General features: G+C 41.2%; 4 protein-coding genes across 6 annotated transcripts; 3 read left to right on the plus strand and 1 right to left on the minus strand.

The window, feature by feature from the left end:
• Positions 1–9313: 9313 nt before the first annotated feature.
• Positions 9314–11022, plus strand: LOC109908698 (iroquois-class homeodomain protein IRX-3-like). Its single transcript, XM_020507350.2, has 2 exons — positions 9314–9722; positions 9951–11022. Exons 1-2 carry the CDS (start codon positions 9516–9518, stop codon positions 10722–10724), a joined length of 981 nt encoding a protein of 326 aa, XP_020362939.1. The 5' UTR covers positions 9314–9515; the 3' UTR covers positions 10725–11022.
• Positions 11023–15305: 4283 nt separating this feature from the next.
• On the minus strand, positions 15306–21634 carry LOC109908247 (tumor necrosis factor receptor superfamily member 5). Its single transcript, XM_020506833.2, has 9 exons — positions 21492–21634; positions 20885–20963; positions 20610–20735; positions 20364–20510; positions 20064–20157; positions 16853–16911; positions 16391–16489; positions 16275–16306; positions 15306–16166 (listed from the first exon to the last, which is right to left on the minus strand). The coding sequence occupies exons 1-9, from the start codon at positions 21549–21551 to the stop codon at positions 15804–15806; spliced, it is 1059 nt and encodes a 352-aa protein (XP_020362422.1). The 5' UTR covers positions 21552–21634; the 3' UTR covers positions 15306–15803.
• A 97-nt stretch (positions 21635–21731) lies between these two features.
• LOC109908248 (formin-like protein 19) lies at positions 21732–72151 on the plus strand. Of its 3 annotated transcripts, XM_020506835.2 has the most exons (18): positions 21732–22202; positions 25871–25929; positions 27183–27308; positions 27764–27838; positions 28762–28935; positions 29567–29730; positions 30062–30253; positions 30654–31251; positions 31556–31721; positions 42391–42502; positions 44023–44113; positions 46023–46109; positions 50937–51089; positions 66394–66523; positions 66631–66663; positions 67066–67163; positions 67515–67598; positions 70700–71888. In XM_020506835.2, exons 2-18 carry the CDS (start codon positions 25897–25899, stop codon positions 70799–70801), a joined length of 2418 nt encoding a protein of 805 aa, XP_020362424.1. In that variant the 5' UTR covers positions 21732–22202; positions 25871–25896; the 3' UTR covers positions 70802–71888. The 3 variants fall into 3 exon arrangements, with proteins under 3 accessions (XP_020362424.1, XP_020362423.1, XP_031650402.1); XM_020506834.2 differs by lacking the exon at positions 21732–22202 and having other exon boundaries at positions 25738–25929; positions 70700–72151; XM_031794542.1 differs by lacking the exons at positions 21732–22202; positions 25871–25929; positions 27183–27308; positions 27764–27838; positions 28762–28935 and adding an exon at positions 29151–29215.
• Positions 72152–97524: 25373 nt separating this feature from the next.
• LOC109907058 (cerebellin-4-like) lies at positions 97525–104040 on the plus strand. Its single transcript, XM_020504850.2, has 3 exons — positions 97525–98168; positions 99885–100001; positions 100967–104040. Exons 1-3 carry the CDS (start codon positions 97872–97874, stop codon positions 101162–101164), a joined length of 612 nt encoding a protein of 203 aa, XP_020360439.1. The 5' UTR covers positions 97525–97871; the 3' UTR covers positions 101165–104040.
• Positions 104041–144179: the final 40139 nt, after the last annotated feature.

The following is a 144179-nucleotide window of genomic DNA, read 5'->3' on the forward strand; positions in this document are numbered from 1 at the left end:
GTGTCCCACTTGTTGTTGATTCTTCACAAAAAAATACAGTTTTATATCTTTATGTTTGAAGCCTGAAATGTGGCAAAAGGTCGCAAAGTTGAAGGGGGCTGAATACTTTCGCAAGGCACTGTAGTATAATATGTGCTCCCAGGTGGCGCAGCGGTCTAAGGTACTGCATCTCAGTGCAAGAGTTGTTACTACAGTCCCTGGTTTGAATCCAGGGTGTATCACATCCGACTGTGATTGGCAGTCCCAAAAGGCGGCTCACAATTGGCCCAGCGTCGTCCTTAACTGACTTGCCTAATTAAATAAAGGTTCAATAAAAAAATACAAATAAATGTGTGTCTGTGGGTGTTCACTATAACATTTTCTATAATATGTAATTCTGTGTCTACATTGCTATTCCTGACTTTAATGAATAAACCATGTACACTCCTGGGCAGCAGGGCATGTTCACTTGCATATGCGTGGTGGAGGCCACCTTACCAAATCAATGTTTATTGGTTGCGTACACAGTTTTGCAGGTGTAGCAAAATGCGTATGTATCTAGCTCCAGCAACGCAGCAATATCTAAAAATAGAATTACAATGCACACACAAATCCCAAATTAATAAATAAATAGCAAGAAATTAGGATATCATATCAAAAATCTAATTTTATTTGTCACATACACCTGTTTAGCAGATGTTATTGCAGGTGTTACGAGCAATGTCAGAGTCCGGAATACAAATCAAATTGTTTTTGTCACATCCTTAGTAAACAACAGGTGTAGACTAACAGTGAAATGCTTATTTACGGGCCCTTCCCAACAATGCAGAGAGAAAAAAGAAAAACAACCTAAAATGACAAGAGCAATGAATACACAATGAGTAACAATAACTTGGCTATAGACATTGCCTTCAGCATGTATTCATACCCCTTAACTTATTCCACATTTTGTTGTTACAGCCTGAACTCAAAATGGCTTAAATAAATGTTTTTCATACCCATCTACACACAATACGCCATAATGACAAAGTGAAAAAACATGTTTTTAGAAATGTATTGAAAATTAAATCCAGACATATTTAATTTACATAAGTATTCACACCCGAGTCAGCACTTTGTAGGAGCACCTTTGTTGATGATTACAGCTTTGAATCGTCTTGGGTATGTCTGTATCAGCTTTGCTCATCTGGATTTGGGGATTTTCTCCCATTCTTCTTTGCAGATTTTCTCAAGTTCTGTTAAGTTAGATGGGGAGCGGCTGTGAACAGCAATCTTCAAGTCTTTCCACAGATTTTCAATGGGATACAAGTCTGGGCTTTGACTGGGTCACTCAAGGACTTTCACATTCTTGTTCTGAAGCCATTCCAGCATTGCTTTGGATGTATGCCCCCAGTCTAAGGTTGTTTGCACTCTAAAGGAGGTTCTCATCAAAAATGTGCCTGTATTTGACTCCATTCATTGTACCCTCTATCCTTACCAGTCTCGTAGTCTCTGCCACTGAAAAGCATCCCCATAGCATGATGCTACCACCTCCATGCTTCACCGTAGGGATGGTGTTTTCTCCAGACATAGCGCTTTGCATTCAGGCCAAAGAGTAACATTTTTGTCTCATCAGACCACAGAATCTCATAGTCTTTCACATGCCTTTTTGCAAACTCCAGGCGTGCTGTCATGAGATTTTTTCTCTATTGGCTTCCATCTGGCCACTCTCCCATAAAGCCCAGATTGGTGAAGTGCTGTAGAGACTTGTCCTTCTGGCAGGTTCTCCCAAATCAGCCAAGGAACTCTGTAGTTCTGTCAGAGTGGTCACTAGGTTCTTGGTCACCTTCCCATCCAATGTCCTTCTTGCCCGGTGGTTCAGTTTGGTTGGACAGCCAGCTCAAGGCAGTGTCTGGGTAGTTCAACATTTTTTCAATTTCCCAACGATTGAGACCACTTTGCTCTTGGAAAAAGTTTATTGGACTTCATGGTATAGTTTCTGCTCGGACATGCACTGTCAACTGTGGGACCTTATATAGACAGGTGTGTTTCTTTCTGAGTCATGTCCAAACAATTGAATTGGCCACAGAATGACTCCAAGTTGTAGTGACGTCTCATGGATTATCAAAGGAAATTGGATGAACCTGAGCTCAATTTGGAGTGCCATAGCAAAGGGGTGTGAATACCTATGTAAATGTGATTTCTATATTTAATTTTCATTCACTTTGGTAAAATTTCTAAAACTTGTTTTCACTTTGTCATTATGGGGTATTGTGTGTAGATGGGTCAAATAAAAAATAAAAATATTGAATTCAGGCTGTAACACAACAAAATGTGGAACTATTTAGCAGTCTTATGGCTTGGGGGTAGAAGCTATTCAGGGTCCTCAGTGTCCTGTTGGTTCCAGACTTGGTTAGCGTGGCAGATGTGTGAACACTGAGCTGTAGTCGATGAACAGCATTCTCACATAGGTGTTCCTCTTGTCCAGGTGGGACAGGGTAGTGTGGAGTGCAATAGAGATTGTATCATCTTTTGATGCATTGGGGCGGTATGCAAATTAGAGTGGGTCCAGGGTGTCTGGACTGATGGAGCTGATATGAGCCATGACCAGCCTTTCAAAGCATTTCATGGCTACAGATGTGAGTGCTACAGGGCGATAGTTATTTAGACAGGTTACCTAGGCACAGGGCTAATGCGGTTTGCTTGAAACATGTAGGTATTACAGACTGGGTCAGGGAGTGGTTGAAAATGTCAGTGAAGACACTTGCCAGCTGGTCAGTGCATTTTCTGTGTACGCATCCTGGTAATCCATCTGGCCCTGTGGCCTTGTGAACTTGTTTAATGGTCTTACTCACATCGGCTATGGAGAGCAAGATCACACAGTCATCCAGAATAGCTGGTGCTCTCATGCATGGTTCAGTGTTGCTTGCCTCGAAGCGAGCATAGAATAATTTTAGCTTGTCTGATGGGCAGTTCGTGGCAGGGTTTCCCTTTGTAATCCGTGATAGTTTGCAAGCCCTGCCACATCTGAAGAGCATCAGAGCCGGCGTAGCAGGATTCAATCTTAGTCCTGTATTGGCTGTTTGATGGCTCGTTGGAAGTCGTAGTTGGATTTCTTATAAGCATCCTGATTTGACACCCACTCCTTGGAAGTGGAAGCTCTAGCATTTAGCTCAGTGTGGCTGTTTCCTGTAATCCATGGCTTCTGGCTGGGATATGTACATATGGTCACTGTGGGGACGACGTCATTGATGCACTTATTAATGAAGCTGGTGACTGATGTGGTAAACGCCTCAATGTTATCGGATGAATCCCGGAACATATTTCAGTCTGTGCTAGCAAAATAGTCCTGTAGCTTAACATCCACTTCACTTCTGTATTGAGTACTTCCTGTTTTAGTTTTTGCTTGTCAGCAGGAATCAGGAGGATAGAGTTATGGTAAGATTTGCCAAAGGGGGGGTGAGGGAGAGCCTTGTATGCATTTCTGTGTAGGGAGTGAAGGTGATCTATAATTTTATCGCCTCCAGTTGCTCAGGTGACATGCTGGTAAAAATGTGGTAAAACTGATTTCAGTTTCCTTGCATTAAAACCACCGTCCACGGAAGCGCCGCCTCTGGCTGTGCATTTTCTTGTTTGCTTATGGCCCTATACAGCTCATTAAGTGCCAGCATTGGTTTGGAGTGGTAAATAGACTTCTTCTAAAAATATAGATGAAAACTCTCTTGGTAAATAGTATGGTCTGCAGTTTATGAGGTTTTCTAGCTCAGGCGAGTTACAACTCCAGACTTCCTTAACATTAGAGATCACACACCATCTGTTGATAAAAAAGAGAACCCACCCCCAATGTTACACGAGGCTGCCGACCGGTCTTGACAATGTATGGCAACGTTTTCTGTCACTGGAAATGATGGCAGAGACATTATGTCACAACACAAATTTGCAGAATTGTTCAGTATCCCGTAAAATGGCTGCTATCCAATGCAGTGCCATCATTCAGTATGGACAGTATATGAATAGAAAAGGTGTGCACAGCAGTAGTGATATATGGTGAGCCATGATTAGTTAACAGTATACAGTGGGGAGAACAAGTATTTGATACACTGCCCATTTTGCAGGTTTTCCTACTTACAAAGCATGTAGAGGTCTGTCATTTTTATCATAGGTACACTTCAACTGTGAGAGATGGAATCTAAAACAGAAATCCAGAAAATCACATTGTATGATTTTTAAGTAATTAATTTACATTTCATTGCATGACATAAGTATTTGATCACCTACCAACCAGTAAGAATTACGGCTCTCACAGACCTGTTAGTTTTTCTTTAAGAAGCCCTCCTGTTCTCCACTCATTACCTGTATTAACTGCACCTGTTTGAACTCGTTACTTGTATAAAAGACACCTGTCCACACACTCAATCAAACAGACTCCAACCTCTGCACAATGGTCAAGACCAGAGAGCTGTGTAAGGACATCATGGATAAAATTGTAGACCTGCACAAGGCTGGGATGGGCTACAGGACAATAGGCAAGCAGCTTGGTGAGAAGGGAACAACTGTTGGCGCAATTATTAGAAAATGGAAGAAGTTCAAGATGACGGTCAATCACCCTCGGTCTGGGGCTCCATGCAAGATCTCACCTCGTGGGGAATCAATGATCATGAGGAAGGTGAGGGATCAGCCCAGAACTACACGGCAGGACCTGGTCAATGACCTGAAGAGAACTGGGACCACAGTCTCAAAGAAAGCCATTAGCAACACACTACGCTGTCATGGATTCAAATCCTGCAGCGCACGCAAGGTCCCCCTGCTCAAGCCAGCGCATGTCCAGGCCGTCTGAAGTTTGGTAATGACCATCTGGATGATCCAGAGGAGGAATGGGAGAAGGTCATGTGGTCTGATGAGGCAAAAATAGAGCTTTTTGGTCTAAACTCCACTCGCCGTGTTTGGAGGAAGAAGAAGGATGAGTACAACCCCATGAACACCATCCCAACCGTGAAGCATGGAGGTGGAAACATCATTCTTTGGGGATGCTTTTCTGCAAAGGGGACAGGACGACTGCACCGTATTGAGGGGAGGATGGGTGGGGCCATGTATCGCTAGATCTTGCCGAATAACCTCCTTCCCTCAGTGAGAGCATTGAAGATGGGTCGTGGCTGGGTCTTCCAGCATGACAACGACCCGAAACCCACAGCCAGGGCAACTAAGGAGTGGCGCCGTAAGAAGCATCTCGAAGTCCTGGAGTGGCCTAGCCAGTCTCCAGACCTGAACCCAATAGAAAATATTTGGAGGGGTTCTCCCCACTGTATATATACACCTGTAAAGTTGGTAAAACAGTCTGTAAACATATTAAAATGACCACTGTTCAATGACTCTATGAACGTAGGGCAGCAGTCTCTAGCACTGGAGTAATATGAGCAATTGTTTTGGTTCTAGTCAAGATTCTGTCTCTGAGGAGAGGCTTACAGCTAACGAGCTACTCTGGTACAGCAAGCCCGCTGGAGAACTACCCTTGCTGGACAGACAGGCTGGGCAAGCTGGGGGTCCTGGGGGCCAACTTAGGCCCCCAAGGGGTGGTGGTGGTGGAGCAGGCCAGAGGGCCCCAACGTCCAATGCAGCAGAGGGCCCAACAAGCACCACCAGCAGTCATTCAGTCCCCCAGCTGTCGGCCTGTCCGTCACAGCCTAACGAATATGGCTTGTAACTCACCCAGCAGAGGGCTGTCAATCAGTGCACACCCAGGAGGGAACAGCGGGGCGGAACACCGGCCCACCACCAAGATACTAACAAAGACATACTTAGAGTTGCAAGCGGTTTCAGCGCCACTTCTCTATTAAAATAATCATGGAGTGGAGCTGATAAGAGTAATGACAAAGGACAAAGAGTTAGGAGGGATGAGAGTCAGGGGGGGTTGATAGCTGGGAGTGGGTGGGAGAGCTTTGACGCTTGGCTTAGAATAGAATCTCATGGGGGGGGGGGGGGGGGAGTTATGTGTTTGTTGTCAATTTGTACTGGTGCTCTTTGATTTTTCACACCAAAATAACAATTAGTTTCAACATTTCGATTTAAGATTTCTGGTAACAATTGTTGTGATTCTTTATCAACTTGAAGAGAATGTATTGTTATATTCATTTTTTTCATGTCATGGGTTGACATTCACTTAATTTCCTGGAAATGGAATGGACCTGGAATGAGTCATTGAGTCAGATTTGAAGAGGAAGTGTCTCTTGCCTCCTATGATTAGATTATATCAGTAGTGATTAATTCTGTATTTGGGTGAATTATTTTCAAATAGCAAGCATTTTATAATTGTATTCCATTCCCTCTTAATGCCAAATATCCAGATGTACCTTCTACTTAGCACTTTCCCTCTACATTATAAGAAGTACAGGTATCTGGATGTTTTTTTTTTTAAGTAACAAGGACTAGGTGTTGAATACTCTGTGGATTCCCTTCAAGCTTTTGTTGTGTTGACATACTTACAGAGATATAGGATCATAATTTGATCACCCTGTTGTTGCAGGAAATTTCCTGCACAGCAGGAAATGCTAACTTGCAGTGTATTCAAGGTTTCAACAGGGTTCTACATTTTGTAATTTCCACTTTAGTATTTCAGACTTGATTTGCCCTAACTAAAAATGTATCAACCCTTACAAAAATGTCCATTAATTATAATCCACATTTCCAGTTGCCGGAGGATTATTTTCCTGCTGTGAGAAACTGGTCAAATTAAGATCCTACATCTGTAGGCCTTTTGTTGGGTCAACTCAGCAGGAGGTGATAGCCAGAAATTGAACTCACACCTAAGACCATTGTTGTTACCAGCTGATCAGAACTCACACTGTTGTCATGGTCCTGGATCTTCTCCTCAATCAGACGCCCGCCCTAGAGGAGGACATTTACATTTCAGTTATTTAGCAGAAGCTCTTATCCAGAGCAACTGTCAGGTGCAATTAGGGTTAAGTGCCTGGCTCACGGACACATTGACCAATTTTTCACATGGTCGGCTAGGGGGTTCGAACCAGCGATCTTTCAGTTACTGGCCCAACAGCTAGGATACCTGCCACCCTGAACACAGATATAGGATAGTTTATGTATGAGAATGGGATATTAAAGGCATCATTGAGAGTTCCAATAGAGAAAGTGGGCTCGTACTGTTGTCCTGCATGGCTCTTCTACGGGTTTCAATCAGAGGCCCACTGTTTAGACCCACTGTTAACTGTAGTGACATAGTTATATATATATGTATGAGAATAAGAAATTAAAGGCATCATTGAGGCTTCCAGTCGACTAGAGGGGAACCCTCAATCCATCTCTGATGGACTAAGGTACTTGTCTTGTCTTAAAGGGGGTTGAAACAGATGACAGAGGTTGAAACATTTCCATTCACCTGATCTTGTAACCAGCCAAAAGTTGCATGTGCTGGCCATTTAACACTCACAGTAGACTATCATTAATCTTATCTTGTATACTGTATCTCACATGGAAATGAGGACAATCCTCCTCCATTTGGACACTTTTTTGCACAATCTAGGGACATCCTGAGAGCAAACAATACCTAACCAACCTGTCAGAAGGAGACCAAAACCTGCATTGTAGCTGCAAAAGGAAAATATTTGAAAGGAGAATCTACAAGTCAGACAAAAGCCACTGCCCTGAGCTGTTTGTCTCCTGAGATGTACGGATGACATTAGCTAAGCATCCGAATCTTTGCTCTCCAGTCAACCCATTGTACCAGTTATACATATCCCCTCCCCACCACCACACACACACAAATAAAAAACATTTTTATAACAAAATCTGTGAAATATTGGATTTCCAAAACGTTCAGCATAATGTGAAAATGTAAATCAACATGATGAGTGAAGTGCATTCTGCTAATAGCAGATGCCGGTCAACAGTCTTCTGTTTCAAATTGATCTTATGTTAATTAAATTATTTCCATAAATAAAGAAATCATAGGATATGTAGTTAGTCTATGGATTGTTATTTTATTTGAGACTTTTATGCATGGCTACACTTTTCCTCTGATTAAAAAAAAATACTTTAACAATTCACCCTTTTAGAATTTACCCAGAGAGACCTACTTAGCAGTAGCTACGCACAAAAGGTTGAAACCAAACCACCACATAATACGAGCATCATAAAGTAAAAACGTCTTCTTCAACCAATGTCCCTTTGGAGAAGATGAAAGGGCAGTGGAATAAGATTTGTAATATTTTTTATCGTATCTTTAACAATCCTTCAAGCTCCCTACATTACCATTTGTTATCTCATAATTATCATATACATTAGTAACACCTGTTTTACTTAACAGCTTTTAATTAGCCCCATTGAAACGATATGCTGAAGCCACAACAAAACCATCCGACATGTAAAGGGAGGTCTGTTGTTGTTCAATCACAATAAATTAAGAAAATAGTTCTAAGGTATCGCCAGCCGAAGGCAGGTAACCCATTGCCCCAATGACACCCAAAACATAACCACCCCACCGTTGTTAAATAGGAATAGTAAATTGGTATCTTATAAAACATGTTAGATTTTTTTCGATGTTATATTAATAAATATCACCATAATGCCTACATGTTTTTGTTTCCGTTGAGGGAAATGTAGGATACAGAAACCAATAGCCTAATTCAATCGAGAAATATTAGATGAAACCTCGGACAAATCTAAATAAAACTATATTGAAGATATCACAGTTTCAGTCAATGGTCATGGAAAGAAGCCTGGAAATGTATTAATGTCATTAGGCTAATTCAGTTGGCTAATTCAATTCACAGCTACATGTTCAGACTTCAATTTCAAACAGAAGTCTGATCGTATGACAAGAGACATAGGGTCTGGTGTTAATCCTATTCAAGTCATTTTATTATCCTACAGTGAGTGATGCACAAACAATGTCAAATTCGATGGGAAACTATCGATATTGACATGTAATATGCTATTAGGCTATATTTACCATGAATGGTACGTTTACAACAGTTTCTCTTTCCATTATTATTTTTTATTTTGGAAATGCAGTTTATTTTTTGCCTGAAATGCACTTAATTCCGTTAGATTTTTTTTAAAATAAAGTCATTTACTTTTTGGCATATTTGGAACTGAAAAAATATGTATGGGGACGGGTGATGGCATTGATAAAACTGGTGGCCTACTATAAATTAATAGTTAAGGATCTATAAAGGACCTAACATTATAGATCGTATTGTGACAACAAATAGTCGGCCAAGTGAATTATGAGAGATTCTAGTTTCTAGTATCCTCCTCATCAGAACAAAACTGTGACATTCAAATGAAATATCATTATTCGTCTCTCACCATAGAAATGATTGGTTTGAGATACATTTTACACAGTCTATTTAGCGCCTCTAAGAAACCGTTAAAAGGAACAGCGGAGTTCTCCTTTGATGGGATTTGGTGCGAGTGAAAGCGAGGTATTTTGAACGTAACTGTCAATCACCGCGGTTAAGAACCGCCCATTACTGGATAGGGGTATATTTAGAGCTGGTGAGGGCGCACATTACTGTCATTCAAGCTCTGATAGTCAGGGGGTAAGGATGCCTGCGTCACAAACAGGCAACTTCTTTGAGAGAAATATCAACATGCCCCCTGGATATCAGATACCGTTTTTGGGAGGTCCAGCTGGGGTACAACAGCAACAAGCCCCTTATCTTGCTGCGATGGCTGGGGTACCTTTGACATATTCCGGACTACAGGGATACAACTTCCTCCCCTATCCACACCACAGATACATTGCGAACATGGTAAGTTATTTGACTATATGTTTTCTCTATTGTATACCTAATCAATAACATTTCCAGCTAATAGTCTAAATGTATTCATCATTTATCAATGTCGGAAAAAGAAAGCATTCTACAGGCCTTTTTAATACCAATTAAATATAATGCGTAATTACACACTTAACAAATCAATGTGGTCAGTTATGCACGAATTTAAACATATAATCTAATCACGTTCTCTTATGTTTTCAGAACAACTCTTTCGACCTGAAAGCTGTCTCTCCATATCATCAAGCGCTTCTCGGCCGAGGAGTGCCATTCTACCCGCAATACCGACCTGGCGCAACCGATGACCTGATCAGGGTCGCCAAGGTGGCTACTCGGGAAAGCACCAGCGCGCTCAAGGCCTGGTTGAACGAGCATCTTAAGAACCCGTATCCCACGAAGGGTGAGAAGATCATGCTTGCTATTGTAACCAAGATGAGCCTCACGCAGGTTTCCACTTGGTTTGCCAACGCCAGGCGACGACTGAAGAAGGATAATAGGGTAAACTGGGCGTCCAAGGGGAAATCTGACGAGGAGGGCGAGAGCGACGAAGAGGAGGGCGAGGGCTCTCTGCAGAAAACCCGTTTGGACGAAGAAGATGAGATAGATCCTCCAACCGAAGATGACAATGAGGATATTGGACATAGAGTATCCAACTCAACGACAGAGCCGGTGGATGAGCTCCTTGTGAAACAGTCAAACGACGACAATAGAGCTGGTAGGCTCGCGGCGCACGCGGAAAATGTGGTAAAGAATGACACAGAACCCAAATCATTTCCAGCTAATCTGGAAAGTAAAGATAACGTTGATTGTCAAAAACCCAAAATATGGTCTTTGGCAGAAACCGCGACATCGGAAACGGGGAAAAAGCCCCAGTACAGTGCTTGTCATCCTGGCACACAAGTTGGCAAATTCTGGGCAGAATGGGCATCAAGGAACGGACTGTACATTCCCGTATACCCTGCTCACGATATTCTATAACAGAGCATTTATTATTTAAAACAGTCGAGGACAAATTTTTACATCTTATGCACTTTAAAATACCAAATTCCATGGCGTTGGTATACTTTTTGACGTTGAAACGTGGACTAATTTGCTATGAAAATGCTGAGTATATGTTTGTTAGGCTACTTGTAAGACCAACAACTCTTACAGAACATGTTATGTGTACATATGTGTATATATATTTTCGATGACCAATCTGTAAATTCTTGTTTCATTTGTCTTATCACCAAAAAATATTTTGGTAAAATAAAATCGCTCAAAATATAAAATAAAATGTTCGTGTGTGTTTCACTATTTTCAAGGATCAGTTCTTACAGTAGGCTATTTGGGTTGGGAAAGGTCTGGTAAAGCCACAGTCTGATTTCGACTGAAATGTTACATTATTTTACATTCTCGTGTAGCTTATTATATAGTTTCAGACGCATGTATCCATGCATATTGCCAATATATCTAATGTTAGGAAGCTTAAGCAAGCTGACTGTTGTTGAATAACAACCATCTACAAACAAATGGGTTATAATTTCATTGATAAAACATTATAGAATTTACATATCAAACCTAGATCTGTTAAAATTCATGTATTAGGTTAACTCATTGTTGGTCCATGCAGGATGATAATGGCCTCCACAAATGGCCTACCTTAGGCAACTGACCACATTGGCCAAAAAAAGAAACTGCATGCCTGTTCAATATAAAACAGCAGAACTTTAAATTAGTATAAAATATTCACAATGTAATGCAAATCTATATTATCTTTATGGGAAGTATAAATGGAAACGGGTTAAGTGTTCTGCATCGCCAAACCTCCACAGGTAGAGAGAGATTGTGTGTGTGGTGTGTTTATTTGTAGGAGAGGAACTAACATACACATAAAACAGGAGAGCATACAGTATCTACAGAGTTGGAGGTGAAAGACTGGATAATCCTGTCCCTTGCTAATCACAACCCCTGAGAGGAAAGAAGCCCCTTCACACCACCCCGAGACACACACATCCAGACACACATAGAGGGTTGCGTCGTGCCCTTTTCACAGGTGGGCACAGGTGGCAAATAAGGTGTAATCCCAGACAGAAGAGGACCCAATCTGCCACAAACTAGTGGACATATTTAATTTGATCTCATTACATTAATCCGAGCATACTCTATCCAAGCACACTCTTAAAATCATTGGACATTTTCATTTCTAGTTTTAATTGCGACATGAATATACTTTTTACAGCATCTAAAAGGTCAAGCTAATGTCTATGAGTAGCCTAGCCTTATGACCTCCCAAGATCTTGACATTCTCACAAAAGTATGACAGAGGCTGAAGTCCACCCCCTGACTGATGCTGAAACCTCGAGGTTCTAGTCAGAGCCATTTATAGGGCTCTGTTCTAGTGAAGTACTACCTCCTCCTTGTGGAAAATCGGAGTATATGCCTCTGACACCAAAACAAAACAGGCAGTTTGCATTTGGGTCCCGAGTGGCGCAAGCGGTCTAAGGCACTGCATCTCAGTGCTAGAAGCATACCTACAGACCCTGGTTCAATCCCGTGCAGTATCACAACCGGCTGTGATCTGGAGTCCCATAGGGCGGTGCACAATTGGCCCAGCATCGTCCGGGTTAGCGGAGGGTTTGGCTGGGGAAGGCCGTCATTGTAAATAAGAGTTTGTTCTTAACTGACTTGCCTAGTTAAATAAATAAAATAAATGTCAATTTGCATTGTCTTTAAAGGGTGACTACACTTTCTGATTTGGCCTCAATTTAGATTTGGTTCATCAAGAAATGCTAGCAGCCATGACTGAATTCAAACCTGAATTGGTTTTGTGGTGTGGTTTGATGTGAGTGTCTCTTGTGTGTGTGTTTGCAGATGGGAAGAGTTAGCCAAATTATTTCGCCAATTACCTTCAGCTGACTGGTGTTCCGCCTTGACAAAATTGGTTTGACTTTGGATAGCCTATCTCTGGGGCTTGTGAGGGACTGTCAATAAATTACACAATGGAACTGAGACAATATTTTCATGTTGCACACTTTTTAGATCTCAATAAATAAATAAATACATTTGTACATGAACTTCAAAATGTATAGTTGGACTGAGGTTTTTAATTCATTGAAATTTGGAGCTATTAGAATTTGTACATATTGTCCCAATGTACAGTGCCTTGTAAAAGTATTCACCCCCCTTGGCGTTTTTCCTATTTTGTTGCCTCAGAACCTGCAATTTAAACTGATTTTTATTTGGATTTCATGTAATGGACATACACAAAATAGTCCAAATTGGTGAAGTGAAATTAAAAAACTAACTTGCTTAAAAAAAGTATTCAAAATAAAAAACGGAAAAGTTGTATGCACATGAATATGTATTCACCCCCTTTGCTATTAAGTCCCTAAATAAGATCTGGTGCAACCAATTACCTGCATAAGTCCCAATTAGTTAAATAAAGTCTACCTGTGTGCAATTTAAGTGTCACATGATCTGTCACATGATCTCAGTATATATACACCTGTTCTGAAAGGCCCTAGAGTCTGCAACACCACTAAGCAAGGGGCACCACCAAGCAAGCGGCACCATGAAGACGAAGGAGCTCTCGAAACAGGTCAGGGACAAAGTTGTGGAGAAGTACAGATCAAGGTTGGGTTATAAAAAAATATCAGAAATGTTGAACATCCCACTGAGCACCATTAAATCCATTATTAAAACATTGAAAGAATATGGGAGGTTTACCATGGTATGCGAAAGCATACCATGCGATTATCTGAGAACAGCGCCCAGCAGACAAATCATTACAAACAGTTACCAGCGATAAAATTAATCACTTACCTTTGATTATCTTCATATGGTTGCACTCACAAGACTCCCATTTACTCAATAAATGTTAGTTTTGTTCGATAAAGTCCATCTTTATATCCAAAAACCTCAGTTTCCCCCCCCCGCGTTTTGTTCAGTAATCCACAGGCTCAAGGGCAGTCACAAAAGGCAAACGAAAAATCCGAAAAGTATCATTAAAGTTCGTAGAAACATGTCAAATTATGTTTATAATCAATCCTCAGGTTGTTTTTAGTCATAATAATCAATAATATTTCAATCGGACAAACGCTTCATCAATATAAAACGAAAACAAGAAAGGTGCACTCTCGGTCGCGCACATGAAAAACCTCTGGGACACTGCAGTGTCCACTCATTCAGAGTGGTCTTACTCCCTCATTTTTCAGAATGCAAGCCTGAAACAGTTTCTAAAGACTTTTGACATCTAGTGGAAGCCATAGGAAGTGCATTTTGAGTCCTAAGTCAATGGACTCTGTATAGGCAGTCAATGGGAAAACTACAAACATTTTAAAAATCTACCTTCCTGGATGGATTTTTCTCAGGTTTTCGCCTGCCATTTCAGTTCTGTTATACTCACAGACATTATTGTTAACAGGTTCAGAAACATTGGAGTGTTTTCTATCCAAATCTACTAATTATATGCATATCCTAGCTTCTGGGCCTGAGTAGCAGGCAGTTTACTTTGGGCACGCTTTTCATCCGGAGGTGAAAATAGTGCCCCCTACCCTAGTGAGGTTTAAGCCGTACACTCCACAGAGCTGGGATTTACGGAAGAGTGGACAGAAAAAAGGCATTGCTTAAAGAAAAAATTAAGCAAACACATTTGGTGTTTGCCAAAAGGCATGTTGGAGACTCCCCAAACATATGGAAGAAGGTACCCTGGTCAGATGAGACAAAAATGTTGCTTTTTGGCCATCAAGGAAACGCTATGTCTGGCACAAACCCAACACCTCTCATCACCCCGAGAACACCATCCATCCATATTTTTCATTGGCAGGGACTGAGAAACTGGTCAGAATTTAAGGAATGATGGATGGCGCAAAATAAATGGAAATTATTGAGGGAAACCTGTTTCAATCTTCCAGAGATCTGAGACTGGGAGAGGTTCACCTTCCAGCAGGACAGTGACCCTAAGCATACTGCTAAAACATCACTCGAGTGGTATAAGGGGAAACATTTAAATGTCTTGGCGTAGTCAAAGCCCAAACCCCAATCCAATTGAGAATCTGTGGTACAAGAAAGATTGCTGTATTAAAGATTGCTGTACACCAGCGAAACCCATCCAACTGTAATTGCTGTAAAAGTTGGATCTACAAAGTATTGACTCTTTTTTTAGGGGGGGGAATAGTTATGCACACTCAAGTGTTCCATTTTTTTGCCTTATTTCTTGTTTGTTCACAATAAAAAATATTTTGCATCTTCAAAGTGGTAGGCATATTGTGTATATCAAATGATACAAACCCCACAAAAATATTCCAGGTTGTAAAGGCAACAAAATAGGAAAAATGCCAAGGGGGGTGAATACTTTCGCAAGCCACTGTACATACCAAATGTAAACAGTGCATTTCCCCAAACATAGCCCTATCCTTAACCACTCATAATTAATACCTAAGCTTAACCCTTTGAGTTGTTTCTGTTTAAATCCTGTAACCATGTGGCTTGAACTCTGTAACCATGTGGAATTAATGGGTCAAAATTAGACATTCATCCACATTACGTTAAATCCCGACTTGAAAGCATGAGATCAGGTTGGATATAGAGTTGAAATGTATTCAATTTTGAGTTGCATCCCAATATTACACTTTATATACTGTTATATCACAGAATACTGGAATATAACAAAACCATTTAACATAGAAACACCAGATTTTCGTCAGCATTTTTAACATTTGATTAATTATGAAACATATTAATAACATTCCACCCATGAGGCCACTAGAGGGTGATTTGGTCATTTCACCAACACACCCACTGGGCACAGACATAAATTCCACGTCTATTGTTGGTTCAATGTAACTTCATTGAAATGATGTGGAAACAACGTTGATTTAACCAGTGTGCGCCCAGTGGGCAGTGGCATTTATTTTCGATAGTTTAGTGCAAAGGAGAGTAATTACAACAGAAAACACAATACAGGCACACTCTAGTATGCTTATGAAAATGTTCTATAACATAATACAGTAACAACCAATACTTTTTAAAACAGTTTACAATGTACAGAATATTCAGCAATATTTAATGAATATTTCATGGTAATGCACAATCTGACAATTGTATATTGTGTTCGGCACTGGGTAAAGCCGAGTGGTTATGTGATACCATTTGTGGATCAGACAAATAAGTATTGTGTTGTTTACCCTGCTCCTGCGCCACCACATGTCCATTTTCTGTCATCTCTTCAGCTTTGGCAGAAGACTCGGCTTGAGAGTCGTTGACATCATTCTCCACTGGTGTTTGAGTACCTGGTGATGGTGGTGATAGTGGCTTTTCATTTTGGATCATAGGTTTGAGTTGTTCCCTTTCCTCATCAGGTCCATCTGAGTTTCTCCCTTCATTGTTTCTGTCTTCTGTAGGTCTCCTCTCCCACCCTAGACACTCCACACAGGGTTCCTATGGCGAAAGACACAATGTCAGCCATATGTGCATTAGTTTGTCAAAATACTAAATTATAGCTGTATTACTGTCATGGCTGATCGAAATGTCAGAAAAATAACATACCTTTCCTTTCTTGTAGGCCTCTCCATGTTTACCTAGTACACAATAAAATATGATTATTTAAAAAATCCTATGTAAAGTTTTCACTCAAATAACATCATAAAAGGAGTGTTATATACCTTTATATTTCCACAGGATAATGCCCACAACACTCGTGACCAATGCAACAACCACAAGGGAACATCCTGCTATTCTTCCAGAGAATGTGGGTACTAACACTGTAAAATACATCAAAAGAACATCACAAACAATAAAACCAACTATTGTCAATCAACAATATGCCTACGGCCTATGTGTTACTGCCACTAGTTTTGACAGACGTTTATAGGACAGGCTACTACAGTAAGCTACCCTACTATAGAATACTGCCCCACCACATGTTTTGGTTTCAGTGATGTGAATTAAACAGTCCCGTACAACCATGTTGCACAGTTCAGGAGAATGAGTTACTGTGAAGAAGTGATGGTCAACTGACAATAACGGAATACATTCTATTGTTCAACAATTTATTATGGTTGAAGGAAAATGTTGTAATGTTTGTGTAAATTGTGTTGCGTTCATCGTGTGGACCCTGTACTTACCACAGACAATGTCAGAGGTGGATGTCCCATTGGCTTCAGTTTTGGATCCTTTGTCACAACTGACATTTTTTAGGGGAATGTTTTTGAGTATACAGTGCAGTTTATGAACAACATTGGTCAAATATGTGGAAAAATAATCAAGCAATAAATCAAGCAATTCTTAAGTTGTTCAACCAACTAATAAAATATAATTACATTGACTGTGACTAACAGTTACAACTGCAGTATGATAAAATACGTTACATAAACTCAGCAAAGAAAGAAACGTCCTCTCACTGCCAACTATGTTTATTTTCAGCAAAATTAACATGTTTAAATATTTGTATGAACATAACAAGATTCAACAACTGAGAAATAAACTGAACACGTTTCACAGACATGTGATTAACATAAATGGAATAATGTGTCCCTGAACAAAGGGGGGTCAAAATCAAAAGTAACAGTCAGTATCTGGTGTGGCCACCAGGTGCATTAAGTACTGCAGTGCATCTTCTCCTCATGGATTGCACCAGATTTGACAGTCCTTGCTTTGAGATGTTACCCCACTCTTCCACCAAGGCACCTGAAAGTTCCTGGACATTTTTGAGGGGAATGGCCCTAGCCCTCACCCTCCGATCCAACAGGTCCCAGACGTGCTCAATGGGAGTGAGATCCAGGCTCTTGGCTGGCCATGGCAGAACACTGACATTATGTCTTGCAGGAAATCACGCACAGAACAAGCAGTATGGCTGGTGGCATTGTCATGCTGGAGGGTCTTAGTCAGGATGAGCCTGCAGGAACGGTACCACATGAGGGAGGAGGATCTTCCCTGTAACGCACAGTGCTGAGATTGCCTGAAATGACATCTAGCTCAGACATCTAGCTCAGTCCGCCCCAGACTATGACGGACCCTCCACCTCAAAATCCATCCCGCTCATTACAGGCCTCGGTGTAGAGCTCATTCCTTCGACGATAAACGGAAATCCAACCATCACCCTTGGTGAGACAAAACAGCAACTCGTCAGTGAAGAGCACTTTTTGCCAGTTCTGTCTGGTCCAGCGACGGTGGGTTTGTGCCCATAGGCGACGTTGTTGCCGGTAATGTCTGGTGAGGACCTGCCTTACCACAGGCCTACAAGCCCTCAGTTCAGCCTCTCTCAGCCTATTGCGAACAGTCTGAGCACTGATGGAAGGATTGTGCATTCCTGCTGTAACTTGAGCAGTTGTTGTTGCCATTCTGTACCTGTCCTGCAGGTGTGATGTTCGGATGTATCAAACCTGTTTAGGTGTTGTTACATGTGGTCTGCCACTGCGAGGACAAACAGCTGTCCACCCTCTCTCCCTGTAGTGCTGTCTTAGGTGTCTCACAGTACGGACATTGCAATTTATTTCCCTGGCCACATCTGCAGCCCTCATGCCTCCTTGCAGCATGCCTAAGGCACGTTCATGCAGATGAGCAGGGACCCTGGGCATCTTTCTTTTGGTGCTTTTCATAGTCAGTAGAAAGGCCTCTTTAATGTCCTAAGTTTTTATAACTGTGACCTTAATTGCCTGTGAACTGTTATTGTCTTAACGACCATCCCACATGTGCATGTTCATTCATTGTTTATGGTTCATTGAACAAGCATGGGAAACAGTGTTTAAACCCTTTCACAATGAAGATCTGTGAAGTTATTTAGATTTTTACGAATTATCTTTGAAAGACAGGGCCCTGAAAAAGGGATGTTTCTTTTTTTTTGCTGAGTTTACATGTTATATACAGTACCAGTCAAAAGTTTGGACATAAACCCTTGAATGAGTAGTTTCTTTATTTGTACTATTTTCTCATTGTAGAATAATAGTGAACACATCAAAACTTTGAAATAACACATGGAATCACGTAGCAACCAAAAAAAGTGTTAAACAAATCAAAATATTTTTTATACGGGTGATTCTTCAAAGTTGCCACCCTTTGCCTTGATGACAGCTTTGCACACTAGGCATTCTCTCAACCAGTTTCATGAAGAATGCTTTTCCAACAGTCTTAAAGGAGTTTCCACATATTCTGAGCACTTATTGGCTGCTTTTCCTTCACTCTGCGGTCCAAACATCTCATTGGGTTGAAGTCGGGTGATTGTGGAGGCCAGGTCATCTGATGGAGCACTCCGTCCACTCTACTTCTTGGTCAAATAGCCCTTCCACAGCCTGAAGGTGTGTTTTGGGTCATTGTCCTGTTGAAAAACAAATGATAGTCCCACTAAGCACAAACCAGATGGGATGGCGTATCGCTGCAGAATGCTGTGGTAGCCATGCTGGTTAAGTGTGCCTTGAATTCTAAATATCACACCAGAAAAGCACCCCCACAGCATCACACCTCCTCCTCCATGCTTCACGGTGGGAACCACACATGCGGAGATCATCCGTTCACCTACTCTGTGTCTCACAATGACACAGCGGTTGGAACCAAAAGTCTCAAATTTGGACTCATCAGACCAAAGGACAGATTTCCACCGGTCTAATGTCCATTGCTCGTGTTTCTTGGTCCAAGCAAGTCTCGTCTTCTTATTGGTGTCCTTTAGTAGTGGTTTCTTTGCAGCAATTCGACCATTCTGTAATATCCTCATGAGAGCCAGTTTCATCATAGCGCTTGATGGTTTTTGTGACTGCACTTGAAGACAACTTTCAAAGTTCTTGAAATGTTCCGGATTGACTGACTTTCATGTCTTAAAGTAATGATGGACTGTTGTTTCTCTTGGCTTATTTGAGCTGTTTTTGCCATAATTTGGACTTGGTCTTTTACCAAATATGGCTATCTTCGGTATACCAACCCTACCTTGTCACAACACAACTGATTGGCTCAAATGCATTAAAAAGGAAAGAAATTCCACAAATGAACTTTCAACAAGGCACACCTGTTAATTGAAATGCATTCCAGGTGACTGCCTCATGAAGAATGCCAAGAGTGTGCAAAGCTGTCATCAAGGCAAAAGGTGGCTACTTTGAAGAATCTCCATAATAAAATATTTGGATTTGTTTATCACTTTTTTGGTTATTACATGATTCAATATGTGTTATTCCATAGTTTTGATGTCTTTGCTATTATTCTACAATGTAGAAAATAGTCAAAATTAAGAAAAACCCTTGAATGAGTAGGTGTGTTCAAACTTTTGACTGGTACTATATTACTAACAGATCTATTGTTATTATTTAACACATCACAGTTATTAGTAAAAAGATTGAACTCAGTACTTACACTGTCCATTGCTTGCACTTGCTCTCTGCTGAGCTATCGCTGGAGAAGGTGTTTGCAGGACAGGCCTGACACACCGTGTCCCGGATGTGGTCACCTGAGAAAATATACAGCATACGGCTATAGTGACCACATGCTCACAAATGACATCTTTCAGGTAGCCTAACTCTAGCAGCTCAAACCACGTAATAAAATAGAATAGAAACAGAAAAGGAACAATAAAGTCCATGTTTGATTACATAGCAGGCTCACTAGTCTAGAATTCAATCGTTGCTGATAGTGTTATAAAGGCGTGTTTTCTACCGGTGTAAAGTGTCTCTTGTCCTGGTCCACATTTAGTGTGTGGTACACATGTCAGGCACTCTTTACTGGAACAGTGGTGTCCTGCCTTACATATGCATTGGCTGAGGCTTGTTTTGCTCCTATTGGTACTGCCCTCAAAGTTTTTATCTGTGGCAGGAAGGAGATACAAGTGTAGTGTTATTACAAGCAGATGAGGCAGATCAACAGTAATGTCCTTGAATATGTAAACATTATAACAATTCTCACTTTGGTCACAGTATGGTTGCACTTCGCAGATGATCTTCTCTGTGAATGCTTCCTGGTATTCATTCTCTTGGCAGGGCATACAATGTGGATCAAAACAACCACTATGGTCGGATGACATCCTTGTGCCTATTAAAATAATGTATTTTTATCATAATAAATACTGTACTCTTATAGCCTAATTAAGGGTTCAGACTCTGTTTGACTCAACAACAAAAAAATGTAAGAGGTAGTGAATGGGAGTATATATAAGCTATAATGAATGTTCTCTTCCTTACCTGGCCCACACTTATTACAACACTCCCCATTATTATCATACTGTGTTGCTGGATCACAGGAGTAAACTGCGGGGAAAACCTGTAAACAAAATGTATATTAAAAAAAATCCCTATTATGATGTCTTAGAAACCTCAGGTCAACTGTCGCAAGTCACAACCGAACAACTGTCTCAACCACAGTAGCGGTGGAAAGTACCTAGATTCACGCTCTAGTCTGGACTAGACTAGACCACCATTCACTTTACTTTTCTAGTACTGAGCATAGCAGCATGAACGTTTCAAATGAGATGCGAGCTAGTAAAATAACATGAAATGTAGGTAATACAGCTTTAACTATGACAATGGTGTTCTTAATCGAAAGTAAAAGTGTGTTGAATGAGCTTTCTGTGCATTTAGCAATCTTGGTTAGAAACGCATCAAAATGTACACATTTAGTCAATCACTTTGTGTTACAAAAGAAACCTAACACTCATCCTCAATATAGGGTCATTGAATACATTTAAAGTGTAGCCTATTGTATGCGTACAGAAAATGGGTCGGAGCTATTGCTCCCGGGAATGCAGAAGGCATGTCTTCATTTACACATAATAGACTAAAACCTACTTACCGCCAGCATAAATAAAAGCGTAATAATTTCGATCCTTTTCGTCTTGAAACAACCCAACATATTTGCAACTTCTCAGATTCTAGGTTTTCACTCCGCAGCTACTGTACAAGCAAGTCAGTCGATAACAGCTGAGCGGTGGGCTGGGCTCTGAGCATAAATAACTGACAGAGGGAAATTCCCAAAACACGTGTGACCATTTCCTAAAAATGACACAAAATGTTGAACTCAAGATTATGTGGAATGCACGATTATTCCCAAACCATCAAGTAGGCCTACGTAGATATTTGTGAACAATGCCATCATTATCTTGGATTACTTATCATAGCGGTCTACAGACAATTTATATGTAGGGTTAGTAAGCAGCGGCTTCTTTATTTGAGTGTCGTTTGTGCTTGCATTTAGAACACACATGTGGAAGTGTCATTCGCTCCCCACATTTGCTACACTTGTGTCAGCAGTGGGATGCAGGTGACCGTGAGGCCAGGCCATCGTAGGTGCTGTTAGGACACCACCGACCAGTTTAGTTGATTTAACATTTCGTGGAATCTGGATTATTGGTGATTTCCAACATTGAACTGAATTCTATAATGGTCAGGAGGTAGCCTACCATTGCTGACTGCCAGAGGTGCGAGATCGTGCGTGTCCCCCCTTGTGCAGGAAATCCCCCGCCAGTGAGTCGGAGTGAGGGAGCCGCTTTCCATGGAGGTTTCAGTGAGTAGCAGACAATAATGTAGCTGTACAATCCCCAGGAATCCGGATGAGAAGTTTACTTGAGAGTAGTTGACAAACTGTAAAGCAAAACAACAAACAGGATGATAACTAAGAACGCAACACAGCTCTCAAAATAATCCGGCCTCAATCTAGTTGAGTTAAACTCAACTCCATCTCAATGGTGATGAGAGTTGTGATGAGTGTGGGCATACTGCGCCTCCCTATCAGTCAATAGTTGTGAACATTTCAGTTCTTAAACTCTTCACTTGTACCTATGTTGCGTTTATATTTTTTAAGGGCCTGAGCCTTTATTTGTTTGCTTAAAACCTCTTAAGGATTGGCCCCTTTTTTCTTCAATTTTCGCCAAAAATGACATACCCAAATCTAACTGTACAGGCAGTTAGATTTGGGTACGTCATTTTTGGCGAAAATTGAAGAAAAAAGGGGCCAATCCTTAAGAGGTTTTAAGCAAACAAATAAAGGCTCAGGCCCTGAAACAAGTATATGCCTTTTCTTGGTACCATTTGAAAGGAAACACTTTGAAGTTTGTGGAAATGTGAAAGGAATTTATGAGAATATAACACATTAGATCTGGTAAAGGATAATACAACGGTTTTTTTGTATTTTTTTGTACCATCTTTGAAATACAAGAGAAAGGCTATAATGTATTATTCCAGCCCAGGTGCAATTTGGATATTGGCCACTAGATGATCCAATGAACCATTGCATTTCTGTTCAAAATGTTGTATCAAGACTGCCCAAATGTGCCAAATTTGTTCATTAATAACTTTTCATGTTCTAACTGTGCACTCTCCTCAAACAATAGCATGGTATTCTTTCACTGTAATAGCTACTGTAAATTGGACAGTGCAGTTAGATTAACAAAAATTTAAGCTTTCAGCCAATATTCGATATGTCTATGTCCTGGGAAAAGTTGACATTTCAATATTAGTTTGGGGATAGGGTGGGGATCCCAAGAGTATGTTTGGGATAGGTTGGTGGGGAGAGTGTGTTTGGTAAAAAAGGGGGGAAAGTATGTTTTTTTTGATGATTGTATTGCTATTGTAACCCTATAAAAACAACTGTTCACTCTCCCCCCAAAAAGTTGCTTATTAGGCTATATATTGATGTGTGCCAGATGCCGCCACTCATCTCTGATTCTCCGTTGGGAATGCACTATCAACTGCACCTGTAGGCTATTTAGTGTCATCTCAATCAAATCAATAGCCTATAGGTTATATATAGGCTATACAAAGTGCATGCTCGGAGAAGCACAGAGCAATGTTATAATTCTAAGAAAATGTACTTCCTTCCCGAGTCTTTTGTTAAAAAATATAAACGCAACATACAACAACTTCAAAGATTTTACTTATAGTTTATATACAGTTACAGTTCATATAAGGAAATCAGTCAATTGAAATTGTCACACCCTGATCTGTTTCACCTGTCTTGTGGTTGTCTCCACCCCCCACCAGGTGTCTCCCATTTGTTCAATTATCCCCTGTGTATATATACCAGTGGTTTCTATTTGTCTGTTGCCAGTTCGTCTGGTCTCATCAAGTCTACCAGCATGTTTTTCTAGTCCCTGTTTTCTAGTCCTAAACAAATCTAAATACATTTTAGATTTTAGATTCTTCAAAGCAGCCAACCTTTTCCTTGATGACAGCTTTGCACACTCTTGGCTTTATCTCAACCAGCTTCATGAAGTAGTCACCTGGAATGCATTTCAATTAACAGGTGTGCCTTGTTAAAAGTACATTTTTGGAATTTCTTTCCTTCTTAATGCATATGAGCCAATCAGTTGTGTTGTGACAAGGTAGGGTGTCATGCCCTTGTCTCCACCCTCTCATCTTCCCCACTTATCCTCTGGGTATTTATACCTGTGTTTTCTGTCTGTCTTTGCTAGTTTGCCAGGATTACCAGTGTTTGTCCTGTCAGCTACTGTCTTTTCCCAGCCTCGCTTTTTCTCTTCCTCCTAGTTTTTGATCCTTATCTGTCCTGACCCCGTACCCGCCCGCCTGACCACTGCCTGAACCTGCCTGCCATCCAGTACCTTTGCTCCACCTCTGGATTATTGACCTCTGCCTGTCCCTGAGCCTGCCTGCCGTCCTGTACTTTTGCTCCTACTCTGGATTATCGACCCCTGCTTGCCGTGACCTGTTGTTTGCCTGCCTCTGTTAGAATAAACCTTGTTACTTCACAGTCTGCACTTGGGTCTTACCTTGATACCTGACATAGGGCTGGTATACAGAAGATAGTGCTATCTAATATAAACGCAGCATGTAAAGTGTTGGTCCCATATTTCATGAAATTAAAGATCCCAGAAATGTTCCGTATACACAAAAAGCTTATTTTTCTCAAATTTTGTGCACAAATGTTCAACATCCCTGTTAGCGAGCATTTCTTCTTTGTCTAGAAAATCAATCCACCTGACAGGTGTGGCATATCAAGAAGATGATTAAACAGCATGATCATTACACAGGTGCACCTTGTGCTGGGGACAATAAAATGTGGTGTTTTGTCCCACAACTGTATGAACATTATATCTGAATGACCGACTGACGTGAATCTCCTCTTGAAACAGACTGATATCTGGGACCAATGACGTCTCACACTCTCAGAAAACCTACATGATCTTTCAGCTTTCCGTCTGGCCTATCATAACCATGCCTTGTTTTGTTGTATTGTTTGTTGCCTTGTTTCATATCGATGCATAGCTGTCACTGCTGTGTATTTTTTTAAATGTATATATATTTTTTTACACATGTCTAAAGTTTTGAGGGAGTGTGCAATTGTCATGCTGACTGCAGGAATGTCCACCTGTTGCCAGAGAATTTTATCTTAATTTCTCTACCGTAAGCCACCTCCAATGTCGTTTTGGAGAACTTGGCAGTACATCCAACCAGCCTCACAACCGCAAACCACGTGTAACCATGCCAGTCCAGGACCTTCACATCCAGCTTCTTCACCTACAGGATCGTCTGAGACCAGCCACCCGGACATCGGATGAAACTGAGGAGTTTTTCTGTCTGTAATAATTCCATTTTGTGAAAAAAAAATCTCATTCTGATTGGCTGCGCTCCTGCCCAGTCATGTGAAATCCATAGATTTGGGCCTAATGAATTTATTTAAATTGCCTGATTTCCTTATATAAATTGTAAGTCAGTAAAATCGTTATAAATTGTTGCATGTTGCATTTATATTTTTGTTCAGTGTATATATACTGTGTATATATATATATATATATATATATATATATATATATATATATATATATATATATATATATATACTGAACAAAAATATAAACACAATATGCAACAATTTATACATATTTATCTCCTTAATAGGCCTAGTCTTTTAGACAAAACCACAACAACATGAAATAAAGACTACTGGGCAAAAACTAATTGCAGGAGCAAGTCACAACATGAACTGACTCAAGAACTGACACACCATTTGTTGAGCGTTGTAGAAACTATAGAGACCAGAGAGATGCGAAATCTGATAGGTGGGTGGGGTAATAGAGACCGGTAAATCCCTTTTCTTCTCCTTTCCTCTTAGATGGTTTTTAAAGGAAGTGTTACTTAGGTGAAAAACTCCATGCATTCTAGACAGAAAAGTTTTGCTGAGATTTTCTTTTGAAACCCCGTACATTATGTTGCCAGGGCCCAGGAACGAAAACCCCTCTTTGATGGACAGAAAAGGTTCAGTAGCCGTGCCACAGGTAAGATTATGACATTTCAGCCTCCATAACTGAACAACATCCTCATTCCAAGCAATGACATTATGATTAATGCTGTTCGTTTCAATGAAAAGGCACATTTTCTGATATTCCATTCTCTCTCTTGAACTGTTGATGACATGTTGACTGTCATGATTTGTAGAACTGTATATCTGTTTAATGCCATTTAGCACACCCTTTTATCCCAAGCGACTTAGTCTTGCGTGCATACATTTTATATGTTGGGGTGGTTGGGTCAATCAAACCCACTATCCTGGTGTTACAAGTGCCATGCTCTAACAACTGAGCTACAGAGGACCATAGACATGGACCGTAGAAATAGTTGCTATTCAATAGGCAACTGTATGACTGTAATAGCATAGTCAGTAACCTTCTATACTAACACTGAAACAAGCTGTGAGGAAGTTGTGTGGGTACTTTCCTTTGGGGATTCTACTTCCTTAATTCCAGACATGCAGATCTTCTATTCTGTCACTAAAGAGGAACTAAGATTCTCACAAATCTAAATATAAAATGTTTGATACAAAGACAAATCAATGTTTTTTTCCTGTTGTGACACATTTGTTTGACAGGTGCTTGTGTTAGTTGTTAGTTGTTCTCAGTTGCGTAGCTCAGTTTTGCGGTTAACATGTCTTAGGGGTATGATATTTGTGCGTCTGTAACTTTCTCACTAATCATTATTCACATTGAAAGAAATGAGGGCCCCCAAAGCTTGTGGCCCTCCTACCTTGTGGGGGCTGTGAGGTGTGTTCTACGCCAGTGGTTGTTCTATGCAAAGTGAAGCGTTCTGTGCATTCAGAACACTAGATATCGTTTATGTGCCTTCGGAACACTAGCTATCATTTATGTGCCTTCGGAACACTAGCTATCATTTATGTGCCTTCAGAACACTAGCTATCATTTATGTGCCTTCGGAACACTAGCTATCATTTATGTGCCTTCGGGAACACCAGCTATCATTTATGTGCCTTCGGAACACCAGCTATCATTTATGTGCCTCCGGAACACTAGCTATCATTTATGTGACTTCGGAACACTAGCTATCATTGATGTGCCTTCGGAACACTAGCTATCATTTATGTGCCTTCGGAACACTAGCTATCATTTATGTGCCTTCGGAACACTAGCTATCATTTATGTGCCTTCGGATCACTAGCCATCATTTCGGTGCATTCGGAACACTAGCTATAATTTATATGCATTGCTTATCTGTGATCATTGTCCTCCTGGTCCAGCTGAGCAACGAGATGCAGCTGAGCATCATGATGAAAGTGAAGAGTGGGGAGCTGACCATCGATGACGCCCTGAACCAGGCCAGGAGGAGCAATCAGGAGCAGCTAAAGCAAAGCCTGGCCACAGAGGTACTGTTATGTAGCCTGGCCCCAGATCTATTTGTGTTATTTTGCCAAGACCCAGTATTACAATACCTCCACAACAATGTGTTTGTGTCGTCTTGCCAACTCCTATGGTCATTGTCACGCATTGGCCTCAAGAGTTGGCAAGACAGCACAAAGAGATCTGGGACCAGGCTATAGGTATTTTACTACTGAGCCTTGAATTCAGCACGGGAAACTATGGCAACAACAAGGCCTGACAGTTACCTTGGACGGTCTGTGCACACACATAATGGACTTTATCTACGCATGACACAGTACTTGTCATGCATGCTATTCTGTCATTCACTATACATTTTTAAGTTATGCGGTTCCACTGTCCTGTCCACCAACGTAGAACTGGATGTTTCTGATCACTCTTTGATGTGTTCATAACATTTTGTCCTGCATCATTGTCATTGGTGTATTGATCTTCATTGCAGGAACAGCAAGCCTCCCAGTACAACTTCAGTGTTTACAAGTACAACCGCTACAGGTGGCAGAAGCGCATTCTTCAGGCGAGTCAGATATGGGTACCCTTTTGACATTGGGTTAGTTGTTATCACAACTCGTATTTACAGTTTTTCCCAAATGATAACACATGTTTGCTGAAACTACATCTCAGGTACTCAAAACTCTAAACACAAAACATGAAACAGTTAGCCAATTTCCCCGAACCCCACAGACATCTTGCAAAATGAAACACAGCAATCAAAATCATGTTCTCCCTGCTCAAAATGAAACTCTGCATACAAATGAGACAAACACACACCAAATGAATCTAACTTAGTGACAAATGAGATCACTCTAATGTGACATATTCAAAACACTACTTTCAGAACCTATTTCAGTCTAAAGACTAAGATTTTGTTCAATTGTTTGTGTGTACTCAAACAAGAAAGGAACACAAATGCAAGATGCGGGCTATGGTTGATAAGCTCACTCTGATGTTGTAGAAGATGGCAGGGTTTTCAATAATCTGTTGGATTTCCCGCAGTCTTCACCCTCCACCTCCCTCTGCTAAGTTTGAGCTTAGCTTGTTGAACAGTATTGCTTTTCATTTGCACACAAGGGATTTTAGCTGTGAAGGTTGTGCCAAAGGTAGAGAATTGCCAAATGTTTGTTATAGAATTGCAATCTGAGTGTAAAGCAAAACATGTGCAAGTAGTATTGCAGATTTGGTGTTGCTTCTGGTAAATTAATTACAGGTTCGGGTCATTGTGCCTCATAGGCCAGTTTTAGTGTGTAAACAATTGGGAAAAACTGTAAACAGGTATTACAACTTCCATTACTGTAAGTAAACAGCAACTCCTGAGTTGTGATAACAATACTGTACAATGCAAGCCTGTAGTGTGCTGGTACATACTGTCCATGTCATGCATCATTGAGTAAAAGCAGTGATAATCTCAGAATAAAGTGTATCTCTATACTCTATGTTTAGATTGACTTCAACACTAAAATGGTGTGCAGCATAGAGAAAGGCATCGTAAAGCGGCAGCTGCCGTTCCTGTGTGTTAAGAGCTGTGATGACGGAGTTGGGACCAAGTTCTCTATATCTTTCAGAGGAAGACATGACTATGAGCTGGAGGCCACCTCACTGGAGGACAAACACAAGGTAAGAGAGTCGTACCTGCCCCTGCCTCTAACCCTATGAGCTGGAGGACACCTCACTGGAGGACAAACGCAAGGTAAGAGAGTCGTCCCTGCCCCTAACCCTATGAGCTGGAGGACACCTCACTGGAGGACAAACACAAGGTAAGAGAGTCGTCCCTAACCCTAACCCTATGAGCTGGAGGCCACCTCACTGGAGGACAAACACAAGGTAAGAGAGTCGTACCTGCCCCTGCCCCTAACCCTATGAGCTGGAGGCCACCTCACTGGAGGACAAACACAAGGTAAGAGAGTCATCCCTAACCCTAACCCTATGAGCTGGAGGCAGCCTCGCTGGAGGACAAACACAAGGTAAGAGAGTCATCCCTAACCCTAACCCTATGAGCTGGAGGCAGCCTCGCTGGAGGACAAACACAAGGTAATAGAGTTATCCCTAACCTGTAATAGAGGTGGACAGCAGCCTGGTTTGTCTATAGACATAAGAGATGTGAGAGATTTCAAAAATTTCCCCTAATTGGTTAACAGCGGGACATTCATTCTTTAAATAAAGTTTGAAGACATTTTGAGGACTTTATATTTTCAATTGACACGATTTTGATTGAGACTTTTTCACACTGATGTTGTGTTTTGTGTAGATAATGCAGCTTGTAAACAAGATAATCTACAGAAACATCTACAGACATCCAGTGGAGGGCAGTGAAGACACGTGTGTGCATCCCCTGCTTCTAGCACCAAAGAGCCTCAGGGAGGGCCTGCTGTTCCTGCAGAGAGGTGGATTGGCATCGTTTAAATGGGTGAAGTATGTTTGTATTCTATACTAGACTACTACTACTACTACTACTACTACTACTACTATTACAACAACAACAACTACTACTACTACTACAACAACAAGAACATGAATTAATACTACCACTACTACTATTACTACTACTACAACAACAACTACAACTACTACTATTACAATTACTATTACAATTACTACTACTATTACAATTACTACTACTATTACATCAACTACTACTACTAGTACTACTGCACAGTGTTTTTACAAAGTTTGGAACAGTCCTGCATTGACTATAAGTTGTTTACTATCTACATCATGATGTGTCCTATGCTTTTGTTGTTAGGTACGAGGCTCACCTTCACCCTGGCAAGCTGACCCTGCTCCCCATCAGCCGGCGGGGAGTAGGTGCAGATGGGGACATGGTCACCTCGTCATCCTTACCAGTTGTCATTCATTTCTCAGACGGGGAAGCGAGTGTAGAGAAACCACGCAGCTGTGACACCTTCACTCTTTTGACTCACAAGAATGAGTACCAGTGAGTGACCATGTAAAACCCATTCTGAGACTAGGGCGGTAGGTGTTTAGGATGAGAGAAGCGAGTATAAGGAATTTAGGTTATGTGTTCTTGTAGTAATTTGTTTTGTCAATGAAACATTTTAAAATGTTAGTTAATCTACATATCTAAATACAGCAACAATGTTGTAACTTTTTAACAGAATCATGCTTCAGAATAATGTATATCTGAACAGTTGAGGATTGCTGCTACCAACACACCATTCTCATCACTGTATGTATTGTATAAACACACCATAAGCACTTCTATTTGACAACATCTAATACCATACATTTAGATTTCAATTGTTTGTCCAGTGATTGCCATTGTTTGTTTACTCCCAATAGAGGAAGTTAAGATGAGTTATGTTGATGTATTGCAGGTTCCAGGTACCTGTGACAGAACTTTCCAAAAGCACAGAAGCCATCCAGAAGGAGAGGGATGCTTGGGTCCAGGCCATAGATGAGCTATGCCTGAACTGGAAACGCACGTCTCAGTCTGAGCACTTCTATGAGGAAACCAGGGCTTTAAGAATCTATGACAATGTCAAACACATTCTGGAGGAGAACAAGTCCACTGACGGACAAGGCCTCCGAGGAACAGATCTTGTCTCCAGTGCAGATAATCTATCGGCTGGAGAAAAGATTGAGAGTAAACCTCCAACCTCGCCTCTCCCAAAACCCTGCAGCCCTGTGAAGTTACTAGTGAATGTCCCCTTCCCTGGTCCTGTCCTTTCCCCTGCACCTGCCCCTGATTCTGTGCCTGGTCTTGCACTTGTTCCTGGTTTTGTCCCTGTTTCTGTCCTGGCACCAGTCCTTGATCCTGTCCCTGTCCCCGCCACTGTCCCTGTACCCATTCCCTCAATGGTGCCAGCTCCCCCCTTCATTCCTATGCCTCCTCCATTGCCCTTTAAGCCCAGTAGAAAACCCCTAACAGAGCGGACCAGGGCCTTCCACTGGGATGAGGTTGGTTCTGATAAGGTACTACAATGGTTTTATTTATCCCTCTTTATTACATTTGTAACCATGTAATATAGTTGTGCATATTGTCAATTATGTTATATTATGGTATATCGCCTTATATGACGCTACACTTGAGTCCAATCCGTGAGAAGGTTTTGTCTGATAGTTTGCAATGATAAGGAATTACCTAAATTCCACTTCCTAATTTCCTTGAGGACTGTAGGGAATTATTCTCTACAGTGTCTCTGTAGCTTCCTGGATCATTGCATTTCATAGAGAATCCAGTTTGTCTTTGTGGTGATTGTGATTGGTCTCTCGGCAGATAGAGAAATCATGCTGGACACGGGGAAATGCTGGGAACATTGAAATTGACACTTCACGCTTGTATGAGCAATTTGCTGTTCAAGATTTGGGAACATTTGGCGGGATCACCGAGCCCAGCATTAACCTTCACATCATGCTCAATATGAAGGTTGCTCACAACTTTAGTAAGTAGCTTTACAATGACTTGTATGGAAGTTTGAGGTGATAGGCCTATATGCTTTCACAACTATATGCTCTATTTTTTGGCCATTTTCCCCCTGGTTGTGCACAACTTATTTATCAAGTTTCAAGTTTTATTGTCATGTGCAGTGAAATCCCTTTCTTGCGAGCTCTTTCCCAAAAATGCAGCAATCAATATCAGTAATACTATAAAGTAAAGTAGAACAAAAACACATGAGAAATTGAAATGAGAAAAACACGAGAACGTAAGTAAGCTATATACAGCTATATACAGCTATATACTGCAGCTGCAGCTATATACTGACCCTGGTCAGTTCCAGGGTCAGTTCCAATACCATATTTACAATGTGCAGGGATATTGGAGTGGAGTGGCAGGGGTAAATATGTATAGGGGTAAGGTGACTAGGCATCAGGATATACTGTATGATAAACAGAGTAGCTGCAGCGTATATGATGATTGTATGTGAGTGTGTGTGCGTGTATGTAGAGTCAGTATGAATGTGTGTGTGTGTATTATGTGTGTGTGAGCAAATTAAGGGTGTGTGTGTGTGTGTGTGTTGGAGTGTCAGTGTGAGTGTGTAGAATCCTGTGAGTGTGCATAGAGACAGTGCAAAAATACAAATAAAATATAAGGGTCAATGCTGATAGGCATTTTGTTAGCTATTTAGCAGTCTTATTTATGGCTTGGGGATTGAAGCTGTTTAGAAGCCAGTTGGTGTCAGACTTGTTGCTCCGGTACCGCTTTCCAAACAGAAGCAGAGAAAACAGTGTGACTCGGTTGGGCGGGGTCTTTTCACACCGCCTGATATAGAGGTCTTGGATGGCAGGGAGCTCGGCCCCAGCATTGTACTGGGCTGTCGCTCTGTAGGGTTATGCATTCGAGGGCGGTGCAGTTTCCATACCAAGCAGTGATGCAGCCAGTCAAGATTCTCTCAATGGTGCAGCTGTCAAACTTTTAGAGATCTTTTGAATCTCATGAGGCAGAAGAGGTGCTGTCATGCCTTATTCACGACTGTGTGCGTGTGTGTGGGTGTGGAACATTTTAATTATTTTGTGATTTGGACACCAAGTAACTTGAAGGTTTGGACCCGCTCCCCTACAGCCCTGTCGATGTGGATGGTGCGTACTTGACCCACCGTTTCCTGTAGTTCATGATCAGCTCCTTGGTCTTAATGATGTTGAGGGAGAGGTTGTTTTCCTGGCACCACACTGCCAGGTCACTGACCTCCTCCCTGTAGGCTGTCTCATCGTGCCCGTGATCAAGCCTACCACCGTCATGTCATCAGCACACTGGATGATGATGTTGGAGTCATGTGTGGTCACGCAGCCGTGGGTAAATAGGGAGTACAGGACAGGACTATGCACACACCCCTGTGGGGCCCCCCGTGTTGCGTGTCTGCATGGTTGAGGTGATGTTACCTATCCTCACCACCTGGGGTCGGCCCGTCAGGAAGTCCAGAATCCACTTGCAGAGGCAGGTGTTCAGTCCCAGGGTCCCAAGCTTGATGCTGAGCTTGGAGGGGACTACGGGTTTGAACGCTGAGCTGTAGTCTATGAACAGAATTCTCACATGGGTATTCCTCTTATCAGACCCATCAACAATATTTTCTCGCTGATAACAGATTTGTTTGAAACTACACTCAGTGCTTGATTATTGTTGTTGAGTTGTAAAAAAGAACACCTTTTTGCAACCACCAGATGGTAGTACTTAATAAGGAAACTCTATGAGCTTTACATCGGTGTATTGACTCATTCTCCATCTAATCTGCTTGAGAAAAGATGCAAAAAATGTTGTACAGTAGCTACATAACAAGACGCAAGAAATAACCAACATTGAAGGATTAGGTTGAACATTGAAGCATTGGAATAGAATTCATGCTTTGAGACATTAAGACATTTTAATAAAAATCTTGCATTTTATTAATTTAGCAGAAGCTCTTATCTAGAGCGATTTACAGTAGTGAGTGCATGCATTTTCAGATAACCATCCTTGAAGAATAATGCTGCTAGTTTCAGTGTAGATACAGATATGGATTGTTCTCCCCTGTGAACTGCACAGCATGTCTACAGGGGGCAGTCTGAGTCTATCAGAACCTTGATAAAGCCATAGAAATAGAATGAATAGAATGAGCTTGGACCCGCTAATCCTGGCAATCAAATGGGGACTAGGCACATTCTATACATTCTATTTCTATGGGTAAAGTTTCCATCTTTTTTCTTCTTCACTTAATGGCTTTGACTGCTGTTCAGTGGAGCATCATTTTTTAAAATTTTATTTAACCTTTATTTAACTAGGCAAGTCAGTTAAGAACAAATTCTTATTTACAATGACGGCCAAACCCTAACCCGGAAAACTCTGGGCTAATTGTGCGCCGCCCTATGGGACTCCCAATCACTGCCAGTTGTGATACAGCCTGGAATCGATCCAGGGTCTGTAATGACACCTCTAGCACTGAGATGCAGTGTCTCGCTGTACCACTCAGGACCAAGTCTATGACTTGGCGTAGCTCAAGGCAACCTAAGATCAATAGATAAAGTGTGTGCATGTGGCGTGTGAGAATGAGGAAAAAGGATTTTAGAGAGTTCTCTTCTTGCAGGTCTTCAAAGTGACACAGAAAGAGTGAAGTGATACACGTGTGGGGCAGCAGAGAGGGTTGTTAAATGGCATCAGTACAAGTGTGCAGGCTGGCAACACAATTAGAGTATGCATGGCCATGAATTATGGATGGAGACCTGTGCAACAGTTTCTATGAGCGTCTGTCATAGGATAGAACAGGATAGGATACACTCCAATTGTGCTCCTCTCCTTTCTGTGCCCTGGAAAGTTGTGCTCTGACTAGGCAACCCCATGTGTTTCAGTTGGTAGAGCATGGTGCGTACCATGCCAGGGCTGTGGGTTTGATGTCCATTGGGGAGCAGTACGAGAATGTATGCATTAACTACTGTAAGTCGTTCTCTGGATAAGAGTGTCTGCTAAAATGGTGTAAATGTAAGGCACTGTGCTTGGTGACTACCGCCTGTGGGCAACTCCAGGTGATGCATCTCTCTGCCGCCAGCATGAGAGAGGGAAAAGGGTGCTGCGCACACACACACACACACACACACACACACACACACACACACACACACACACACACACACACACACACACACACACACACACACACACACACACTTGCTTGCTTTAGATGAGCTCTGCATGCTCATCAGCAGGATCTCTGCTAACTAGCTGTTATCTATTATTTTCCTGTTGTGCATGGACAGTGACAGTATTTTCTCTATTTATCCAAGGAGCTATAGCTAATATTGTTGCTAGATGCATACAGTATGACTTTTATTAGTGTATTGTAAATTACAATACATAATTTAGATAAATAATTAATGGTTATTATATGTAGTTATTACAGTATAACGGTTATGTTCTGCATTTGCAATCATAACACTCTTATCCTTAATGACAAAGTGCTATGCATATAGCTTACAGTTTTACATTCAAACAGATGGATATGAACTATCTATATCCAGGTGGCTGTATTATGATGAGATTAAGAGCATTTTCCCTTCTAGCAGTGAGCTTATATGTGGTCTCTGTGGGCTATAGCCTGTCTCTATGCCACAGGCAGGCTGCATGACAACATGTAGATGGGAGCAGGGGAGGCATGCAGGATGGTCATGGACAGGTGGTTATATGGTGTTGTGTTTGTCTTCATTCCTTCAAGAAAATATCTGAACCCTGAGAGGAGATAAACAGAACAGAATGACTTATTGTGGGTCTTATACTATGTAGTCAATAACCACTGCTCAGGTCATGACTCACTCTTTTTCCAGGTATTACTGACGAAACAGACTGTGTTGGACTAAATTGATTAGAAACATATTGAATATCAAAGAGTGAAGCACATTCCATATAGCTAGTTACAAATGTAGGATCTTAATTTGATCACCCTGTTGCAGGAGAACTTTCCTGAAATGCAGGACATTTGAAACTTTAGTGTATTTCAGTTTTAAAAAGGCTTCTGGAGTTTGTCATTTCCACTTTGAAATTTCAGACTTGATTTTTCCTTATGAAAATGTTCAATTTATTATAATATACATAATAAATCACATGTCATGTTGCTGCAGGATTATGTTCCTGCTGTAGCAAACTGGCTCAAATTAAGATCCTACATCTGCAGCAGAAGAAGATTACGCCAGTTGGATTTTCTCAATCCCTTTATCTGTTTGATAGCTTAGAAGACTGCAATGATCAGTTTTCTAAGACAAGCAAAAAAGACTAGTTAACCTCATAGTATTAATACATTAGTTGTTTCACACAGAGGAAAACATCAGCAAGGTCACACATTCAAATACCCCACTCAGTTTTAAGAGGAAATATTTTATTGTGCACTGTGTAGTGCCATCCCAGAGCTTGCCCTTCTTGTACTTTTAAACATGTGCTTAATTAATATGGTGATTGATTCGACACGAGAGCTCCCTAGTATGCTCTTATGTTAGCATGTCTAATCAAGGTTGTGTTGAGAGCATTATCCAGTGTCTCATTGAGGACTGAGGGTGTTCCCCAAATGGCACCTTATTCCCGACAGCCCTATGAACCCTGGTCAAAAGCAATGGACTATGTAGGAAATAGGGTGCCATTTGGGATGCACAGTCAGAAATGACTGGATTAGCAATTAAAAGTACACCTGTGGTTCACTCTGTTTCTATAACTTTCTGCCAAAGCTAAGGCTAGGCAGCAGCATAGCAACATCAGGTAATTACTTGAACACTTAATCTTTAGTAGAACATCACAGCTCTTAAAGGCTTTGTGCAGTCAAAAATGTGATTTTAATGTTAAAAATAAATATATATATATTTCTACACTATGAAGTTGCAATAATACTGTGAAATTGTGAAAATTATGATAATGCCCTTAGAATTGTTTGAAAAGACCGTTTTGGCCTGCTTGGTGACATCAAAAATGGCTATTTTCTAAGGAACTATATATTATTTATAATGAGTGATACCTGGAGAACATTGGACCTCTCTGAAATGAAAATAAATGGCCCTATAGTAAAATATATATTTTTACCTGACCCTCCCTGAACGTTTGAAAAAAAACACAAACAAGTGACCCTCTCCTGAACCCAAAATAATAATGAAAACATAAAGTGCATAGCAAAGAACATGCCTACCGTTTACCCTCACTCCTAGAACAGACCAGTGCCTTAGATATGCAGTTTTAGAAACTGTTCTTGGTTTTGTAAGCATTACATGGCAAAGTAGCCAGAAGATTGTAGAGTCGCAGTACACTGCAGACAAGGGTAGGGGTGAAAATATCTCTATTTTAACAAAAGCACTGCATTAATCTATAATCTTATTTGCGGTTCAAGAAGAAAAATGCCTTTTATAAACGCATTTCATGCAATTCTACATCATTTTGGAGACAACTACAATATTTTGTAATACCACAGTAGGGCATGACAACAAATGAGCGCATGCAGCAGCACCGAAGTGGTTTTGATTTCTGTACAGGGTAAAAAAAGAGGATAGTCTATGTTTAGAACAGTGCCAAAGTTGTTTATCAATTGTAAAAATGAAGTGCAACAGAACCAGTTCCAACCGAAGTATCTGATCATCAATGATCAACTTCTTTTCATTTGGGAAACATTCATTTATATTTGGTCTCTTCTGTGTTCCATAATTTTCCTTCAATTCACAAGAGGCTGAATTTATCTCACTGGAGAAAGCATCTGAGCAAGTTAAACAGCGCCCTTCTGTCTGTATGTGTAGGCCATCTATCTCATGCTGTCTGGTCCGAAAGAGTATGACATTGTTCCTGCCCATAGTATTGAATGCAAGGAAGCCAGTGAGCATTTGGCCTCTCTTGATAAAAAAGTACAAAATAATAGCCAATCAGCATTGAGCTAAACTGAGTGAGCTCAACTGTGAATGGTCCTGGCGCACCAAGAAAAAGTGTCAAGGGAAGCCAGTTTGGTTTTGGCGTCACTTCTATGAAAATCGTATTGAGAGCATACGTCATTGACAGAAACAACTTGAATTGTTGCATCTTATTGTGTTGTTGTCTTCCGGTGGCTAGCTAGCTATAATTGGCCTTTTCCTAAATTAGCCATGGATGGAGATAGTTTTTGGTCTTGTGGTTTTACTTAATTCTTCGTACTGGCCAATGATTGTATCTGCGATACTGATCCAACCATTAATTCATATATTGTGCCCCTGGCCTGAGACGATGGAAGTTCAATATGTGTCTAGATGTAGAAGGCTAACGTTAACTAGCTAAAGTTGCCCATGAAAGGAAGTTGAGCTAGCGAACAACTATTTAGCCAGCGAGGACAACAAAAAATAAAAGTGTGTACTGTCAGACAAAGTGATAGACCGTTTCGTCAACATGAAAGAGAGGAGGATGGCATTGGTGTTTCTCTACAAGTAGGGTGAGTCAACATGTTTTTTTCTACTTGCACAAACACGCACGCAAACACACCATCATATTTAGCTTATGTTGATTGGACTAAATCGTTTTTGGCATCTTTTAGTTGTCACTGTATTAGACTAAGCATCTGTGATTTGATGATGTTTAAATGTTGAAGTTTAAATGGTGCTGGATTAGTGGAGGCAGCTCTTGTTTTCTTTGCGACTTGCGGGAACTGTCCGTGGTTCTATATCAATAGTTGTTTAGTGGTCCGAAAATTTCGGAAACATTATCTTACTTGACCATTATGTAGGTTAACTGTTTGTTACATGCAATATACTTTGTGGACATCACCTGACAGAGGTTGCTCTCTGGTTTAATTTATTCTGCTACTGTGTCTTCTTATTGTCTCGGCGTTTAGGCCTATATATCCTGGTCGCAAGGCATGTGGACTAACAGGTTATAGAGCAAACAACGCAATTATCATAACACATAGGTTGTAATATGGCTTTTTTTAAACCCATGCAACACTGTTTGATTCCATGATATTGTTGTTAAAAAATAGATTTGTGTTGACTGTAATTGTTATGCATTTCATTTTTTATTTAACCTTTATTTAACTAGGCAAGTCAGTTAAGAACAAATTCTTATTTACAATGACGGCCTATCCCGGCCAAATTGTGCGCCGCCCTATGGGACTCCCAATCACGGCCGGATGTGATGCAGCCTGGATTAGGGCATGGGAGAACAAGAGCATCTGCTAGGCTAAATTGACAAACTAGGCACTAACTGAAAGTCACTCTGGATAAGACCGTCTGCTAAATGACTCAAATGTCGAATGTAAAAATGTAGGCATGCATAGCTCACCGCATGATCCTCAAACCAAAGACTGGCCAAACTCGGGTTTCTAAAAGTGAATTCAAAGGCAGTGTAGAATGACTGTATAGCCTAATATGGCATTTTTCATTTAATTATTATATAATTCTAAGTGATTATTTTTGAAAATGTCATTATATACAGCCTAAATGCGAAATTTATAGGCATATTGTTGAAGTGATGTTGTTGATGTGTGTTGAAATCCTGAGCACTCCTGCCAGCCTGTAATGTGTCACAAATGCGTCACAATTTATTTCCTAAATGGCAAGCTATAGCCTTGAAATAATAATAATATAGCCTAAATAATACATTTTTGTTCCTTAGCTAGCTTGCTCCTGACTGATTTAGTGTTAGTATGTTTTTTAATAGCCTGTTGAAATGAACATCAATTGATAGTGACAGAATCACACATTACTTCCCAAGCAAAGTACATTTTTGTCTCCTTGTCTATAGAGGGTTGTAGCGCAGCCTCTGAATGTCATGTAGAGAAACCAAAGATATCCCATATGCATCAGAGTCACGTCTTTCCCCTGCATTTAACAGCTTGTTTCTAGTATAAAGCATTGCCGACTAAAGCTTCGTTATAGATCACTTTATATAATCAGTTCCATAATTTTTATTGTAACAAGAGGTAGGCCTATGCTTTTAGCCATTTTCTTTAACAAAAGTCACAATTCCCTCACATATGCTCTCAATTTGAACCCTGGTTTTAACACACAAAGCCCTTCACTGACACAGAGATATTTAAGTAGTGTATGGTGACTGAAGGAATTGACTGACATAGGATATGGATAGTAAACTTTCATTTCATCTGTCAAACAGGTAGGCTTAGCTCTTATTTTTTGAATAGCCCTCTTGTTGTTAGTAGCCTAAAGTCAAATTAAAATGAAGACTGTTTACATTAATTAGCCTACTTTCAGCACCCATGCCCTGTCTATCTCCGTGTCTGCCGCTTCATTGTAATGTAAGTTATGTAAATTACTCGAATATGGAGTATTGTGAGTTTACATACACCTTAGCCAAATACAGTTGAAGTCGGAAGTTTTTCAACCACTCCACAAATTTCTTGTTAACAAACTCTAGTTTTGGCAAGTCGATTAGGACATCTACTTTGTGCATGACACAAGTAATTTATCAAAAAATTGTTTACAGGCAAATTACTTCACTTATAACTCAGTGTATCACAATTCCAGTGGTTCAAAGGTATACATACACTAGGTTTGACTGTACCTTTAAACAGCTTGTAAAATTCCAGAAAATTATGGCATGGCTTTAGAAGCTTCTGATAGGCTAATTGACATAATTTGAGTCAATTGGAGGTGTACCTGTGGATGTATTTCAAGGCCTACCTTCAAACTCGGTGCCTCTTTGCTTGACATCATGGGAAAATCAAAATAAATCAGCCAAGACCTCAGAAAAAAATTGTAGACCTCCACAAGTCTGGTTCATCCTTGGAAGCAATTTCCAAACAACTAAAGGTACCACGTTCATCTGTACAAACAATAGTATGCAAGTATAAACACCATGGGACCACGCAGCCGTCATACCGCTCAGGAAGGAGACGTGTTATGTCTCCTAGAGATGAACGTACTTTGGTGCGAAAAGTGCAAATCAATCCCAGAACAACAGCAAAGGACCTTGTGAAGATGTATCTATATCCACAGTAAAACTCCTATATCGACATAACCTGATAGCCCGCTCAGCAAGGAAGAAGCCACTGCTCCAAAACTGCCGTACAAAAAACAGACTACAGTTTGTACATGCACAAAGGGAACAAAGATCATACTTTTTGGAGAAATGTCCTCTGGTCTGATGAAACAAAAATAGAACAGTTTGGCCATAATGACCATCATTATGTTTGGAGGAAAAAGGGGGATGTTTGCAAGCTGAAGAACACCATCCCAACCATGAAGCATGGTGGTGGCAGTATCATGTTGTGGGGGTGCTTTGCTGCAGGAGAGACTGGTGCACTTCACAAAATAGATGGCTTCATGAGGTAGGAAAATTATGTGGATTTTTTTAAGCAACATCTCAAGACATCAGTCAGGAAGTTAAAGCTTTGTCGCAAATGGGTCTTCCAAATAGACAATGACCCCAAGCATACTTCCAAAATTGTGGTGGCAAAATGGCTTAAGGACAACAAAGTCAAGGTATTGGAGTGGCCGTCACAAAACCCTGACCTCAATCCCATAGAAAATTTGTCGGCAGAACTGAAAAAGCATTTTCATACTATTTTTTCATACTGGTCCCCCATGGGACATTTACCCTGTTGCCCTGTCATCACTGGATGTCGTATATCAGGATGATTTTGACACATTTTGTCATGTTAATTGTTACACAGACACTGACATTTGAATAGAAAATAACTTTAGTCTTGATGTGGCAAGATTAGAAATATCAGTCTTGTCACATTACATCCAAGGTAAATAAAAACATCAAGGGTCGTGACTGACTACCCACTATACCTGTACTTCTCAACACTCACTCAACACAAATGTTCTATAATATATCATTTATGCCATTTAGCAGACTCAGTGTCTTACAGTCATGCATGCATAACTTTTTAAGGTATAGGTGGTCCTGGGAATTTAACCCACTATCCTGCTTTTGTAAGCACCATGCTCTACCAGCTGAGCTACAGAGGACCACCATTTTCTTATTAAACATAATATAAGACAATGGTGGTCCAAGGTAACATAATTAACATGGAGGAAAGGAAAGTAAAAAGGACGGAAGGGAATGGAATATATTTGTGGCATGGTGTTTAAAATGACCTTGTAATGTAGGAAATACTTAAACATTATTTCTCCTTCTAGATGAGACCTCTTGCTTTAGCCCAGAGCAGAGCAGAATGATCAATACATAAAGAAGCAGAGTGCAGTGAGCACCCCGCACACCCCTGTCAGATTGGGGCTTTTTAATTAACTGACGGTCGACCTATTAAATTAAGACGAGCAGAATAGCATAGAATCTAGCTGCATATTACTTCTAAAACCTTAACCTTGAACTGGGTGTTACTCAATCAGTGCATGAATCCATCCCTGACTGCATATCACAATAATTCCTTACCATATTTAATTTGAAAGTGTTTTAGCGTGATAGTGTACTACTTTTCCCAGCTCGTGCAGTATACACAGAGGTTGTTAGGTAAAACAAAAATTCCCATCAGTTTGTATTTGATAGAATACAAATGAGTGCACCCCAAAGGCACTCGAGAGAGATAATTAATCCAAGCACCTTTTGTCTTCAGTTATTTCATTTCAAGTTGCAGGTACAGGAAAAAGAGTATCTCCCTGTCAAGAGTAAAACCATTCATGTGTCGTTTTTGAGTGAGTGTGTTGATCTTGTTTTCCTGATTTTTTTCCCCCCAGATATTTTCCTCAAAAGTTTCCATGTGCAGCCAGGAGAACTAAAGGACAAACTGTTCTTGGTTAATGAGGGTGAGGGAGGCTTCTCTGACGAACAGATCACTTCCCTGAGGAGGTAAGAAGGGATTACATGTTGCATTCATGTTGCAGATTAATCTCGAATTTGGATACAACTGCAGTTGCCTGCATTGAGAAGGAAACAAATGCAGACTTGATGCAGGATTGTATCAAGTCCGATGCAGGGCAGCACAGTATAACTTGTAAGATTTGACATGGTACATACACAAGACCAGTAAGGGGGCAGGTTGGTAAAACATTAGGTTGTGTAAGAACAAGTGTTACGAGTGCAGGGTACATACAGGGATCATACATACAGGAATAAACCCAATGAAACCTATGAGACATGACAAGGCACAAGCAGTAGTCTCTATAGCGTTTGCTCTAATACTAAAGAGCAGATGCCAGAACCTTTTACCAGAGCAGACTACTAATAAAACTTTCATTGGTGAGGTATTTGAGGAGATAGACACTATTGAGTTACTCTCAGGGGTGTAACACTGAAAGCCGGGTAAAATGCTTACCTCCTTCTCTACAGTTTACTCAGTGCTTTCTTTCGGTGAGGTGCTGACCTGATCAAAGAACTGTGATCTAATGTATCTCATAGAGGATTATATTTATTCTATGAAAACGTAATATATATTTTAATGTGGCATCGCGTGGGCATCAGGAATACAATCTCTAATAGAAACCACTCCCCACAGGGCCTGCAATATTAATGACATGCGGCTATAGTTCTATAGCTCTAATCCAGCGCCACATCCCAGGGCTCATGAAAAAGTGAATGTCTGGTTTGGAGTTGAAATACACTCAGATGACAGAGGATAGGAGAAAAAGAGATTCCATTTGGGTTCAAACTCAGTGCAAGTGAATGACTGGATGGTCGCAGCTGGCATCAACGGTCCTGCTGCTTCATAGGAGCTGACGGAAGCCATCAGAGCTACTTGGCTTTTAATCACTCCCCTTTCTCCGGGTCACTGGAAATCAGCCTAGCATTATGGCTCTCTCAGAGAAAGAGAGAGAAAGGGGGCATGGCATTGCATGATCCTAAATGGGACATTGACCTATTTCCTTTATAGAGCACTACCTGGCTACCACTACTTGGTGCCATTTTGGATGAAGCCCAGATTGTGTGTCTTGTGAAAAAGTGTTTGTTGTATTTCACTTCATTTATGCATTGTAACTGAAAATGGTGACTCCTTTTATTCAATTACCAAAGCCTCAGTGCCATTCAGACTATGTAGACAACTGATCTATAGTCAGACTATACTGACTGACTGAGGGAGGCATTATATTTAGCCTGACTTATTATTAGACATTGAGGAGGAATGAAATGTCACACCGTATCGATAAGATGTCAACTACTGTTTGGATCTGCAGCAAAGCAGAGCAGATCCACTCAACCCTAACATTGCTTATTGACTCTTATGACACAATCAAGAGGGAACTCTCTTATGACATGAAAAATGACAAACTGGGATTTATGTTGTGATTAATGTTTAACAAAGACAAAAAAGAACATAACAAATACATAACAAAGACATACATTTAAATATGTTAAATATGTTTCCTTTATAGATTTGTACCTACCTCAGACGATGTGGAAATGTATAAATCTTACAAGGGGTCTGTGTCAGAGCTGCATGTTGTGGACCAGTACATGATGGAGGTAAGTATCTTAGCATGCCATGCTTTCCAAGACTACGGTAATGCCTTACCGTACCTACTTATCACAGATGTCCTAGATAAACCTTAATGTTTGCAATTTTGATTTTGTTTACATAAATTAGAAGAAGCTCTTACCGTCCATGTGCTGTGCATGCTTCATGAATGGATGACCAATTAAAGTAATTATAAACACCTTGTGAATTTTAATGAGGGGATGTGATGGATCTTCAAAATAAACCACATTTTTCAATTCCTGAAAAGGATTAGTTCACCCAAATTACATAATGACACATTGATTGACTTACCCTGTAAGCAGTCTATGGACAATGTATTACAGCAATCCATGCTTTGGTCTAGTTACCCTGGCACTGTTTCCACATGCTAATGTTTTAGCATTTGTTGCACAAATCCCATTCATGTCATGGGACTGATATTAGTATTTTTCATGCATCACGTTCAAATCATCCAAAAGTATATTCAATTTATTGTGAAACTAAGTCACTTAGAGATGATTTGAACATGATGTGCGAAAAATGCTAATATCGGTCCCATGACTAGAATGGGAATTGTGCCACAAATGCTAAAACGTTAGTAAGGAAACCAATATGTAATTTTGTTGAGCTATATCTTTAAAGTTTTTTCCAGGATGCTGATGTTATGTAATTTCTGCATCAATGATTTGTATGGTAATAATATGCATTTCTTCCTCTATGATTCCTCTTCTCCTTATGGAGTCCTGCTGTATCCTTAGTCACCTTTATCCCCCTTCACACATACTGGATGATGAGGCTTCCCACCTCTAGATACACTGTAAAAGTACCCCATGTGGTTGATGATGGGCAGAAGGGATGGCAGATGCGCCAAGAAGCAAGATCAGCCGGCCATGTTCTTCACACTATGATCTGACACCATGCATAGGGATATGTTGGGAGACATTGTGGCAGTAACACCTCTCATGGTGGAAGGGCTTAGCATCACAGTTTGTGTCCTCAGTTCACATGCATCCTGTAGTGTTTCCAAGGTTCTCTGGGTAAGAGGGGTTTTTAGTGAGTCCCATATTCAACCTTTGAGATAAACTAAAAAGGGATGTCCCTTGTAACAATTTTCAAAGTAATGTTTTTATTTAGGTAGGTCATATGTATCAGTATGTTAATAAGCGGGTCTTGAAAAATGTATATTACAAAAGATTCAGCTACACGCTGTCTGTAGTAGCTGATTAACTACTAGCACTACGTGCTTCTACACCTGCATTGCTTGCTGTTTGGGGTTTTAGGCTGGGTTTCTGTACAGCACTTTGAGATATCAGCTGATGTACGAAGGGCTATATAAATAAATTTGATTTGATGATTTGATCAAGAAATAACCCCAAACCTAACATCTTTCACTAATCCCGATCAGACCAAGGCCCTTAGGCTTCTGGGGCCTAATGCACCTGTGCATGAACGACAGTGTCTGGGGCCTGATGCACCTGTGCATGAACGAGACACTGTTGCGTGACAACCCAGAGTGATTCATTAGAGGTTAGCAACCGACCCAAAGGTCGACTAGGCAGCTCAGCCAATCTTTTCAAGATGTCAAGCCTTCAGCTTCTCTGCTAAATCAAACTGAAGACAAGACAGCCCACAACATACCCACCAGGGAATCTTAGCTCTTAGATGTAGCTGCTCCTGTTAGAGAGGAAGGGTTGAGGAGAGTCTTTAGGAAGAAGTAATTAGTAGCCACCCCAAAGTGTCTCTTAAGCGGATCCCAGTAGATGGAGTGTTTTTTAAATCAATCTGAAAAATCACATATGAATAGAATGTGTGATATTGTGTGTGTTTGTGTGTGGTGTGCATGTGGTATGTGTGTGTGGGTTCTGTGTCTACATTCTGTGACTGTGTATTACTCATGTAACTGCCTCCCAATTACAGATGTGCAACATTCCTTACCTGAACTCCAGACTGGACATGCTGCTGACTCTAAGAGAGCTGCCCATAAGCATGGAGGATCTGCAGCCGGTGAGTTCACTTTGGCCTGATATGAACATTAGCTTCATATCAACACTAGCATACTACAGCTGTAGGATCTTAATTTGAGACAGTGTTCTACAGCAGCAAAATCATGTTTGAAATTTCGAAGTGGAAATGACACACTTCAGAAGCCTTTTTAAACTTCAAATACACTACAAATGTAAAATGTTCCCCTGTAACAGGGTGATCAAATTAAGATCCTATGTCTGAACTTAGTATGAAGCAATGCTTTGGAAATGCATTCTGAGTGGTAGGACATATTGAATGTTATTGGTTTATTCTGATCCTAGAGTCCACAAAAAATACAAAACATGACAAGTAACAAAACACTGATACACTGATAGACAAGGACAGGCACACAAATGTAAAATAAAACAATAAACAAACAATGCCAAAAAATATACAAACAATACAAAGAAAATGTGTGTTAGAATGTGTCTGTGTGTCCCCTTTTTAAAGGTAATGTTGCTGTTTGCTTGGGAGTTTCATGTGATTATGGGTCTGTATAATACTGTGCGTTGCCGTGAATTCATTTTGGACTTTTGTGGCATGTCTTGTGGGGTATGTATGGGTGTCTGAGCTGAATGTTATTCGATTATGCAGACTATCTGGAATTTTCATTACAGTAATCCTTCTCATAAAAACTAGAAGAGAGGTACTTAATCTCTCCTCCATCCTCAACCAGGAAAGACTGGCAGGCATGTTGTTGATGTTAGTTCTCTATTTTGCAGTTAAGGACTTCATGGTGTCCTGCTCTGTTTTGAGCCAGCTGCAGCTTTGCTAACTCTTTCTTTGCTGCACTTGACCATATTCCTGGACAGTAATCAAGATGGGACAAGAACAGAGCCTGAACAACTAGTACAGTTGATGTTTGTGTCAAAGTCATTCTAGACTTGTGTAAATCTGCCCTGAGGGACACCCCACAGTAAATATCTAGTGTTAGAGAAGCTTCCATTGAAGAAAACTCTGGGTTCTATTGGATAAATAACTATCCAACCATGTGATGGCAGGTGATGTAAAGCCATATAGCAAGTGAGTTTCTTCAATAACAACTTCTGATCAATAACATCAAAGGCTACACTGAAATGTAACCGTACACCTCCAACTATCATCTTATTATCTATTTAGTTTAACCAATCATCTGTCTTCTGAGTCAGTGCAGTACAAGTTGAGTGCTGCTGAAAGTCAGCTGTTAACTTGTTCTCTAAAAAATAGCATTGTATTTGGTCAAACAATTCTCTCCATCAGTTTACTAAGAACAGGCAGAAAATTGATTGAGTGGTTGTTAGAGCCAGCAAAGGGAGCTTTACTATTTTTAGGTAGTGGAATTGGTTTAGCTTCCTTCCACACACACACTCTTTTAGGCTTTGGTTAAGGATATCGAAAATAGGGGTGGCAATGCAGTCTGCTACCATTCTTAATAGTTTTCCATCACGATTGTCTATACCTGGTGGCTTATCATTATTGATGGATAATAATCATTTTTCCACCTCCCCCACATGAATTTGACCAAATTCAAAATAGCAATCCTTCTCTTTCATTATTGTTATCAGAGCAACATCAATTATTTTATGTCTTCAACAAAAGAGTCATGAGGAATAATTTTGTATGATCTCTTATAACTTTCTTTAGGCCTAACCTTTGGCACTTTGGCTTTCCTTGTTATTGCCACAATGTTACGGTCACTACAGCCAATGGCTACTGATATTGCTTAGGAGCAGAGCTCTGCAGCATTAGTGAAGATATGATCAATACAAGTTGAATGTCACAGATCCAACACTATTGGTATGACCTGAGTCATATTACAGGCATAAGTCACATTTAGAAGATTCCTCTTAAGAGGACAGCTATTTGCTAACCAGTTCAGGTCACCCAGAAAATAGACCTCTCTGTTATTAACATCACAAACACTATCAACTTCTTCACACACATAATCTAAATATTGACTGTTAGCACTTGGTGGCCGATAGCAACACCCTAAACCAATAGGCATGCGATGAGGCAGGTGAAACTGCAAAAACAACACTTCAATAACACTTGACATGAGATCTTCTCTAAGCATTACAGGGATATGGCTCTAAAAATATACAACACCTCCCCCATAGGCTTTCCTGTCTCTTCTGTAGATGTTACATCTTGTATTGCTACTGCTGCATCATCAAAGGAATGATTTAAGTGAGTCTCAAAGATGGCTAATATATGAACATTAACTGATGCTATTATAATTATGGACACTTACCACGCCGCACATTGGTCCGATCTCTCCTACTCCTCCACAGAGGAGGAAGAAGAAAATCGCTACACTGGGCCTGTCACCTGGGCCGGTGGTGAGTTTTCCAGTACTGTGGGCTCGTTCCTTCTCAATCTTCCTGTGGTCCGTCTTCAGTTTCTCAGTGATCATTCCGTTTACATTGTCCTCCCCTTCTGACATTTTCTGATTCTACAAGAAGTTGGGGAAACAACCACATAAAAATAAAAGCAGTACATTTAGAGAATTATTCTGAATTGGGTGTGATCTCGTTAAGATTCTGCAATTCCGTCAACAATGATGTTGTTCCGCCTTGATTGTCCCTTGAGGTAATCTGATTTCTCCGTTGTTATCATGAATCCACATACTGAACTGATGTCCTCTCTCAATGACTTACTGATTGCTGTCATCTTTCTGTTGTCCTGTTTAAACTCACATAGACACTTTTAACCTCTGTAGAATTCAGCATCCAGAAACACCTGTTGTGTTCTGCCTAGACTCATATTCTCTCCACTCTGCATTAACAACTCACTGTGACCATTAGCTATCTGCTGTAGATGCAGATAGCTAGTGCATTCAACTGGTAGACAAAAAACGTTGTATTGTCACATACACAGGATAGACTAGACCTGAGCATAAACGAAAAACCTAATAACAATTGAATGGGTGCACAAGATATTAACATTACAATGTATTGCATGGAATATATTATCATCAAGAAGTTGCAATTTGTTCCTGCAATGTAGGCTGATAATGGTTAGCATTTCAATCTAACACAAATATAAAAAAGAAGAACATAAGTCAATTCTCTAATGCAAAATGTCATCTTAATTCATCATGGTTTATAACATAAATAAAATGGACTTCTGAAAAAGTAAGTAAGAAACTCAAAAGCTTTCTCCTCTTTAAAAGTACCTAAGCTCTTAGAGTTAAAGTGCGAAACTGAAGTATTTTTGTTCCATTCATTTGTCGCTGGATAGTTAAATTCCACTCGTGAAAGAATGGCATGAGATGCACTTTTACATAACCTTCTACGTTTGTGAAATGCAAATAGTTTTCTATCGCCTTAATTCAACAAATAAATGTTCCACCTCACACCTCCACCTCACTTAATATATTAAATAGCAATTTGTAAAATCCAAATGTTGTTTACACATATTGTACCCTCTACCATCTAAAAATATTTTCCAAAATGTAGTTGCAATTCATAGACAGTAGCACAGTGTTGATTATGGATTATTACGTGATTATGGAATGGTGTGTGTACTGCATTCTGTGTGTACTGTATATTGCAGGATTATCCTAAAGATAATTATGTGAGATAGTAACATCTGCCTGTGCCTTGCATTTATTTGTTGTTGGAGTTTTGGTTAGTCACACAGTCGGTCTGACTATGGTACATGGTCTGTACCTCTAAATCCAAATAGGATATTTGTATCTGATAATATCTTACTCCGATCTTCTGCTATGCAAGAAACTATTATTCTCAATTTTGCAGCATAGGGTGACAATTAATATTCTTGTTGCTGTCATGAGCCCAGCAGTTTGTATTTGTATGTCAGACCTATTCTTTGCACAATCAAGTCAATTGGACAGTGCAGTTAGATTAACAAGAATTTAAGCTTTCTGCCAATATCAGATATGTCTATGCCCTGGGAAATTGTCTTGTTACTTTTCTTGTTAATCGCATTAGCTCAACCCTCCCATGGGGGACCCACCGATCCTGTAGAGGTTTTAAGTAACCGCCTGTCGTTTGTAACCATACCATATGTAACATATCATACTAATTAGAGTTCCCAGATTTACATTTACTATGTTATGTCTAGTCTATGAGACCAGGCTGCAATGAGAGGTTGCCCTCTTCAAAACCTGATTTGCATTCTTTGTATTTGCATTCTGCTCTGTTAAGGCTTGAGGAGGTCACACTAGTGTGCTATGGGAAGTTACTTTGTAAACTTGAGCATATGGTTGGATGTTGTATCAGACACGCACCTTTGCTAAGTGGATTTGTTTTTCCAGAGGGCTGCTCTATCTCCCCACTACATCCCATCCTCACCTTCCTCCTTACTTTACTAGCAGACCTGGAAATTCTGTGTTGAGAGAGATTGCAAACAAAATCTAATACCTGTCCCATTTTTTTATACATTCTATGAATATCGTGCAGTGTGCACCATGTTTCTTAGATATATAAGACACAATTGTTTGTGATAGGATGGTTAAAAACTGTGTAGTATGAATGATAACAAATAATATAATCTGAAAACCACAATGAAATGCATAATGATGAAAATATAATTACTTTTGCAATGTAGAACAAGTCAATCTACTTGTTTACTTCGAAATACAAGCCTGTCATCCAAAATAAATGTGTGCTATTGAAATTTTGTCACGTCTCTAGTCTGACTGCAAATTTACTTGAAAACCAAAAATGATTTTGCCTGGGTTTACTCAACTCTCATAAGCTCATGAATCAGACAAAACAAAAGAATCTGATTCAGACGAAAAGAGTGAGTATGAAGTTGGATTAGTGAAATGACTTCTCCTGAACCACTATCTTTGTCTTTCAGCTGATTAACCAGAAGATCAGGATGTGCACGCAGTTGTACAGCTCCAGGTCGTTTGTCTCCGTGCTGGAGTACCTGCTGGCCATCGGCAATTACCTCAATGAGAACGCAGGGAAGGGAAAGGCCAAGGGATTCCGCCTCTCCTCCTTAACTAAAGTAGGTGCTCCTCTCCTCTGCTGTCACCTGACCTTTGGTGGAGTGTCCAGCACTAGGCTAATAAAACTTCTCATTGATATACACAGACAGATCTCCCTCCTCCTTCTCGCTCCTTTCAATTTCTCCTCCTATCCATCCTCTGCCTGGTCAGCTGAGTCCAACTCAGGTTGGGTCATTACCCGTAGTGTGTCTAACTCTGACACGCAGGTAATTGTATCACCGCCTGGCTTCACAAATCAAATGGAACCTCTTGCCATGGCGCAGATGCTGGGCTGGTGGACATTGGACAAGTCTACTGTGAGGTACCCTACAATTCACAGTGGGCAATGGCAGCCGCAACTTCTTTCACCTTACTGGTCCTTTTCTTTAAATCTCAATATTGGTAGTCTTAGATTAGCCTTGTTTTGGATTAGACTCCTTGTTTATTAGATACATGCTTTTTTTATACATTTATCTGGGATCATTTTAGATCTCTCTGAACTATTAGAATAGGTCTTTCAGCATAGTAGATGACTCCTTGGCAGTTTCTATAGATTGCCGCCTGAGCCGCTGCTGTGTTGTACTGGTCCCCTGATGGGAAGATTTAATGGCACTTTGCCCCAGATTTAAAATGCTTCCTCTCTATCTAATAAGACTGGAGTCTCTTACTCCCAAAGCCTCACATAGAAGGTTTGAAGGTGAAACAGAGAGGGCTAAATTGTTTGCACTGTGAGGGGACTCTGTTTTGAAATAAATGGCTGGACCTGGAAGTTGATACAGTAACCGTAAGGTAAGAGAAAGCCATAGAGGTTTTTGTTGTTAATCTTCAAGTTGATGATGCGTGCATCTCTTCTAGACTGGTCCTCAGGGAAGTGCCCTGGACCTCAAATTGGTAAACAACGTAACCTAAAAAAGTCTATGGAATAAATCCCATCACAGGATTAGAGAGAGAGAGATGTCCCCTTTGCATTTCAATTAAGACAGAAGGCATAAGCCACTGTGATGCAGCAAGGCTTGAATTTTAGAAAGATCATTAACATTTGATATAAATAAGTTGAATATGGATGCATTTTTATTGATTTATTTTCATTCATTTTCAGGAAACTTAACACTCCTCAAGTATTTTTTTATTCACAGAAAAAGCTCCCCACAGTCTAAGTAAGGACACAACGTATTACGGCTCTAGTAAAGGTGATAATGACTCTGCATGTAATATGGAAGCTTTTATGATGTAATGTTTTTGTTATGATGTGATGATTTTTGTTTTGATTTGTTTTCAAATCAAATTGCTAACAAACACACAGCCATATCTGAGTAACAAAAGCATTAGCAATACCTTGAACAATCAGTTGACCTTGTCAAGTTAACGCAAAAATGGAAGAGTCAATGAAAACCTTGTGGATTGTTGATACATGCATCCAATAATACAAAGCAACATGCCTCAATATTAACACAGAGAGAAATTCAATTTTTAGTGTTTAGGTTAACAGAAACTGTACATTGAGGTCCTATTGTTTGAGTAGCCTTGGGGCAAGGCACTTGCATTTGTACACACAGCGCACAAAAATGTGTGCATTCTTTTGCTCTGCTGTGCATCTCAAGGCCTGGTAGGAACAGTAGTTGTGTGGCTCAGCCAGGACTCTGTGACATAGGACTGCTGCAGGTGAACCAGCACGGCTGATCTCTCCTATTTCTTTTTCTGGTGAAGATCTCTGTGTAGATCGAAAGAGCACAGTATGACTTGGTAGCAAGATGGTGGCAACAGACAGGGTTGCCTCGCTTCTAGTCCTTAGAAAACTATTCAGTATTTTGTTTTTGTATGTATTATTTCTTACATTGTTGGCCCAGAAAATCTTAAGTGTTATTACATACAGCTGGGAAGAACTATTGGATATCAGAGCGTCGTCAACTTACCAACATTACGACCAGGAATATGACTTTCCTGAAGCGGATCTTTTGTTTCCACCACCACCCAGGGCATTTGATCTGATTCCAGAGGCCGACCCAAAACAACCTCGCCGCAGAAGACTTTCTGACCTTCTGGTCAGACTTCAGAGTCGTGCACACCACCCACCGCTTCTGAGTATATTGCTCGCCAATGTCCAGTCTCTAGATAACAAGGTTGATGGAATTAGGGCAAAGGTTGCTTTCCAGAGAGCGTTCAGAGATTGTAATATACTCTGTTTCACAGAAACATGGCTCTCTCGGGATATGTTGTCGGAGTCGGTACAGCCACCGGGATTCCTTATGCGTCACGCCGACAGAAATAAACATCACTCTAGGAAGAAGAAGGGCGGGGGGGTGTATGCTTCATGATTAACGACTCATGGTGTAATCATAACAACATACAGGAACTCAAGTCCTTTTGTTCACCTGACCTAGAATTCCTCACAATCAAATGCCGACCATATTATCTCCCAAGAGAATTATCGTCGGTTAATGTCACAGCCGTATATATCCGCACTCTTGCAGATACCATGATGGTCCTCAAGGAACTTCACTGGACTCTCTACTCTCCTTGTTCCAAGATGGCATAGCAGTTCAGACGTCTTTTGTCCTCGTCTTGTCGTGTCCTGTATATATATATATATATTTACAACTTTTTCACATACATTTTATTTTTATTTTCCATCAACTCATCTTCAAAACACTCTCCTGCAACCCGCCTCACCAATGTATATTTATAAAAAAGTATTATTTACCTCAGATCTGTAATCCTCCAAGAAGCTAGCCAGAAACTCCAGGAGGCTGTCCTGAAACTAGCCAGAAGCTAATCCAGAAGCTAGTTCAGAAGCTAGTTGGCTCCTTTACTGGCAAGTCGTTGGTGTTCAGCTAACCACGGTTTGTGGTCATCGGCTATCCTTTGGCTCGAAAGTCTATCGCCAGTTCTGTACGGCGCAGCGCGGCTCGGAGCGGAGCATACCGGACCAATTTTTCTCTCCATGTCCCTGGATTTCGACTGCTCTCTGGACATTCATGCCCGGATCTCACAGCTAGCTAGCTGCTATCCGTGTGACTATCGGCCTTCGTCGATTCCGGAGCAAACATCAATTGTTCCGGAGCTAGCAAGCTCCGTCAATCACTCCTGAGTTCCATCAATCGCACCTGGGCTGCAGTCGCCTATCCGGACCCGTTTTGCTGCCTTCGCGGAGCCCCACCGGGCCTTCACAACTGGACTGCCGACGTTATCTACCCGAAGGAGTTATTCGGCTGGCTCCTCCGTCGCGACGTTACCTGAACGCCCATCTGCGGCCTGCTAACCGTTAGCTGTCTTACCGGCTGCTATCTGAATAGACAATCGGACAATTTTTTTAAATTATTTTTATTATTATTATTATGTTTTCTTCTTGGGCCTCTATAACTATATCTCCTACCATACATTTGTCTGTACATTATACCTTGATGCTATTTTATCGCCCCCAGAAACCTCCTTTTACTCTATGTTCCAGACGTTCTAGACGACCAATTCTCATAGCTTTTAGCCGTACCTTTTAGCCGTAGCCGCACTGTCACCACTGATAAATCCACCATAATTGAGAATTTCAATAAGCATTTTTCTACGGCTGGCCATGCTTTCCACCTGGCTACTCCTACCCCGGACAACAGCACTGCACCCCCAACAGCAACTCGCCCAAGCCTTCCCCATTTCTCCTTCTCCCAAATCCATTCAGCTGATGTTCTGAAAGAGCTGCAAAATCTGGACCCCTACAAATCAGCCGGGCTAGACAATCTGGACCCTTTCTTTCTAAAATTATCTGCCGAAATTGTTGCCACCCCTATTACTAGCCTGTTCAACCTCTCTTTCGTGTCGTCTGAGATTCCCAAAGATTGGAAAGCAGCTGCGGTCATCCCCCTCTTCAAAGGGGGGGACACTCTTGACCCAAACTGCTACAGACCTATATCTATCCTACCGTGCCTTTCTAAGGTCTTCGAAAGCCAAGTCAACAAACAGATTACCGACCATTTCGAATCTCACCATACCTTCTCTGCTATGCAATCCGGTTTCAGAGCTGGTCATGGGTGCACCTCAGCCACGCTCAAGGTCCTAAACGATATCTTAACCGCCATCGATAAGAAACATTACTGTGCAGCCGTATTCATTGATCTGGCCAAGGCTTTCGACTCTGTCAATCACCATATCCTCATCGGCAGACTCGACAGCCTTGGTTTCTCAAATGATTGCCTCGCCTGGTTCACCAACTACTTCTCTGATAGAGTTCAGTGTGTCAAATCGGAGGGTCTGCTGTCCGGACCTCTGGCAGTCTCTATGGGGGTGCCACAGGGTTCAATTCTTGGACCGACTCTCTTCTCTGTATACATCAATGAGGTCGCTCTTGCTGCTGGTGAGTCCCTGATCCACCTCTACGCAGACGACACCATTCTGTATACTTCCGGCCCTTCTTTGGACACTGTGTTAACAACCCTCCAGGCAAGCTTCAATGCCATACAACTCTCCTTCCGTGGCCTCCAATTGCTCTTAAATACAAGTAAAACTAAATGCATGCTCTTCAACCGATCGCTACCTGCACCTACCCGCCTGTCCAACATCACTACTCTGGACGGCTCTGACTTAGAATACGTGGACAACTACAAATACTTAGGTGTCTGGTTAGACTGTAAACTCTCCTTCCAGACCCATATCAAACATCTCCAATCCAAAGTTAAATCTAGAATTGGCTTCCTATTTCGCAACAAAGCATCCTTCACTCATGCTGCCAAACATACCCTTGTAAAACTGACCATCCTACCAATCCTCGACTTTGGCGATGTCATTTACAAAATAGCCTCCAATACCCTACTCAACAAATTGCAGTCTATGCAGTCTATCACAGTGCAATCCGTTTTTATCACCAAAGCCCCATATACTACCCACCATTGCGACCTGTACGCTCTCGTTGGCTGGCCCTCGCTTCATACTCGTCGCCAAACCCACTGGCTCCATGTCATCTACAAGACCCTGCTAGGTAAAGTCCCCCCTTATCTCAGCTCGCTGGTCACCATAGCATCTCCCACCTGTAGCACACGCTCCAGCAGGTATATCTCTCTAGTCACCCCCAAAACCAATTCTTTCTTTGGCCGCCTCTCCTTCCAGTTCTCTGCTGCCAATGACTGGAACGAACTACAAAAATCTCTGAAACTGGAAACACTTATCTCCCTCACTAGCTTTAAGCACCAACTGTCAGAGCAGCTCACAGATTACTGCACCTGTACATAGCCCACCTATAATTTAGCCCAAACAACTACCTCTTTCCCAACTGTATTTAATTTTAATTTATTTATTTATTTTGCTCCTTTGCACCCCATTATTTTTTATTTCTACTTTGCACATTCTTCCATTGCAAAACTACCATTCCAGTATTTTACTTGCTATATTGTATTTACTTTGCCATCATGGCCTTTTTTGCCTTTACCTCCGTTCTCACCTCATTTGCTCACATTGTATATAGACTTGTTTATACTGCATTATTGACTGTATGTTTGTTTTTACTCCATGTGTAACTCTGTGTCGTTTTATCTGTCGAACTGCTTTGCTTTATCTTGGCCAGGTCGCAATTGTAAATGAGAACTTGTTCTCAACTTGCCTACCTGGTTAAATAAAGGTAAAATAAATAAATAAAATAAATATATATTTATATTTTTCTTCGCATATCTTTTTAGATATTTTTTCCAAAAACTCAACTTCAAAACACTCTCCTGCAACCAGCCTCACCAAATGTGGTGCAGATCAGTTTTTTTCCAAAAGTATTATTCACCTCGTATCCGAAATCCACAAAAGAAGTTAGCCAGCTCGCTAGCTACGGTTAGTATTCAGCTAACCACGGCTAGCGGTCATCCTTTAGCTCGGAAAGCTATCGCCAGTTTTGTACAACGCGACTCAGACCCGAGCATACCGGACCTATTTTCTCTCCATATCCCCGGATTTCTACCGCAAGCTTTGGACATTTACACCTGGATCTTGCAGCTAACTAGCTGCTATCCGAGTGACTATTGGCTAACGTCGATTCCGGAGCAAACACCAATTATCCCGGAGCTAGCCAGCTGAAGAGTTCCGTCAGCCACTCCTGGGCTACAATCACCTATCCGGACCTGTTTTACTGCCGATGCGGAGCCCCATCAGCCCTTCACGACTGGAATACCGACGTTATCTGCCCGAGGGAGTTATTCAACTGGCCCCTCCATCGGGACATAACATGAACGCCCTGCTATCTGAACAGGTCTGTCGAACAATCTTCTTGGGCCACTATAACTATTTTGACAATTGGATTGGTCCCCTCTACCACACGGAACCCCACTAATCTCCCCCGACGGAAACGCACGGGGTGGCTAAAAACAGACCTCCATCTTCTGCTAGCTTGCTACCCATGGCTCGGCTAGCTGTCTGAATCGCCGTGACCCCAACCAACCTCACTACTCACTGGACACGTATGATCACTCGGCTGAGCATGCCTCTCCTTAATGTCAATATGCCTTGTCCATTGCTGTTCTGGTTAGTGTTTTTTGGCTTATTTCACTGTAGAGCCTCTAGCACTGCTCATTATACCTTATCCAACCCTTCAGTTCCACCACCCACACGTGATGACATCACCTGGTTTCAATTATGTTTCTAGAGACAATATCTCTTTCATCATCACTCAATGCCTAGGTTTACCTCCACTGTATTGACATCCTATCATACCTTTGTCTGTGCACTATACCTTGAATCTATTTTATCGCCCCCAGAAACCTGCTCCTCTTACTCTCTGTTCCAGACGTCCTAGACGTCCAATTCTCATAGCTTTTAGCCATACTCTTATCCTACTCCTCCTCTGTTCCTCTGGCGATGTAGAGGTGAATCCAGGCCCTGCAGTGCCTAGCTCCACTCCTATTCCCCAGGTGCTCTCTTTTGATGACTTCTGTAACCGTAAAAGCCTTGGTTTCATGCATGTTAACATTAGAAGCCTCATCCCTAAGTTTGTTTTATTCACTGCTTTAGCACACTCTGCCAACCCGGATGTCTTAGCCGTGTCTGAATCCTGGCTTAGGAAGACCACCAATAACTCTGAAATCTCCATCTCTAACTACAACATTTTCCGACAAGATAGAATGGCCAAAGGGGGCGGTGTTGCAATCAACTGCAGAGATAGCCTGCAGAGTTCTGTCCTACTATCCAGGTCTGTACCCAAACAATTAGAACTTCTACTTTTAAAAATCCACCTCTCTAAAAACAAGTCTCTCAGCGTTGCCGCCTGCTATAGACCACCCTCTGCCCCTGCTGTGCTCTGGGTACCATATGTGAACTGATTGCCCCCCATCTATCTTCAGAGCTTGTGCTGCTAGGTGATTAAACTGTGACATCCTTAACACCCCAGCCATCCTACAATCTAAGCTTGATGCCCTCAATCTTACACAAATTATCAATGAACATACCAGGTACAACCCCAAAGCCGTAAACACGGGCAACCTCATAGATATCATCCTAACCAACTTGCCCTCTAAATACACCTCTGCTGCTTTCAACCAAGATCTCAGCAATCACTGCCTTATTGCCTGCATCCGTAATGGGTCAGCGGTCAAACGACCTCCACTCATCACTATCAAACGCTCCCTGAAACACTTCAGCGAGCAGGCCTTTTCTAATCAACCTGGCCCGGGTATCCTGGGAGGATATTGACCTCATCCCGTCAGTAGAGGATGCCTGGTTATTCTTTAAAAATGCCTTCCTCACCATCTTAAATAAGCATGCCCCATTCAAGAAATGTAGAACCAGGAACAGATATAGCCCTTGGTTCTCTCCAGAACTGATTGCCCTTAACCAACACAAAAACATCCTGTGGCGTTCTACATTAGCATCGAACAGCCCCCATGAAATGCAACTTTTCAGGGAAGTTAGAAACCAATATACACAGGCAGTTAGAAAAGCCAAGACTAGCTTTTTCAAGCAGAGATTTGTTTCCTGCAACACAAACTCAAAAAAGTTATTTGACATTGTAAAGTCCATGGAAAACAAGAGCAACTCCTCCCAGCTGCCCACTGTCACCACCGATAAATCCACTATAATTGACAATTTCAATAAGCAGTTTTCTACGGCTGACCATGCTTTCCATCTGGCTACCCCTACCCCGGTCAACAGCACTGCACCCCCCACAGCAACTCGCCCAAGATTTCCCATTTCCCCTTCTCCCAAATCCAGTCGTCTGATGTTCTGAAAAGAGCTGAAAAATCTGGACCCCCACAAATCAGCCGGGCTAGACAATCTGGACCCTTTCTTTCTAAAATTATCTGCCGAATTTGTTGCAACCCCTATTACTAGCCTGTTCAACCTCTCTTTCGTATCGTCTGAGATTCCCAAAGATTGGAAAGCAGCTGCGGTCATCCCCCTCTTCAAAGGGGTGGACACTCTTGACCCAAACTGCTACAGACCGATATCTATCCTACCCTGCCTTTCTAAGGTCTTCGAAAGCCAAGTTAACAAACATATCACCGACCATTTCGAATCCCACCGTATCTCCTCCGCTATGTAATCTGGTTTCAGAGCTGGTCATGGGTACACCTCAGACACGTCCTTCAATTGTTTTTATTTTTATATAACTATGCAAGTCAGTTAACAACAAATTCTTATTTTCAATGACATCCTAGGGTGGGTTAATTGCCTGTTCAGGGGCAGAATGACAGATATGTACCTTGGGGATGTGAACTTGCAACCTTTTGGTTACTAGTCCAACGCGCTAACCACTAGGCTACCCTGCCGACCCAGGATATCGTCCTAAACGATATCTTAACTGCCATCAATAAGAAACAATACTGTGCAGCCGTATTCATTGACCTGGCCAAGGCTTTTGACTCTGTCAATCACCACATCCTCATTGGCAGACTCAACAGCCTTGGTTTCTCAAATGATTGCCTCGCTTGGTTCACCAACTACTTCTCAGACAAGAGTTCAGTGTGTCAAATCAGAGGGCCTGTTGTCCGGGCCTCTGGCAGTCTCTATGGGGGTGCCACAGGGTTCAATTATTGGGCCGAGACTCTTCTCTGTATACATCAATAATGTCGCTCTTGCTGCTGGTGAGTCTCTGATCCACCTCTACGCAGACGACACCATTCTGTATACTTCTGGCCTTTCTTTGGACACAAGTGTTAACAAAACTCCAGACGAGGTTCAATGCCATACAACTCTCCTTCCGTGGCCTCCAATTGCTCTTAAATACAAGTAAAACTAAATGCATGCTCTTCAACCGATCGCTGCCCACACCTGCCCGCCCTTCCATCATCACTACTCTGGACAGCTCTGACTTAGAATATATGGACAAATACCTAGGTGTCTGGTTAGACTGTAAACTCTCCTTCCAGACTCACATCAAACATCTCCAATCCAAAGTTATATCTAGAATTGGCTTCCTATTTCACAACAAGGCATCCTTCACTCATGCTGCCAAACATAACCTCGTAAAACTGACCATCTTACCGATCCTCAACTTTGGCGATGTAATTTACAAAATAGCCTCCAACACCCTACTCAACAAATTGGATGCAGTCTATCACAGTGCCATCCGTTTTGTCACCAAAGCCCCATATACTACCCATCACTGTGACCTGTACTCTCTCGTTGGCTGGCCCTCGCTTCATACTCCTCGCCAAACCCACTGGCTCCAGGTCATCTACAAGACCCTGCTAGGTAAAGTCCCGCCTTATCTCTGCTCGTTGGTCACCAGAGCAGCACCCACCCGTAACACGCATTCCAGCAGGTATATCTCACATGTCACCCCCAAAGCCAATTCCTCCTTTGGCCGCCTCTCCTTCCAGTTCTCTGCTGCCAATGACTGGAACAAACTACAAAAATCTCTGAAACTGGAAACACTTATCTCCCTCATTAGCTTTAAGCACCAGCTGTCAGAGCAGCTCACAGATCACTGCACCTGTACATAACCCATCTATAAATAGCACAAACAACTACCTCTTCCCCTACTGTATTTATTTATTTATTTTTCTCCTTTGCACCCCAGTATTTCTACTTTGCACACTCATCTACTGTCAAATCTACCATTCCAGTGTTTTAATTGCTATATTGTATTTACTTCGCCACCATGGCCTATTTATTACCTCCCTTATCTCACCTCATTTGCTCACATTGTATATAGACTTATTTTTCTACTGTATTATTGACTGTGTGTTTGTTTTACTCCATGTGCAATTCTGTGTTGTTATATGTGTCGAACTGTTTTGCTTTAACTTGGACAGGTCGCAGTGGTAAATGAGATCTTGTTCTCAACTTGCCTACCTGGTTGAATAAAGGTGAAAAAAATAAAAAATAAAATTTACAAACTGGAAACCACATGTCCTGAGGCTGCATTTTTTGTAGCTGGGAATTTTAACAAAGCAAATTTGAGAACAAGGCTACCTAAATTCTATCAGCATATTGATTTTAGCACTCGTGCAGGCAATACACTGGATCACTGCTACTCTAACTTCCGTAATGCATATAAGGCCCTCCCCCGCCCTCCTTTCAGCAAATCTGACTACGACTCCATTTTGCTCCTCGCGTCCTATAGGCAGAAACTCAAACAGGATGTACCTGTGACAATTTATTTAACCTCTCTGGGATATGTGGGACGGTATCGTCCCACTTGGCTAAAAGCCAGAGAAAATGCAGAGCACCAAATTCAAATAAATTCCTAGAAAAATCTAACTTTCATGAAATCACACATGTAAGATACCAAATTAAAGCTACACGTGTTGTGAATCCAGCCAACATGGCAGATTTCAAAAAGGCTTTTCCGCGGAAGCAAACGTTGCTATTATCTGAGGATAGCTCCTCCGTAAACAAAAGAGAGAAAACATATTTCAACCCTGCATGCGCGACACAAAACGCAGAAATATAAATATAAATCATGCCTTACCTTTGACAAGATTCTTCTGTTGGCACTCCAATATGTGCCATAAACATCACAAATGGTCCTTTTGTTCGATTAATTCCGTCCATATATATCCAAAATGTCCATTTATTTGGCGCGTTTGATCCAGAAAAACACCGGTTCCAACTTGCGCAACGCGACTACAAAATATCTCAAAAGTTACCTGTAAACTTTGCCAAAACATTTCAAACTACTTTTGCAATACAACTTTAGGTATTTTTTTGTAAATAATCGATAAAATTGAAGATGGGATGATCTGTGTTTAAAACAGGAAGAAAACAAACTAACGCTAGCTTTCTGGTCATGCGCCTTTATCAAACAGTGCACATGAAGTGACCCTTGTTCAAGATGGCCGTACTTCTTCATTACACAAAGGAATAACCTCAACCAATTTCTAAACACTGGTGACATCCAGTGGAAGCGGTAGGAACTGCAAGCAAGTCCCTTAGAAATCTGGATTCCCAATTAAAACCCATTGAAAAGAGAGTGACCTCAAAAAAGAAAACATCTGAATGGTTTGTCCTCAGGGTTTCGCCTACTACTTAAGTTCTGTTTTACTCACAGACATGATTCTAACAGTTTTATAATGTTTTCTATCCAAATATATGCATATCTTATCTACTGGGGATGAGTAGCAGGCAGCTGAATTTGGGCATGCTTTTCATCCAAAATTCCAAATGCTGCCCCTATCCTAGAGAAGTCAACAAAGGTCTGACCAATCGGAATCCACGCTTCAAGATTGTTTTGATCACACGTACTGGAAAATGTTCCAGGTAGCTTCAAAGAATAATATCAATTTATACTCTGAATCGGTGAGTGAGTTTATAAGGAAGTGCATTGGAGATGTTGTACACACTGTGACTATTAAAACCTACTCTAACCAGGAACTGTGGATACTCTAACCAGGAACTGTGCATTCACGCAAAACTGAAAGCGAGAACAACCGCATTTAACCATGGAAAGATGCCTGGGAATATGGCTGAATACAAACAGTGTAGTTATTCCCTCTGAAAGGCAATCAAACAAGCGAAATGTCAGTAAAGGGACCAAGTGAAGTCTCAATTCAATGGCTCAGACATAAGACGTACGTGGCAGGGTCTACAGGCAATCACAGACTACAAAATGAAAGCCAGCCACGTCATGGACACTGTCTTACTTCCAAGACAAACTAAAAACCTTCTTTGCCCGCTTTGAGAATAATACAGTGACACCGATGAGGCTCGCTACCAAGGACTGTGAACTCTACTTCTCCATGGCCGACGTGAGTAAGACATTTAAACGTGTCGCAATGCTCGCAATGCTGCCGGCCTAGACGGTATCCCTTGCTGCGTCCTCAGAGCACACACAGACCAGCTGGCTGGTGTGTTTACGGACATATTCAATCTCTCTCTATCCCAATCTGCTGTCCCCACATACTTGAAGATGATCACCATTGTACCTGTACCTAAGAAGGCAAAGGTAACTGAACTAAATAACTATCGCCCCATAGCACACATTCTGTCAGCATGAAGTGTTTTGAGAGACTAGTCAAGGATCATATCACCCCCACCTTACCTGCCACCCTAGAGCCACTTCAATTTGAATACCGCCCCAATAGGTCCACAGACAATGCAATCGCCGTCACACTGCATACGCCCCTATCCCATCTGGACTAGAGAAATACCTATGTAGAAATGCTGTTCATTGACTACAGCTCAGCATTCAACACCATAGTACCCTCCAAGCTCATCATTAAGCTTGAGGCCCTGGGTCTCAACCCCGCCCTGTGCAATTGGGTCCTGGACTTCCTGACGGGCCGCCCCCCAGGTGGTGAAGTTAGGAAACAACATCTACACTTCACTGATCCTCAAAACTGGGGCCCGACAAGGGTGCATGCTCAGCCCCCTCCTGTACTCCCTGTTCACCCATGACTTCATGGTCATGCATGCCTCCAACTCAATCACCCAAGTTTCCAGACGACACAACAGTAGTAGGCTTGATCACCAACAATGGCAAGACAGCCTCTATGGAGGAGGTGAGGGTCTCTTGGAATGTGGTGTCAGGAAAGCAACCTCTCACTCAAAGTAAACAAAACAGAGGAGATGATCGTGAACTTCTGGAAATAGCAGAGCGAGTACCCCCTATCCACATCGCCAAGACAGCAGTGAAGAAGGTGGAAAGTTTTAAGTTCCTCGGCATACACATCACGGACAAACTGAAAACGTCCACCCACACAGACAGTGTGGTGAAGAAGGCGCAACACAATGCCTCTTCAACCTCAAGAGGCTGAAAAAATGTGGCTTGTCACCTAAAACCCTCACAAACTTTTACAGATGCACAATTGAGAGCATCCTATCAGGCTGTATCACCTCCTTGTATCACCACCCACAACCGCAAGGCTCTCCAGAAGGTGGTGCGGTCTGCACAACGCATCACCGGGGGCAAACTACCTGCCCTCCAGGACACCTACAGCACCTGATGTCACAGGAATGGCCAAAAAGTTAATCAAGGACAACAACCCCCTGAGCCACTGCCTGATCCCTCCGCTACCATGCAGAAGGCGAGGTCAGTACAGGTGCATCAAAGCTGGGACCGAGAGACTGAAAACAGCTTCTATTTCAAGGCCATCAGACTGTTAACTTCTTTGGGATAGGGGGCAGCATTTTCACTTTTGGATGAATAGCGTGCCCAGATAAACTGCCTCCTACTCAGTCCCAGATGCTAATATATGCATATTATTAGTAGTATTTGATAGAAAATTATGTCTGTGAGTATAACAGAACTCATATGGCAGGCAAAAACCTGAGAAAAAAAACAGGAAGTGGGAAATCTGAGTTTCTGTCGTTTTTGAACTCAGCCCCTATCGAATACACAGTGGGATATGGGTAATTTTGCACTTCCTAAGGCTTCCACTAGATGTCAACCGTCTTTAGAACGTTGTTTCAGGCTTCTACTGTGAAGGGGGAGCGAATGAGAGCTGTTTGACTAAGGGGTCTGGCAGCAGCCTCGTTCTCAGTCATGCGCATTTCACATGAGAGGTAGCTCTCGTTCCATTGCTTTTCTACAGAAAATGGAATTCTCCGGTTGGAACATTATTGAAAATTTATGATAAAAACATCCTTAAGATTAATTCTATACTTAGTTTGACAAGTTTCTATGACCTGTAATATAACTTTTGGAACTTTTTGTCCGACGTTCGGCTGGACCTGAACATGCGTTTGGATTTGTTTACACAACGCGCTAACAAAATAAGCTATTTGGACATAAATGATGGACATTATCTTACAAAACAAGCATTTATTGTGGAACTGTGATTCCTGGGAGTGCATTCTGATGAAGATCATCAAAGGTAAGTGAATATTTAGAATGCTATTTCTGACTAATGTTGACTGCGCAACATGGCGGATATTTCTTTTGGCTGGTTTGGGCTCTGAGCACCATACTCAGATTATTTTCCGTAAAGTTTTTTTGAAAACTGACACAGCGGTTGCATTAATTAAGGAGAAGTGTATCTAAAGTTCCATGCATAACACTTGAATTTTCATCAACATTTATAATGAGTATTTCTGTGAATTAATGTGGCTCACTGCAAAATCACAACATGTTTTTTAACTACTGAACATAACACACCAATGTAAAATTGGATTTTTGGATATAAATATGCACTTTATCGATCAAAACATACTTGTATTGTGTAACATGAAGTCCTATGAGTGTCATCTGATGAAGATCATCAAAGGTTAGTGATTAATTATGTGATCTCTAATTGTGCTTTTTGTACCTCCTCTCTTTGGCTGGAAAAATGGCTGGGTTTTTCTGTGACTTTCGCTGTAAAGCACTTTTGAAATCAGACAGTCTGGCTGGATTAACGATAATTTTATCTTTAAAATGGTGCCTAATACTTGTATGTTTGAGAAATTTGATTAATGAGATTTCTGTTGATTTGTATTTGGTACCCTGCAATTTCATTGGCTGTTGGCGAGGGGTTCCGCTAGTGGAAACAACTGTCACTAACACAGAGAGGCTGCTGCCTACATACAGGCTTGAATTCATTGGCCACTTTAATAAATGGATCACTAGTCACTTTAATAATGCCTCTTTAATAATGTTTACATATCTTTCATTACTCATCCCATATGTGTATATACTGTATTTTTATACCATCTATTGCATCTTGCCTATTGCCGCTCGGTCATCACTCATCCATATATTTATAAGTATATATTCTTATTCAATCCCTTTACTTAGATTTGTGTGTATTAGGAAGTTGTTGTTGAGTTGTTAGATTACTTGTTAGATATTACTGCACTGTCAGAACCTGAAGCACAAGCATTTCACTACACTCGCAAAAACATCTGCATGTGACCAATAAAATTAATATTTGATTTATCGTTAACTGTTTTATAATGGAGAGCGTGTTGCACGCCACCTTCGAATGTCCCTCATGAACCCCACAGATCTCCCAGCTCCGTGGGATAGACAGGAAGTTCACCTTGCTGCATGCCCTTGTGGAGCAGATCATGTTGCACGAACCCGGCTTGGCCACTTTTCCACAAGAGTTGACGGAATTCGAAACTGTCCCTGGGGGTAAGTAATCAAGATTTTGGTCAAAGCCCCGAAAACCTGTACTTTATGTTTCAATTGGAGCAGTTTAGGTAAAACAGTTAGGTATTTCTCTCTGTGTTTCTGATCAGCTTCCATTAAAGGCCTTACTGCTGAAGTGGACGGTGAGTCTACCACGTTTCCAATCCTGTCCAATAATGTCTCTGTAAAAAACAGGTGTTGCTCTTTACAGTGCTGAGATCTAATTATAGTGACTGTATTTTTTATATACCTATGAATAATATTATCTAAGATAGGATAATCTAGCTAGTTCAAAGAGATGACCGGCTTGATGGCGCAATTAAATGTAAAGTGTGAAGACATGTAGGCCTATTATAAGCTTCATGTATAGACATTTATGATTACTTTTTGGCTGAAGAATTGTGTTGAATAGTTGACATGAGTGCAGATCAGCCACTTGGCTTGATCCAGCAGCAGAAAGGAGAAAATAATGATTTAAAGTAGAGAGTATTTGCTTCAGTGATCAGGTATGATGGATGATGGACATGATGTGTCATCCCCTCCAGTTCTCAAGAATGAGTTACAGAAGACCATTCAGTACAAGAAAACGTACAAGAGAAGAAACCAAGGCGATCAACACCCAAAGTTTTTCAAAGACCTGAAGGTAAGTTATTCTGATAGACCTGTTCTTTCTTTTCAGTTCACATTCAGACAAACAGATATAAGATTAAGAGAAACACAAGAAAAACTTTGACACGCTGAATTAGCATCAGTCAGTTGCATTTCACCATCACACTATATTGTTAATTCACAGTGCTTATCTCAAGATGAGCACATCATAGGGAAGTTCATTTCTATTTGCCCAATATACTGAGTGTTGCTTCATATTGCATTATTTTTCACTTATGGTGTCTGCTGTCAGTTTGCAGTGGTAGTTTTGTGATGCAACAAAAAAACTGAAGGTATTCTGATATTATACATCAAATAATGTTCTCCTTTCTCCCTCTCACCCCAGATGGCGATTGAGAAGTACAAAACCGATCTCTCCCTGCTGACAAAGAGGTCTGAGGAGATGAAGAAACTCTACACTGACATATTGGTAATCCCTGAGTTATTATTTTAATATGTCTGTTGTGTTGCCCCTCAGGAGATAAATGGTTCCTCTTGTCCTGAAATGTCGAGATGGCCCTTTTCCATTGTTTCAGCTTATCTATCTTTCCACTATGGAGGGTGGAATGGGGATTGAAGAGGATATACACTACCGTTCAAAAGTTTGCAGTCACTTAGAAATGTCCTTGTTTTTGAAAGAAAAGCAAAGAAAGGTCCCAGTGCACAATTGAGCAAGAGGACAAGTACATTAGTGTCTAGTTCTCAACCGGCAAAGCACCATTCTCAAGGTCAACAGTGAAGAGGCGACTCTGGGATGCTGGCCTTCTAGGCAGAGTTGCAAACATAAAGCCATTTCTCAGACTGGCCAATAAAAATAAAATATTAAGATGGGCAAAAGAACACAGACACTGGACAGAGGAACTCTACCTAGAAGGCCAGCATCCCGGAGTCGCCTCTTCACTGTTGACGTCGAGACTGGTGCTTTGCCGGTACTTTTTAATGAAGCTGCCAGTTGAGGACTTGTGAGGCATCGGTTTCTCAAACTAGACACTCTAATGTACTTGTTAACTTCTTGTTAATCTACCCATCATGTCCGATTTCAAAAAGGCTTTACAGCAAAAGCACAGCATATGATTATGTTAGGTCAGAGCCTAGTCACAAAAACACATACATCCATTTTCCAGCCAAAGAGAGGAGTTCCAAAAAGCAGTAATAGAGATAAAATTAATCAAATACATGTATGTTTTGTTTGATATTTATATAAAAACAATCTCAATTTACATTGGCGCGTTATTGTTCAGTAATGTTTTGCTTCCAAAACATCCAGTGATTTTGGAGAGAGCCACATCAATTTACAGAAATAGTCATCATAAACTTTAATATAAGATACAATTGTTATGCACATAGTTAGAGATATACTTCTCCTTAATGCAACCGCTGTGTCAGATTTCAAAAAAACTTTACTGAAAAAGCAAACCATGCAATAATCTGAGTACAGCGCTCAGACAACATAACAAGCCATACAGATATCTGCAATGTTGAGGAGTCAACAGAAGTCAGAAATAACGTTATAAATATTAACTTACCTTTGATGATTTTCATCAGAATGCACTCCCAGGAATCCCAGTTCCACAATAAATGTGTGATTTGTTCGATAAAGTCCATAATTTATGTCCAAATACCTCCTTTTGTTAGCACGTTCAGTTCACAAATCCAAACTCATGACGCGTGGGAAAGTCCAGGCGAAAGTTCAGAAGAAAAGTCATACTACAGTTCGTAGAAACATGTCAAACGAAGTACAGAATCAATCTTTAGGATGTTTTTAACATAAATCTTCAATAATGTTCCAACCCGGAGAATTCCTTTGTCTGTAGAATTGCAATGGAATGCAAGCTAACTCACATGAGCAAGCTTGATCAGCTCATGCCACTCTGGCAGACCTCTGACTCATTCAGCTCCCATTCCCCCCTCTTCACAGTAGAAGCATCAAACAAGGTTCTAAAGACTGTTGACATCTAGTGGAAGCCATAGAAAGTGCAATTTGACCCCATAGACACTGTATGAGTTGAAAAAGTACAAACCTTTTCCCACTTCCTGGTTGGATTTTTCTCAGGTTTTCGCCTGCCATATGAGTTCATCATTCAAACAGATTTAGAAACTTCAGAGTGTTTTCAATCCAAATCTACTAATAATATGCATATATTAGCACCTGGGACTAAGTAGCAGGCAGTTTACTCTGGACACGCTTTTCATCCAGTCTGTCCCTATTAATACTATAATACGCAGGAGGATATTAGAGTCTGTCCCTAATAATACTATAATAAGCAGGAGGGTATTAGAGCCTGTCCCTATTAATAATATATACACAGGAGGGTATTAGAAGCTATCCCTATTAATACTATAATACACTGGATGTTATTAGGTATCTAACGGAAGTGGTTTGTCTCTCAGATTCAGTCATAGACAAGATGACGGAGTGTTACTTTTTGACACACATAAGAAGATGCTTAGGGATATTTACCAACTTAGTACACCTTTATTTTAGTGTAGTTTGGCAAAGAGCCTAGGTGCTGTTTCTGCCCAGTCAGAACAAAGTAAAACTCTTACAGAACAATACATTTTTAAAGAAAGTAACGGCCATTTTCCAACCCCCTATTTCCAGAAGGACAATCCATCATCACAAAGAGTCCATCTGACTCTGCTGTGTTCTGGGTTTGAGTTGTGAGCCTTGACAGAGTGACGGGTGAGCCTTGACAGGGTGAGGGGTGAGCCTTGCCAGGAAATTGTGATATAGTAGGTTCCACAATTAAATTCCTGTGCACTCCAAACTTTATCCTTCCCACCCTCTCGCACACACACGGACACACGTACGCACACCAATAATGATGTGCTACAGCCTGAGCCAGCAGCAGCAAAGAGAGGAGAGAGACAGAGAGAGAGAGAAGACTGACCCTGACACAGCTTATATCTGTGACATTATCAGAACCTTCTCTCTGCTCCCCAGGGGAACAAAATTGCTGCAGTCAGACACGGAACCAATGGTAGTAGCCTATACTGCATGCTTAAATTGCTCTCCCAGTGTTACTGTAACTTGGGCATGTTAATTTAGGGTGAAATGCATCAAAATACTTTAAAGTTAATAGGTTAAATTCAGAGTTCCATATGTGCTGCAGTGTTGTTGGCGTAGCTTTTCTGAATAGTGGTGTGGTCAAATACTGTAGCAGTTGAGCCGTGTTTGACTGATATTAGATGTTACTCTTGAGCCACTGTTTTAATGACACACCCTTTGTATTAGCTAACCCTGTAGTGAGTTAAGTGTGGCCATGGATTCATGCCATGGCCACCCGTCTGTCTCATTGAAGATATTTAAGTCCAATAATTGCTTCCATGCTCACACAGTTTATCAGCTCATTATTATAAATGGAGTTTGCAATGAACTGGACTTACGTTATGCTTCAAACCAGGGACATCGGTTAACCCCAGGAATTAGACAAATGTATTATAACCTCTGAAAGAATGAAAGCAACTGAAGTGCTTTGGACTTGAGATGTCAAAAATAATACCTTGGGTCATTTGTCTTTTTTCTTGAAGGTTAAATTCGGAGAGCCGATGGATCAAGATTCTCAGGAGCTGTTTGGCTTGGTGTGCCAGTTTGTCAATGACTTCAAGGGGACACATGCTGAAATCAGATAACAATTTGCTGTCCTTGTGTGACTATCTATAAATCTTCAGCCAATCCAAACACAATTCAGTGCTGCATACTTTGTAATTATGCAAATACAAGTTTATTTACTTCAAATTGTAAAGAGGCCGAGACTTCTTAGAAATTGCACTGATCAGTGACAAATAACATTAATGGCAACCTTGAAACCTTTAAGCGTCTTTGGGTCTTTGAAAAGCGCTATATAAATCACATTATTATTAATATTATTATTGTTATTTGTGTGCACTAAGATGCCACACAAGCTGTGGTTTAATACTATGTTCAGGCAGCTAGACTTGGGGATTGCAATTTCAGTGGGAAAATATTAGTGTATAATGCTTTGCTGTAATTAAAAGGAATCTATATGGGAAATATAACAGGTACTGTATATTGTTTGAAGACAGTAGACTGATAGTTGGTCGGAATTCATTGTGACAAATTGTCTGAAATCGATTGAAAAAATGTATTGAATTGAAGTTATGAGACAGGGGGAATGCCTAATGATTTGAATGGTGTCAGCAATGTTGAGCTTGTATTATTTTGAACTTAAAAACATGAATTGGGATATTTTGTGTACTATATACTATAGGCAGAGAACATTTAACAGAACAAGGCTATGTCGATAACTTAATTTGGACAAAAATTCTGATAGAAACTTATAGTCCCAAGCACTCTACTTTCTGTCCACAGCTGTCTGATGACAAGGGAACCGAATCACAAAGAACACACACACAGTGGCCTCGCCAGCTGAAAATGGTCCATCTGATTACCCATTTTTCTCTGAACGTGCAGACATTCTTGCCTTGGTCGGGGACACACAGATTTTCTATTCCAGTACTCCAGTCAGGGATCCAGGACCCTTCTCTGATTCTGGACAGCATCTGGTGCTTTTTGCCATCTGAAATTGATATTTTTTCCCATTGTCCTTCCCTCACTTGCAATTGGTTGCGCAGCAGCAAAATGGGTGCTGTTAGCAACTGCTTGAAAATACTTTATATTGATTTGATGAGAGAGAGAGTAATTGATTAATTGAAAATGTACAGAAAATATTTAATTAAATGTGGCTTTCATTCACAAGATGACTTACTTTTATGATATTACATAGTTACCAAGACTGGGTTATTTTTTTTCTCATTTCTGAAACAAATTCGATCTGATTTGATTATAATACTTAGCCATGTCAAGTGTGAAACTTCAAAGCAGGTTGTTTTTATGTAAACCCCCGTTTATACCTGGTGCTAACATGTGTCCTTTGTCCTGATCTTGTCGATATTCTGATTTAAGCCCACATTTCCAGAAATGTGTCTACACATGTTATTAAAATGTGTCTGTTATCTGTCCACTGTGTCCACATTGTTGCCATATTTCCTGGTCCCTTCCTTTATGCAAATTATTTCACAGCTATTCTTTCAAAATAATGTTTATTCATTGTAAGACACTTATATTAATGTAATAAGCCAATGGTGCCACCTGTCAATGATTTTAGAGGGCAAAATATTTATGATTTAGATTATTTCTCGGTCCAGATCTTGTAAGATATCCAGACACAATGCGTGCCTGAATACCTCCGGAGGTGGTCAGGAAAATCTGATCACAATCAGATCACAATGTGTCTTTTAATCATCTACACTTGATCAGGACAATGGATGCAAGTAAGTTATAACCAGGTAAAAGCAGGGTTTCTGATAGAATATGTATATGACAACTTGACTCCCACTACCACTCCCTGTTATAAACGGCTATAGTAGGTGATGTGTTTAACCTACAGTTGAAGTCAGAAGTTTACATCCACCTTAGCTAAATACATTTAAACTCAGATTTTCACAATTCCTGACATTGTAATCCTAGTAAAAATTCCCCGTCTTAGGTTAGTTAGGATCACCACTTTATTTTAAGAATGTGAAATGTCAGAATAATAGTATAGAGAATGATTTATTTCAGCTTTTGTTTCTTTCACCACATTCCCAGTGGGTCAGAAGTTTACATACACTCAATTGGTATTTGGTAGCATTGCCTTTAAATTGTTTAACTTGGGTCAAATGTTTCGGGTAGTCTACCACAAGCTTCCCACTATTAAGTTGGGTGAAATTTGGCCCATTCCTCCTGACAGAGCTGGTGTAACTAAGTCAGGTTTGTATGCCTACTTGCTCGCACACGCTTTTTCAGTTCTGCCGACAAATTTTCTATGGGATTGAGGTCAGGGTTTTGTGATGGCCACTCCAATACCTTGACTTTGTTGTCCTTAAGCCATTTTGCCACCACAACTTTGGAAGTATGCTTGGGGTCATTGTCTATTTGGAAGACCCATTTGCGATCAAGCTTAAACTTCCTGACTGATGTCTTGAGATGTTGCTTATATATTTCCACATCATTTTCCTACCTCATGCCATCTATTTTGCAAAAGTGCACCAGTCCCTCCTGCAGCAAAGCACCCCCACAACATGATGCTGCCACCATGTGCTTCATGGTTGGGATGGTGTTCTTCGGATTGCAAACATCCCCCTTTTTTCTCCAAACATAACGATTGTCATTATGGCCAAACAGTTATATTTTTGTTTCATCAGACCAGAGGACAATATTCGTCCCCATGTGCAGTTGCAAACCATTGTCTGGCTTTTTTTATGCCGATTTCGGAGCAGTGGCTTCTTCCTTGCTGAGCGGCCTTTCAGGTTATGTTGATATAGGACTCGTTTTACTGTGAATATAGATACTTTTGTACCTGTTTCCTCCAGCATCTTCACAAGGTCCTTTGCTGTTGTTCTGGGATTGATCTGTCTGTAAACAATTGCTGGAGAAATAACTTTTGTCATGCATAAAGTAGATCTCCTTACCGACAAACTATAGTTTGTTAATAAGAAATTTGTTGGGTGGTTGAAAAATGAGTTTCAATGACTCCAACCTAAGTGTATGTCATCTTCCGACTTCAACTGTATATGTTAGATTTGAGTGTATCTGGCAAACAGCTATAGTGCTCTGATTTAACTACCAAGTCCACTGTCTGTTAACATTCACTCTACTCAGATAAATATGTGAAAGTAATATATATTTTATTTAGACAAGGAAATTATACTCTTTAGTATTCCAGACTAGTCTGGTTCCACTCCTGTGAGCAACAGCCAATCAATAGTATTTCCGTTTCCTATGGAAACTATAAATCCTTTTAATTAGGACAATAATAACTTCTGATTATTACAGATACTCCCCTCCATATGTATTTGGACAGTGAAGCTAAACAAAAATATTTGGCTCTATGCTGCAGAACTTTAGATTTGAGCATTAAGATGGGCAAAACATAACACAAAATACAACCAAAACAAACTGAAAATTCATCCAATGAGTTTGTAGAGTCACAAGTTTGAGGTAGTCATTGCGTGCAAGGGATATGGAACCAAATACTAAACTGGACTACTTGATGCATTTGGAAAGTATTCAGACCCCTTGACCTTTTCCACATTTTGTTACGCTACAGCCTTATTCTAAAATTGATTACAAAAATAAAATTCCCTCATCAATCTACACACAATACCCCATAGTGTCAAAGCAAAAACAGGTATTTAGAATTTTTTGCAAATTTGTAAAACATAAAAAAAGTAATATTACTTTTACATAAGTATTTAGACCCTTTACTTAGTACTTTGTTGAAGCAACTTTGGCAGTGATTACAGCCTCTAGTCTTTTTGGTTATGGCGCTACAAGCTTGGCACACCTGTATTGGGTAGTTTCTCCCATTCCTCTTTGCAGATCCTGTCAAGCTCTGTCAGGTTGGATGGGGAGCGTCGCTGCACAGCTATTTTCAAGTCTGGGCTCTGGCTGGGTCATTCAGAAACTTTTCCCGAAGCCACACCTTTGTTGTCTTGGCTGTGTACTTAGGGTCGTCCTGTTGGAAGGTGAACCTTCGCCCCAGTCTGAGGTCCTGAGTGCTCTGGAGCTGAGAGTCTTTAGGTGCCTTTTGGCAAACTCCAAACGGGCTGTCATGTTCCTTTTACTGAGCAGTGGCTTCCGCCACAAAGGCCTGATTGGTGGAGTGCTGGAGAGATTATTGTCCTTCTGGAAGGTTCTCCCATCTACACAGAGGAACTCAAGAGCTCTGTCAGAGTAACCATCGGTTTCTTGGTCACCTCCCTGACCAAGGCCCTTCTCCCCCGATTGCTCAGTTTGGCCAGACGACCAGCTCTAGAAGGAGTCTTAGTGGTTTCTAACTTCTTCCATTTAAGAATGATGGAGGCCATTGTGTTCTTCGGGAACCTTCAATGCTGCAGAAATGTTATGGTACCCTTCCCGAGCTCTGTGCCTCGACATAAGCCTGTCTTGGAGCTCTACGGACAATTCCTTCGACCTCATGGCTTGAATTTTGCTCTGACATGCCCTGTCAACTGTGGGACCTTAGACCAGTGTGTGCATTTCCAAATCATATCCAATCAATTGAATTTGCCGTAGGTGGACTCCAATCAGGTTGTAGAAACATCTCAAGGATGATGAATGGAAACAGGATGCACCTGAGCTCAATTTCGAGTCTTATCGCAAAGGGTTTGAATACTTTTGTAAATAACTAATTTCTACAAAGGTGTTAAAGGTGTAAACGGTACAGTGGAATGCTTACATGCAGCTTATGTAGCCTGTATGGCTACTTTTCTGCATTGTGTTCTGGTATATTGCTAACGAACAGGACTCTGGGCACTCATTGCTGGTTTCTGGTATTTTATTTATCTGGATTGGATGAAATAAATGCAATACAATACAATGAATGGTGAATTTCTCAGATACGGTACATTCAAGGGATCCACATATTTCTGTGAAATAATACAAAATTACTCCAAAGTAATTACTTATTTATCTGTTATTTTACCAGGTAAGTTGACTGAGAACACGTTCTCATTTGCAGCAACGACCTGGGGAATAGTTACAGGGGAGAGGATGGGGACAAATTAGGCAATTGTAAACTGGGGATTATTAGGTGACTGTGATGGTTTGATGGCCAGATTAAGAATTTAGCCAGGACACTGAGTTAACACCCCTACTCTTACAATAAGTGCCATGGGATCTTTAATGACCGCAAAGAGACAGGACACCCGTTTAACATCCCAGCCGAAAGACGGCACCCTACACAGGGCAATGTCCCCAATCACTGGCCTGGGGCATTGGGATATTTAGGAAAGAGTGCCTCCTACTGGCCCTCCAACACCACTTCCAAAAGCATCTGGTCTCCCAACCAGGGACTGACCAGTACCAGCCCTGCTTAGCTTCAGAAGCAAGCCTGCAGTGGTATGCAGGGTGGTATGCTGCTGGCTATTATCTTCTAGATGCTATAAAAGCTCTGAATTATAAAAAATATGTTGAACAATTCACATTACAAAAGACCACCGGGCTATACTATAAACAGTGATAAACTAGCCACATATGTATGCAATAGATATAGCCATACAACTGTAGACCTACATACCTGGACTGGATGAAATAAATGTAATACAATGAATGATGAGATTCTCAATGCTGCACACAGTGCACACCTAACATGAGGAAAGGTAAAGTGAGCAAGTGCCAGCACGAGGGAAGCTACGTTGCAGAAAGCCTGCTAGCATGTACTGTAGCTAGGTAGCCTAACATTGCACCACTCGGTAGAAAACGATTTTAGCACAATAATATTTCACCACAAAAGGTTCGCTTGTTTCACTTGTTCTAAATGTTTATACTACACGCACAGGGTAAACTCCAGTATAGCAAAGCTACAACAGAACACAAAAAAAACCATTAATAATAATAATGGCGACAAACGCTGCCCACAAACTGTTAGGGCCTACATAAAGCTGTCCCCACAAAGCGTTCTTTTTATCACCATAGAGTTAATCCTTACCTCCGCTACACCTGCCTATCAGCAGAGTCTTGTCTGACAGCAAAACATTAAAAAAAAAAACATTGTTGACGTGGCTGACTTGCTTACACAAATGTGATTTCTACTGACAATTGAAATGTACAAACTATGGCATTAGGGGACGACGAGCAGATCCGTAATTTTGACTTAGACATTAATGAGAGCACTAGGATGGACGTAGTGAATATAACTATTGGGCTGTTCTTACAGTATTCTCCCTGTACACCAAGTCAGAACCGTAGGATAAATAAAGGAGGTATACAGTATAAGCAGACAATGAAAGCTCTTACAATATTAAATCATTACATTTCTCTAAAACAGGCTATAGGATACATGTGCACCTCCAAGTCAGAACAGTAGGCCAAGGACCAAATTATCAGGGTGAGGCACATGGGCTACTAACAGCTTACTACACAACATACACTTAGGATTACTTTCTTAACTACAGTATACATATCTCCCTGCATATTACATAATTTATGCAGCAGCATACAATGCATTTCTGGACTGTGCTGTGCTCACTTGAACAGGAAGGTGGCATGGTGGTCCTTCTTGTGGGCAAATTTTGTCATCAAACTTTGTCATCAACGTCTTGCATTCTCAAGATTTATAGAAAAAAACAAGGTTGAATCATGACATCAGTGAGCTTCAGGTCGGAGCTTGGAATTACGAGTTGGATGACCGTTGAAAAAATATTTTCCCAATCTGAGCAATTTTTTTCTGAGTTCCCAGTTGTCTTGAACTCACTGAAGTCTGAGATTTCCCAGTTCCGAGTTTCTAGTTGTTTTGAACGAGGCTGAAGTCATGCTGGCTTGACAGCATGGCCAATTTATTCAACCTTTTCTGGCCCATGGTGTTGCATGTGAATGTTTATCCTTTCAAGCTTGGAAAATAGACCCTTAAACCCAGATTTGGACCACACACCCACTCCCCTTAATAGCAAGCTAGTGATGGCTTTGCAACGCTTGCAGTTAGCCACTGATTCCTTCCAAAACACAAATTGTTGAATTTGCGATTTCCAACTTGTTGTGTAATGTTTATGTCCAATGGCTGATGAGTACCGATACGTTTTATGTATAATTTCTCCTCGTATGACAAGGATTGAAAAGGATTTGCCAGTAGATTGTCGACTTGATTCATCATGATGACTGCTAGCTTGCTAGCTAAGATTTTGAATGTATGATGCTGACATGATCAGTCCAATCAAAGTTACGGTAGATATAATGTGATTTGATGTAATTTTATCCGTGGCCATTTGACCTTATCTGTGGCTTTCTTGGATGGGCACTTCTAACGTAAATCTATGGCAGCACCCAAGGGGCTTGAATTTTTGAAATCTCCCCATAGATTTTGCGGTGACATAGTGTCCCCAAGAGTGACAGCACACTGAGCCAATCATGGTGCAGCTAGAGAACATTACCAACCCCTAAGCTCCGTATTTTCCGCTTGCTGCCCCACTCACACAGAAAGTAGCTGTATTTTGGAGCTGCCTTACTCAAGGAAACAAGAAAGAGACCATGTTTGTATGCGGCGTTATTAACTAAAATATATATATTTTTACATTGTTTGCAAACTGATATGTGACACGTATTAATGCCAAAATAACATGCAAAAAATGTATACTTTTTTAATTGTATTTTTTATTTAAACAGGTGGGGCTCGAAACAGATCGGGCTCTGCCCTGAATGACAGGTTACCACTGATCAGGGGTAAAGTAGCTGAGCAGCAGGATGAATATAATAAATAGTAGCAGCAATACGGTGTGTCTGTGTGTGTGCATGTGCGTGTGTGTGAGAGAGAGAGTGTTAGGAGAGTCATGTGAGTGTGCATTATCAGTGCAGATAGTCCGAGGGTGAAGGTAGATAGCCGTTGATTAGCTGTTCAGCAGTCTTACTGTAGTGATGGACTAGGTCGTCTGCATCATGCATCAACAAGGGGATCTATATTCTGAGAGCCTGTTTCTGTCATGCCCCCGACTTTGGTGCAGGGCATGTGATGTCCATGGCCTCTTCATAGCAAAACTCCCTGATCTTCACAAAAATATATGTTTGTCGAGCTGTGTCCAGTCCAGGTGGTATTTGTATATATCAGAAATTTTAGAACCAGCAATGTCAGTGTCCGGAATATATATGGAGTGCCTTCAGAAAGTATTCATATCCCTTGACTTATTCCACATTTTATTGTTGTCACGACTCCTACCGAAGGTGGCTCCCTTTCCCGTTTGGGTGGCGCTCGGTGGTCGTCGTCACCGGCCTACTAGCTGCCACTGATCTTTTCCTCCCCCTCCTTGTCTGTTTATTAGTTACACCTGTTGTTAATTCGGTTTATTAGTTGGGCTTTATTAGCCAGCCGGCCCGCCTGCTGGGTGTGCGGGATTGTTTTATGTGTACTCTTTGTACATGCATGTATGTCACGGTTGTTCGTGTATGTGAGCTGTTTTTTGGGACTGTTTAGTTCCCCTGTGTTTTGAGGCATTTGTTTTGAGTGGCGTCTGTTTTCACCTGGTCGGTGTATAAAGAAGTAGCTTACTCTGAACTCTTTGTCTCCTCCTTCCTCCACTACACCCTGGGCATTACAATTGTGTTACAGCCTGAATTCAAAATGGATTAAATAAAAAATGTCTCACCCATTTACACACAATACCGTATAATGTCTAAGTGAAAAGATGTTTTTAGACATTTTAGGAAGTTTATTGAAAATTAAATACAGAAATATCTCATTTACAGTCAATACATGTTAAAATCACCTTTTTTTTCTGTCAAACTGGTGGTTGATCATTGCTAGACAGCCATTTTCAGGTCTTGCCATAGATTTTCAAGCCAATTTATGTCCAAACTGTAACAAGGCCACTCAGAAACATTCAATGTCGTCTTGGTAAGCAACTATTGTCCTGCTGACAGGTTCATTTGTCTCTCAGTGTCTGTTGGAAATCAGACTGAACCAGGTTTTCCTCTAGGATTTTTTCTGTGCGTAGCTCTTTTACATTTATTTTTATGCAAAAAAACCTCCCTAGTCCTTGCCAATGACAAGCATACCCATAACCAATGTTCCCTCAATTTGTTTTTGTCACTGATCAAATTTCACGTCTGCTGAGTGCAAACTTGAATGTTGTGAAAATCCTTCCAGCATGTGTTTATTGTGAACTGAGACTGTACCCATTTTAAGTTCCATATATGTTTGTTGTTGTTGTACTTTTACCCCTTTTTCTCCCCAATTGGTATTTACAGTCTTATCCCATTTTCTTTATTTTATAAATGTGTAAACATTTCTGTAATGTAACAAAATGAGAAAAAAATCAAGGGGTCTGAATACTTTCCAAATGCACTGTAGTAATACGCTCTAAACCGCTCTGGTGACAAACTTTGCTGCCATCTTTCCAATCATCCATATGGCTGTGAGAACCTATTCAAGTAAGTAAGTACATTTCGAAAATGTAAAAAACAACAACTATGTATTACTAGCTACAGTGCAGGCTAACTCAAATGAGCTGCTAACATAGCTAACTAGCTATCGAGCCAACTTTACATAATGTATAGCTAGCTAGCCAAGTGAATTAAATATCACCAGCTACCCAACTTCATATTAGCTAGCTAACTTGATCTATTTATCAATGTAAAAAAAAATGTTTTTGAAAGTTAATTTGTAGGTAGCTAGCTAACCGCCATGGAGGAGGATGAAAAGATAGCAGCCCCAACTGTCAAACTGAGAGAGTAGGGTATTCTGGATAGGGCAGCTACTTTTGTATTGTTCCAGTCCCTAGAAGTGAGGACAGAGATAATAGTAACATAATATTCAGTGTTGTCTAATTTGAGTATAGTGAATTCTGTTTCTTGTGATGTTTTCTGTCCTCAGATACAGAGAGCTGTGAAAGCCTGTCTGCAGATGAATAGGTCCCAATGAAGAGCAGTGGTTCTCAGTCCTGGTCCTGAGGACTCAAAGGGGGGCACAGTTTTGTTTTTGCCTTAGCACTACACAGCTGATTCAAATTATCAACTCATCATCAAGCTTCAAGTAGTGTTTATGTATTCATTTGTGATGCTATCCTTGATATGATCCTGCTGTTCTCACATGCTACACATGCACATACTGTATTTTTGCACATGCATCTATCTATCTATCCAATTTTACACGGAACCCAAACCAGCTGTGAGCTTGTGCCATCGTGTGCTATCATGCATACATTTATTTTGTCTCCCTACACCAAACGTGATCACGACACGCAGGTTAAAATATCAAAACAAACTCTGAACCAATGACATTAATTTGGGGACAGGTCGAAAAGCATTAAACAATTAAGCAATTTAGCTAGTTATCTTGCACTAATTTGTCCTATTTAGCTAGCTTGCTGCCGCTAGCTAATTTGTCCTGGGATATAAACATTGAGTTGTAATTTTACCTGAAATGCACAAGATCCTCTACTCCGAAAATTAATCCACACATAAAATGGCCAACCGAATCATTTCTAGTCATCTCTCCTCCTTCCAGGCTTTTTCATCTTTGAACTTATATGGTGATCGGCATCTAAACTTTCATAGTATTACCACGATGACCGGCAAAACAGTTCGTCTTTCAATCACCCACGTGGGTATAACCAATGAGGAGATGGCACGTGGGTACTTGCTTCTATAAACCAATGAGGAGATGGGAGAGGCAAGACTTGCAGCGTGATCTGCGTCAGAAATAGAAAGGAGTTCTATTTAGCCGCTTGTTGGCGCGCGCGAGCAGTGTGGGTGCAATAATTGAATAACATGGACTTCTAAATGTATTTAGCGACACTCGCACACGCGACGTGTCTGGTCTGGTCAGCATGTTATCATGATTTGTTATGAGATATTATATTTTAGTAATCCACAATGACCTGGTGATGTAAAAGACTAATAATAACATTATCTTCCATATTCCTACAGATACCTTGCAATTGGAGATTCCTTTAAAATGATTGCATACAGTTACCGTGTATGGCACTGCAAGGTTGGGTTACCAGGCCCATCTGGGACTGCCTCCTGGGGTAATTCAGGCATGTGAAGGGTACCTATGTTCTGCATAACTTCATGAGGATGGACACGAGGACCAGGAGGGGTTCTGCAGCTTGCCGCCGTGTGCCAGAGGAGAGGTCTACTGCTCTGCAGGATGTTTCAAGGATGGAGGTCAGGAGGCAATCCTTGTGCGGGAGATCTTCACCTCCTACTTCTTCGAAAGAGAGTGCTGTTCCCTGGCAACACCATAGACTACCCTATGCACAACCAAAGGCTCTTTTAAGAGCAATACATATTGCAATAAGATTATTCTTTCATTTATTTAGCTATGTGAACTGCAGTTATTCAATTCCCAGTTTCTCTCCTTTTGATTTGTACTTCTCAGGTGACGGTGCTGTACAAGACATGTTTTAAGAGTCACCCATATTGAATTTTTTAAAAACAATTAGACATTGTATTACCCACACCTACACACTCGTGTATCAATCTGATTGATGGATTGTGTTGTGCAGTAAGCAGGCTCAGGTGTATACTGGCTCCTTCCACCTTCAAAGAATAGGCAAGAGGACCAACCATGGAGAATAGTAAGACACTTCCGTTTTTCAATTTATATAACTACGCTATATTGTTTGTCCTTGTGTGTCTGTGCATGTTTTTCATTATAAAGTAATCTGCAGCCACTTTGGTCACCAGGTGAGGCCACACACAGATTCCTGTTAAACGCTGTCTCTTTAATGACCAAGTTTTCTTAATAACAGTCTCTCTCCTTCACTTCATCCCCCTTCTCCCTAAATCCTCTAGGTTATATCAGCTGTGTTGGTCAACCCCTCCCACATCTGAACTGGCTACATAGAGGGCACATCATGATCAGAGGTGGGAGGTCACTTGGTCGGGTCAATATGAAATATTATCAACGAGATTCTTTACATTGAAATACAGATAGAGATGTAGTAGTCCCAGAATTAATGGTCCAAGGTCAGTTTTGCATTTCACCTGCTGATGATTATGATGACTGACAGTGTTAAAATAAAATAAAACACAAGGCTTAATCATGCTATCTCTCTCTCTGTCTGTCTCTTGTCTGCAGGTATGCTTTGATGTAAGAGAGGATGCCAACCCCCAGTCCCATCATCCCCACCTCACCCGCTCTTAAGATAACCTTCTGGCCAACTGGGGGCCCAAGGCTGGTTAGGAGACACCGCTAGAGACACTATTATGTATTTGTGATGAACTGAGAGAATATTAAGTTTAGTAACACTGTAATTCATTAATCATATGCTGTCTTCCCTGCTTCTCTGTTCTTACCCCTTTCCCTATGTCTTTTACACTCTCGTACCTCTCTCCCCATCTCCTTTCTTCCTCTGTTTTTATAAAGCACACCAGATGTGCATTGAAGTACAGATTGAACTGTATTTGCAATATAATATTACAATTATAATATTTATCATGCATGTATTAATACTACACCTATCCTGTGTCCTCAGGTCAGTGCAGATGAAGGGAATTAGATATTGAGATGAACCAGTTTTAGAGTATTTACATGATGCATAGGAAGTGTAGTGTACAGTTTTTAAATGCTGTTTCTGTATATATGAATTACAAATCAGTATACAGTGGGGCAAAAAAGTATTTGTGCAATTCTGCAAGTTCTCCCACTTAAAAAGATGAGAGAGGCCTGTAATTTTCATCATAGGTACACTTCAACTATGACAGACAAAATGAGAAACAAAAATATCCAGAAAATCACATTGTAGGATTTGTTATGAATTTATTTGCAAATTATGGTGGAAAATAAGTATTTGGTCACCTACAAACAAGCAAGATTTCTGGCTCTCATAGACCTGTAACTTCTTCTTTAAGAGGCTCCTCTGTCCTCCACTCGTTACGTGTATTAATGGCACCTGTTTGAACTTGTTATCAGTATAAAAGACACCTGTCCACAACCTCAAACAGTCACACTCCAAACTCCACTATGGCCAAGACCAAATAGCTGTCAAAGGACACCAGAAACAAAATTGTAGACCTGCACCAGGCTGGGAAGACTGAATCTGCAATAGGTAAGCAGCTTGATTTGAAGAAATTAGCTTTGAAGTTAGTTAGCTACATTACTTCAGCTGCATTGCATGTCAAATATCAAATCAAATTGTATTTGTCATATTCACAGAATACAACAGGTGAAATGCTTACCATAGCATTAAATGCTTACTTATAAGCCCTTAACCAACAATGCAGCAAGGAAGCTTACTAAATTCAATTGGCAGTAAATGCTTTAGTTAGCTAGATTCTTTACATCCACTGTTTCACAGACGACAACCTGGTTTGCTGGTTTTCTCAGGAGTCCCTAAAACATTAAGCAACACGAATTACAATTTCATACTCATGTCACAACACCCATAAAGCTAGCTATCCAGTGCAGCGAGACCCTCTTTGTCATCCATAAGTGGGACCACCGCCGCCACTGGTGCAGCAAGACCCTCTACAACATCTACGTCATCCACAATGACCACGAGATCAATGGCACGTTTTTTTATCCACACCACAGGTAGTGTCATAAGTATTGAGGCAGTGAAGTAAAGTGGGTCATTTTTGCAATATACTCATGTGGGCTAATTGGCATTTAGATCAATAGATGAATATGAGTCAATGTATAGTTGTTATTTCTGGGTTAGAAAAAAGGCTGAAACACCAGTTTGCTGTCTAAATATTTGCCTGTTATATTCATCTTATGATCTGAAATAGATATGATCTGAGTACACAGCAAGAATGAACAACTTTGCCACACTATTCCATAATTTATGGCACTAACTACACTATACAATAATTATTTAGTTAACATACATTTCACCTTCTATGATGTTATATTATGTAATGCTTGTATGAGTTGTTTTTCTCTTCCCTTCCAGAGGCAAATTAACCGACCACAGGAAGGACAGGAAGAGGAGAGGAGTTTTGACCTCCCTCATTGTAACTTTCCTTTCACACACATGTCAATTCTGTATAAATTCAGTCAATTTATAAAGTAAATTGTTACTCAATTCTTTTTTTATTTATTTATTTATTTTACCTTTATTTAACCAGGTAGGCAAGTTGAGAACAAGTTCTCATTTACAATTGCGACCTGGCCAAGATAAAGCAAAGCAGTTCGACAGATAAAACGACACAGAGTTACACATGGAGTAAAAACAAACATACAGTCAATAATGCAGTATAAACAAGTCTATATACAATGTGAGCAAATGAGGTGAGAAGGGAGGTAAAGGCAAAAAAAGGCCATGATGGCAAAGTAAATACAATATAGCAAGTAAAATACTGGAATGGTAGTTTTGCAATGGAAGAATGTGCAAAGTAGAAATAAAAAAATAATGGGGTGCAAAGGAGCAAAATAAATAAATAAATAAAAATTAAATACAGTTGGGAAAGAGGTAGTTGTTTGGGCTAAATTTTAGGTGGGCTATGTACAGGTGCAGTAATCTGTGAGCTGCTCTGACAGTTGGTGCTTAAAGCTAGTGAGGGAGATAAGTGTTTCCAGTTTCAGAGATTTTTGTAGTTCGTTCCAGTCATTGGCAGCAGAGAACTGGAAGGAGAGGCGGCCAAAGAAAGAATTGGTCTTGGGGGTGACTAGAGAGATATACCTGCTGGAGCGTGTGCTACAGGTGGGAGATGCTATGGTGACCAGCGAGCTGAGATAAGGGGGGACTTTACCTAGCAGGGTCTTGTAGATGACATGGAGCCAGTGGGTTTGGCGACGAGTATGAAGCGAGGGCCAGCCAACGAGAGCGTACAGGTCGCAATGGTGGGTAGTATATGGGGCTTTGGTGATAAAACGGATTGCACTGTGATAGACTGCATCCAATTTGTTGAGTAGGGTATTGGAGGCTATTTTGTAAATGACATCGCCAAAGTCGAGGATTGGTAGGATGGTCAGTTTTACAAGGGTATGTTTGGCAGCATGAGTGAAGGATGCTTTGTTGCGAAATAGGAAGCCAATTCTAGATTTAACTTTGGATTGGAGATGTTTGATATGGGTCTGGAAGGAGAGTTTACAGTCTAACCAGACACCTAAGTATTTGTAGTTGTCCACGTATTCTAAGTCAGAGCCGTCCAGAGTAGTGATGTTGGACAGGCGGGTAGGTGCAGGTAGCGATCGGTTGAAGAGCATGCATTTAGTTTTACTTGTATTTAAGAGCAATTGGAGGCCACGGAAGGAGAGTTGTATGGCATTGAAGCTTGCCTGGAGGGTTGTTAACACAGTGTCCAAAGAAGGGCCGGAAGTATACAGAATGGTGTCGTCTGCGTAGAGGTGGATCAATTCTAAGTATTAGTGTTACATAGATTTCTGAATTGACTGAATTGAAATTGAAATTTTCTTGACTCCTCACGTCCTCTCTCCTCGCCTTCTTCTCAAAGCCCATCGACAACACGGAAACAGTAGTTGGCATCTACACCAGGCAAGAGTACAACTGAATATGTACGCTTGTAGTTGTAGAATTGCGAACCCGAGCTCAGTAGAGCCTGAATTACTACATGTTTCCCGTCAATGGTGCCAAGACAGTTGGGGAAATCCCTCCTCTCCAGGAACTCAGCAGCGATGGCCCTCCAGTATTCCTCCTTGGGGACAGGCATGTATTTGCCGACCAGACAGTCCCAAATGGCTTGTGCCACAGAGGGGACAATGCCTGCCACCATGGTCATGGTGGCAGGCATTGATGGTCATGTAGGAGTCCACTGTCGCCAAGAATCTGAAATATGATTCAAAATAACTATCAATATTGTGTGTAACTTGAATTATACCCACATATTCTATCTACTGATATAGCTACCTCCCTATTGTTTACTATGCTCTACTAATTATATTGAAATAATCATCAACCATCATTAACAATGCCTTGAAAAAGTACAATTCAGTCTATGACTGTACCAATGAACTGCAGCCCAGGCCAACTCTACACTCCTAGAAAATAAGGTGATCTCTAGGACCTAAAAGAGTTCTCCAGCTTACCCCATAGGAGAACCCTTTGAAGAACCATTTTTGATTCCAGGAAGTATCCCATTGGCTTCCATTTAGAACCTATTCCCCAAAGGAATAGGAACCCAACAGAGTTCTACATGGAACCCAACAGAGTTCTACCTGGAAGCAAAAAGGGTTATTCTATGGGGATTTGGTGAAAGTTAATACTTTTAAAATGATTTTAAACTTTGGGAAAAGTAATAGGCCTAATGAACATTCTTTAAAATGACATCTGCTGTCACATAGGGGCTATTAACTAGAAAGCCCTTTAGCTAGGTCATTTTGACATAAAATATATTTAATATCAATCAATTATGGTATCAAAGGATTTAAAAACTTACTTGAATTTAGCTTCCCAACGACAAATCACCAGATGTTCAACTGGGCTGATGGACTCCCGGTAGTTAGGAATCCATCCTGGTGATCCTGGCTCCAACCATCTGGAGCAGGTGATCGAACTGGCTTCGGTCCAGATGAAAGTAGCGTTGGAATTCTCTCCAAACAGTCAAAGCTCTTGAATGAGACGGTGGAACTCCCCTGCCTGCTTTCGTAACTTCAACCATCCCTGGACCCACACAGACCTGCGATTTCGGTGGAGCTGGTCCCAGTCCAACAGTGTAATCAAAACAACCTTCCTCAACATTGGTCTCATTGTTGGACGAGCCTACTCTCTACTATTATGACTATTTATTATTGCAATTATCCTTCCAAAACTATTGGAAATTATTTTTACATTTATACATACATTTTTCACAATTCCTGACATTTAATCCTAGTAGAAATACCCTGTTTTAGGTAATTTAGGATCACCACTTTATTTTAAGAATGTGAAATGTCAGAATAATTCAGCTTTTATGTCTTTCATCACATTCCTAGTGGGTCAGAAGTTAACATACACTCAATTAGTATTTGGTAGCATTGCTTTTAAATGGTTTAACTTGGGTCAAACGTTTCAGGTAGCCTTCCACAAGCTTCCCACAAGTAGTTGGATGAATATTGGCCCATTCTTCCTGACAGAGCTGGTGTAATTGAGTCAGGTTTGTAGGCCTCCTTGCTTTTTGAGTTCTGCACACACATTTTCAATAGGATTGAGTTCAGGGCTTTGTGATGGCCGCTCCAATACCTTGACTTTGTTGTCTTTAAGCCATTTTGCCACCACACTTTGGAAGTATGCTTGGGATCATTGTCCATTTGGAAGACCCATTTGCAGCCAAGCTAAAAGTTCCTGACTTCTTGAGATTTTGCTTCAATATCTCCACATCATTTTCCTTCCTCATGATGCACCAGTCCCTCCTGTAGCAATGCACCGCCACGACATGATGCTGCCACCCCGTGCTTCACGGTTGGGATGGTGTTCTTCTCGTTGCAAGCCTCCCCATTTTTCCTCCAAACACAACGATGGTCATCATGGTCAAACAGTTCTATTTTTGTTTCATCAGACTAGAGGACATTTCTACAAAAAGTATGATCTTTGTCCCAATGTGCAGTTGCAAACCATAGTCTGGCTTTTATATGGCGGTTTTGGAGCAGTGTCTTCTTCCTTGCTGAGCGGCCTTTCAGGTTATGTCGATATTGGACTTGTTTTACTGTGGATATAGATACTTTTGTACCTGTTTCCTCCAGCATCTTCACAAGGTCCTTTGCTGTTGTTCTGGGATTGATTTGCACTTTTCACACCAAAGTACATTCATCTCTAGGAGACAGAACGCGTCTCCTTCCTGAGCGGTATGACGGCTGTGTGGTCCCATGGTGTTTATACTTGCATACTATTGTTTGTACAGATGAACGTGGTACCTTCAATCGTTTGGAAATTTCTTCCAAGGTTGAACCAGACTTGTGGAGGTCTACAAAAAAAATTCTGAGGTCTTGGCTGATTTCTTCTGATTTCCTCATTATGTCAAGCAAAAAGGCACTGAGTTTGAAGGTAGGCCTTGAGATACATCCACAGGTACACCTCCAATTGGCTCAAATTTTGTCAATTAGCCTATCAGAAGCTTCTAAAGCCATGACATAATATTCTGGAATATTCCAAGCTGTTTAAAGGCACAGTCAATTTAGTTGACTGAACGCCTGGAATTGTGAAATAATCTGTCTGTAAACAATTGTTGGAATAATTGCTTGTGTCATGCACAAGTAGATGTCCTAACTGACTTGTCAAAATTATAGTTTGTTAACAAGAAATTTGTGGAGTGGTTGAAATACAAGTTTTAAATGACTCCAACCTAATTGTATGTAAACTTCTGACTTCAACTATACATTTGTCACCGAATAAATACAGTGCCTTGCGAAAGTATTCGGCCCCCTTGAACTTTGCGACCTTTTGCCACATTTCAGGCTTCAAACATAAAGATCTAAAACTGTATTTTTTTGTGAAGAATCAACAACAAGTGGGACACAATCATGAAGAGGAACGACATTTATTGGATATTTCAAACTTTTTTAACAAATCAAAAACTGAAAAATTGGGCGTGCAAAATTATTCAGCCCCTTTACTTTCAGTGCAGCAAACTCTCTCCAGAAGTTCAGTGAGGATCTCTGAATGATCCAATGTTGACCTAAATGACTAATGATGATAAATACAATCCACCTATGTGTAATCAACTCTCCGTATAAATGCACCTGCACTGTGATAGTCTCAGAGGTCCGTTAAAATCGCAGAGAGCATCATGAAGAACAAGGAACACACCAGGCAGGTCGGAGATACTGTTGTGAAGAAGTTTAAAGCTGGATTTGGATACAAAAAGATTTCCCAAGCTTTAAACATCCCAAGGAGCACTGTGCAAGCGATAATATTGAAATGGAAGGAGTATCAGACCACTGCAAATCTATCAAGACCTGGCCGTCCTTCTAAACTTTCAGCTCATACAAGGAGAAGACTGATCAGAGATGCAGCCAAGAGGCCCATGATCACTCTGGATGAACTGCAGAGATCTACAGCTGAGGTGGGAGACTCTGTCCATAGGACAACAATCAGTCGTATATTGCACAAATCTGGCCTTTATGGAAGAGTGGCAAGAAGAAAGCCATTTCTTAAAGATATCCATAAAAAGTGTTGTTTAATGTTTGCCACAAGCCACCTGGGAGACACACCAAACATGTGGAAGAAGGTGCTCTGGTCAGATGAAACCAAAATTGAACTTTTTGGCAACAATGCAAAATGTTATGTTTGGCGTAAAAGCAACACAGCTCATCACCCTGAACACAACATCCCCACTGTCAAACATGGTGGTGGCAGCATCATGGTTTGGGCCTGCTTTTCTTCAGCAGGGACAGGGAAGATGGTTAAAATTGATGGGAAGATGGATGGAGCCAAATACAGGACCATTCTGGAAGAAAACCTGATGGAGTCTGCAAAAGACCTGACCTGAGACTGGGACGGAGATTTGTCTTCCAACAAGACAATGATCCAAAACATAAAGCAAAATCTACAATGGAATGGTTCAAAAATAAACATATCCAGGTGTTAGAATGGCCAAGTCAAAATCCAGACCTGAATCCAATCGAGAATCTGTGGAAAGAACTGAAAACTGCTGTTCACAAATGCTCTCCATCCAACCTCACTGAGCTCGAGCTGTTTTGCAAGGAGGAATGGGAAAAAAATTCAGTCTCTCGATGTGCAAAACTGATAGAGACATACCCCAAGCGACTTACAGCTGTAATCACAGCAAAAGGTGGCGCTACAAAGTATTAACTTAAGGGGGCTGAATAATTTTTTTGACAGGTTTTTATTTTATTTATTTTTTTGAAATATCCAATAAATGTCGTTCCACTTCATGATTGTGTCCCACTTGTTGTTGATTCTTCACAAAAAAATACAGTTTTATATCTTTATGTTTGAAGCCTGAAATGTGGCAAAAGGTCGCAAAGTTCAAGGGGGCCGAATACTTTCGCAAGGCACTGTAATATTGATTCATGCTACTAAATACAAATAAATGAATTCAAATTTTAAGAAATTCTGCAGTAAAGCATTTTCTATTATGTAATCTCACTATTTATTTAACTGGATATGTGTGCAACAAAAGTTAAACATTTACATTTTGCTACTTTCTGTCAAGTCTACACATACAATTTCATGCATATGTTCGATAAATCCAACATATGCACCACACAGAAGGTACTGCAACTGCTTCTGAAACAAAACACAGCGTTCCATTGGAAATGAATGTACTTCTGTTGTACCATAATGTATTGGTGCTGTCAGTGTGATCGAGGCGTTAGAGGGAACATTGCCCATAACATGATGCAGCCACCACTATGCTTGAAAATATGAAGACTGGGCCTCAGTGATGTGTTGGATTTTCCCCAAACATAACACTTTGTATTCAGGACATAAAGTTCCTTTCTTTGCCACATTTTTTTTAGCAGTTTTAGTTTAGTGCCTTGCAAACAGGATGCATGTTTTGGAATATTTTTATTCTGTACAGGCTTCCTTCTTTTCACTTTGTCATTTTGGTAAGTATTGTGGAGTAACTACAATGTTGTTGATCCATCCTCAGTTTTCTCCTATCACAGCCATTAAACTCTAACTGTTTTAATGTCACCATAGGCCTCAGTGAAAACCCTGACCAGTTTCCTTACTCTCCGACAATTGAGTTAGAAAGGACGCCTGTATCTTTGTAGTGACTGGGTGTAATGATACACCATCCAAATAACTTCACCACGCTCAAAGTGATATTTAATGCATCCTCCCACCCCCCCATCTACCAATAGATGCCCTTCTTTGCGAGGCATTAAAAAACATCCATGGTCTTTGTGATTCGATCTCTGTTTAAAATTAACCCCTTGACTGAAGGACCTTGCAGGTAATTGTATGTGTGGGGTACAGAAATGAGGTAGTCACTGTTGCACACAGAATTAGTCCATGCAACTTATGTGACTTGTTAAGCACATTTTTACTCCTGAACTTATTTAGGCTTGCCATAAGAGGTTGAATACTTATTGACACAAGACAATGCAGCTGATAATGTTTTATTAATTTTAAAAAGAGAGCCAGCTGAGGTGCGGGAACCTAACGAGCCAGCTGCGGCGCGGGAACCCGATGAGCCAGCTGAGGCATGGAATCCCAGTGAGCCAGCTGAAGCATGGAATCCCTGCGAGCCAGCTGAGGCATGGAATCCCTGCGAGCCAGCTGAGGCATGGAATCCCTGCGAGCCAGCTGAGGCATGGAATCCCTGCGAGCCAGCTGAGGCATGGAATCCCTGCGAGACAGCTGAGGCATGGAATCCCTACGAGCCAGCTGTGGCGCAGGAACCCGACGAGCCAGCTGAGGCGCTGGGAACCCTACGAGCCAGCTGAGGCATGGAATCCCTATGAGCCAGCTGAGACATGGAAGCCTGACGAGCCAGCTGAGGCATCCTCGGTTGCGTCGACAGCCGCCTTTAGACCCAATGACACCAGTAAAAAATAAAAATCCCTGTTGCTTCCTTTTGGTGAGGTGTTATTTTCTAACGTGTATGCTGGAAATCGGGAAGCAAGTACAGGGAGTGAATTGAATAAATAAACGAACAAAACAAGAAACACGAGTAGTGTACAGACAGTATCTAAAGTGTTGGGTAGAGTACTGGGTGGTAGCAGGCTAGTACCAGTGACTAAGTTCAGGGCAGGGTACTGGGTCGAGGCTGGTTAGTGGTGACTATTTAACAGTCTGATGGCCTGGAGATAGAAAGATAGCTTTGATGCACCTGTACTGTCTGCGCCTTCTAGATGGTAGCGGGGTGAACAGGCCGTGGCTCGGGTCGCAGAGGTCCTTTATCATCTTCTTGACCTTTCTGTGACACAGGGTGCTGTAGATGTTCTGGAGGGCAGACAGTGTGCCACCCTCTGGAGAGCCCTGCGGTTGTGGACGGTGCAATTGCCATACTAGGTGGTGATACACTCCAACAGGGTGCTCTTAATGGTGCATCTGTAGAAGTTTATGAGAGACTTCGGGGCCAGGGTGAATTTCTTCAGCATCCTGAGGTTGAAAAGGTGCTGTTGCACCAAACTTTCTGTGTGGATGAACCATTTCAGGTTGCCAGTGATGTGTACACAGAGGAGCTTGAAGCTTTTCACTCTCTCCTCTGCGGTCCCGTCGATGTGGATTGGGGTGTGCTCTCTCTGCTGTCGCCTGAAGTCCACGATCAGCTCCTTCGTTTTGTTGACTTTGAGCGAGAGGTTATTTTCCTGGCACCACTCCGCCAGGCGCCTCACCTCCTCCCTGTGGGCTGTCTCATCGTTGTTGGTAATCAGTCCTATGACTATTGTGTCGTTAGTAAACTTGATGATTGAGTTAACTCTTAAGGATCCCTACAGATCGGTGTCCCACCCTCGGGATGGTCGAGCTAACATGCGCTAATGTGATTAGTAACAAGAACATTTCCCAAGACATAGACATATCTTATATGGGCAGAAAGATTAAATTTGTGTTAATCTAACTGCACCGTCCAATTTACAGTAGTTATTACAGTGAAAACATACCATCCTATTGTTTGAAGAGAGTGTGCAGTTATGTATTTAAAAATGTATATATTGACCAATTAGGTACATTTGGACAGACTTGCTAGAACATTTTGAACAGAAATGCAATGGTTCATTTGATCAGTCTAAAACGTGTCCTAAATCAGATAATGCATTTCAAAGATGATGGAACAAGAAAATACAAACACGTTTTTTTCTTTGTATTATGTTTTACCAGATCTAATGTGTTATACTCTCCTACATTAATTTCACATTTCCACAAACTTCAAAGTGTTTACTTTCAAATGGTATCAATAATATGCAAATCCTTGCTTCAGGTCCTGAGCTACAGGCAGATAGATTTGGGTATGTCATTTTAGGAAAGAATTGAAGAAAGGGGTCTGATCCTTAAGAGATATTAACTAGCCTCTCAAAGCACTTCATGATGACAGAAGTAAGTGCTATGTGGCGATAGTAATTTAGTTCAGTTACCTTTGCTTTCTTGGGTGAAGGAATAATGGTGGACATTTTCAAGCAAGTGGGGCCAACAGACTGGGATAGGGAGAGACTGAATATGTCCGTATTGTGCCGAGGACGCAGCTTGTGTTGCTGTCTGGACCGGCAACCTAGCGAGAGTTAACATGCTAAATGTCTTACTCATGTCGGCCACGGAGTGTCTCGTGTCTGAGCGTTAAATTGCGATTCCACTTTGTCCCTGTACTGTTGTATTTGCCTCTTTGATTGGCTTACGGAGGGCATAGCTGGTCTGTTTGTACACGTCCATGTTCCCAGTCACTTGTCATGGTTAAATGCGGTGGGCTCGTGCTTTCAGTTTTGTGTGAATGCTGCCATCTATCCAAAGCTTTTGGTTTGAATAAGTTCTAATCGTCACAGTGGGAACAACATACGCATCATTGATCTCGGGGCCCTGGGTCTGAACCCGACCCGTGCAACTGGGTACAGACGGGCCACCCCCAGGTGGTGAAGGTAGGAAACAACACCTCCACTTTGCTGATCATCAAGTACAACAACGACCCGAGACACTGCCTGTTCACCCTGCTATCATCCAGAAGGCAAGGTCACTACAGGTGCATGACAGCTGGGTCCAAGAGACTGAAAAACAGCTTCTATCTCAAGGCCATCAGACTGTTAAATAGCCCTCACTAGGCAACTTCCACCCGGTTACGTAACCCTGCATCTTAGAGGCTGCTGCCCCATATGCATACTGTAGACTTGAAATCACTGGCCGCTTTAATAATGTTTACATATTATTGCTTTAATCATCTCATATGCACAGTTGAAGTCAGAAGTTTACATACACTTAGGTTGGAGTCATTAAAACTAGTTTTTTTAACAACTCCACAAATTACTTGTTAACAAACTATAGTTTTGGCAAGTCGGTTAGGACATCTATTTTGTGCATGACACAAGTACATTTTCCAACAATTGTTTACAGACAGATTATTTAACTTATTAATGCACTGTATCACAATTCCAGTGAGTCAGAAGTTTACATACACTAAGTTGACTGTGCCTTTAAACAGCTTGTAAAATTCCAGAAAATTATGTCATGGCTTTAGAAGCTTCTGATAGGCTATTTTACATAATTTGAGTCAATTGGAGGTGTACCTGTGGATGTATTTCAAGGCATCCCTTCAAACTCAGTGCCTCTTTGCTTGACATCATGGGAAAATCAAAAGAAATCAGCCAAGACCTCAGCAAAAAAAAAGTTTTTTTAGACCTCCACAAGTCTGGTTCATCCTTGGGAGCAATTTCTAAACACCTGAAGGTACCATGTTCATCTGTACAAACAATAGTACGCAAGTATAAACACCATGGGACCATTCAGCCGTCATACAGCTCAGGAAGGAGATGCGTTCTGTCTCCTAGAGATGAATGTACTTTGGTGCGAAAAGTGCAAATCAATCCCAAAACAACAGCAAAGGACCTTGTGTAGATGCTGGAGGAAACAGGTACCAAAGTATCTATATCCACAGTAAAACGAGTCCTATATCGACATAACCTGAAAGGCCGCTCAGCAAGGAAGAAGCCACTGCTCCAAACCCCCCATAAAAAAAGCCAGAATGCAGTTTGCAACTGCACATTGGGACAAAGATCATACTTTTTGTAGAAATGTCCTCTAGTCTGATGAAACAAAAATAGAACTGTTTGACCATGATGACCATCGTTGTGTTTGGAGGAAAAATGGGGAGGCTTGCAACGAGAAGAACACCATCCCAACCGTGAAGCACGGGGTGGCAGCATCATGTTGTGGCGATGCTTTGCTGCAGGAGGGAATGGTGCACTTTACAAAATAAATGGCATCATCAGGACGGAAAATCATGTGGATATATTGAAGCAACATCTCAAGACATCAGTCAGGAAGTTAAAGCTTGGTCGCAAATGGGTGTTCCCCATTGGGTGTGGGTGTTTAAATGTATTTGGCTAAGGTGTATGTAAACTTCCGAATTCAACTGTATATACTATATTTTATTCTACTGTATTTTAGTCTATGCCTCTCTGACATTGCTCATCTTAATATTTATATATTCCTTAACTTCAATGTTTTACTTTTAGGTTGTATGTATTGTGTGTGTTGTTGTGAAATGTTAGATATTACTGCACTGTTGGAGTTAGAAACACAACCATTTCGTTACACCTGCAATAAAATCTGCTAAACATGTGTATGTCACAAATCAAATTTGATTTTGATTTGATTTATGCACTTCCTGATGAACTCAGTCACCGAGTCAGTCTATACATCAATACTATTCTCAGAGGCAACCAAGAACATTTCCCAGTCCTTGTGCAATTAGATTTTTGCTTTTGATCCAACCCCTCCGAAAGACACACACACACACACACACACACACACACACACACACACACACACACACACACACACACACACACACACACACACACACACACACACACACACACACACACACACATAGGTTTTGGGGTGATGCCTCTGACTGCTGGCTCACCTCTCTAACCGCTAGGCTACCTGCCACTAGCCTACCTGCCGCTAGCCTATTTCTTTACCTCAGACAGTTCAGGGTATTGCAATGTCAGGGAAGTACCTTGTACAGACAGACAATCACAAGAGAAAAACCCACAACCATTCACAGTGCCTCTGTGACCAATAATATACCAATATAATATAATATTTTTATCCCTAGATTGTTAGCCTCTTGAAGTGTCCAATGCTGACCATGTTGTGATGGCCCAAGTTTGAACAATCTCCAATGGCTTACATGTCTCCCTCCCACTGATCATACAACTGTCTGAGGTGAATGCAACAGCCAGTCAATATTATGTCATAACTGATGGTTCTTTGACCCAATAGTTTTACTCTAAATTCAGTGGTTACCATTAACCAGATGTTGTTAGGACCATTGTTACAGTGACTAATGTACAGTATGCACTATGTGGCAAGTCAGTTTACAGTGAGGTATGTCGGCCTATAATGGGGCTAAGCAGCATTGTCATTGTTTAAAATCTCTATATCCTATCATTTATTTTGAATAGGCAATAATTGCCAGCGAGATTTATATTTTTAATAAAGCCCCAGAGTCTGTAATTCCAATGACAAAACAGTTTTGTTCCCCTCTCTATAGATTGCATTTGTTTTCAAATTAATTAATTGCTGGGGGGCTGTTGTTGGAATATTCATTCAATTTGTGCTCTGTTCCAAAGTCAAAAACTGAGCAATTTTATAGAGGACTCTCTTCACACACCAGCCACTGAGCACACACTGGTTGAATCAACGTTGTTTCCATGTCCTTTCAATAAAACAATGTTGAACCAACATGGAACAGATTTGTTTTGTATAACAGCTTTGTATAATACAACAGAGCATCATACTCTTGACAGTCTTTTTAGCTAACATTCCACTCCTTGCCACTCCTGTCATGACATGTAATAGCTGAACAGAGGGTGCAACCAGTCTACATGCAGAAGTGTGTAAAACGTTGTAATTCCATTAAGAGGATTCCATACCATTTAATGGATCCATTCAGGTTAGTTTGGTGTCATTAAGGGACTCTTTTTAAAAATAATATTTATTATAGGGTTAATTGTTTAAAGACCGCTTATTATACATTTGTGGTAAATAAATACCAAATATCCACTGTTCTAAACAAAAAGCTTTGTTTGAGCTTCAAACAATTATGTTTATGACCAAAGATCGAATTGATTAACAGTCTAGTCAATACCTTGGCTTGCATCCACTACGTATCCAATCTCATTGTTGTAACCTTCTTGAACGAGGTCAGGTATAGGCTACAGAAATACTGATGTGAGGAATATGTCAAGATAAAAACATGGCGATAAAGATGCATAATAGAAGAAAAACGAACTGTGTGAAAAATATTTGCATACATACGTTGGTAAATGAATGCGTCTTGACCGTGCGTAGGCATATCACCACGGGGACTAGCAGTCATACCGCGTAATTTGGAGTCGCAGAGCATCAACCAGTCATTGCGCTTCTTCTCCTCAGATTGAAGCCCTCATGCAGCCACCTATTTCGGATTATTATTTTAGTCACAAACATCATGTAAAAGAAAATGAGACAAAGAGAAAATAAACTGGATCTTCATTTCAATCAATTGTCAACATTTGAAGATCTGGATGTTGTTGAAAATATGTCTTTCACCAATATAGCATACGGCTGGATCCAATAAGAATTTTAACTCGTCAGAAACGTGTGCGACTGGGGGACCAGAGAGGAGGACTCGGAACTTCATACGGAGTCTTTTTTTAAAATGGGGCTGTTACGGTTGTTGTACAAGGTGATGGTAAACTCTCTTGTTCTTATGTTCAGTTTGGCGTTGATCTCTGAGTTTGTGGGTGCTCAGAATGACACGGAGCCTGTAGTCCTGGAGGGCAAATGTCTTGTGGTTTGCGACTCTAATCCGACTACGGATTGGAAGGGCTCGTCCTCTCCTCTTGGTATTTCGGTACGTGCTGCAAACTCCAAAGTCGCTTTTTCTGCGGTCCGGAGCAACAACCACGAACCGTCGGAGATGAGCAATAAAACAAGAATCATATACTTCGACCAAGTAAGACGGTTTTGTATGTTTTTGAGATAGTCGATAATGTTTCATTTTACTTCAACTTTATAACATCAAAGTTGCCGTGATAAAACTGCGCTGCAATGCTGTGTAGGATCCACGTTTTAGGCTACATAGGTAATTGAGGATTTAGTGGCAGGTTTTTCCCCCAGCAAAACTAAATTGAAATAATACAACAAAACAAAAATATTTGGAGGGGTCTAACAGTTGATTTAGAGAACAACCTACATGTATCAATAATAGTTCATTATTGTTTGACTGATTGGTTTATTTTAATTTTAATGATTGATCAACAATAATGGGTATAGCTCACATGTGATCAAACACAATAAAGGGATATATATGACCAGCAGGCAGAAGCAATGGTAGGGGTTCATCTGAGAATAGAACATAGCACACTCCCTGTCACAATCTCACACATGCACCTGAATTTACCCCTCATTCTTTACACACGTGTATGTGACAATGTGTATGTGACAAATTAAATTTGATTTTGATTTAATTTATGCACTTCCTGATGAACTCAGTCACCGAGTCAGTATATACATCAATACTGTTCTCAGAGGCAACCAATAACATTTCCCAGTCCTTGTGCAATAGATTTTTGCTTTTGATCCAACCCCTCCGAAAGACACACACACACACACACACACACACACACACACACACACACACACACACACACACACACACACACACACACACACACACACACACACACACACACACACACACACACACCCTAACCTTAACCTAACCTAAAACTAACCCTAGCTCCTAACCCTAAACCTAATTCTAAACCTAACACTAATTCTAACCTAACACTAATTCTAACCTTAACCCTAAACCCCCTAGAAATAGCATTTGACCTTGTGGGGACCAACAAAATGTCCCCAGTTGGTAAAATGTTTGTTTGCTTATTATTCTTGTGGGGACTTCTGGTCCCCACAAGAATAGTTAAATATGTCTACACACACATACACACACACACACACACACACACATGATAGAGATGCTTGGTTTGGCTTCATCAATTTGATTGGGTGGTACCAGGGCCATTTCTTGCATTTTGGGGGCCCTAAGCAAGATTTGGTTGGGGGGCCCCACCACCTCACAGGCAAAATATTTTATCCTAAAATCACTGTGATAGTACAACTCCTGGTGGCACCTCAACTAGAAGGACCTTACATACATCACCTCTTCATCGCCAAAGCCTTACATAAATCACCTCTTCATCGCCAAAACCTTACATAAATCACCTCAACATAGCCAAGACTTTACATAAATCATTGGCTGAATCTGCCTAATTGGAAGCCTATTGGGCAAGATTACAGCTGGGGTTTTTAGTCATCGCTGTTGTTAAAGAATCATTAACTCTATATCTGGCAGTTGGTCCTAGAGGTTTGTGGCGATGTCCTTGATTGAAGTCACACTCACAAATCTCTTTGTGTCTTGTAGGTTGAGTCACAGGCTGCATGGAATGTCACATCACATGATTAAAACTGTCAGTAAATTTTTTCTCTAAGGAGTTGAGGGGTCTACGACTGCTGAAATATCAGATTTAACACTACAGTCTTGTCACCCTAATTTGAGTGTCACCAGATGAACAGCTGGTGGTTGAGCCATAATTATTTGAATAGTGAGTTGAACCATTGAGGATAATATTTATTCACCTTCTAAAATGCCTTATTCTTCTTTCTCTAGGTTCTTGTGAATATAGGCAACTATTTCACATTGGAGTCAGTGTTTTTGTCACCCAGAAAAGGGATCTACAGTTTTAATTTTCACGTTATAAAAGTGTACCAGAGCCAGACTATACAGGTAAGCAATTTGTTTTGGCCTAATTGATTCAGCAATTTAGCTCCAGTTATGATATAATTTGATTCCCCAGAGACATAATTTGATATACATTTGCTATGGCTAAATTCTTTGAAAGGGCCTTGTAATGGAGTTATTATTAACAGTGTATTACAGATTAGGACATGTGTCTAAATCTATTCTGGACTATTTGGACTTGCATTGACAGAATGGTGCACTGCAGGTTATGAGAGGAAGCTGAAACAAATCTCTGACAAATAACTTAATTTCAATAGATGAGCAAATTACCTGTGTTAATGTACTATTTTTTTAACCTTTATTTAACTAGGCAAGTCAGTTTAAGAACAAATTCTTATTTTCAATGACGGCCTAGGAACAGTGGGTTAACTGCCTGGTCAGGGGCAGAACGACAGATTTGTACCTTGTCAGCTCGGGGGTTTGAACTTGCAACCTTCCGGTTACTAGTCCAACACTCTAACCACTAGGCTACCCTGCCACCCGCTATAAAACATTAATGGGAAATCACAGCCACTGCATGGCTAATCTTCTAATTTGGTTATGTATGTTTGCACAATTGTAGCCTCAATTTCCAGTAGTTTCATTGCGAAATTCCAAATCCTGGTGAATTCTGAGCTCTCTAACGGTGTGAAAAGTGGGAGGAGACTACATTAGTTTATTAAACATACCATCTTATTATTCAGGCTATTTAAGAGAGTGACAAAACTAAGCTAAAAAATGATGTTGTTTTTTCAAAGTACATTGTCAAGGGGAGGGCTTCTGCATACTGTTCATATTTGAACCAAGATCAAGTGAATAGCAAATAGCTACAGTAGGTAGCGGTGGATGATTACAATGTTTGACAATGGGCATGCAGTAATATCATGGGGACATTAACTGTAGGAACATTAGCTGTATTTCTCCGCTGTCTCATTTATTTTTTCTCATTGCTGTCTCTTTGGGTCATCTAGGTGAACTTAATGTTGAATGGGAAACCTGTCATCTCAGCTTTTGCGGGTGACAAAGACGTAACTCGAGAGGCAGCCACCAATGGAGTTCTGCTCTTTTTGGATAAAGAGGACAAGGTCTACCTTAAACTGGAAAAGGGGAATCTAGTTGGCGGATGGCAATTCTCTACGTTCTCTGGTTTCCTTGTTTTCTCTCTGTAAAAAGATAGAAAACCTCACCATTCAAATGACTTTATCAACAATGTGTTGTTACTGTATAATTAAAACATTTCTACATCAGTTGGATCTAGCTAAAGGATGGATGATATTATGTTCCGTGGTCAAGGATTGCTACAGAGAGAAGAAAAGCGACATTGGAAAGAGTTGATGTTTGATAGGAATGGGAATCCCTCTACAAATGCAATACTGCTCCAGAAAATGCCATAGTACAGCTCATTGCTATGCTCATGTTACTTGACAACTTCAACAGAGGATCAACACTTCACAACAATTCTTCCCTCACAAACTTAACAGTCCCAGAATATGTTTAGCATCTTTTAAAAAGTTTACATGACAGGCCTTTCTAAGTCACCATGCCTCTTTTTAGGATGTCTTTCCTATAGGGGAAATGGATTTGTTTTTCTTGGCAAGTGTGGCATGTGTGATATTACAATGCCGAATTCAGAGTAAAGTCTATCTTCCAACTATAAAATGACCCCCTTCTTGCGTGTACAGTCACACACGCTCTCTGTAGAAGTGATAACTAGTGTCACACTTGTCTTCATTTGGAGGGTGTCATTCTAACACCAGGATTAACTTGTGATATGAGTCTGACAATGCAGGTGTTGAATTAATAATTGAATGCACCTTTAAATAAGACCAGGTAGATTTTAATCAGATAAATTGAACAGTCAAGGATAAAACGCTCTGGGAAAGTAGACATAACCAGAAAGTTAGAAAATGAGTACACCAGTCAAATCCTGTCTCGTCTGATGAAACAAAACGTTTGTGATTGCATAGGACTGCATCAGAGAAGCAGGTCATTGCAAAGATCCACAGCACAAGTTTATTTTGTCTGGCCATTCTCATAACAAGAAGAGATCTGGCTATTAAACAACTTTATGTCTAAACAGATGTTGTAGATGCAATATTGTCATTGAACTGCGAAGTAGTGGAGGCTCAAGTTCATGCTTGACACTGCAGTAGGTCTGGCCTTTTGGTCTGGCCTCTCTGTCATGTGTTGGTTAGCCTCAGTGGAGGCATATGTGATACTTTGTTGAAGAGATCACAATTGTATACTGTATGTTAACATTTGATTTTATGCACAATAATTTCTTTATTAATTTAATATTTACGCATTGGTTTATTCATAATAGTTTGTTTGATTTAAATGCTTATTTGAATTAACCGATTTGGCATTTACAGCCAATGATTTCAATTTGCTATGTCGTCAATGGCTGCCACATAGCCTGTAGCATCTGCAACCCATGTGAAATTCCTTCTTACCATTTGTTTACAGGGCATTTTTACAATATCTTAAATAATTGGGAGATTTGAAAGATAATTATTTGTTCCAATCTATCAACAGATGAAATGTAAAGAAAAGGTGTGTGAAATGTGAATAATGTAGATAGTTCCATAAGACTAGACATTTTCCACACAAACTTAATCTCACCCACCTTCTCTAACCTTTCCCCCTGAAATACACGTGGGGAAAGTGTCCTGTTGGCCATCTTGCATTGATAGAGTAGCTGTTGTGTTCACTCTTCAACTTATGTAATTGTATGGTCAACAAAAACCTTTCCTGAGTAAATGTAATGGCACTACACTATTTATTGATTTATATTATCTAAACTCTGAATGGTTTGATTTTCTCATAACATATTCCTGAGTTGACAATTGCTTTCTGTGCATATACTGTAACTATCATGGTTGTGAGAATATATGTTTTGTCTGTGAATGTTATGCCTCTGTGGATCTCAAAAGTGTGTCATTAGAGAAATGAATGGTTTGCCTATTTCAGAATTCCTCGGCTGGCAACTCAAGTCACTTTAATGTTGGTGCATATACTGTAGGCCTACTGTGTGATCGTTTTAGGCACAGCTCTCAAATGAACATGCTTTACTACTGGATTCCTTTCTTTCAAGACATGAATGATGTCTCCAACTCCCACCAAGAAACCACACCTTGGAGGATAGCTATACAGTAAAAGTGTATTACATTAACCAGATATGCGACATCTCATTTGTGAAATAAAAATGTTATAATGGACTGAATACTTCAACTTGGCCTCATTATCGACGCTGGAGAAGAATACAACTCTCTATTGTATTTCAAATTAATGAATGCACAGAATGATATATATATATATATGTTTATATATATGTTTACAATAGTCTGTTGTGGGTTCTATAATGTGATAAGTATTGAGTGACTCAAATGAAGTAAGACTGATTTTAATTGAAAGTATTCTTGATTTGCAATATATGATCTATCCCTTACAATTGAGAATCTAACTCCCCTTCACTTGATTTAAAGCCAATTTACCCTAACAATTTATACTTATGTCAACGGATGGGCACGAAACCCAAACTAGCAAAATAAATGATATTCTATAATAGCAGCCTGGTTATTAGGCATGCATCAATCCAATATGATGCTTTTTTTTCAACAAAGATCTTCCATTTCCCGATGATAGATGCACTGTGGTTGTATGAACAACCCCGAATAGGTTTTGTTTATGGATACAAGAAGAATTCAACATACCACATGAAGCTATGTAATCAATGTAACAAACCATTGGTACAGATATGTGTTCAAAAACATGGATGGATTATTGTTGAGATTTCCAAGAGCCTTATCATGCAGGCATATTGTATTACTTTCAAATTAAATCTGTGTTGAATTGTGGTCTTTATTGGTATACAATAATGTCAGAAGAAAATAATTCGATTTATCAGCAACATAATTTCATAACCATATTTGGGCCACGTTCATGTTCTCTGTGTTTTAGAGTGTGGGTCTGAATCCATTCTGTCTGTCTTACAACTATCTTGATTTGAATTGGTATAATACTATGAATAAATTATGTACATTCAGAATCAGCTATTCTCTCAGAGAGATGGGTTTATAATCAAATAATTAATCACTGCATAATGCCAACTATTTGGAATTTGGCAAAGGTGCTTGTTGTTTATGAAGTGAGAAGTTTTATATTCATCTCTATTGTAGAACGGAGAGAGACATTTCTCTTGACGTACTGTTTCCTGTCTTGGGCTTTGATTAGCAGGGTCGTTCCACCAATTTGGTGCCTTTTGAGAAGTGTAACTTGGTCAAGAAAACCTTTTGATTTCACCTAATTTTAACATTCTGTCATAAAGAGCACATGTTCAACTTTTAAAAATAAGTTTCCCATCTCAAGAGGTTAAATAAAAGAAGTACTATAGTAAGTCCTATTAAGTGCCAAATAATGTAACAGGGTTGACTGTAACAGGGTTGACTGTAACAGGCTTGACGACAGGGTTGATGAAATAAAACTTGTTGTGTACAGCAGGGAGTGGCAATTGAATGCAAGCTTCACAAAAAAGCTTCACAAAAAAAATAATGAAATTGTAAAAAACATTCTACCCTGTCTGTCTATGGTAACAGGGTTGACGTGTTATGGTCACGGCTGGCCTGCTCATTAGACAGGATTAGGCAGCCACCTATGGCCGCAGATTGACGAGGGTGGCATATTCTGAGCTAAACTGACCAAGACAACAACAACAACAAAATGACCATTTCTCTCACCCAGCGGCATATGGGCTTTTTAGGTGAGCGCTGATGCCCCCCTTTGATAATGCAGGGGCGCCCAATATTTTTGCTTGTCCATACCTAGCGCACCTCTCCAGGGTGCTATTGGAGAGATGCATCTCTGCAGCGCAAAACAATGATCTTACATAAATAATGTAGCAGATATAGGACATGGTAGAAAGAGTATGTGACCTTTTCTCTAGCCTACTGGCTACTGGCTGTAGATAACATGTATGACTATGTAATGAGACAGACACTTTTTACATCATGCAGGTTTCTCCCATCAAATAGCCTAACCTAAATGGCACTCAATCAAATAATAAAATGGACAATCACAACTGCTTTCCAGGTGTTTCACCCCATTGTCATGATCAGTGGTTTCAAGTTTGTATCAGTACAATTTTGACAAGTTGATCACAGCAATAAAATGAAATATTTGTGTAAACACTGCAAATAGGCTTGTGATAACATCACATTTATTTATTCAACCTTCATTTAACTAGGCAAGTCAGTTCCGAGCAAATTCTTATTTACAATGACAGCCTACTGGGGGATAGTGGGTTAACTGCCTTGTTCAGAGGCACAACAACAGATTTTTACCTTGTCAGCTCAGGGATTTGATCCAGCAACCACTAGGCTACCTGCTGCCCCAGGTAACTAATATTCAGAGCTTAAATAGCCAAATTGATTAGTCACAGGAATCAAGACTAATAAAGCCAGTGCAATAGCCTGTTTTATAAACAGTTGGCCTTCCGAGTGGATCGGGATTCATACAATTCTATTGCTGTCTGACATGGTAGGCTACACCCCAGTAAGCACGAGCCAACATCTTTTGGATGTCTTTTTTGGTCCTGTCTGGATGTCATTTTTTGGGGTGTTTTACAAACAGTAGGCTTACCACATCGATGGGCATTCATAAAATAAAATTTCAGGCAACATTGTAGGCTACACCTCAGTAAGCATGGACCGATGCCAACGCCTTTTGGACGTATTTTTTTGTTGCAGTTCCGGACCGGTCTTGATTTCCACATCCACGGACATTGGTTTTTGGTTCAGTCCGGACCAAATCCGAACCAATCATAGACGCGTATGTTTGGTTCAGATTTTGTCCGGTCTGGACCAGCCTTGATTTGGCCCAAACATAGATGTCTATAAAATACTTATTTTCAACTTTCATTCAGAACCAAAAAGTTCCCTGATTTCAACATCTGGAAAATACATATTTTCAACATCTACAAAATACGTATTTTCAGCATCAGGAAAATAAGTATTTTCAGCTTTCATTCAGAACCGAAAGTTTTCCTGATTTCAGCGTCTGGAAAATACGTATTTTTCAATGTCTGGAAAAGATGCCTTTTCAATGTCTGGAAAAGATGCCTTTTCAATGTCCTGGAAAATATCTATTTTAAACATACGGAAAATACCTTTTCACCTTTAATTCAGAACCTAAATTGAACCCAACTTCTACGTATTTTTAATGTCATTTTGCTTACTGGGACTATTCTAGTTTTGGAGGGGAGGGGGGTCTCGCCTATGGCAGCAGAATGGCAAGGACAGGCCCTGGTTATGCTCGACCCACTGAGTTTTTCAACACAAAACTCCAGCAACTTGCCAAAAAGATTAGAACCAGCTCACCAGCTGACTATTAGATGTTCACAAAATAAAAAAGGAATAGTTTCATTGTATTAAAATGAGAGTTCAGTGTTGGGGTTGACCTTCAAATGAGGGACAGATGTAAATTAATGAATAACTAAATACATTAAATAAATAATAATCTTCAGAAATGACCCATACATCTGACACAACCCGATGACCAGCCCTCTGACCTGAGACCTGTCTGCTGTTGTGTTTGAGGTTTGTTTTGATCATTGGGTGGGAACATTCAGTATTTTTTTTATTATCAAAGATATAGAAGGTATTACTCAAGGTCTGATACAACTCTGATTAATTTCTCAATCCTCAGATTCTCGGGGCTACAATTCAATATTGGTCCACACTTTCTATATATCAAAGGGACGCACGCAAAAGGCACTCTTTTTGTGGAACAACATTTTTGTATTATAAAAGATATAGAAGGTATTGCTCATTTATCATGGTCTGATAGAACTCTGATTCAACTCTAGTCCTCAGATTCTGGGGGATATACTGTTGTGATATTTGTCAGCCTATGTAACTTGGCCTTCCAAATGACTCCTCCACTGAAGCCCTATAACACAACATTTAGGCATAATCGAATGAGATGTACACACATACTGCAGGAGGGATTTCTTTGGTGTGGGACACGCAGTATGTCAGTGTGTTGTGTGTACAGGCTTTGATGGCATCCCTTAACTGAATAATACATCTTAGATAACTCTAACAAACAAGCAAAGAAGAAATGAATTAGGGGACATATTCTATTTGGAAATTCCAATCAATGCTCTTGAGGATGTTAAAGTTCAGATATAAGGGAAAGGAAAGGGAAAGGGGGATACCTAGTCAGTTGTCCAACTGAACGTATTCAACTGAAATGTGTTTTCCATATTTAACCCAACCCCTTTGAATCAGAGATGCTTTAATCGACATCCTACCTGGGTTGAGTTTACTCAACTCCACAATATACACTACTGGTCAAACGTTTTAAAACACCTACTCACTCAAGGGTTTTTCTTTACTTTAACAATTTTCTACATTGTAGAATAATAGTGAAGACATCAAAACAATGAAATAACACATATGGAATCATGTAGTAACCAAAAAATTGTTAAACAAATCAAAGTATATTTTATATTTGAAGTTCTTCAAATAGCCACCCTTTGCCTTGATGACAGCTTTGCACATTCTTGGCATTCTCCCGACCAGCTTCATGACGCAGTCACCTGGAATGCATTTCAATTAACAGGTGTGCCTTGTTGAAAGTTCATTTGTGGAATTTCTTTCCTTCTTAAAGCATTTGAGCCAATCAGTTGTGCTGTGACAAGGTGGGGTGGGGGTGGGGTATATGGAAGATAGCACTATTTGGTGAAAGACCAAGTTGTTTTCAACCGCCGTGTCTTTGTGAGACGCAGTGTGGGTGAACGGATGATCTCCGCATGTGTATTTCCCACTGTAATGCATGGATGAGGAGGTGTGGAGGTGTGGAGGTGCTTTGCGAGTATGCAAAGCTGTCATCAAGGCAAAGGGTGGCTATTTGAAGAATCTTAAATATAAAATATATTTGGATTTGTTTAACACTTTTTTGGTTACTACATGATTCCATGTGTTATTTCATAGTTTTCATGTCTTCACTATTATTCTACAATGTAGAAAATAGTAAAAAAAATAAAGAAAAACCCTTGAATGAGTAGGTGTTCTAAAACATTTGACCGGTAGTGTACATACCATTAAAGTTGAGTTGTGACGAGTGTGGGTGGACTTTACCTCCGACCACATCGAGTCGCTGTCAGTCGATACTTGTAGAAATGTCCATTCTTTAATGCTTTCTTTATACCTATGTTTGTCCTGTGTACATGAATGCTTTTCTTTGGGTGCTGAAATCTGTAGTTTCTGATAAAAGTAGCATTTTACTGGACCTCTGCCAGTTGCATTTGTTTGTTAATGGAGAATGAGCAGCTTGTCATTGCAGGGCCAATTTTTTTGTTTATGCAGGGGACACTTAGAATGCTTTTATTTTTTATCAATTCCAAATCCAACTGACAACTCTATAACATTCAGGACAAGCACAGGTACACAGTAAGTGATAAAAAATTGATATTTATAAAAGTATCGAGTTTGAAGTTTTAACTTCCCACTCCTTTGGAAAACAGTGGATTACAGGGAGCAGTTTGACAGACATCACGTAAAATGTATTTGATCAAAAACTAAAGATTTCAGCACCCAAAGAAAAGCGTGCATTTACACAGGACAAACATAGGTACAAGGAAAGCATTAAAGAATGGACATTTCTACAATAGTGACTCGATGTAGTGGTGGCATACTCTTCTGGGATTAACGCACTAGAACCCTGAATCCAATATTACAGGAATCTAAATTGCAGCTTGTATATAAGGCAAGGTATCCAAGAGGAATCCACACAGTACCAAGTCTTGTATTAGTTGTGTTCATGTTGTCACATTGGTCTGTTAACCATTGTATTTTGAATTGATCTTATTTTGACATATTTAATAAGGTTTCTACACTCTTAGAAAAAAAATTGCTATCTAGAACCTAAAAGGGTTCTTCGCCTGTCCCCATAGGAGAACCCATTGAATAACCTTTTTTGGTTCCAGGGAGAAATCTTTTAGTTTCAGGTAAAACCTTTTTGTGTTCATATAGAACCCTTTCCACAGATGTTCTACATGGAAACCAAAAGGGTTGCACCTGGAACCAAAAAAGGTGCTCCTATGGGGACAGCCGAAGAACCCTTTTGGAACCGTTTGCTCTCATTTATAGGTTCACATTAGCATAGTGCTGAACATGAGAATCTCCTCTTGACAGAATCATTTTTTCCTAATGTGTTGTGTACAGTTGACTGTGTTTTCCTTTCTTCAGAGACCCACAGCTACTGTAGTAATAAACATCCCCTTCATGCACTGCAGTCTTTTAAGCTCATCTCATGTACAGTATCTAATGAATGCTCACCGACACAATTTAATTTCAGCGTTATTTATCCCTCTTATTGGGACGGTAGTTTTCAGTGCAGTGGGTGCATGACAATTCTATGCTTGATAGAAGTTAAGCCTCTAGATGTATTCAGTGTTCTAATATCAAGAGAGAAGGATTTCATTTCTCTGTGTCACATTATTCATTCGAATTGTAAGAACAGAAAGCACAAAATGATAATACCATAGTGTTTTTAATAATGTTTATTCATTATAATCCTTTGGCTACATTGGTGAGCAAGTAATAAAGGGATAAACATGCAGGGATGAACATGTGAAGATGGTACAACCATAAAGCAAGGGTTATATGACTATCCATATAAAATGCTACTGTATATTCTACCTAATCCATTATATATAATTATACCAGCTTTATATGGCGATATACAAGAAAGATGACAGCAGTGAATAAGAATGGTCGAGTGACATTTCATTGTGCTGGAACTCTCTGAAAAGAAGAACCATAGACTAGATTCATTCCTCTGTATTAACTCCATCTGAACGACAGTCCAGCAGTGTTTACCAAGTTCAGAATGTGCCAGGGCCCTCGTGGCCAGCAAGGCTCTCTTTGCTCATTTTACTGATCACTGAAGGGCAACACTGACAGGCCTACGGTACACAGCTGTTGTCACGGTACTGGTCTGTATATGAGTCACTGGTGGATGGTGGCATTTTAAATTGGGAGGACGGGCTCATAGTAATTGCTGGAACAGAATAAATGGAATGGTCTGAAACACCTGGTTTCCATGTGTTTGATACCATTCCATTCACTCCATTCCATTATTATGAGCCGTCCTCCCCTCACCAGCCTCCTCTGAATTTGGAGTAGTAGTGTGCACTGGGCTTTAATACCGTGTTTATAGTGTTCTTAGTGATGACATACGAGATAGGCTATATTTTGTTGTGAGATGTTAGATGTTCTGCTTCTCTCGCCAATTCAGTCTGTGCATGAGTCTTTCATTTGATATTTTCATTAAATATTTTGAGTTTCTTCCCCAATGCTTTAAGTAGTTCAACTAGAACAGTGGTTTTTATAGTCCTGTAGCCCTTCAAACATTCAACCTCCAGCTGCATACCCCCTCTAGCACCATAATTGTAAGCCTGCCACACACACACTATACGATACATTTATTAAACATAAGAATGAGTGTTTTTGTCACAACCCGGCCTGTGGGAAGTGACAAAGAGCTCTTATAGGACCAGGGCACAAATATTAATATAATATTAATCAATCATTTTGCTCTTTATTTAACCATCTTACATATAAAACCTTATTTGTTCATCGGAAATTGTGAATAACACACCACGAGTTAATGAGAAGGGTGTGCTTGAAAGGATGCACATAACTGAAATGTTGGGTTGTATTGGAGAGAGTCTCAGTCTTAAATCATTTTCCACACACAGTCTGTGCCTGTATTTAGTTTCATGCTAGTGAGGGCCAAGAATCCACTCTCACATAGGTATTAACAACGCAATTTGCAGGATACTCTGAGCGCAGCCCAATCCAGAAATTTGGCAGTGGCTTCTGATTAAATTCAATTTTCACAGATCCGATTGTTGCAATTTTGATGAGGCTCTCTTGCTCAGATATCGGTTAGTGGACTGGAGGCAGAGCATGAAAGGGTGTAACGAATCCAGTTGTTTGTATCATCCTTTTCGGGAAAGTACCAATGTAATTGCGCACCCAACTCACTCAGGTGCTTCGCTATATCACATTTGACATTGTCCGTAAGCTTGAGTTCTTTTACATACAAAAAATCATACAATTATGGAAAGACCTATGTGTTGTCCTTGTTAATACAGACAGAGAAGAGCTCCAACTTCTTAATCATAGCCTCAATTTTGTCCCGCAGATTGAATATAGTTGCGGAGAGTCCCTGAGAGTCCCTCAGCCTCCAGTATTTATGCTGCAGTAGTTTATGTGTCGGGGGGCTAGGGTCAATCTGTTATATCTGGAGTATTTCTCCTGTCTTATTTTTATTTTTTTACTTTTTATTTCACCTTTATTAAACCAGGTAGGCAAGTTGAGAACAAGTTCTCATTTACAACTGCGACATGGCCAAGATAAAGCAAAGCAGTTCGACACATATAACAACACAGTTACACATGGAGTAAAACAAACATTCAGTCAATAATACAGTAGAAGAATAATGTGAGCAAATTAGATGAAATAAGGGAGGTAAAGGCAATAAATAGGCCATGGTGGCGAAGTAAATTCAATATAAATCAAATCAAATCAAATCAAATTTTATTTGTCACATACACATGGTTAGCAGATGTTAATGCGAGTGTAGCGAAATGCTTGTGCTTCTAGTTCCGACAATGCAGTAATAACCAACAAGTAATCTAACTAACAATTCCAAAACTACTGTCTTATACACAGTGTAAGGGGATAAAGAATATGTACATAAGGATATATGAATGAGTGATGGTACAGAGCAGCATAGGCAAGATACAGTAGATGGTATCGAGTACAGTATATACATATGAGATGAGTATGTAAACAAAGTGGCATAGTTAAAGTGGCTAGTGATACATGTATTACATAAGGATGCAGTCGATGATATAGAGTACAGTATATACGTATGCATATGAGATGAATAATGTAGGGTAAGTAACATTATATAAGGTAGCATTGTTTAAAGTGGCTAGTGATATATTTACATCATTTCCCATCAATTCCCATGATTAAAGTGGCTGGAGTTGAGTCAGTGTCAGTGTGTTGGCAGCAGCCACTCAATGTTAGTGGTGGCTGTTTAACAGTCTGAGGGCCTTGAGATAGAAGCTGTTTTTCAATCTCTCGGTCCCAGCTTTGATGCACCTGTACTGACCTCGCCTTCTGGATGATAGCGGGGTGAACAGGCAGTGGCTCGGGTGGTTGATGTCCTTGATGATCTTTATGGCCTTCCTGTAACATCGGGTGGTGTAGGTGTCCTGGAGGGCAGGTAGTTTGCCCCCTGTGATGCGTTGTGCAGACCTCACTACCCTCTGGAGAGCCTTACGGTTGAGGGCAGAGCAGTTGCCGTACCAGGCGGTGATACAGCCCGCCAGGATGCTCTCGATTGTGCATCTGTAGAAGTTTGTGAGTGCTTTTGGTGACAAGCCGAATTTCTTCAGCCTCCTGAGGTTGAAGAGGCGCTGCTGCGCCTTCTTCACGATGCTGTCTGTGTGAGTGGACCAATTCAGTTTGTCTGTGATGTGTATGCCGAGGAACTTAAAACTTGCTACCCTCTCCACTACTGTTCCATCGATGTGGATAGGGGGGTGTTCCCTCTGCTGTTTCCTGAAGTCCACAATCATCTCCTTAGTTTTGTTGACGTTGAGTGTGAGGTTATTTTCCTGACACCACACTCCGAGGGCCCTCACCTCCTCCCTGTAGGCCGTCTCGTCGTTGTTGGTAATCAAGCCTACCACTGTTGTGTCGTCCGCAAACTTGATGATTGAGTTGGAGGCGTGCGTGGCCACACAGTCGTGGGTGAACAGGGAGTACAGGAGAGGGCTCAGAACGCACCCTTGTGGGGCCCCAGTGTTGAGGATCAGCGGGGAGGAGATGTTGTTGCCTACCCTCACCACCTGGGGGCGGCCCGTCAGGAAGTCCAGTACCCAGTTGCACAGGGCGGGGTCGAGACCCAGGGTCTCGAGCTTGATGACGAGCTTGGAGGGTACTATGGTGTTGAATGCCGAGCTATAGCAATTAAAACACTGGAATCGTAGATTTGACATGAGTGTGCAAAGTAGAAATACGGGGGTGCAAAGGAGCAAAATAAATAAATACAGTAGGGGAAGAGGTAGTTGTTCGGGCTATTTATAGATGGGTTATGTACAGGTGCAGTGATCTGTGAGCTGCTCTGACAGCTGGTGCTTAAAGCTAGTGAGGGAGACAACTGTTTCCAGTTTCAGTGATTTTTGTAGTTCGTTCCAGTCATTGGCAGCAGAGAACTGGAAGGAGAGGCGGCCAAAGGAGGAATTGGCTTTGTGGGTGACAAGTGAGCTATACCTGCTGGAATGCGTGCTACGGGTGGGTGCAGCTATGGTAACCAGCGAGCAGAGATAAGGCAGGACTTTACCTAGCAGAGTCTTGTAGATGACCTGGAGCCAGTGGGTTTGGCAACGAGTATGAAGCGAGGGCCAGCCAACGAGAGCATACAGGTCTCAGTGGTGGGTAGTATATGGGGCTTTGGTGACAAAACGGATGGCACTGTGATAGACTGCATCCAATTTGTTGAGTAGGGTGTTGGAGGCTATTTTGTAAATGACATCGCCAAAGTCGAGTATCGGTAAGATGGTCAGTTTTACGAGGGTATGTTTGGCAGCATAAATCAAGGATGCTTTGTTGCGAAATAGGAAGCCAATTCTAGATATAACTTTGGATTGGAGATGTTTTATGTGAGTCTGGAAGGAGAGTTTACAGTCTAACCAGACACCTAGGTGTTTGTAGCTGTCCACATATTCTAAGTCAGAACAATCCAGAGTAGTGATGCTGGATGGGCGGGCAGGTGCAGACAGCGATCGGTTGAAAAGCATGCATTTAGTTTTACTTGAATTTAAGAGCAGTTGGAGGCCACGGAAGGAGAGTTGTATGGCATTGAAGCTCGTCTGGAGGGTTGTTAACACAGTGTCCAAAGAAAGGCCAGAAGTATACAGAATGGTGTCGTCTGCGTAGAGTTGGATCAGAGACTCAACAGCAGCAAGAGCGACATCATTGATATAAACAGAGAAGAGAGTCGGCCCAAGAATTGAATCCTGTGGCACCCCATTATCCGGTGTCCTGTGTGAATTTAAGTATGCTCTCTCTAATTCTCTTTCTATATTTCTTTCTTTCTCTCTCTCGGAGGACCTGAGCCCTAGGGCCATGCCTCAGGACTACCTGGCATGATGACTCCTTGTTGTCCCAAGTCCACCTGGGCGTGCTGCTGCTCCAGTTTCAACTGTTCTGCCTGTGGCTATGGAACCCTGACCTGTTCACTGTGATTACTATTATTTGACCATGCTGGTCATTTATGAACATTTGAACATCTTTGCCATGTTCTGTTATAATCTCCACCCGGCGGCACAGCCAGAAGTGGACTGGCCACCCTTCATAGCCTGGTTCCTCTCTAGGTTTCTTCCTAGGTTTTGGCCTTTCTAGGCAGTTTTTCATAGCCACCGTGCTTCTACACCTGCATTTCTTGCTGTTTGGGGTTTTAGGCTGTGTTTCTGTACAGCACTTTGATATAAATACATTTGATGATGATTTGATTTGATCTGTAATCCTAGGTTCAGATCATTCAGGCGAGAAAAAACATCACCCAGATAGGCCAGTTGTGTGAGAAACTCATCATCATGCAAGCGGTCAGACAAGGGAAAATTATGGTCCGTAAAGAAAACTGTAAGCTCGTCTCTCAAACAGCTCATTTCTGTATGTTGTAAAAGCATGACATGGTCACTGCCCGTATCATTGCATAGTGCAGCAATAGCCTCTCGGTGGATGCTGCAGTGTACCCAAGTGGCGTTGGGAGCAACTGCTTGCACGCGCGTTACCACTCCACTATGTCTCCCTGTCATGGCTTTTGCAGATGCCAGCTGCAGTACAGATACCAACATGAGCAGCCGCAACGTTTGGCTACATACTGACCATTACTGGAATAATGGTCAGAGTAATAGTAAATGTGATTGGATGTTAATTATTTGACTAGGCTACCTGTATTTGAAATTGTTTTGTTATTTTGCTGAACACTAGATGGTTTAATTGTATTATTGGCAGTGAAATGAGGCTACTCAGGTGAGAAAAAAACAAATGTATAGCCTCGTTGGAAAATATAAATGGACTGTTTGAATACCCCCGACGGAAGGACCCCAGTTTTACTAGTGGACCCCACCTGAACTGGTGGATTTAACCAGAGGATGGCTTATTTTGATACAACCCTCATGTCCACTGTCTTCAGACCTCTGTTTAATCTGGTTTACTTCTACAGAGACCAACTCTCATTTGTTCATCAACGCGTGCTCTTTAATTAATGCTGGTGCATTATGCATTCTTATTTAAGTCAGCTCGACCATCTTACACAGCTTCCTCATTAAATAATTACATGTTTTTCCTTCATAAGAATCAAACAAAATATGCATTAATAAAACTTAAAAGTGCATGTCTAACATTAAACGTAAATGATCCTATTGTGTTAAAAACTACACTATTTCCAGAAATGGCTGTAAAAATACCTCCTATTTGCACAGAAGACACTGCCAAATGCATAGCTAAGTGTGCAAATTAGCATGTGACAACATGGGCTGGTTGTCATTAGGCTTGGCGAACATGAACCCAAGTTTGCATCCAGTGCAATCTCTCAGCTGAACACCGTTTGACTGGGGCTGACTGCAACATGACAAGTGCTGACTTCCTGAATGGCAAATGAAAAGCTCATTTGGTAGCTTAGTGTTTGGCATGCCGTGGGTATCTGAAGCTCTCCGTTTATGATCAGACTCTCAGCTCATTTCTCACACTGGCAGGTCAGTGCTTCCAGGCATGATGCTTTGTGTCCACAGGGATATTGCTGCTGGGCTGGACCAGGTTGGCTAGCTGGTTTTGGTAAAGCTTCAGTGTTTTGAGGTGGATTCAATTAATAAAGAAGGGAAGAGCTTCTGTAGATTATCCTGGTCATCCTGGACTTGCCTAGTTAAATAAAGGTTGCATGTCCTGCCTGCACAGTGTCATCAAAAGTTTGGTGTTTATCTCACAATTGTTGATTTCAGTGTTTTTCACATGGTAACAAAGTCTGTCTGTGTGAAATTATGTAAATGTGGCAAACACTAAAGGTGTACACTAGATTTCGTTTAATCTTTAAGTCTACTGTAAGCACTGACGTGACACTGTAAAAGTGGTTTCCCCACAGTGATATTAATCTGTATTACCTACCTAGTACCCTTCTGTTAGAACTACTATTGATTACACTAATGGTAATTAATATTAGCCTGATGTCTTTCCAATCAGTTTTTCACCACTGGGATATATGCTTCATGATTAAGATCAGTGCACTTGCTATAGCTTACCCAAGCTATTATTCATTACCATTCAATAATTTAGCCAAGCTTCTTCTTCATATCACCTGTTCCAAATAACAGATGCACCACTCCATGCCTAACAGTGATTAGTCTCAGTTAGTCCATACACTCCATACTAAAACAGCAGTCACTGACATCTGTTAGTGAAAGATAACTCTTGGACAGCAACATGCAGAGTAGGCTTATGGTGTGGTGTTCAGAGTAGATGATAGTTGTGAGGAAGGTGGGTTGCCTGTTGTTTTTTTTTAAACAATGAATATTCTATGTTGATATATTGCCTTGTAGTGAACCACAGAAATGCATATGGGTAAATACTAATATATTCTAATTACTCAGAAGAGACTAATTGGTGAATCAATTAAGTGAACAATGCACAAGTACAGGTTATCACTTTCTTCATGCTTTTTTCAACATCATGATTATGTGACAGTTAAAAAAATGTAAAAATACCAGCTCCAAGTGATTTTAATTTGGGAAATCTGTTCCCAAATATTCCCACGCATAATAGAGACATGCTAATATACAAATGTAAGCAAGGTTTGAAATGATTATGTTTTACTCAAATAATGTATCTGTTTGTTCTTCTTGAGGTTAATTTGCAGTCGACAAATGACTTGTAATTATGTTCCGACCCCCCGACCATCCGCTCAAGAATAAAATCAGCCCGCAGCTGAATGTAGCTGATGATCCCTGCCTTACACCCTGCAGAAAATAATGTTACAATATTTAACATTCAAGGGCATAGAACATTTCCATATTAGGATAGCGAGAGGATATCATTATTTTCAATGATCACATGAATTCATCTTCAGTACAAAGCCTCTGTTTGAAGATATTAACTACAAATGACATCTGAAGCTCTTAAGATACTCCTAACATATTGAAGCATTCCTTAGCATACATTTGGGAGTGAGGACTCTTGCATTATTATCCAATGGAAATGGGCTCTGTGATAATGGATGATGAGGAAGAAGATAATCCACATTGTCTCTTTTATCCACATTGTCTCTTTTGTAGAGACCACCTTGTCTAAATCACTGGAGCAGAAGGGTAGACATGTATAGAACACCTTGTCTAAATCACTGGAGCAGAAGGGTAGACATGTAGAGACCACCTTGTCTAAATCACTAGAGCAGAAGGGTAGACGGGTAGAGACGACCTTCTCTCAATCACTAGAGCAGAAGGGTCGACGGGTAGAGATGACCTTCTCTCAATCAATAGAGCAGAAGGGTCGAGGGGTAGAGACCACCTTCTCTTAATCACTAGAGTAGAAGAGTAGACGGGTAGAAACTACATTGTCTCAATTACTACAACTGAAGGGTACATGTAGAAACTACCTTTGGGCATCCTGGCAGCCTCAATTAAAATCCAGTTCAAATATGCGTTTGTGAGAGCTGATGGAAAGTAAGCATGCAACCTGTGGAGGGTATGAATATATAAATGATCTGTCAGTCAGAATAGACAGGACAATATACAGCAGTCTGAGGACGCAGCCATCTGCAGTAACACACCCACTCACCTTTCAAACTGTCTCCAGGCAAAAGGGGTTGTAGCTGAGTGGATATGAACCTATCTGACCCTAAATGGCCCATGATCCAGCTTGCACATCAATGTAGGACAGGCTCTATTGTGTAAACAGCTATTTTTAACTGTTTGCTCACATCAGGAATTGCTCTAAATATGATTTATTTGTTTGCTAACAAAAATAGGGATAACCTAACCTTAGGTTATGCCCGGTTCCCCACAGTTAGAAGTAAACTTCCTGAATTGCAGAGGTGTTTCCATTTAGTTAAAAAAAATGATACTTTTTGCAACTATTGAGCTGAGACTCCCGTCATCAGTGTCTGTCTATGCAAGGGGCCCTTGACATTAAGCCAAGCTGGGTTGGAATGGAGCGCTGCACAACTTAATGGCTCATTCAGTGTACTTGTGCAACTTCAGTTGATTAACAGTAATTCAATCAGAAATCAGAAATAACTATTTAATTTAACACTCTTCAGATGATGATGTCTTCCTGTTCTTAGTCCATGAGGGAGCATTGCATTAAATGGATTATGAATCACTGCTGTAATATCAACATGAGGCTTAAAGACTGGAAGAAAGATGCACTCAGATGCACTCAGATTTACTGTTAGATCTGTAATATACATAAGTATGTAAAGATTACAGCACATATACTGGTAGTAGAACTAACACTCTGTCTTACAAATGTAATGACTTCAACTACTTTTACACAGCATCCTCTTCATAAAGTAGTTCAGGTATGCTCAGTCCTCTTATCCAATCACTTTGCAAAGGAAATAATAGGCCTGTCAATTAACTATGTGCTTTGCAATTACAGTATGTCCTCTTTTCTTAGTGGTTGATTGATGGAAAAAGACCATTCACAACAGTCACTCAGCAGGTTGCATCGACTTCAAGTGTCTTCATTAACTGTATGACTGTACTACCAAAGTGCTTGTAAATCAATCTTAAGAATTATATTCTACAGGACAAAGGTTTACGACTGATTACGTTGATGTGCCAAAAGCAGAATCATGCAGAAGATGAATAAATTGGGATTTTGCTGATAATACATAACATAAATAAAGGTGGTTCATAGAAAAAGCTATTGAAGTTATATAAAGCATAGTTCGAGTTCATACAGTTCATCCTTGTGTGAGAGAAACATTCCTCTTACTCCCTCTTTTGTTTTTATTTTTTCTTGTCAGAGAAAGCCTCATGGCCTCAAGTGGAAACGTCCTGGCATTACAGAAGATCAACCCAAAAGGCCACTGAACCAGTGTCCTATTTCAACAGCATCACACTCTTTGTTGTACAGTACCAGTGACCTTTCAAATACCACTACGGGTCACTTTGGGATTGACAGAGATACAATACAGTATGGTGTAAAGGTTTAAAACATAGAATAGGTCATCTTTTGATCTTTTTGAATGTTTTATAGTAATAATTGATTGCATTTCCATATCACTTCTAACTAGGACTCTAGATCCTTGACATTATTTGGGGTAACTCCACCTACACTACCTGACCAAAAGTATGTGGACACCTGCTCGTCGAGCATATCATTTCAAAATCCTGGGCATTAATATGGAGTTGCTCTCCCCTTTGCTATAAGAACCTCCACTCTTCTGGGCAGGCTTTCCACAAGATGTTGGAATATTGCTGTGGGGACTCAGCCACGAGAGCATTAGTGAGGTCGGGCACTGATGTTGGGTGATTAGGTCTGGCTCGCAGTCGGAATTCCAATTCATCCCAAAGGTATTCGATGTGTTGAGGTCAGGGCTCTGTGTAGGCCAGTCAAGTTCTTCCACACCGATCTTGACAAACCATTAATGTATGGACCTCACTTTGTGAATGGGGGCATTGTCATGCTGAAACAGGAAAGGACTTTCACCAAACTGTTGCCACAAAGTTGGAAGCACAGAATAATTTAGAATGTCATTATATCCTGTAGCGTTAAGATTTCCCTTCACTGAAACTAAGGGGCCTAGCCCAAACCATGAAAAACAATCCCAGACCATTATTCTTCATCCACCAAACTTTACAGTTGGCACTATGCATTGGAGCAGGTAGCGTTCTCCTGGCATCCGCCAAACCCAGATTTGTCCGTCGGACAGCCAGATGGTGAAGCATGATTCATCACTCCAGAGAACGCGTTTCCACTGCTCCAGAATCCAATGGTGGCAAGCTTTACACCACTCCAGCTGATACTTTGCATTGCGCGTGGTAATCTTAGGCTTGTGTGCGGCTGCTCGGCCATGGAAATCCATTTCATGAAACTCCCAACAAACAGTTATTTTGCTGACGTTGCTTCCAGAAGCTGTTTGGAACTTGGTTGCAACCAAGGACAGACAATATTTACTCAGCTCTCGACGGTGCCGATCAGTGATCTTGTGTGGCCTACCACTTTGCGAATGAGCCGTTGTTTCACCTATATGTTTCTACTTCACAATAACAGCACTTACAGTTGACCAGGTCAGAAACTTGACGAACTGACTTGTTAGAAAGGTGTCATCCTATGACTGTGCCACATTGAAAGTCACTGAGCTCTTCAGTAAGGCCTTTCTACTGCCAATGTTTGTCTATGGAGATTGCATGGCTGTGTGCTCAATTTTATACTGTATACCTGTCAGCAATGGGTGAGCCTGAAATAGCCGAATCCACTAATTTCAAAGGGTGTCCACATACTTTTGTATATATATAGTATATGTCTCCAGGCTTCCTCTTCCCCTTCCTCATAAAAATGATTATTATTAAGATAGTTATTATACAGTGTTACCAATTCGGTTAATGTACCTCAGTAGTTTTTAACAGCAAACATTTCATGCTGAAAGCACAGCTGAAAAATCCCTTGATGGTGCAATGAAATGCATAATTATGGAGTGACAGACTGGCCCAAGAGGATTTTGATGTAGCACTTGAAAATCATTTGATGACAGTGGTAATAATTACAGTCGGAGCATGCTGTAAGACCTGAAATAATAGACTAATTATGACCCTCTCAGTCTGTCACTGAACTTTAAGTCAAGTGTAGTATAGTCTGAGTCTATTTAGGATGAAATCCTTACTTGAGAAATGCACATAGAACTCTCACTCTCAACTTTCTCATGAATCATGCATGATGTCAACAAGAGATTTGCCATTTAAGTTAGGATTCAGCCCACAGTGAGGACATTATGTTAGTATTTTTGTCAGGTTCTGTTCATAGTTCTTCACAGAGATACAGAATGACACATATGACTAAAGTATGAACGTTACAGATTAATGATGTCTAATCTCTCTATCTGAAGATCAAGTATACAGGTGTGGTTTAATATAATGATAACTATGTCTAAAGTGAACAAACAGCTGTGATAGCCATCCATTAACAATTCAGACCTCATATATTGCCTGGGTCCACTGTGAGTTACAGATGACCTCCCACATTGTCTTCTGAGAGCATAGTGGGATGGCTTCCAAAGTGCAGGATGACTGTTGAATTGGAATAAAGCACACATTCAGCTCAGATAATGTGATTATTATACTGTAGGTGGCAACATTGTAGCCTAAGTATTACAATGTTTTTGACAGCTAAATGGTTGATTCTTCTCACATCCTTGACTCTTACAGTATATGCAGAAAACTGCATTATTTCTCAAGGAATATGCATTCAATTAATATTTTTGATTCATGTCCTGCAACTTGCTCTTACCTCCTCAAAATAATTGAAATACAGAATTACACTCACTACCCTCCTTGTCAGAACTATACCAACCAATAGTAGGATTGGGACCCGGAAACCAGTCTTTGCTAGAAGGCATGTCACAAATGAATAACAAATCCCCGCATGGTGCCCACGGCTTCTACTCATCAATATTTCCCTCCGTTCTTGAGCGCATCAACATCTAAAAGTCCTTGGGAGTACCCTCAGTGGCATTGCATTAATGGTCCACATAATAAACGTTATGATGATACATTCATGATTAGGGGAAATAGGCTTACTGAGCTCAAGATAGGATGTGATAGGATGTGTTGGGGGGGGGCAGAGAAGAATACACACTTCTGTTGTAAATGTTCGACAAAATAAAGTGGTATTGTCTTGTGAGGATGTTGGCTTGATACTATAGCCAAGTTCATAATCTCAACAGCAGTCATTTTCTGATGTGATTGATTGTGTTGAATGTCATGGACCACATGGCAATTAATCTCTCATTGATAATAACTCAACTCTACTTATAGCCCCAAAGCAGCCGTTTTATCTCAATATCAAATCATTTCTTGGTAACAATGAAGTACCTTACTCTTATACTCTTATTAAAATGGTCAACAATAATTTCACTAGGACTGTCTGGGAGCCTAATGGGAGGGATATATAACCTGAAAATTAGCTGGGTTTGGCAAGAGAGGTTTGAAACTTTCTTTGTTATTAGTCTATTAACATACCGCCTGGGGTTGTCGCCAGGCAGGCCAAAATGCCATCCTATCAAAACAGGCTGAAATTTCAGTCTTTTCATACAGCTCTTACACAGCTCTTTCACAATTTCACAGTATTACTCCAACCCCATAGTGTGTAAATACAGTTGAAGTTGGAAGTTTAAATACACCTGAGCCAAATACATTTAAATTCAGTTTTTCACAATTTCTGACATTTAATCCTAGTAAAAATCCCCACTTTATTTTAAGAATGGGAAATGACAGAATAATAGTAGAGAGAATGATTTATTTCAGCTTGTATTTCTTTCATCACATTCCCAGTGGGTCAGAAGTTTACATACACTCAATTAGTATTTGGTAGCATTGCCTTTAAATAGTTTAACTTGGGTTACATTTTTTGGGTAGCCTTCCACAAGCTTCCCACAAGTAGTTGGGTGAATTTTGGCCCATTCCTCCCAACAGAGCTTGGGTAACTGAGTCAGGTTTGTAGCCCTCCTTGTTTTTTCAGTTCTGCCCACAAATTTTCAATAGGATTGAGGTCAGCGCTTTGTGATGGCCACTCCAATACCTTGACTTTGTTGTCCGTAAGCCATTTTTCCACCACAACTTTGGAAGTATGCTTGGGGTCATTGTCCATTTGCGACCAAGCTTTAACTCCCTGACTGATGTCTTGAGATGTTGCTTCAATATATCCACATCATTTTCCGTCCTCATGATAAGATCTATTATGTGAAGTGCACCAGTCCGTCCTGCAGCAAAGCACTGCCACAGCATGATGCTGCCACCCCGTGCTTCACGGTTGGGATGGTGTTCTTCGGCTTGCAAGCGTCCCTCTTTTTCCTCCAAACATAATGATGGTCATTATGGCCAAACAGTTATATTTTTGTTTCATCAGACCAGAGGACATTTCTCAAAAAAATACGATCTTTGTCCCCATGTGCAGTTGCAAACCGTAGTCTGGCTTTTTTTTGGCAGGTTTGGAGCAGTGGCTTCTTCCTTGCTGAGTGGCCATTCAGGTTATGTCGATATAGGACTCATTTTACTGTGGATATAAATACTTTTGTGCCTGTTTCCTCCAGCATCTTCACAAGGTCCTTTGCTGTTGTTCTGGGATTGATTTGCACTTTTCACACCAAAGTACGTTCATCTCTAGGAGACAGAATGCATCTCGTTCCTGAGCGGTATGGCAGCTATGTGGTCCCGTGGTGTTTATACTTGCATACTATTGTTTGTACAGATGAACATGGTACCTTCAGGCATTTGGAAATTGCTCCCAAGGATGAACCAGACTTGTGGAAGTCTCGGCTGATTTCTTTTGATTTTCCCATGATGTCAAGCAAAGAGGCACTGAGTTTGAAGGTAGGCCTTCAATACATCCACAAATACACCTCCAATTGACTCAAATTATGTCAATTAGCCTATCAGAAGCTTCTAAAGCCATGACATAATTTTCTGAAATGTTCCAAGCTGTTTAAAGCACAGTCTAAACTTCTGCCCCACTGGAATTGTGATACAGTGAATTATAAGCGAAATAATCTGTCTGTAAACAATTGTTGAAAAAATGACTTGTGTCATTAGTAGATGTCCGAACCGACTTGCCAAAACTATAGTTTGTAAACAATAAATTTGTGTAGAAGATGAACAGCAGAGGGGCTAAGGATCTAGGAGATGGGGAAAGGGCCGATTAAAAGAGGGAAAGTTTACGGGACTCCACGCAGAGGGGCAGATCCTGAGTGAACAGCCATACACTCTGCCCGAGATGAAAACAGGGAGTATAGATCCAGTGGCGGTCCACCTGTCGCCGATACCTGGAGGTGGTCTTGAGAAGAGCGGACCGGGCTCTCTTCCAGGTACGGCGACAGCGGCAGATGAACATCTGGGTCGAGGATATGCTGACCTCTTCCTCTTGCTCGGGGAAGAGCGGGGGCTGATATCCCATGGAACACTTGAAAGGGGAGAGACCTGTGGCCGAGCAGGGTGTTGTGGGCATATTCCACCCACACGAATTGCTGGCTCCAGTTGGTGGGGTTGGGGAAAATGAGGCAATGAAGAGTTGTCTCCAGGTCCTGATTGGCTCGTTGAACTTAGGGTGAAAACCGGAGAACAGGCTGGCCGACGAGCCAATGAGGGTGCAGAACGCTTTTCAGAACTGGGGCAAAATCTGAGGACCGTGATCGGAAACCATGTCCACCAGAAGTCCATGGATCCGGAAGACGTGCTGCACCATGAGCTGGTCCGTCTCCTGGCTGAGGGTAACTTGGAAAGGGGAATGAAATAGGCAGCTTTGGAAAATCTATCCACCACCGTAAGGGTAGTGGTGTTGCCATCGGATGGAGGGAGACCAGTGACAAAGTCCAGGAATATATGGGACCAGGGGAGGTGAGGAACAGGGAGTGGTTGAAGGAGGTCAGCCGGAGCTTGCTGTGGGGTGTTATTCTGAGCACACACAGTGCAGGCGGCAACAAACACAGAGACATCAGGAACCATGGTGGGCCACCAAAAACGTTGTCGTACAAAGTCCAGGTTCCGATAGGAGCCAGGATGGCAAGAAAGTCTGGAGGAATGAGCCCATTCCATGACCAAAAATCCAGTTAGCCCCCTCTAACCAGTGCCTGCACTCCTCCTCCTCTATCCTCACCGCGAGTAGTTCTCGATTTCCCACGTCATAATTCCTCTCAGTGGTGTTAAGACGATGGGAAAGGAAAGCGTGGGTATGCAACTTTTGGTCCTGGACAGAACGTTGGGACAGGACAGCACTCACTCCGATGTCCAAGATGTCGACCTCCACCATGAACTGACAGGATGGATCTGGATGGATTAAGATGGGAGCTATAGTGAACCAATGCTTGAGGTTCGAGAACGCCCGGTCAGCAACTGGAGACCACATGAGCGGGACCTAGGGAAAGGTGAGTGCTGAAAGGGAGAAAGCCAGGGTGTAACTCCGGAATAAATGGAGGTAGAAAGCGTTGCAGCTGCACTCTAGATGTGGGTTGAGGCCAATCCACCACAGCTCTCACCTTGCCTGGATCCATCTGCATATTTCCTGCAGTGATGAAGTATCCTAGGAAGGAGATGATGTAGCGATGGAATTTGCATTTCTCAGCTTTAACAAAAAGCTGGTTCTCCAGGAGACGCTGGAGGATCTGTTGGACGTAGAGGACATGTTCTTGAGCTGAGTGGGAAAAAACAAGGATGTCATAGAGGTATACGAACACGAAACAGTTCAACATGTCACGGAGAACATCGTTATCCAGGGCCTCGAACGCTGCAGGAGCATTGGTCTGACTTTTCCCAAACCCGCAGGAAGAAGTCCAACAGTCCAGTCTATAAGGGGATTGTTCCTTTGGAGCCACGAAAACCCAAAAACCTTGGGAACCTGAGGAGCAGAAATTGCATGGACTCACTGTGGTTACCTGACACTTGCAGGTTGATAGGAACCATACTGTGGGTGACTCTGCCAATAGAGCACCCACCCAGCGCTCTGACGTTCATGGGAATGGAGAGGGGTTCAGGGGGGATTCCCAGCTCTGACACCAGGGTAGTGTCCATAAAACTCTTGTTGGCCCCGGAGTCAATGAGTACCCGGAAAGATTTTGACCAGTCACCCCACAGTAGGATGGCATTGAGAGGGGTACGAGTACTAGGAGATTGGAAATTCTCCGTACGGCCCACCAGCATACTCTTAGCAACTGATGAGCCGGCTCTTTTAAATGGACAGGTAGAAATGAAATGACCGATAGAACCACAATACATACAGCTCTTGGTGTTCAGTCTGCGTAAACGTTCGGCAGGAGACAATCAAGCTCTGCCAAGTTGAATAGGCTCCGGAGGAGGCGAATCAAATCAAATCAAATATTGGTTACATGCACAGTCGGTAGACCTCTATGATTCCTGGGGGACTCGGGTAACCTCAGATTCTCTCTGTAATATAGACGCCGGGGACTTCTGGGATTCCTTGGAGGCGAGGTGGGATCCTTGGATGAGCGAGTGTGACTGAGAACAGACCTCCCTCTTACATTCCCATAGCCGCCCATCAATCCATATGGTCAAGGCGATGAGAGAGTCGAGATCCACGGGCAGCTCCTGGGCTCGAGCTCGTCTTTAACCTCCTCTGATAATCCATGAAGGAATGTGTTGAACAGGGATTCCGGGTTCCAGGCAGAAGCACACGATGGATTGTTGCTCCCACACCGCCGTAGCCCAGGCGAGAGCTGTCCTGGACATCAGTGTTATAAGGTACGCTATCTTTGAGCGTTCCGAGGTAAAAGAAGAGAGCTGCAGCTCGAAGATGAGGGAGCACTGGGAGAGAAACTCCCGACAGGTTCCTGAATCTCCAGGTCAGCGTTCCGGAGGAGGTAAGTGGGGTTCTCGGGAAGCTGGGGTGGGCTGGAGAGACTCGTTGCTGACACTGTGGTTACTGAGAGGCTGGTAGGTTACTGTTGTGGCTGGCTGCCTAATAGACATTCCGCGGAATTGCTCCAGCAATGTATTGAAAGTGCGGTCATGGCGTTCCGCCAAGATTTTGAAGTACCTCCTTGTGACTTCCAATGGTGTCTCCTTTAGGAGGAGACAGCGTATGGGAGCTGGTCCAAGTCTGCTGGCCCAGTCATGGCCAGTTCCTACTAACACGACTCAGGATGAGACCCAGAAGGCAGACGGTTCGATTCTCATCAATGTTTTTTACAAAACAGGGGGCAGGCAAACGGCAGGTCCAGGGCATGCAGAGGTCGGTAATCCAAGGCAGTGTCAAACAGGGACAGAACGGCAGGCAGACTCAGGATCAGGGCAGGCAGAATGGGCAGAACTGGGAGGACTAGAAAACACAGATACTAGAGATCCTGGAAAATGGGAGAACATACTGATAAGACAAGACAAGACGAACTGGTAACAGACCAACAGAGAATGCAGGTATAAGTACAAAGGGGATAACGGGGGGAAATGGGAGACACCTGGGGGTGGGCGGAGACAAGCACAAGACAGGTGAAACAGATCAGGGTGTGACAGAATCCCAATAAAACTGAAAGCCTAATTATTATCTATATATCTCTTTGAAATGTGGTGATTATAAAGTTGGCATTCCAGTACTGAGTTGACATAGAACTAAGTCACATTTACAGTAGAATATAATTATAATATATGAGTGAAGTAATGTGTTTCGTGTTCTGATAAAAAAAAAAACTAACAGAACAGACATCAAATAAGAGATAAAATAAAAAAAAGATGTTCATCTTTCGTCCATTCTGAGGAAGGACAAAAAATAAAAGTACTGAAGCATACTAGTTTAGTTTGCCATTCAAATGTAATTGTTATTTACAGTGGCTACATTTGAGAGCCCAGTATTTTCTGGCATCTCTCTACCAGGATATCTATGAAGCTAGAGGAGGTTGTGTTTGTTTCATATAGCACCAATATTTTTATTGCAGTATATCTGTTCTGTTCTCATTACAATTCTAAAATACTGAAGAGCTTTCAAGCAACGTTAACTCATGACTTTCATCATGTTGAACAAGCCATATTGACCTGTCCCAATTATTTCCTCCACCCTAGTAGAGGTGTTAATCAGGCTATTTTCTTGGAACTCCTGAAAACACACGTAGTGTGTAAGTAATGATTATAGACAAAAGGTAGCCTTTTAGCTTCTTACTGTAAATAGACCCGTACATATAACTAATATAAGTGATATCATCTCCTAAAATAAAATATTATTCATAAATCCCATGTCTAGATTAGGTTAAACTACTATGGAACATTTAGCTCAGGAGCAATAGAACCACACCTCTTTATGAACTATAAACCAGAATTATTCTGTGAACCAGTATTCTTCTGTAAACCACGATTATTCTGTAAACTAGCAATATTCTGTAAACCAGGATTATTCTGTAAACCAGCATTATTATCAACATAAACAATGGTTGTGGCAGATTGTTACTGCGTGCTTGTTTGCGTTGTTAGTCCAATTGGAAGCTGTTTGATAGATAATGCTTTAGCCACACAGACCATGTTTTTAGCTCTTAGCATCTTTTCCATAGTCATAATGCATCTGTTGATACGGGGGGATAACAATAGCAAAGCAAGAAAAGCTGCTGTGTGAGGTAATAAAAAAAGCCAGGGCACGAGGATGCTGTCCCTGTATGGTTACTTGGCAGGAAACCCAATAACTCTCCACCAACAATGAAGTCCCCTGAGAGAAACATGCCCTTATCCTGAAGGACACTACGGCCAAACACTCTGAGATGGCCCTCCAACAGAAACAGCAAACTGCTGTGGTTTATGTGCAACGTAACAGATTAGTTCATATTTGTGTGAGTGGGTGTGTGTGCCTGTGTTGGTGCCTACTTACAGTATGTGCGTGTGTGTCCATGGCCCCTTCTGTGTCTGTCTGTGTCCCCTCTGAGCTCATGTCCAAGACAGCTGTGCAGTGTTTTTTCTTGGGGGTAATAATGATGCATTTTCACTGAGAGGTCCCAGTGGATTCAGCTCCAAGGTCCATCGTGGTGGTCTGTGGTCTGTATGATTGGTTTGATGGGTTTGGAGCGAGAGATTGATATACCATCAGCAAATATGGGATGAAGGTTAGTTTTAAGAGTAGTGTTTCATTATGATGGAGGAACTAGTGTTAAAGCTATGATAAGGTAATGAAAAATAACTTATTGTAATCATCTTGGGTCAGTTAATTAAAAAATATATCAATATCATGGTTAATCTTCATCCTCGTCATCACCTTTATTAGTTTATCATTATGGAATCTAAATTGATACGATGCTTACCATTTTGCCACCAACATCATAGCGAAATAATAGAGTAATTCAAATCATTAAAAAAATGTAATTAAGTCATAAATTGCCATGAGGAAATAAAACAAATTGTTTATGCTGAGCTCATGGGCTCGTTGTTTTATTGATTTACAAGAGTTTTTATTTCCTCCGTCCTTACCCTTACCGGAGCTAGTAATCTCCAAGGAGTTGAATATGGAACAGTCTGTCATCTATCAACCACACAGGCTTCTCTCTAGATCCGCCACTGTCTAGTTTTGTTCTTCAATTTGGTGGTATGCAAGAAGAAGAAAAACAAATTTAGAATCAGAGACAGATAATTAAAAAGCCAGCTGAATCCATTCCCACAGGAGGATGGTATATCTCTGTTGAGACTGAGACTTTACTGCATTGTCTGCCAGATGCAAATCTTTAGGCAGAACGAATACATTTTAAATGCATAAACCTTGTGACTGTCTTGATGGACTCTGTCAATCAGACACTGTGACCTCATTACTTTGGCTTTGTGGGATTTTTTGTATAATGTAGTTTACACAGTAGTGGTGAACTGACAAGGATACTGAAATTAGGGTCAGGGGAAGATTAGTTGTCATAACGATCATTCATTATCATCGTCATTATCAATGTCGTTATGATTCTCCTTTTTCTCCTTAAACTGAGCAAACATTTCTTAGATTTTGCTTTACAGCATTGATGTTGTTTGCTCTTCCGTGATAGAACCGACCCTGTCTACCCTAGAATGATTCTCTTTGGCTGGTGAACTCCAATGGTACAATAGATTGTTTATAAATATCATTATGACCCTGTCACAATGTTAATACATTTGACAAATAGCGTCATCAAAAATGTAAGTTGTTGCCTTGTCAGGAACCATTAAAGGACTAATCCAGCTTCCAAAGCCAGTCAATATCCTGCTTCTTCCTGTCTGCTCCATTCAAATCACTTTAGGAATCTTGTTTCACCTTGACAGATTCTCTAGTCATGTGTCTTCTGGGCTGCCTGAGTGCAGCTAGTGCTACCCACAAACCTACTGGGGGAACTGGGATGCACGCACACAAGCACTCACATATGTACATATGCACACACGCACTCATGCAGGCACACACACAAAAGCACGCACACACACACACGCACGCACACGCACACACACACACACACACACACACACACACACACACACACACACACACACACACAACAAGTCCTATGGAAAAAAGCTTGATTGAGATGTTTCCTATACTGTCTGAAGCCGTCTCATCTATCAGGAGCCATAGATATTATTCAACCTTCATTCAAATGCTGCGACACGTTTGGTGATGACTCATTGTGTCTCGGGTGGTGTTGATACCTTAGACTGTTCAAGTTCAAAAGTTTTTTGTCTTTTCTACTTTTTTGACCTGGAGGCCAATGCAACCATAATGAAGGATTTTAATGGTTGCTGCAGGCTAGGATAATAATGTTTTTATTCAATCACTTTTAACCTCTAGAGTTAAGAATGAAACTTTTGAGAGGGGACACCAAGGTGATATGAAATGTCTTAATTGGTGAGTATCGTACTGTCTCAAATACTTCCGTAAAACAATAATGACCAAGTAGTCTCCAGTTGCCAGACACGCAGAATGACTGGAGGCATGGCTAGTGGCCTAGAGACCACAGCAATGTTCTGATTCTAAATGTTGAACTTGACAATTGAGCAGTAAGGTAATGGAGCTGTCTAGCTCTTCATTACAGTGGAACACTTAGTTACAGTGGAACACTTCATTACATTGGAACACTTCGTTACAGTGGAACACTTCGTTACAGTGGAACACTTCGTTACAGTGGAACACTTTGTTACAGTGGAACACTTCGTTACAGTGGAACACTTCATTACATTGGAACACTTCGTTACAGTGGAACACTTCGTTACAGTGGAACACTTTGTTACAGTGGAACACTTTGTTACAGTGGAACACTTTGTTAGAATGGAACACTTCGTTACAGTGGAACACTTTGTTAGAGTGGAACACTTCGTTACAGTGGAACACTTTGTTACAGTGGAACACTTTGTTAGAGTGGAACACTTTGTTACAGTGGAACACTTCGTTACAGTGGAACACTTCGTTACAGTGGAACACTTTGTTACAGTGGAACACTTTGTTACAGTGGAACACTTTGTTAGAATGGAACACTTCGTTACAGTGGAACACTTTGTTACAGTGAAACACTTCGTTACAGTGGAACACTTTGTTAGAATGGAACACTTCGTTACAGTGGAACACTTTGTTAGAGTGGAACACTTCGTTACAGTGGAACACTTCGTTACAGTGAAACACTTCGTTACAGTGGAACACTTCGTTACAGTGGAACACTTCGTTACAGTGGAACACTTCGTTAGAGTGGAACACTTCATTATAGTGGAACACTTCGTTACAGTGAAACACTTCGTTAGAGTGGAACACTTTGTTAGAGTGGAACACTTCGTTACAGTGGAACACTTCATTACATTGGAACACTTTGTTACAGTGGAACACTTCGTTACAGTGAAACACTTCATTACAGTGGAACACTTCATTACATTGAAACACTTCGTTACATTGAAACACTTCGTTACAGTGGAACACTTCGTTAGAGTGGAACTCTTCATTACAGTGGAACACTTCGTTACAGTGGAACACTTCATTACAGTGGAACACTTCGTTACAGTGAAACACTTCGTTAGAGTGGAACACTTCATTACAGTGGAACACTTTGTTACAGTGGAACACTTCATTACAGTGCAACTCTTCATTACAGTGGAACACTTCATTACAGTGCAACACTTCATTACAGTGGAACACTTCATTACAGTGAAACACTTCATTCCAGTGGAACACTTCATTCCAGTGGAACACTTCATTACAGTGGAACACTTCATTCCAGTGGAACACTTCATTCCAGTGGAACACTTCATTACAGTGGAACACTTCATTACAGTGCAACACTTCATTACAGTGGAACACTTCATTACAGTGCAACACTTCATTACAGTGGAACACTTCATTACAGTGGAACACTTCATTACAGTGGAACACTTTGTTACAATGGAACACTTCATTCCAGTGGAACACTTTGTTACAATGGAACACTTCATTACAAACACTTCATCACTTCATTAAACACTTCAAGTGGAACACTTCATTAGAGTGGAACACTTTGTTAAAGTGGAACACTAGATGTTCATGTTCAGTTTTCTCTGTCTTCAACATTTGATAATGTGCTACAGTAGAAGCAGGGTTGCAAAGGGGGGGTGTAATAATGGAAACTATCGAAGTTTACCAGTAAACTTTCATAATTTTGGTATCTTTCATGGATTTTCTGAAATCTATCACAATACATCTAGTGGCCCTTTTGGTTACTGCAGATTATCACAGGTGTTTGGCCCTCTGTGTGCATTTATCACATGTTAAATATATGAAATGATTGAAGAAGATTATTTGAAAAAAATAGAATGACAAAGCTGTAAAACATTAACTTAGTGAATGCCATTGGTGTTTAGCATGTGGGTTTTACATGTTTTTGCATTTATTTTACAATGTCAATATATATTTTCACTCAATGTTTCCCCATCAAACTGGTGGCAATTGTCAATAGGTTTTTCTTGAACCATATGGTCTATCTATTTATACTAGAAACTCTTGGACAATATGGACACAGATATTATAAATGAATACCATATATAGTGCTCAGACCCCTTCCCTTTTCCCACATTTTGCAACGTTACAGCCTTATTCTAAAATGGATAACGTTTTACAAAAATCAATCTACACACAATACTCCATAATGACAAAGAAAAACAGTTTTTTTTACATTTTTAGTATTCAGACCCTTTCCTATGAGACTCAAAGAGATTCATGAGACTCAGGTGAGCTCATTTGTTTCCATTGATCATCCTTGAGATGTTTCTTCAACTTGATTGGAGTCCACCCGTGGTAAATTCAATTGATTGGAAATAATTTGAAAAGGTGCACACTTGTCTGTATAAGGTCCCAGAGCTGATAATGCAAGTCAGAGAAAAAACCAAGCCATGAGGTTGAAGGAATTGTCTGTAGAGCTCCGAGACATGATTGTGTCGAGGCACAGATCTGGGGAAGGGTACCAAAAAATGTCTGCAGCATTGAAGGTCCCCAAGAACAAAGTGGCCTCCATCATTCTTAAATGGAAGAAGTTTGGAACCACCAAGACTCTTCCTAGAACTGTCCGCCCGGTCAAATGGAGCAATCAGTGGAGAAGGGCCTTAGTCACGGAGGAGACCAAGAACCTAATTGTCACTCTGACAAAGCTCCAGAGTTCCTCTGTGGAAATGACAGAACCATCCAGAAGGACAACCATCTCTGCAGCATTTCACAAATCAGGCCTTTGTGGTAGAGTGGCCAGACAGAAGCCACTTGTATGTAAAAGGCATATGGCAGCTCGCTTGGAGTTTGCCAAAAGGCACCAAAAGACTCTCGGACCATGAGAAACAAGATTCTCTTGTCTGATGAAACCAAGATTTAACTATTTTGCCTGAATCCCAAGCATCACGTCTGGAGGAAACCAGGCACCATCTCTACGGTGAAGCATGGTGGTGGCAGCATCATGTTGTGGGGATGTTTTTCAGCGACAGGGACTGGGAGACTAGTCAGGATCGAGTGAAAGATGTACGGAGCAAAGTACAGAGAGATCCTTGATGAAAACCTGCTCCAGAGCACTCAGGACCTCAGACTGGGGTGAAGGTTGACCTTCCAACAGGACAACAACCCTAAGCACACAGCCAAGACAATGCAAGAGTGGCTTCGGGACAAGTCTCTGAATGTCCTTGAGTGGCCCAGCCAGAGCACAGACTTGAACCCGATCGAACATCTCTGGAGAGACCAGAAAATAGCTGTGCAGCGAAGCTCCCCATCCAACCTGACAGAGCTTGAGAGGATCTGCAGAGAAGAATAGAAGAAACTCCCCATACACAGGTGTGCCAAGCTTGTAGAGCCATACCCAACAGACTTGAGGCTGTAATCACTGCCAAAGGTGCTTCAACAAAGTACTGATTAAAGGGTCTAAATGCTAATGTAAATGTGATATTTCAGTTTTATTTTTTGTTGTCATTTGTTGGTTTTTGCTTGTCATTATGTGGTGTTGTCTGTAGATTGATGAGGAAAAAAACTAATTAATACATCTGTCACGCCCTGACCTTAGTATTATTTGTTTTCTTTATTGTTTTGGTTAGGTCAGGGTGTGACATGGGTGATGTATGTGTTTTTTTTACTGTCTAGGGGTTTTGTAGGTTTATGGGGTTGTTTACGATCTAGGTGTTTATGTATGTCTATTGTTGCCTAGATTGGTTCTCAATTAGAGGCAGCTGTTTATCGTTGTCTCTGATTGGGAACCATATTTAGGCAGCCATCTTCTTTGGGTATTTTGTGGGTAATTGTCTGTCTATGTCTAGTTGCCTGTGTATGCACATTTATATAATAGCTTCACGTTAGTTTTGTTATTTTGTATACTTTGTTTAGTGTCCATCTTTATTAAAAGTAACATGTATTCATGTTACGCTGCACCTTGGTCTCCTCCATTCAACGAACGAACAAAAAAAACGCCAAGAATACTTTCCAAATGCACTGTTTTAATGCCTTTTAATTGTTACAGTTATTTGAGTATAAATGACCAAAGTTCTGATAGATTGCCATAGATATTTTGTTCATTACCATAATTACTGAAGATTCCGATAACTTCGGTAAATTACCGGTAGCTTAGCAACCCTAACTAGTAGTACAATTGATAATGTATTGGAAGTACAGATTACTTTGACTATCATGCTATATGCTATTATTATCACAATACAACTCTGGTGGTATTTTAGGATCATATATGTACACAACAACCAAGCACAACTTGAAAACAAATAGTTTTAACTATTTCTCACTGTGATAGTTTTTTTTGACCAAATTACTTCTCATACCTGGGACTCACTTTGGGCTGGGACTGTACCAGAAAATTTGACTGCAGCAGCTGGTAACAGTCATCCACAACCAACATATTCCAACAACCAACATATTCCAACAACCAACATATTCCAACAACCAACATATTCTAACAACCAACATATTCCAACAACCAACATATTCCAACAATCAACACATTCCAACAACCAACATATTCCAACAACCAACATATTCCAACAACCAACATATTCCAACAATTAACATATTCCAGCAACCAACATATTCCAACAACTAACATATTCCAACAACCAACATATTCCAACAATCAACATATTCCAACAACCAACATATTCCAACAATCAACATATTCCAACAATCAACATATTCCAACAATCAACATATTCCAACAATCAACATATTCCAACAACCAACATATTCCAACAATCAACATATTCCAACAATCAACATATTCCAACAATCAACATATTCCAGCAACCAACATATTCCAACAATCAACATATTCCAACAACCAACATATTCCAACAATCAACATATTCCAACAATCAACATATTCCAACAATCAACATATTCCAACAATCAACATATTCCAACAATCAACATATTCCAACAATCAACATATTCCAGCAACCAACATATTCCAACAATCAACATATTCCAACAACCAACATATTCCAACAATTAACATATTCCAACAACCAACATATTCCAACAATCAACATATTCCAACAATCAACATATTCCAACAATCAACATATTCCAGCAATCAACATATTCCAACAATCAACATATTCCAACAACCAACATATTCTAACAATTAACATATTCCAACAATTAACATATTCCAACAATCAACATATTCCAACAACTAACATATTCTAACAATTAACATATTCCAGCAACCAACATATTCCAACAACCAACATATTCCAACAACCAACATATTCCAACAATCAACATATTCCAACAACCAACATATTCCAACAACCAACATATTCCAACAACCAACATATTCCAGCAACCAACATATTCCAACAACCAACATATTCCAACAACCAACATATTCCAACAACCAACATATTCCAACAACCAACATATTCCAACAATTAACATATTCCAGCAACCAACATATTCCAACAACCAACATATTCTAACAACCAACATATTCCAACAATCAACATATTCCAACAACCAACATATTCCAACAACCAACATATTCCAACAACCAACATATTCCAACAACCAACATATTCCAACAATCAACATATTCTAACAACCAACATATTCCAGCAACCAACATATTCTAACAACCAACATATTCTAACAACCAACATATTCCAACAATCAACATATTCTAACAACTAACATATTCCAATACAATGTTTATTTTGACATGATTAAAGAAATGACTCATATAGAAATGATTAATAAATTAATAGTTATCATAGATTATATATATTATATCTAGCAATGTTTCTTTGCAGCTATATTGAATAAAGACGAGACCTACAACTTTTCTTCACTGTAATATAGTTTCATTGCATGAGGCACAGTAACAGTGTCTCTCTGTTCTAGACTATATGTTAAATAATTAATGAAAAGATTAACAACGCGATCAACTCCACCTTATATAGACTTAAATTGGGTGCTGGATCCTCGTATATAATCCAAAGAACAAAAATAGGACAGAACTCCGGTAAATACATGTAAATTTACATTTTTATTGCCGCACAAACATTTTGGGTATGAGCCCTTCTTCAGTGTGCAAGGCAATGGAAATCAATGTCACAACAACAAGACCACACAGGTGGGAATAATTATAAATGCACAGTCAGTATTCGCCCAATCAAGAGAACCCAGCATTCTTTGCATTAATAATTCATGCACAGAATCCAGTTAGGGGGATATCCCTTGTTTAATATATTTTAACTGTTTAGGTCTCTCTCTCTCCACAGTTTGTTCTGGTTTCTAATGTTTTTCTGTTAGAGAAAAACATATCTATCATTCTTGAACCATGCCAATGGCCAAATTGTCAAATTATTCAGAAAAAGAAAGTGCAAATCCTGCATAACGTCAGCTCCTTAAAATGTGCAGAATTGGCTATTGCTGGATGAGCTATCCATTTACTTTGGTACTTGGCATGCTTTTATTACTCAGGGGCGATGTGGTATTTAGAGTAATTGGCCAGGTGCTATCCTCACTAGTCAAGTTTAACTGCAGAAGCCAATAGGAACTTTCAGAGGTGCAGAGAAGAACTGGGAGGTGATTATGTGAAAGTCGTGGTGATCGGATGAAGATGATGTATGATCTAACAAATAAGACTTCCTAGTTCCAAAACAACTGCAAACACAGCCTCCTACAAACATGATCAATTAGTCTCTATCATCTCCTACTGCTCAATATACATCAAATACACACAATATTTTCAAAGGCATCCAAGTGAGTTTCGGAACCATTTTTTGTTTGAAACCTGGATTATACCTTGATTCTATAAGGAAAATTGTGCAGAAACATTTACACATGGGAGAACAGATCAGATCCAACCCACAAAACTGCCTCGAATTCCAAATGGGTTTTTCAGCTCGTTCTTTAGTGAAAGTCTTACTTTGTCATTGATTTCATACTTTCAGATGGAGTGAAATTCTGTGTGAGTTTTGGTGAGTACAAATGTATGGATTAATCCTATATGGGATAATATATACCAAGAACTCATGGGGCATGTGTTTTAAAGTAGTGATTAACCTAATTCATTGTAAAAACAGAAAGACCCAAAACGCTGTGACTGTGTAATGAAACCAAGAAAAACCAGTGCACCTAACCTAAGATCTGGTGTTTGGAAGGTGTTTAAATGTAAACCCAATGTTGGTGTTATGATACACAGAAAGCATCTTTAAACACTGAAACACCCAATGTGGATTTTCAATCTGAATACTGGTGGTTTTACGAGAGTGTCGTGAAAACACTGAGGTTTCAGTGCATGTACTGTACAAGCAGCATCAAAACGTTTTTCAGACTGTGTCTCTCATACGATCAAGAAAGGCAAACTATTTATAACCTATTGATAGATGATAAGGGCCTATGGATAATATTTTGTGGAATTCCACCTTCATTATTTCAATGCTTTATTTAAACAGATTAGAAACAGGAGGAGAGAGAGGAGTGAAAGTGGGACAGGCGGAAGCGGGAATCTTCTGGTGTCACGTTTCTTCAAAATCGAACCCAGAAGCAGACCAGGACAAGGAGAGTAGGAAGAAGGTGAGTATTTATTTACAAGTGAATGTGAGTGGGTAGATACATCCAGGTGGCGTAGCGGGCAGCGGTGGTGAGTTGATTGGAGTAAATAGGTGGATCCAATGGGGAAGCGGAATCCTCCGATGACCAGGCGGGAATGGGGTAAATGATCCGGGTGAGTAACTGAAGACAGAACAAACGGAGGTAAGTTGAAGGCAAGCAAGACGTACAAAACAACAAAACAAATTCTATCCAACTTGAGGCTGATACTATGGCACAACATACTGTTCATGGCTAACGATCCGGCAGGGAATGGATGTCAGGTCAGAGCTTTTGAAGGGGAGAGGTGATGATCAGGACAGGTGTGCAGATTACTGATGGGATACAGGTGCGGGTGAACATCGATCTCCCAACAAGCTAATTTGCCCGGCAACCAGACAGGGTGCGTTCCAGGACACCGGAAACACACTCCAGGACAGAAACACAGGCAAACACAGACTCAGGAAGTGGGGTTCGTGACAGTACCCCCCCTCCGACGAACGCCACCGGGCGGACTACCTAGAGCGCCAGGGTGGAGGCGGTAGAAGTCACGAAGCAGGTCGTCATCAAGGATCTGACGCCGAGGAATCCAACTCCTCTGGACCATATCCTTCCCAATCCACGAGATATTGGAAACCTCGACCCCGCCGTCTGGAATCCATTATGCGGCGCACCGTGTAGGCAGGACCACCTCCGATCATCCGAGGAGGAGGAGGGCGAGGAGGAGGGGGCAACAGAGGACTGATGAGAACCGGCTTGAGGCAGGAGACATGAAAAGTGGGGTGTACTCGAAGCGTTGCCGGCAATTTGAGTCGGACCACAACAGGGTTAATGATTCTCTCCACCACAAACGGACCAATGAACTTCGGTGACAGTTTCCTCGACTCAGTCCGTAGAGGAAGATCCCGTGTAGCCAACCAAACCTTATCTCCGATGGTGTAATACGCAGGAATACGGCGACGATTCGCCTGGATCTGATACCGGTCAGAAACTCTAAGGACAACCTTCCTGGCCCGATGCCAGGTCCGGTGGCAACGACGAATGTGGGCCTGGACAGAAGGAACCGAAAGATCCCTCTCCTGAGAAGGAAACAAGGGAGGTTGGTATCCGTACAGGCATTGGAAGGGGGACATCCCAGTGGCAGATGAAGGAAGGGTATACTCGACCCAGGGTAATTGAGATGACCAAGAGGTGGGATCAGAGGAGACAAGACAACGCAGCGTGGACTCCATCTTCTGGTTGGCTCTCTCCGCCTGACCATTAGATTGTGGGTGAAATCCAGAAGTGAGACTGACTGTAGCTCCAATGGCCAAACAGAAGGATCTCCAGACAGCAGAGGTAAATTGAGGACCACGGTCAGAAACAATGTCACTGGGCAATCCGTGGACCCTGAAAACCTCCCTAACCAGGATCTCGGACGTCTCCGTGGCAGATGGAAGCTTGGAGAGAGGGACAAAATGAGCAAACTTGCTGAATCTGTCCACTATGGTCAGAATGACCGTGTTCCCAACAGAAGGGGGCAATCCCGTGACAAAATCCAGGGCCAGATGCGACCAAGGTCGCCGAGGAATAGGTAGGGGGTGAAGAAGCCCAGAGCTGGGCCGATTGGTACTTTTGTTCTGAGCACAAACAGGACATGCGGCAACAAACCTCCGGGTATCTTCTCCCATGGCAGGCCACCAAAATCGTCTGCGCAGTAGCGCCATAGTCCGAGCAACGCCAGGGTGACAAGCTATCTTGCAGGCGTGGGACCACTGAAGAACAGCAGAACGGACCGACTCAGGCACGAACAACCGACCGGGTGGACCGTTACCGGGGCCGGGCTGCGTCCGAAGGGCCGCCATCACATCCTCCTCAATCTTCCATGTAACGGCTCCCACGACAAGGTTCTGGGGAAGAATCGTCTCAGTCTTGGCCCCACTCTCATCCGTCTTGGAGAACATCCGGGACAAGGCGTCCGCTTTGCCGTTCTTCGACCCAGGTCGGAACGTCAGGGAAAAATTTAAGCGTCCAAAAAACAAAGCCCACCTGGCCTGACGGGAGTTGAGACGTTTCGCCGATTGCACGTAAGCCAGATTCTTGTGGTCAGTCCAGACCACAAACGGTTGCTCCGCTCCCTCCAACCAGTGACGCCACTCCTCCAAGGCAAGCTTCACAGCGAGAAGCTCCCGGTTACCCACATCGTAGTTTCTCTCAGCTGGTGAAAGACGACAAGAGTAGAAGGCGCAGGGATGGAGTTTACCGTCAGTGGAGCTACGCTGGGACAGGATGGCGCCCACCCCCACATCAGACGCGTCCACCTCAACAACAAACTGACGGGAAGTGTCAGGTTGAGATAGAATCGGCGCGTTGGTGAATCGGCTCTTCAAGTTCAGAAATGCTCGGTCTGCCTCAGGAGTCCAACAGAAAATTCTGGTGCAAGACGTCAGAGCAGTTAAAGGGGCGGCCACCCGGCTGTAATCACGGATAAACCTCCGATAGAAGTTCGCAAATCCCAGGAATCTCTGGAGCTGCAATCTCGTACCAGGCCGGGCCCAATCCCGAACCGCCCGAACCTTCTCTTGGTCCATCTTGATCTCACCCCTGGAGATGATGTACCCGAGGAAGGATGTAGTGTGGGCGTGAAAATCACACTTCTCTGCCTTCACAAACAGACGGTTCTCCAATAACCGCTGCAGGACCTGCTTAACATGCTGGATGTGGCTGGAAAGCTCCTTGGAGAAAATCAGGATGTCATCCAGGTAAACGAACACAAACAGACCGATCATATCCCTCAGTACGTCATTCACCAAACTTTGGAACACTGCTGGAGCGTTGGAAAGTCCAAACGGCATCACCTGGTACTCGAAATGTCCCATAGGTGTATTGAATCCAGTCAACCACTCGTCCCCCTCTTTGATCCGAACCAGATGATACGCATTGCGTAGATCAAGCTTCGTAAACACAGTAGCACCCTGTAAAGAATCGAAAGCGGAGCTCATCAAGGGCAAGGGGTACTTGTTTTTGACCGTAATATCATTCAACCCCCGATAATCAATACACGGTCGAAGAGAGCCATCCTTCTTACTCACAAAAAAAAATCCAGCTCCCAGGGGTGATGATGAGGGACGAATGAGACCTGCAGCAAGAGACTCCTTTATGTAGGTCTCCAGGGCTTCCCGCTCAGGTCGAGAAATACTGTATAACCGTCCCTTGGGAAAGGCAGCTCCAGGGAACAGCTTAATTGTACAATCATAAGGTCGGTGGGGAGGAAGTGACTGAGCTTTCTGCTTACTGAACACCTCACCCAACTCATGATATGTTTCAGGAACCAGGGACAAATCAGGAGGAGCAGACTCACTGACCCGACTGGGGACAGCATGAGAACAGGCAGTCCTGAGGCAGTTAGCATGGCACTCAATGCTCCAACTAGTCACCTTACCAGTCACCCAATCGAACGAAGGATTGTGTTCTCTTAGCCAGGGGTATCCAAGAACCAGAGGAACATGGGGGGAAGGCAAAATGAAAAAAGAAATAACCTCTGAATGATTCCCCGACAACAACATCTTAACCGGTTCGGTCCTCATAGTGATCCGTGCCAGACTACTGCCGTTCAGAGTGGTTGCTTCAATGGCTTCCGGTAATTGCTCCTTGGAAAGCCCCAGCTGTTCCACTAAGTAGGCATCAATGAAGCTGTCATCGGCACCTGAATCGATGAAAGCGTTAATCGCTAAACTCTGATTCTTATTTATGAGGGTAGCAGGAAAACGAGGTCTGACAGGGCTCTTGAGAGGTTGAAACTGGCTCGCTAACAAACCTCCCAAACTTAACGAGCCGAGCAGTTTAACGGGCGCTGAGGACAAACGGAGATGTAATGTCCCGAGCTACCACAGTAGAGGCAGCTGTTGGTCTCACGTCTACGTTGGCGCTCGTCCTTAGTTAACCCGTACCGCCCCACTTGCATAGGTTCAGGATCTGGCGGCAGGACTCCTCCACTAATCCCGTGTGAGGGAAAATGATCAACCCGTTCTGGTCCACTTCCTGACCCGAATGGTAACCGAGTCTCTGATTAGATGGACCCCACTGCTTCTCCCTCCTTCTCTCTCGGACTCTATTATCTACCCGAATAGCTAAGGTAACCAAACTATCTAGGTCACTAGGCTCTGGATAGGAGATCAGCTCGTCCTTGAGTTGCTCCGACAACCCCTGGTAAAAAACTGCTTGTAGTGATTCCTCATTCCAACCACTCTCCACAGCCAATGTCCTGAATTCTATCACAAAGTCTGCCACACTGCAAGCTCCTTGGCGAAGAGTGAACAAACGTTTAGCTGCGTCCTTACCTCGGACTGGATGGTCAAAAAGCCTTCTCATCTCTCCCGTGAATTCCTGGTATGAAGCCATGCAGGTTTCCTGATGTTCCCAAACGGCTGAAGCCCATTCCAGAGCTCTTCCACGCAGCAGTTCAATAACAAAGGCTATCCTAGCCTTGTCAGTGGCGTAAGAATGGGGCTGCAGATCAAACACTAACCCACACTGCATAAGAAACGAACGGCATCTTCCCAAATCCCCTTCATATTTATCAGGCGTCGGTACCTTGGGTTCATGGAAGGAAACCGCATCAGACACGGCAGGTGAGATGGGTGAAACAGGTGGTGAATGAATCGCCAGCAAACTGAGCTGATCCTGGATTTGTGTCAAGCTAGCAGATAAATTCTGGATTGTACCCGCTATCTCCTGTAGCGCCGTCTTGTGTTGTCCCAGTGTCTTCCCCTGCTGGGTAATGGCATGGCAAACGGAATCCAGGTCCGCTGGGTTCATCCTTGGCCGGATTGTTCTGTCACGTTTCTTCAAAATCGAACCCAGAAGCAGACCAGGACAAGGAGAGTAGGAAGAAGGTGAGTATTTATTTACAAGTGAATGTGAGTGGGTAGATACATCCAGGTGGCGTAGCGGGCAGCGGTGGTGAGTTGATGGGAGTAAATAGGTGGATCCAATGGGGAAGCGGAATCCTCCGATGACCAGGCGGGAATGGGGTAAATGATCCGGGTGAGTAACTGAAGACAGAACAAACAGAGGTAAGTTGAAGGCAAGCAAGACGTACAAAACAACAAAACAAATTCTATCCAACTTGAGGCTGATACTATGGCACAACATACTGTTCATGGCTAACGATCCGGCAGGGAATGGATGTCAGGTCAGAGCTTTTGAAGGGGAGAGGTGATGATCAGGACAGGTGTGCAGATTACTGATGGGATACAGGTGCGGGTGAACATCGATCTCCCAAAAAGCTAATTTGCCCGGCAACCAGACAGGGTGCGTTCCAGGACACCGGAAACACACTCCAGGACAGAAACACAGGCAAACACAGACTCAGGAAGCGGGGTTCGTGACATCTGGGGCAGTAAGACGGTACATTTCAACAACATATACTTAATAAAAATGAATGCAAGTTGTTTCAATGATTTGTTCATTTCATTTTTACATTTAAGAATTGATCCAACCTAATATGTTGCTCAAAATGTGCATTTTATGTGCAAAACCAAAGAAAGAGAAAATGTAGTGATTATGTCACACCCTGATCTGTTTCACCGGTCTTTGTGATTGTCTCCACCCTCTCCAGGTGTCACCCATCTTCCCCATTATCCCCTGTGTATTTATACCTGTGTTCTCGCTTTGTCTGTTGCCAGTTCATCTTGTTTGTCAAGTCAACCAGCGGTTTTAGTCTCAGCTCCTACTTCTCCCCAGTCTCTCTTTTTCCCACCCTCCTGGTTTTGCCTGTCCTGTCTCTGAGCCCGCCTGCCTGACCACTCTGCCTGCCCCTGAGCCTACCAGCCATCCTGTACCTTTGCCCCACCTCTGGATTACCGACCTCTGTCTGACCTTTCCCTCACTACCC

Source organism: Oncorhynchus kisutch, linkage group LG17 (genome assembly GCF_002021735.2).
Source record: "Oncorhynchus kisutch isolate 150728-3 linkage group LG17, Okis_V2, whole genome shotgun sequence".
NCBI lineage: Eukaryota > Metazoa > Chordata > Actinopteri > Salmoniformes > Salmonidae > Oncorhynchus > Oncorhynchus kisutch.

Coding starts and splice junctions, on each gene's coding strand:
- LOC109907058 (XM_020504850.2), top strand. CDS start 97,872: ATGGGGCTGTTACGGTTGTTGTACAAGGTGATGGTAAACTCTCTTGTT. Junction 98,169..99,884: donor GAATCATATACTTCGACCAA/GTAAGACGGTTT, acceptor TTCTTTCTCTAG/GTTCTTGTGAATATAGGCAA. Junction 100,002..100,966: donor ACCAGAGCCAGACTATACAG/GTAAGCAATTTG, acceptor TGGGTCATCTAG/GTGAACTTAATGTTGAATGG.
- LOC109908698 (XM_020507350.2), top strand. CDS start 9,516: ATGCCTGCGTCACAAACAGGCAACTTCTTTGAGAGAAATATCAACATG. Junction 9,723..9,950: donor ACAGATACATTGCGAACATG/GTAAGTTATTTG, acceptor TTATGTTTTCAG/AACAACTCTTTCGACCTGAA.
- LOC109908247 (XM_020506833.2), bottom strand. CDS start 21,551: ATGTTGGGTTGTTTCAAGACGAAAAGGATCGAAATTATTACGCTTTTA. Junction 20,511..20,609: donor GCAACCATACTGTGACCAAA/GTGAGAATTGTT, acceptor TTCCTGCCACAG/ATAAAAACTTTGAGGGCAGT. Junction 16,912..20,063: donor AAGTGCAAGCAATGGACAGT/GTAAGTACTGAG, acceptor AAAAAATGTCAG/TTGTGACAAAGGATCCAAAA.
- LOC109908248 (XM_020506834.2), top strand. CDS start 25,861: ATGTTGCCAGGGCCCAGGAACGAAAACCCCTCTTTGATGGACAGAAAA. Junction 42,503..44,022: donor CAGATCACTTCCCTGAGGAG/GTAAGAAGGGAT, acceptor TTTCCTTTATAG/ATTTGTACCTACCTCAGACG. Junction 44,114..46,022: donor TGGACCAGTACATGATGGAG/GTAAGTATCTTA, acceptor TCCCAATTACAG/ATGTGCAACATTCCTTACCT.